Source organism: Mauremys mutica, chromosome 2 (assembly GCF_020497125.1).
Source record: "Mauremys mutica isolate MM-2020 ecotype Southern chromosome 2, ASM2049712v1, whole genome shotgun sequence".
Classification (NCBI taxonomy): Eukaryota; Metazoa; Chordata; order Testudines; family Geoemydidae; genus Mauremys; species Mauremys mutica.
Window position 1 is genome coordinate 81,599,691 of NC_059073.1, and position 117,131 is coordinate 81,716,821.

Sequence of the window (117,131 nt, forward strand, 5' to 3'; positions counted from 1 at the left end):
TGAAACAAACTCTCTCCCCCTCCTCTCTCTCCAGCTCTGCTCCCCTTCAGCAGGTGCAGAAGGTACTCAATACAGCAGAACTGATGCAGGTGAACTATACGGATGGGGAAGGAAAGTCCATGCAGAGGATCTACTTCTGAGGGACTCCCTCGTCTGCTAGTGCTGAGAGAGGTTTGTCAATGGGACCGGGGGTGGGAGTGGGGACACAGGACCAGGGCTATATGGATAAAGCCCTGTGTGGAGGAACCCCCGTCCCAATCCCCTTCATGTAGGAGGAGATGCAGGAGCTACTTGCAGCTCTGATATTTAAAAAAAAATAGTGTGGTGAATGTAAAATGGGATTATGTGTTAATGTGATGCTTTGAGGAGGTTACGTTTCTGGAATCACTGACTGTATCAGAGTGTGAATGGCATGACCTGAAAAACCCTTACCCAATGTACTGAGCATAAAAGCAGAGCTGTGCAGTTACAGCTGTGCTGCTTGCTGACTGATGTTGGATATAATCAAATGAAACCCTGAGAACAAGACATTCAAGCACTAAATCAGTTGTTTTACTTTTGTTTCTGATCACAAACACCTCTTGCACTTCCTGATTTGATACCCCTGGCCACTTGGCTGTAGGTAGGTACACACACATGATAAAACACAAGTATGCTCGCATTTTATCATCTTGTGCTTACTACAATCTCTAGCTAGTGTTAAATATGTGGGCCTGATCTTCTATTACCGTACACCATGCATAGTCATTTACACAAGTACTGTTTGATTTGGTAGTGTTTTAAATTACACCCACTTTGCACTGGTATAAAAAACTACACATGGTGCAGCATAATAGGGACCCTGTGACAGGATGGACTTGACCCTGCCCCAGAAAAGGACAGTGGAAAGGGTCTTCCAAGCTGTCTAGAGAGGCAGCTTGGGATACAACCAATCAGGGCCAAGCACGTTCATATAACGAGAGCTGCAGGGCCAACATGAGTTCAGTTTGCTGGCAGGGACCAGGCTAGTAAGAGGTGCTCTTGGCTAGCTGCTGGGGCTAAAAGGGCTGGACAGATCAGTTGCTGGCAGAGAATGGGGGAGCCCAAGAATAGCACCTGCTTTGCTGCTGGGACTCAACTAAGGGGGAGTGAGGAAGGAGCTTCTGGCTGGCTGCTGGGACTCAGCTAAGATGGGCTACAGGGAAGTGGCCCAGGGAAATGTAGAGCAGCAGTTAGTAAAGAGATGCAGCACAAAGCTGTTATACTTAAAGGGTCCCTGGGCTGGGACCTGGAGCAGTGGGTGGGACTGGGTCCCATTCCCCCAACACCAGCCACTGGAGGAAGTGACTATGTCCTAAGGAAGGAAATTAGAACTGTGGCACTTCAGGGAAGGGGGCTGACTCAGCAAGGAGCTGTGGTCAGCGAATTGAGTCCAAGAGGGGTGGCTCAGCAGGAAGGCTGGGGTCACTGAGGACTCAAGTAGAGGCAAGGAGTCCCCAGGAAAGAAGCCCTCGGGGCGCTGCTCAATTCCAGAGTAGGAGGAACCTTGCAACCTAGCTGGAGCAAGCGAGGGTACCGCAATGGGGCCTGTAGGACTGTTTTAGAAGACTGAGCCCAGGGAGCGCTGCAGAACATTGGAGACTCTGTGGACTGTGTACCCAGGAAGGGATTTTTTTGTGCCTGCAGGTTTTTTTCTGCTCATGGTGCCCCTTGTGCTTGTCAGGTGAGTCTTTGTTGACTCAGCCCTCCAGCTGATTCGCACATTCACCTGAAAAGCACAAGGGGCACCATGAGCAGAAAAAAAAACCTGCAGGCACACACACACTCGATCAGGGGGTGCTTGCGAGAGGTGGGTGCCACCCCTTTACAGACTCAAAATCTCCAAGCAAAAGAAAAGGCGGTCCAAAGTGGTGGTGGTAGGGCTCTATCCATGCTTCTGTACCTTCCCAAATGCCTCTTCAGCTCTCAGTAGCTCTCCAATAGTCAGAAAGATTTCCCAAAACACTGTAATCAGCCTGGAACATGCTGGCAATCACATAATTAATCTTGAAGCTTATTATAGTTTTGATAACAAATACATGTATTTCCTGTGTGCATGTCATTTTAACATGCTTTTAAAACCATACAATTTCATATTTTAAAAGCTCTCCTATAGAACATAACCGTGCAAATTCTATATATAATGCACTCAAGGGCCAAAAGCCACTAGAAAGTACTCTTGGTGCTTTGATCCATCCCCACCCACCCCTTTTTTGAAGTCTCAGTTTATACAGACACGCATATTAATCCCCTTCCAAAAATAATCTTGTGCAGAATAACACTGCAGTGACCTGGTGCTTAGTGTTACCTTAAGGCTTTTTCTGTAGTTTCCAATGGTTCTTTCGCAAGGTGGGAACAGTTTGAATTTCTCAGTAGCTCAGTGGTCTGAATTCACCAGTTTTACCATTTTTTTTCATCTTCATTGTGATCCCACCATGGGCCAAACTTCAGTGAACTCAGCAACTTGAAGAGGTGCTTGCTGGTGTCCATGTTTTGCAGTAATTCTAGTTCTGCTAATGTATCTAGAGTTATTTTATAACATGCATCCGACGAAGTGGGTATTCACCCACGAAAGCTCATGCTCCAATACGTCTGTTAGTCTATAAGGTGCCACAGGACTCTTAGCTGCTTTTACAGATCCAGACTAACACGGCTACCCCTCTGATACTTTATAACAATAATATTGCCCAATAGTCAGCAGCAGAATAAAGTTTAGATTGCAAATCACAAAGTACTGCATGTCAACTGTATAGGAGTAAACGATACTAAAGTCCTATTCTCTGACAGTAGCAGTCACCACCTAACACATGCATAATTTTGTTTCCAATTTTTTCTTCATTCCAATTACTTAAAAGCCTCTGCTGCAATGGAAGGTGTAGTTTCTGCTGCTGTTTGTTTCTTACGCTCATTTATAAGACACAGCAAACCAGATGCATTATATAAATGTTTCCATCATTAACAACTCTGACAGTTTCTAAACAGTGTCTAAAAGGATGATCAGGTAAGGGGAAATTGTTGAGTTCAAATATAACTTAGTGACTTGCCACATGGTTCAAAATCTTTCCACCCCTCCACTCCAAAAACCCAATCAGACAAGTAGCAGTAATCTGACTCCCAGTGCACTCCGGGCTGTGCTCCTGGCTCTTAGAGCTCTGTCTTCACTGCACACCATCCAGGGAAGGAATGAGTGATAGACCAGCAGCAAGAAGCTGGGGGTAAGTGTCTTGCTCTTACTAGGGAGCTAAGCCTGAGTTTGTTTAGTGGACTTGAGATGTTTAGAAATTGCAAAGGTAGCCCAGGCAGACATGGGTGGTGTGGGGAGGGGGTTTGTTCCTGATCTTTTGTAATCAGATGTATTTATTAGAGAGTATTCTGACTGTATTTTTCCTGCCACTTTTAGAGCAACGAAGGAAGCCTGAAGAGGGGCAAAGTGGGGAAAATATAGATCTCCTCCCGAGCCAATGCACTCAGCATCTCCCAGCCCGACCCCAAACCCAAGCGAGCACTCACCCAAGCGCTTCCCTGCTTTCCAGCTTGGCTCGGCAAGGGCTGGCTGGCCAGCGCGACTTGAAAGAAATTAGCAGGCGCCGGCACAAGCCGTTCAGAGCAACAAACCCCGCTTTGTTCTGGGGCCGGGCTGGGCCCCGTCCAGCCTGCGGGTGCGAGTTGCAGCCAGAGGCCAATCGGCCGCCCCCCACGGAGCGCGCAGGGGGCAGAGCGGGGGCTGCAGCGCCGAGAGGGTTAAATTTCTCGGCGCGCCTGTTGCCGGTGTGAAGCCAAGGCAGCTGGGGTGGAGGGGGGCGCTGCAAGTGGGAGCGCCTCGTCTGCACCTCCCCAGTGCCCTGCACCCAGGAGCCCGGCTCCCCGCAGCCCCGCCGCCTCCCCGCTCCCCGAGCAGCAACCCGCGAGCGGCGCCTTTCGCGCCGCCCCCGACCATCCCCGCCGGCCCGGCCGGGGCTGCTGGACTGGGGTCCCCGCTCGCTTGTGAGTTGCGCTCACCGCCCCGCGGGCAGCCGGGGCTGGGTCCAGAGCAAGGCAGGGCCGGGGAGGGATACTTGGTGCATGCGCTTGGCCAGGAAAGTTGGTGGTGGCAGCGGGGTGAAGCCGCCCCGGTCTCTGGGTTAGCCCGTCGCTGTCCGGGAGAGGGGGGGTGGCGGCGGGGGGAGGGGTGTTTTGTCCGTGTGCAGAACGTGAAACAGGAACCCCCCGGGGCTGCAGAAGTGGTCACGGAAAGGTCAGAGGCGATGCACTGTCTTGCACCCGTTTGGACAGGGTCCAAAAAATACCTTCCTCTGGAAAGTGCTGCAAGCCAGGGCCGCCCAGAGGGGGGAGCAAGTGGGGCGATTTGCCCCTGGCCCCGCAGGGGCCCCCACGAGAATACAGTATTCTATAGTGGTGCAACTTTTTGTATGGAAGGGGGCCCCGAAATTGCTTTGCCCCAGGCCCCCTGAATCCTCTGGGCAGCCCTGCTGCAAGCTGCCTCTTAAATACACCGGTCGGTGTTTTAGGGTCCGGGGCTTGTTGCAGAAAGTCACTGCCTCAGTGGCTGCCTTTCAGATTTTGCTTCTGAAGAACCCTAAGAGAGGGATATAGTATTTTTAAGCAAGAGTGAGCTGTGTTCCTTAAAAATCCCCCTCTGCTGTTTTAGGACCTGAGTTCTAATCATCCACATTTTCCACAGCATTTAGTTTAACAGGTGACGTGAAAACAGGGTGGAGATGTTGCCCATGAAATACAGTATTTATTATTTACTCTCTTCTGCGTGTACAGATAAGGCTTCTGCTTGTCTGCTCTCTGCACTCTTAACCTGGACAATTGTCACTTGGGAGCCTGAGTCAGGTGCTGGGGAACTGTATTGCTGCAAGTACTATGGTGGGAATGGGCCAGCAGGGGGTGGGCTAGCTCCAGGGCAGCACTATCCATTTTTCCTCTCCTCCAGAAGGGAAATGGCTAGAGGAGGGGGTTTCATTCACTCTCCCAGGGCTTCTTAAGCCAGGGAGCTGCAACCACCCCCCTTTTCTTTATGTTCTTACGCTGTTTTTCGCTTGTAATATGAGGTCACTGTGAGGGCTGCCAATTTGCTAATCACACAAAAGGGAATGCCCCTGCCCTGTGCCTTCTCTGAGGCCCTGCCCATGCCCCGCCCCTTCTCTTAGGCCCCGCCCCCATTTTGCTCCATCCCCCCCCTGTCTCAGTCACTCACTCTTCCCCACCCTCACTCACTTTCACTGGGCTGGGACAGGGGTTGGGGTGCAGGAGGGAGTGTGGGCTCTGGGCTGGAGGTGCAGGCTCTGGGGTGGGGCCAGGGATGAGGGGTTTGGGGTACAGCAGAGGGCTCTGGGCTGGGGCAGAGGGTTGGGGTGTGGGGGGGATGAGGGCTTCAGCTGGGGGTGGGGCTGGGGATGAGGGGTTTAGGGTGCAGGAGGGGACTCTGGGCTGGGCCAAGGGATTGGAGTTGGGGTGCAGGGGGGGTGAGGACTCTGGTTGGGGGTGGGACTGGGATGAGGGGTTTGGGGTGCATGAGGAGGCTATGGGCTGGGGCAGGGGGATGTGGTGTGGGAGAGGATGCCGGTTCCCGACTTATCGCAGCTCCAAGGAAGCGGCTGCCAGGTCCCTGCAGCCTATAGGTGCAGTGCCTCTGCAGACACCCCTCCCCCCCAGCTCCCATTGGTCACTCTTCCCGGCCAATGGGAGCTGTGGAGCCGGTACTTCGGGCAGGGGCAGCGTGTGGCACCTCCCTGACCACCCCAGCACCTAGGGGGCACAGGGACCTGGCAGCTGCTTCTGGGAGCAGTGCAGAGCCAGGGTAGGTAGGGAGTCTGTCTTAGACCCGGGCCCTGCTGCACTGCGACCAGACTTTTAACAGCCCGGTCGGTGGTGCTGACTGGAGCCACCAAGGCCCTTTTTGACCAGGCATTCTGGTCGAAAACCAAATGCCTGGCAACCCTAGTTACTGTCTAGAAAAGATTGAGAAGCGCTGCACTGGATGTTTCCATCGAACCAGGCCATAGGTTTGGTTTGGCTTATAAATTATGGGTTATTTTCCCCTGAAGAACTACAATACACATGTGTTCCTTGCAAAATTGGGTTGAATTACATTTTGAAACCAAAACAAAATTGGTGAGAAAAGCCTAGGACAGCATGCGCTTGCACTGCTACAGCAGCTGACTGTCTCACACGTTGTATGCAGGGTAGTTGTAGATGTGTCCGTCCCAGGATATTAGAAAGACAATGTAGGTGACGTAATATCTTTTATTGGACCAACTTCTGTGGAGAGAGAGACAAGCTTTCAAGCCATCCAGAGTTCTCCTTAGACATCCAATGTCTGTCTGAGCTGCTGTGCCACAGCAGGTCTCAGGGTGCTCCAGCTTTCTATAGAGATGACTGTTAAAATATTTGTGAGATTCACAAAATATTGAAACAAGTGACACATGGAGTATTGTTTGTAATAATCCTGCGTTTGCTTTGTTTGCTCTGCTCACTTCTAATCACTGACATAATTTTTGTAAGAAAAGGATGAATTTTTTAAATTTAAGTGAACTTTCTTAGTGCCATCTTTATTAGTAGTATTGCTTATAGTAATGCGTAGAGACCGTAATTCAGGTTGGGACCCTATTTCACGAGGTAGGTATATAGTAAGGCCTGGTCTACACTAAAGAGGGGGGGTCGATGTAAGATACGCAACTTCAGCTATGGGAATACCTTATCTTATTTCGACTTACCTCCCGTTCTCATGGCGCGGGATCGACGGCCGCGGCTGCCCCGTCAACTCCACTACCGGCGCTCACTCTGGTGGAGTTCCAGAGTCAACGGGCGCGCATTCGGGGATCGATGTATCACGTCTAGCTGAGACACAATATATCAATCCCCGATAAATTGATTGCTACCCGCCGATCCGGCGGGTAGTCTGGATGTACCCTAAGAGACAGTCCATGCCCCAAAGAGCTAACACTCTAAATAGACCAGGCAGACAAAGGACATGAGAGAAAACTGAGGCATGAAAGTGTGAAATGACTTGCCCATGGTCATACAGCAGATCAGTGGCAGAGTGAGAAATAGAACTGATGTCTCTTGACTTCCAGTCCACTGCACTACCCTCTAGGCCAGGGGTCGGCAACCTTTCAGAAGTGGTATGCCGAGTCTTCATTTATTCACTCTAATTTAAGGTTTCGCGTGCCAGTAATACATTTTAACGTTTTTAGAAGGTCTCTTTCTATAAGTCTATGATATATAACAAAATTATTGTTGTATGCAAAGTAAATAAAGCTTTTAAAATTTTTAAGAAGCTTCATTTAAAATTAAATTAAAATGCAGAGCCCCCCGGACTGGTAGCCAAGATCTGGGCAGTGTGAGTGCCACGAAAATCAGCTCACGTGCCGCCTTTGGCACCCGTGCCATAGGTTGCCTACCCCTGCTCTAGGCCATAATGCCAATCTTTTTAGTGATCACAGTTCACGTAGTGATCATAGCTACACTGGCACATCCATGCCCATAGGATGTTAAAGGAGAGATGTGTGTGATGGCCGTCATGCTGGCTGAGACACCCAGGTCCTCCAGAGCAAAAAGCATGAGCAGCTCCAGCATAAGTAAAGAGTTACAGCTCTGTAACTAAGGGTTGTAACAACTCATATCCTCTGTGGATCAGCACAGAGGGGAACCAGTAACACACTCATTAGCGGGTTACATGTGCATAAACAAAGCAAACACTTAAGATAATACTTGTAAAAATATAGATGAAACAATACAGGGCTACTTTGTTTTTCCATGAAGCTTAACAGGCTGGAAATTCACCTTCTCTTGATAAACAGAGCCTGACTATTCATTTGTGTAATGCCTTAATATAATACTTGGCTCTTAAATAGCACTTTACACTTTCAAGACCTTAAATAAACATTAACTGAAAAATCCATAAACACACTTACCCTGATTGCCAGTTTACAACCTGCCCTTTGTAAGGAGCAACCTGTTGTTGCACTGACCCTGGAGCAGCCTAGGAGAGACTGTGGCTTGGTCTACACTACAGACTTAGGTCGAGGTAAGACAACTTACCTCCATCTGAGTATATCAGTGCCTACACTACAGCCTTGCTCCAGCCGATGTAAGTGCCCTACTACACCGACATAATAACTCCACCTCCATGAGAGGCAGAGGGCTTATGTCCGTGCAGTTAGGGTGACACAGTGTCTGTGCTGTGTAGAGACTGCATTACTTTCATGGGCTGTTGGCTGTCGTTCTTGTCAATTTCACAGCTCCTGACTGGAGCCCTGAAATTGACAAGAAGGGTGGGTAGGTAACCTCCTGTGAACCTTGTGCCCAGCTCACAGCTGGGGCTGTCTCTCCAGGGTAGGGGGAGGGCTCCAGCTGTAAGCCCAGCTACTGCCCAGGCTCTCAGATACCGCTCCCCACGGAGCTAACCGCTGGAGCCTGGGCTCCTGGCTCCCCATTCGTCACTAGGAGCCCAGCTGCCACCTGGTGAGCAGGAGCACCATCAACAGTGTGGACGTGGAAAACCACAGTAATTACTGTGGTGGCTGTAAGTTGACCTAACATAGGTGGACTTAATTTTGTAGTGCAGACATGTCCCGTGACTCTCCAAATTAGTCTCCCTTCCAGTCTCTCCGCTGCCCCTGAGAGGGAGTAAACTGCATCAGGTTGAGTCCTAGATTTATAGATTTCAAGGCCAGAAGGGACCAGTGTGATTATCTAATCTGTCTTCTGATATAACATAGGCCATAGAACTTCCCCAAAAGAATTCCTAGAGCTGATCTTTTAGAAAAACATCTAATCTTGATTTTAAAATTGTTAGTGATGAAGAATCCACCACGACGTTTGGTAAATTGTTCCACTGGCTAATTACTCTCACAGTTAAAAATGTGTTCCTTATTTCCAATCTTAATTTATCTAGTTTCAATTTCCAGCTGTTGGATAGTGTTATATCTTAGTCTGCTAGAATGAAGAGCCCCTAATTAAATATTTGTTCCCTATGTAGACACTTATAGATTGTAATCGAGTCACCCAACTCTTCTCGTTGTTAAGCTAGATAGATCAAACTCTTTGAGTCTGTCACTGTAAGGCGTGTTCTCTCCTCAGTCTCGTGGCTTGCCTCTGAACTCGCTCCAATTTATCAACATTCTTCTTGAATTGTGGACACCAGAAGTTACTCCTGAGGGAATTCTGTGGCAAAAATATTAAAATTCTGCACACAATATTTTAAAATTCTGCAAATTTTATTTGTCAATAAATAAGTGTGGAGGCTCCAGCATGGCAGTGGGGAGCACAGGCCACCGACTACACAGCGGTAGGAAATGACCCTGCACCTCCCCTCACCCAGACATGGACTCGGCGGTAAAGTTACACCTGACCCTGACATAGTGCTAGGACCAGAACTGTCCCAGAAACACCCCAGAGGCCTGCCCCTCCGTGCCAAGCACACTAGATGTAGGCAGGCAGGCTCAGCCCAGGAGGATCCAAGTATGGCGGGGCTTAGTGTAGAGAGATCCAGGTGTGGGGCTATAGGGTTCTGTGTGGGGCAGTCGGGGTGCAGGTGGCTTGGTGGGGGGTCTGGGTGCAAGAGGGATCTGAATGAACAGGGGCTCCTTGGGGGGTGGTTTCTGGATGCAGATAAAATGGGTCTGTGCTGGGGTGTCCAGGTGAGGGTGTTTGGGGCTCAGCCGGGGGGGTATGGGTGTGGAGTGCTCAGCGGGGGGGTCCAGTTGCTGGCTTGGTGGGGTGCAGGTCCAGGTGCTGGCTTGGTGGGGTTCAGTGGGGTGGGAGTCTGGGTGCGGGGGGCTAGTCAGGGTGGTCCAAATGCAGGGATGGGGGTTCGAATACAGGGGTTGATCTGGGTGCAGGAGTGGGGTCCAGATGCAGGGAGGGGGGGCTTTGTGGGGGGGGTCTGGGAGCAGGAGGCTCTGGATGCAGAGAGTGAGGCTTGTTGGGGTGTGGGTTTGGGTTCAAGGAAGTCAGTGGGGGTGGTTCTGGGTGCAGGGCATGAGGCTTGGCAGGGCAATATGGGCATGAGGTGGGTCTGGATGCACGGGGGTTGGGCAAATGGGGGAGTAGCTCACCGTACAGTGACCCCTGTCCCCCACAGCTGAGGGGTGATGGGAGCAAGAAGCAGGAGTGCAGGGCTTCCTGCAGCTAGGGAGGTTTCTGGAAGTGGGTCTGACCCAGCCCTGCTTCTTCTTGCAGAGGAAGAGGAAGTCCCATCCTCTGCCAGCCAGGACTAGTATCTGAGCCTGGCACAGGGTAGGAGCCACTGGCCAGGACCTCCCTAGCCCACCCCCCCTCCCTAAAGATTACCACTCTGCTGGCTGTTCTGGGCCCCCAAAACAATGCATCTGCGCTGCAGGGGAATGGCACATGACCAGTCTTGTAGCTTTCCTTTGCTTCCCTGTCAGAAAGTCATTTTTCTGTGGGGAAGCAAAGAAATCTGTGAGGGACATGAACTCTGCACATGTGCAGTGGCACAGATTTCCCCTAGGAGTAAAAAGTGGACACAGTATTCCTGCTGCAGTGCCAAATATAGAGGTAAAATAACCTCTCTACTCCTACTCAGGATTCCCTTGTTTATGCATCCAAGGGTTACATTAGGCCTTTTGGCCATAGCATCACACTGGAAGCTCATCTTCATCTGATTATCCACTACGACCACAAAATCCTTTTCAGAGTCCCTACTTCCCAGGATAAAGACCCCTATCTTGTAAGTATGGCCTACTGTCTTTGTTCCTAGATGACATTTAGTCATATTAAAATGCATACTGTTTGCTTGAGTCCAGTTTACCAAATGACCTGTCCTCTTCATTATTTACCATGCCCCCAATTTTTGTGTCATCTGCAAACCTGACACATCATATGCCCTCTGATGTGCTACTGTAGCTATGCCAACAGGTACATTTGCCAAGGCTTTGCCCCTTTCTGCCAACTTGTGCAGGAGTGGGGGAAATGAAGTGCCTGCTGCCCCTGCATGCTGGAGGCAATAGTACAACACACTGGTGCAAGGGAATAAGGAGGCACTTCAGGCCCTCTTACATTCCACCAGCACACAGGACAGGCCCCAGTGCCCTCTGTCCGACAGGAACGTATTTTTATTCTAATTTTACAGAGGAGGAAAATTAAACACAGAGTGGTTGTGACATTGCACAATGACTCGAGAGTAAATCCAAGGTGAAGACTAGGAGTTCCTGTCTCCATGCACAATGCACCAGACTGTTGCCAGGGAGGTAGTATTTGGTTGGATCTGTGTTAGAGGTAGGCCAGTGGTAGAAGGTGGGTTTAAGTGACAATCTGGTTTAGGGTTCAAATTCAGTGTCAATTTCATAAGCTGTTTTTGTGAACATTTGGCCATTTTGAATGATAGAAATGTTGCAAGATTAGCTGTTGTTGCATGATTTCCACAGTCTTAGTGTGACTAGGTGTATTGCGCCTTTGCAGCTCTCTGACGGGGAGCCCCGCGGTCCTACTATACCCCAACCCAAGAAATAGCGAGCTGAGAGGAGAACAGCAACGAATATGGATCCTCCAAGCTTGCCTAAAGAGGAGTCTTTAGAACAGCTGTTTTGGAAACCACAGGCACCAGGTCCTCCAAGGGCTAGAGGGGTCTGCAACAGCCAGTCAGGCCCTGGTGGCCCAGATAAAAGGAACTGCAAGGGCCTTAGCTCTTCAGTTCCTGGCTGGGAGCAGAGGGGAAAGGAAGGGTGCTCCTCTCTGACCACAGGAGCTTGTGGGATAGCCAAAGATTGTTTTCTGGCAGTATTTTGCAACGCTGGGTTTGCGAGGAGAGATAGTACCTAAGAACCTTAACCCTGGGATAAGGATGAAGTTAAAAGGCCTGGTGGGAAGAGGCAGCAACTGATTGACTCAAGCAGTGTGTGGCTGCCCTGTGTAGGGTCCCTGACCTGGGTTGGAGCCCAGAGTAGCGTGCAGGCCTGCATTCCCCCACAGGTAACATGGCATAAACCCCAAGAAGGGGACAGAGTTTGTTTGGGAGCCTGAACAAGTGGCTGAACTTAAAGGACCCAGAGCCACTGCTGAAGACCCTAGTGAGGGCCAAGAGATTATTTATTGGACTCTTTAATACCCTGGGAGGGGTTCACTCAGACTTTGTGACTTGGACAGAGGGCCAGCCACTGAACACCCACCAAAGTCAGTCTGCAGGAAGCACCTGAGAGAAGGACTGCAGTACTGCATCCAGCCCCAGGAAGGTGCTCAAGAGGTGAATTCTTCACACCGTGGTTGAAATCTTGTGAAAACAATCTCATCTGGGTCTAAAAAAGAAAAATTTTGTCCCATTCTTGTTTGGGCCCTGACTGAAACCAAAACTATAGGTGCTGGTTCACGTCTGTGTATCCAGCATTTTAAAGGGGTTTAAGGTTCCAGTTTTGCTTCATCTCTTCATCTGCTTAATCTTCATTGCTTCCGTGGGTAATTGTCCCAGGGAAATGCAGCAGTAAATAGTTAAAGGGAAGCAGCAGGTGGCTGCTACTTATAAGGTCCCTGGGTTGGGACTTGGAGTATTAGGCATGCCTAGGTCCATCATCCCCCCCCCCCCCCCACACACACACACACTGGCCACAGGCGGAGTGGCCAATTCCCTGAAGAAGGGGAGATTAAACTAGCCCAGGGAAGGGGCTGAAGATCTAGGAAGAGGGGCCGCATTTGAGGGACTTCTGTTACAACACAACCTGAAGGGAACTGAACTGTACAGAGTGATTCAGCTGGGACAATAGGTGAACAATCTCCAAGGAGGAAGCCCTAGGGGCACTGCTCCATACCAGAACAAGGACAATTTAAGACTGAGCCCAGGGAGGGCTGCAGGAACAGACCCACTGTAGGTACTTGATAGGCCCTGTTGGACTTGTATCCAGAAGGGATCTGTTTGTTGTTTCACAACAACAGAGGGCTGTCACTGAAATCTACGAAGAAGTTTAACTGCCAGCAGGGGTCACCACAAGCAGAGCAACGCAGAGGGAATGCAGGTATAGACACACATTCAGTCAGTACAGGTGCTCATGTGAAGTGAGTGGGCCCTGCCACACCTCCCCTGAGAGCATCAAAACTGCACTGCTGAGAAATTCATGGTCATGTGTGCCTCTAGCGCTTATGAAGATACATAATGCATTCTTTCAAGTGTAAGTGTTGTTAGGTATATACTATGGCTCAAATTACCTTAGGTAACCAGTTATCAAATTCCTCCATCCTTCCACTTGAAATTCTGCTCTGAGTTGTAGCAGTTCAACATTTTTATTTTCCTTTGTTTAAATAAAGAAAAAGAAAATCTTGTTTGCATTCCTTGGAAACTCATAAAATGCTCCCTTTTTGGTTTATTCTCAGTTTATTAATACTAACAATAACTCTTGTTCAGTAACCCACTTTCATAGGTCTTTGGGCAGGTAACAAAAATGTAACTCATCATGAAGGCAGTGTAGCCTAGTAAATATCAGTGCTGGTGCACAGTTGAACCCAATGTGGTACTTTCTCCCCCCAACCCACAGCTCTCCAAACTACTTATACAATAAATATCACTACATCTCGCTCCTCATCCTACAAACAGAGCCCAAAAGAAATTGAATGTTTGATTCAGGGGACAAAATTTAGGATTTCTTGTATTCTCCTGACTGACTTAATTTTACCCAATGTCCATCCTGAAGAAATTGTCCTCTGTGCCCAGTGTTGCCGCCATCCCCAGAAGGTCAGCCAGATAATAATGCTATGCAGCAAAATCTAAGGCTGACTTGGTGACTTCTGATGCAGATTTGTTTTCTTTTTCAGTAAGTGTGGACGTCTGTGTAAGTGTGAGACCATCATGGTGGCATTTAAAGGCGTCTGGACTCAGCCTTTCTGGAAAGCTGTTTCAGCAGAATTTTTGGCCATGCTAATTTTTGTCCTCCTCAGCCTTGGCTCTACAATCAACTGGGGTGGATCTGAAAAGCCTCTGCCTGTAGACATGGTCCTTATCGCTCTCTGCTTTGGACTGAGCATTGCAACCATGGTGCAGTGCTTTGGACACATCAGTGGTGGCCATATTAACCCTGCTGTGACTGTTGCTATGGTCTGCACTAGGAAGATCAGCCTTGCCAAGTCTGTCTTCTATATTGTTGCCCAGTGCCTGGGTGCCATAGTAGGGGCAGGAATTCTCTACCTTGTCACACCCCCAAGTTTGGTGGGAGGCTTGGGAGTTACTATGGTAACAACTTTTGCTCCTACTCTTAAAGTAGAATAACTTTTTAGTGTCAGGTTTAAACCCAGAAAGTAGAAGTGATGGTTTAAGTGCATTGCTGGTTTATTTACAACTCCTGTATGTGGCTTAGATCTCTCATTAGGATGGGTTTATGCTGAGCAATTCTTTTACAGAAGATTTCTCTTCTAGAATTCCCCCAAATCTGGTAACAGCAGGTAATGTTAATCTATGTTCACAGTTTAAATATACATGCATGAAATACAATCTCAAGAAGAATTCTGAAATTAATTCTATGCCATTATGATGGTGATTGAAAAAACATCAATTTAAAATGACACACTTCTGAAATAGATTGTGCCTTAGATTTCCACTTTGTTCTAAACTAATAAGGAATGCCATCAGTTAGCCCTGTTGCAGGACTTATTAAAAATGCACTTGAGCCACACGCTGCTTAATTTTTAATTGAAATTTCAATTAATTAAGTCAGGGCTAATTAATGAATTTATAATTGAATAGTAAATTACAGTGCTCCCAAGAAAAAAAGTTGTGCAAGTTTAAGTGCAGCATTTGCAAATTCGATATGTAATAAATGCAGTCTAGCTTTGAAGTTCTACATTAAAATACAGTAAGAACTTTCTTGGTCAGTCCATCAGTAATTTTCCATGGCTGTCAAAAAAAAGGGTAGAAAATGAATCCATACCTTTCCAAAGTACAGTGTCGTTTCATCACTCTGCATGACTAAACATTTTAAATCACAAAACAATTAATATTTGTAGTAGCTTTTTGAACTGCAAACTCACCTTTGCTTCATCTTCGGGGGTTGTTTCTTTTTCCAGGTACATGGAGATCTTTCCGCTGGCCATGGACTCCTGGTGGAGTTGATAATTACATTCCAGCTGGTTTTTACTATTTTTGCCAGCTGTGATTCAAAACGAAGCGATGTCACTGGTTCAGTGGCTTTAGCAATTGGATTTTCTGTTGCAATTGGACATTTATTTGCTGTAAGTTAATGACTTCTGTTTAAATAATAGAGCCCTTCTTCCACTGTCCCTAGTCCAGAACTAGGTGGGAGCTCCAGGAGCCTTTAGAGTTGTAATTCTTTAGTAGCCTGTTGGGGATCCATTGCAAAGCCCATTGAAGTCAATGGGAGGCCTTCTATTGATAGGGCATTGGATCAGGCCTTTATCTGTCTATATATATGTTAATTTTGTTAATTCTGTCACTTCACTAGAAGGGTGACCTGGAGAATGATAATATAGTCTGATACTACAAAAGTGGGCAGGAATACAAAATCAGAAATGGCTCAAAGTGGTTTGGGTGACAATACAGTAACTCCTCACTTTATGTTGTAGTTATGTTCCTGAAAAATGCGACTTTAAGCGAAACAATGTTAAGCGAATCCAATTTCCCCATAATAATTAATGTAAATGAGGGGGTTAGGTTCCAGGGAAATTTTTTTCACCAGACAAAAGACTATATCTCACACACACACACACACACACACGCACACACACACACACACACTATACGTTTTAAACAAACAATTTAGTACTGGTACACAGTGATGATGACTGTGAAGCTTGGTTGAGGTGGAGGAGTCAGAGGGTTGGATATTTCCCTTACTGCTAAATGATGAAATAGCAATTGGCTGAGCCCTCAAGGGTTAATTCTCTCACTCTACAAGGCAGCAGGAATGGAGGGAGATATGCGCATTTCCCCTTTAAGTGCACTGCCTTGTTAATTAGATCAGCTTGCTGAGACCGCAGCTGCTGCAAGCTCCCACCGTCCTGAGCCCTGGTGTGGCCCCCCTGTTCTATGGAAGATGGGGCGTGCAGGAGCAGGGAGGAGGGGGACACCCTGACAGCTCCCCCTCTTACTTCCCTCTCCCCCACACAGCAAGCAGGAGTCTCAGGGAGCAGTGCTCATGGCAGTGGGGAGAGGGACAGCTGCAATTGCTAGCCTGCTGGGCAGCTGCAGCACAGGGAACTTAGGGGAGCGGGAGCTGATGGGGGAGCTGCCCGTCCACCCTGGTTACAAGCCCCCACCAGCTAGCTGCAATGGGCTGCTCTTCCTGCAAGCAGTAGACAAAGCAGGCGGCTGCCAAACAACGTTAGAAGGGAGCATGTTCCCTAATTGATCAGCAATGTAACAATGAAACAACGTTAACTGGGACGACTTTAAGTGAGGAGTTACTGTACTGCATTACAGCAAATGACGATAGTAAATGTTTGAATAATGTTCTAATAATAGCAATAGTTAACGTTTTATTTTTACTGTAGATCAACTACACTGGTGCCAGTATGAACCCTGCTCGATCATTTGGACCTGCTGTTATCATGGGGAAATGGGAAAACCACTGGGTAACTGCTTTTATGCTTCGTTTACAATAGCAATAACCAGCTACCAAATTATATTTTTTTCTTCATTTGCTCTTCTTATTCTTCATAATGTTCCATAAAGACAATCACTGAGAGAGATGGCCACTGACCTGCCACAAACTTTACCATATTTATCTATTCTTTGCCTAAAGTACAAGTCCTAAAGTTGTACTCGGTCTGTCCTGTGTGGGTTGAATTGTAATTGCCTATTGTGTATTTGGAGGTTGGGTTTTTGAGGAGGCTGCAAGCATGGAGAGAGAATCAGGACATGTTAAAAACAAAAAAACTCAATGTGATCAAAAGAATTGTTATTGGAAAGAAAGATACTTTGAACTTGACTGCAAACCCCTCAGTCAAGCTGGTGAGTAGTTACTCAGGTAATCCACTGGCTTCACATTTTCTAAATGCTTCTAAAAAAAGCAGGCCAGATATACAACATGAGAACTTCTCCATTTTGATCTGGCATCAGTGGGCATACATGAGTAACTGCTCACCAATGTGAGATAATGGGATCAGTATCTGGCCTTGTAAGAGTAAGACCACAGCTAAAATCATAGATATTACCTGCTTTGATGAGAAAGCATCAGCCCAACTAAGAGTACGTGTGTAGGAAGCTTTTTTGATTAATAGATTTTGCAGTGCTGACAATGCAATAGTTTATTAAAGCATTCTGGATAAAATAATTATTAAAAACAAATTCACGAGTGTTAGGAGAGAGGGGTAATGTCTTACTTTCCCCTAATTAAAGCCATGACAGGCATTTTTAGAGACACTTCTAATATTATTTTTAAGAAGGCCACATACTCTCGTGTTTATCTATATTTCCTCATTTGAAACAATGGGCCCATGTTATTGCCCCTGCAGTTCATAGCAAAACTTTCATTGCCTTCAACTGGAGTAGGATCAGGCCCATAGGCTCTGATCCTGCAAACACTTACACCATGCATAACTTTTCCCCCATTTGTCAATGTACTGAAGTGGATTTACTCTTACCACCAAAAGGTTTATTCAACTTTTAAAACAACTGTAATTATTCACAAGATTAATTAATTATCTAAAGCCGTCTAATACACAACCAAAACTGTAAATATGTGTATAGTATTTATTGTAGCAACAGCCCAGGGGAAGCAGAACTGCTGTCCTAGCTGCTTGAAAAATCTCTTCTGCTCCTGAAATAAGAGACAGTCACCTGCCCTTAGCAAAGGCAGGTGGGACCTGTAACAGTACATGGCTAACTAGTATTGCAGGACTATTGGGAATTATGTTGAAGCAAATTGGCACACCACAGATTTGTGTGCAAATAGGATAATTAGAAGTCTAACTGCCTCTTCTGGGTGAACAGAAATCAGGTATGCAGAGCTGTCTGCAATTTCAGAGACCAGGTTTGGATTCTTTTGAAAATGTGGTCCTAAAAATAGAAGTAGAAATATGTGTTTATGTACTTTGATTTGTTTTCTGCATTTATACACAAAAAAAATGAGGTGTTAATCTCCCTGTACTTCAGATTTCCCTTCTACAAAACTGAGATGATAGCACTTACCCATCTCATAAGCGTGTTGTGAGGACAAATTCATCAGCGTTTATAAAATGTTCAGATTCTCCAGCGTTAAAGGCCACAGGAGTACCTAGACAGACACAGCCTCATTGCTCAGATCATGTACACCTCTGAGCAAGAGAGGTCAGTTAAGCTCTCTACTCAAGGGGCTTTGTGGACAGTCATCCATTTAAAGTCTTCACTAAATTGCTTTTCTCTGAAACATTTTTCCTTTCATCATGTACCCTTGTGGGGTTTCTTCCCTCTCTTGTAGGTCTATTGGGTGGGACCAATAATAGGAGCAGTCCTTGCAGGTGCCCTTTATGAGTATGTATATTGCCCAGATACTGAATTCAAGCGACATTTTAAAGATGTCTTCGGTAAGGCTACCCATCAGTCTAAAGGGAAGTACATGGAGGTGGATGATAGCAGGAGCCAAATAGAGACTGACGACTTGATCCTGAAGCCTGGCACGGTTCATGTGATTGACATTGAGAGTGAAGATAAGAAGGGGAGTGATCCAACCAATGAGGTGCTCTCTTCTGTATGACTAGCAAGGAGCACTGAAAGCAGAGAACGGCCTACTAGAATGTCCACAGATATCCTTCCACCTATTAAAGAGACAGATCTACTGTAAACCAGACACCTGCAATATCTGAAAATATATGGAGATGACAGCAGCTATGTAGTTGCTTCACCAAGCTATACACCTGCTCAGTTTGATTAGAACTTTACTATATTTAAGAGTCCCCATAGATTCTTCCAAATTCAGAAATATCCTTTTTTGGGAGAGAGCATCCCCAAAGTCAATTTGAAAGAGCTGATAGTATTCCCATTTTAATAAGGCCATCAAAAGCAAGATGGAAATAGAGATGTTTAACATTCAGATTGACAGTTAAGACTTATCTGCAAATGCCTATAGCATGCAGACGTATTTATCAGATTATTCTTCTGACACTTAATTGGCTGTTGTCAACCCTGATTAGAATGTCTTATCCATTAAGTGTTCTTTGCAAGGTTCAGTGACAATAATGCCAAAGTACAGCATGTAACAGAGTCATCCAAATTTAAGGTAGCATTTTTTGTTCTTATATATCCTGACATTATTTCTTTACAAATTCTGAAAAAAACTGTATTTTCATAGGCAAAAATTGGTTCCTGTCAGTCATCCTACCAATTTTCATCCATTACATATCCATGTTCTGGTGTAAAAAATACTGCCTTCCTCCCATTCCCCACAACTAAAAATATTGAAGCCAAAGGCTCTGATCTACTCCAATAATGCTGTAAAACCTTTGAATGTATTGTATGCAGGTTAGCATAGTTGTCCATCTGGTGAAACGTTGTCTTGAGGTTCAGCTATTGACCATTTAGTATTAGCTGACTATAGGTCAAGCAGGGAACCTGAAGGCCCACATGTTACTCAGTAACTCAAGCAAAAGGAAATAAATGTTCAGGTATCAGAAGAAAGGGAGGCGTTATCTGTTTTCAGTGCACTTATTCAAACAAATATCACCATGCTAATTTATATAACTAAACATTTAAATTACTCACCCACTTTGCTGACAATTTTATTTTTATTTATTAGCAAAATAAAGGTGGATTTTTATTTTTTTTTAACTACATTGAAGCACTGACTCGAAAATATTTGTAATAACAGGTTGTATTGATATGATTGCTTTTGGTTTTGACTTTTTTTGCAAACTGGTCTCTAGTTAGTTGAACAGCGTCAATGATTGTGGCACTGTTCATATAATCTTATTCTTTCATTTCTGTGGCAAAGTTTTCTCTGTTAAGTAAATCTGACAGTAAGAAATGCAAGCATGTGATGCTTTTTAGAGAAACAGGGAAAGGGATGCCCCAATGATATTACATGCAAAAGTGCTTAAGTGACCAATCCTTCCTTTATAGAAGTGTTTCAACAGAGGTAGCTAACCCAACATAAAACCTTTATAGAATCTTTTTAACAAGCTCATGGCTTTGTTCCTAACTAGCTGCATTGGATTTTTTGTTGTTGTTTTTTAGGGTTTTTTTTGTGATTTTGGCAATATGCTATTACAGTGCTTGTTGGAACACCATTTTCTGTTACCCTAGTTGTATAGGTTATATCTAAAACTTGAAATCTGTTCATGATTATTTAACTACAGTAAAAAAAAAAGGTTGTGGATTGTATGTAATAGACTTCTCTGTCCTTTGATTTACAATATGTGCAAGTGTGTAACTCATTAAAATGAGTAAGAGGGGTATATGTATGTATATATAGTAATGGGATAATAGACCACTGCTAAGTTCAAATCTGTGCATCATTGCATAAGGGCATCTCTATCACCAATTTATTTCAACCAGTAGTCCAGGCATTATCATGCTATATTCGTATTCCTGATCTTGTCCTCTCTTTGATAGCTTCTGTCTCTGTAGGAAAGGGGGGTATTTTTCATGAATTGTATATATCTGATACAAGTGCCGCATCAAAAGTCAAGAATTCAAACAAAAGAACATGCAAGACAATTTCAAATTGCATTGATGAATGTTGCCATGTGCTAAGGATGAAATCCAGAGGTATATAAAATCATGAGTGATGTTGAGAAAGTGGATAAGGAAAAGTTATTTACTTATTCCCATAATACAAGAACTAGGGGTCACCAATGAAATTAATAGGCAGCAGGTTTAAAACAAATAAAAGGAAGTTCTTCTTCATGCAGCGCACAGTCAACTTGTGGAACTCCTTACCTGAGGAGGTTGTGAAGGCTAGGACTATAACAATGTTTAAAAGGGGACTGGATAAATTCATGGTGGCTAAGTCCATAAATGGCTATTAGCCAGGATGGGTAAGAATGGTGTCCCTAGCCTCTGTTCGTCAGAGGATGGAGATGGATGGCAGGAGAGAGATCACTTGATTGTTGCCTGTTAGGTTCACTCCCTCTGGGGCACCTGGCATTGGCCACTGTCGGTAGACAGATACTGGGCTAGATGGACCTTTGGTCTGACCCGGTACGGTCTTTCTTATGTTCTTATCTCTGTGCAGAGAACAGTGCAAGGTCGCTACATATGCTTACCAGAGAGATTTTGCTAAACATTTAATAAATGCATGATTTCAACAGGCTAACTAAAAGGGACAAGTTGTACAACATTCATGGACTGTTAGATAGACTTTGTTTCTTGCATTTCAATATTTTAAGAAGCACAGTATACAGTGACTCATCACTTGTGAAGTTTGTACAGCCTCATGTTCTTTAGATACAAGGCTCTGGTTTTTGCACTCATGGCTCGTCTAGACAAAAGCCAGATACTGTGGCTGAGATGAGCATGAAACCAGCCAAGTCAATACAGAGACCTTTTTTCCCCCTTGTAACACTCTTTGTTAATGAAGCGTGGCAAACACTCAGACCCAGTCCCAGGAGAGCGCCTCACACAAGGAAAGAAACAATGATAAGATACAGAATGTTCAACAACGAAGGGAAAAAAGGAGGCAGCCAAAACAAATAGGACAAACTGATGTAGAATATTGCCCCCAGCTCTCTATAGACTTAGGAATGAAGAGTCAGAAAGTGAGATACAGTGGCTCTGCTCCTATTCCATTTGAATTAGAGTCATTAAGAAGTTTGCCATTGACTGCAATGGAAACAGGATCAAGGCCTAAAGTATGTTTTCATTGAGTCCTTTCTTAGGGCTTTCTCCTGTTTTCTGACCTATGATGCACTTCTAGGGATAGCTCAGTGGTTTGAGCAGTGGTCTGCTAAACCCAGGGTTGTGAGTTCAATCCTGGAGGGGACCATTTAGGGATTGGAGGCAAAAATCTGTCTGGGGATTGGTCCTGCTTTGAGCAGGGGGTAGACTAGATGATCTCCTAAGATTCCCTTCTAACCCTGAGATTCTATGATCTGTTTTGCAAAATCAGAGGTCAAGAGAGAGCCATCAGGTATGCTGTTTCATTTTGCAAGTAGATGCATTGGATTTGAGTTTTATGACCCAACCCTAAAATAAACTCCAGCCGTACTCCTCTTTATCATCTGTTCTTCAGCACCATAAGGAGAGATCACCATTTATCCAAGCCACAGTTTGATCTCTCTAAGAAATTGATTTAGCCTGATGTATTGATTTTTATGTTGCTTCTAAGTTGTTTTATAGTGGTATCATTAACATACAATATTTGGGTTAAACAATATAGACTTACACAATCTTTTTAACTGTTTGTATGTGTGATTGCCTTAATTTTTAAAATATATTTATTTGTATTTTAGTATTCTTTCATGTTCACTTATGCTATACATTTTTTCAGCTATAAGTTTGTTGCAGCTGGTAATGTAACCAATGACCTATTAAGTGATATGTGGAAAGTTTAAAGCTTAAAATTTATTTTGTTTATTATGGCAGACGGTCACTGCAATAAATACACCAGGTGTGTCATTATAATCCCAGAAACTAGAGATGGAGAAGACTTCTTGTATCTGCTCTGTCAATATAGGATTGTTTCTTACAGTAGATGCACATCATGGCTACTGTGTTCAAAATATTTATTTTTAATTACTGTAAACCATAGGAAAAAGATGAACATTGAAGGTGGGGTGAACTTAAACAAATACTTTGTTTGCAAATACCTTAAGTAATCTATCACCCAAATGATTACTGATCTCAGCAAAAATGTGATTCCTGAAGCTTCTGATATATTGTAATTCTTACCCCATTGAAGTACTAGAAGCTGTATCATTGACTACGATGGGAATAGGAGTAGGCCAAAAATCTCATATCACATGCTGTGCTTATATCTAGTATATGTGTTAGTACACAAACTTTCTGCAATATATTTTGTTTCTAGTTATCAGTACTCTGCTACAGCAGTTAGTTAAAAATATCCCTTAAAATAATCTTACCTATTTCTATCTTTTAAATGTTTGGTTACAAAGATGTAACATTTGTGCTTTGCAATGTTTAGTCTGCAACTTATGAAAATGTATGCCAGATATTCTACACTCGACAATGTTGACTATATAAGAGAAATTACAATCTGGATATTTTATTCTTAGATCAGAGATGCAAACTAGTTATCAAATTTATATAACTCACCATCAAGGTGTGCGCATCTGAGTTGTGCAAGGACTCATTAAATAAACAGGCATGAAAATATACATTCAAGTATTTATTATTCTATTGTATGAACCAAGTCATAATTGTATAAGTTACTGTAATTCAGGATAAATTGTGTAAAACAAATTGAATACAGGGATGTTTCCACAAAGTTATGTATTATTGAAACATTAGTCACCACAATATCAAAGCTAATGTAATAGTATTTTAAACTTCCAACATGTAACATTTGGAATAATCTACTTAAATATATGCTATAAAATAAATAGGTGCTTGTCTGGTGCATTTCCCTTGCATTGCTGTATCTCATAGTGTTGAGCTATTGTAAATAAACTATTGTCTGTTTAAAAAAATATATATTTGGTCACTGGAAAATATTTTAAAACTATAGCTAAAATACATTATACAAACAAACCGCAGGTGTCTGAGACCTTCAAATGAACAAATTTATGCTGTAAAGAATGAATGACTGTGTGAGAGAGAGCATCTCCCATCAGTGAACAGATGGATGTGTTTCTGGAAAGATTTCACAAATTTACTGACACAAGCTAAACAAATTTAGGCAAGGGGTTAAATTGGTTTAAGTGCATTGACATCAGGAGTTTGCACCCATTTAGGTAAATCAATTTAAAATTAAGTTAGAGTAGTTCCACTTTTCTTGTAGAGCCAAGGGGTAACATTTTTCAAATTTTTATTTGTCAAAAGTGACATAGGCTCTTAAGTGCCTAAGTCGTATTGTCTGTCTTTCCCTGAGCGCTAAGTGCCAGACAGGCCAGAAAATGAGAATTTGGCTCATAAGTCACATGTGCACTTTTGAGAATTTTACTCAAGACTTTGGAAAATGATTGGTAAACTTGCTGAGGAGCTAACAGAAAGGCCAGCAAATGTGGAAAGTGTGTCAGATCAATGGCAACTGTATCCTCATCAATGGTAATTCACGGAGTCTACTGATAAAAATTACCTCATTTCCTCAAAATCAAAATACTCCTCAAATCAACTTCCTCATAATCAAACTTTCTTTTGGACTCTTATCAAGAGTAGATTGTAGAGTGTTTCATGTATTTTAACCCCTCTTAACTTTTATCAGTCTGATATGACTATCTTGGTTATTAATGCTTTTTCTTTCTTTCTTTCTTTTCTTTTTAGTCCTTTACCAATTAGAAAAACAACTGATACAAGTACAAAGACTGTAAAAATAACCTCACTTAAAATCACAAGATACTCTTCAATGGAGCAACAAATCTTGTGTTAATCTCTAACCTTGTCATTTATGAGAGAAAAAAAGAGGCACCTTCTATGGGGCTCACTATTCCACTCATAGCAAACATGGTTCATAACCTGTATCCTATAAGTACATATGGTAGCTGCCTGTCAAACTTTTCATCTCCAATTCTCTTTTGGCTAGGAATGCTCAAAAAAGCTATGCAATTCGTCTTCTTTTTCAGAAGATTATATCGGTATAAAGTATAATAGGCTTGTGTGGGTGAATGTACAACTGGACATAGCTGCAGGACTTAATCTTTCCCATGCTTCCACCATCATAAAAGGAAATGGTATAGTAGTGCAGTATCTTAAGGTGCTAGAACCTTGACATGTTCCTCTCTGTGTTGCTGAAGTCCATTATTTCCTGTGAAGAGTCATGTAGACTTTTTTTCATTTGAGCCATTTAAAGGCAACGTGGTGGTTTACTGTGTTTTAGAACCTGAGGTTCTAGCACTGTAAAGTACTGTACTGCTCTCCCAATATTAGGCAACCGGGGACTGTTCCCTTTTACATCATGATTAAGTCCAGGTATTCTGTATGCTATGTTGTGTCAATTGATTATTTGCTTTGTAACAGCATCTCATTAGTTAATGTCCGGTCAGGCTGACTCAGCAGTCATTTGGTTCTTTGTTTGTTTCTTTTTTTTTCAAAAATGCCTGAGCCTTTGTAATTCTGATGATGAGTCTGTTCTATTCAGGTTCTCATACCACTCCCATCTCCATGGTGTCTGTGAGCCTAGCTACTTGACAGGGATCTCTTTAGATTGACATGCTGCCATGTTATTTATTCTGTGCAAATAAATTCTAACTGAATGGGCTCACCAATTATCAGGGGCCAAATTCTTCAACTTCACTGGATCTATGTTGATTTAAACCAGCTGAAGATCTGGCCCTGGTGTTTTTAGAATGTGGATAGAATCAGCAATGGCCCAGAGGTCCAATAATACATTTTGAAAAGGCTAATGTGTTTCTGTGGCAACTTCCAGGGCTCTGATTTGACAATGAAAAATTGAGGAGAAATCCAGTATAGCAGTATGCTGTCCCTGTGCCTTCTGAGCATATACCCAGGAATATATAGTAAGATAAAGACTAACGTGTAATGATTAAACATGACAGAGTAAGGAGAAAATGAACTGCAAAGACCAGGCAGATGTACAGAGATGTTTGGCTGTGCTGTTGTTTGCCCACTGGTGTTGCTCCAGAGAAACAGCTGCACAGCATCTTCTCAGAGCTGACTCAGACCAGCTGCGCTGGGTAGGTTGCACACAATCAAACACAAATGTTTCAAATGCAGTTACTTCCCTCCCCCCTTCCCACAGCTGTCCAGAGCAGTTCAAGTCTACAGTGGGGAGGACATACTGTGTTAGGCTACAATGCAGAAGCTGCTCTGGCCTCGAGAGTAAAATGTGAGTATAATGCTGTGTGTCCTGCAACCTTTTATCTTTGAAAAAGCCTGGAAAATAAAACATAGGCAGTCTTAATATAGAAGGTCAGAGAGTCCCTCTGGATGTGTTTGCCATCCAGGTCACTCCTAGAGTGATTCTTGAAAATTTATTTCATAGATTAATTACACTGAGTGTAAATAACTTCTATCTAGTTTCATTTAATACCACTTTCCTTTAGCCTAGGATACAAATTTATAGCATCTAAGGTTTTCAATATAACACCTATTGCTATTTTGTCTGAGTGCTGGAGAAAAGGCCAGAGCAAAATCTTTTTCTTTCTCCAGCCAGAGGAGCATGGTTTTGTGTATATGTAGGATTTTTTTCCTTCTTACATATCTATTGTCCTTTCTGTACATCACAACTTTATTTTATATACCATCTTTCCAACATGCTGCATCCTGAAATGCTTTTCAGACTTCAACAGCACAATTAGTTTACAGTTTACCACAGTGATGTCTCTTATTCTCCTTATTCACCCAGGAATATGGATTGAAGATGCTTGAACTTTTTTTTTTAATGATTAATATCCTCATGTTGCAATATCTGTTTACATCCTTTGCTATATGTTCTCCATTTCTACATCTTTCCTCCACAGAGAGAAGTTCTTTCTATGCAGTTCAAGCAGAGCTTGGCATTTAACAATGAAGTTGCAAATGTCTGAGTTTCTGATAGAAACTTTTGAACTTTGATTTTGCTGATAATTTTCCATATTAATAATCAAGACACCATGAACTTCACTACCAGCTGGACTGAAATTCTGCCTTTAAGTTCTGGGATTCTGTGACTTTGATGTAGCAGACTGGAAATTATGTGGAAGCATAATTTAAATTAAAATCCCCTCCATTTTTAATGTAAACACGAAAGCAGAAATAATACAAGCCCTGCATTGTTATGTACTAAAATCGATTTAGTGTATGTTGTCCCCGACACATAACTGCATCATAGACGGAGTCAGGTAGAGGCAAACTGGAGGTTTTAGCAGGGGTGAGGGCATAGCTGGGACTTTTGACATCTGAGAGAGCATGGGAGACATTTGAGATAAGCACAGTCATTTTGTATCCTTAGATGTTTGTTCTAAAATGAACATCAAATAAATAGCTAACAATGGGAAACTCTGGTCTTTAGGTTTCATCCCATTGAAAAGAATAGGGCAGTTCACACCTCCCTAAGTTATTGTTTCAGGCTCTCTGCAGATGAATGAAAATAACACTGCATTTGTTAACCTGGAAAATGTGAACCAAACGTAAATTTCACATGAGGGCTCAATGAAAGCCTAGATTCCAGAGTCAATTTTGTAGCAAGGGGTGGATTCCATGACCTATTTCTCAGCCATAGAAATGCAGAATTCTTCGGGCACTAATAATAATTGGTTTGTATTTATGTAGTATTGATTGTGTAGTTGAGCTGAATTCATAAAGTTGTTGATCTGCCAGACCCCAGAAAGGACCAGGACATGTTGTACGATAGGGATGGGCAAACTACAGCCCGGGGACTGCATCTGGTCCTTCGGACATCTTAATCCAGCCCTCAAGCTCCTGCTGGGGACCAGGGTCCAGGGCTTTCCCCACTCCAGCCTGGGAGCGGGGTCAGGGGCTTGCCCCACTCTGTGCATGCTGCGGCTCCGCACGGCTCCTGGAAGCAGCAGCATGTTCCCCCTCTGGCTCCTACACATAGGGGCAGCGCCTGCAGACGGGACAGCACACGGAGCTGCCTGGCCATGCCTCCATGTAGGCGCTGGAGAGGGGACATGCCCTGCTTCCGGGAGCTGCTTGAGGTAAGCGCCACTCAGAGCCTGCACCTCTGACCCCCTTCCATGTCCCAACCCCTTGCCCCAGCCCTGATCCCCCCCCTCCCACCCTCCAAAATTCCTCAGTGCCAGTCCAGAGCACCCTTCTGCACCCCTCATCCCCAGCCCAGAGCCTCTTCCCACACCCTGAACGCCTAATTTCTGGCCCCACCCCAGAGCCTGCACCCCCCAACCAGAGCCCTCACTTCCATACTCCAACCCCCAATTTTGTGAGCATTCATGGCCTGCCATACAATTTCCATACCCAGATGTGGCTTTCACGTCAAAAAGTTTGCCAACCCCAGTTGTACGAGGATCTTAATAAAGTAGGGACTTCTAGATAGAAGGTTGCTCTCTGCTAAGTACTTGAAGTCTGATGTCTTTCTGCTCATGATCTCTTAACACATACTGTTCATCAAAGAATCTGAAAGCACCTTGAAAACACTGCATCCCACAGCTCTGTTGTGAAGTAGCTAAGTGCTATGTTGTTTTACAGATGGCTAAACATGAGGTACAAGGGAGGTTGTGATCTGTCGATGTGTCCCAATAAGTTAGTAACAGACCTTGAATGGAAATAAAACCTAGGGATAACTCTTGCTCAGAGCTACAATAAATCAGCCAAAAAGGGATTGCTTTTACTCCTAAATTTCCCTGGTAGTGTCACCACCCCCCGCCCCCTTTCCCCCCCCCCCCCCCGTAAAAATACAATGCAAATAACAATGAGAACATTGCTAATCTCCATTTTTATAACACAACCAGAATTATTCAGAATGTATCAAGTGTTGGTGATACACATGGTGAGGGTGAGTGCCTAGCAGAAGTGTATGTGCCAGGCCCCACAGCCTTTAAAGCAGGTATTTTTCCTCAACTAACTCATCAGTGAACTGGAAAGCAAAGTCATCTTGAAAACCTTATTCAAGAGTGTCATGATTATTGTGGAACCGCACTCCACTTGGCGGCAGCAGCGGGAAGGGCTACCCTAATTGTTCAGGCGATGGGCCTCTCCATCCACCCAGAGCCCTGGTTGGTTACAGAACTGGCGGGAAATCCCACCCCTACTGTCTGCTGCCAGTTCTTCCATTGGAGGGTGGGGACGCCACTGGAGAAAAGATTTCATGGGCTGCTGTGGAGGGTCTATCATGCTTCAGGCCCGTAGTGTGAGCTCGGAGCTGGGAGACGGGCCTAGGGAGCAGCTAGATGCTTGACTTCTATGAGCTTGCATTACAGTCAAGATTCAGTCACCATCAAAAGGAACAGAGGTGACCTGATTGGTGAGTGTGGGACAACTGTGGAGGGGCAGTTTGAACTGTGTGCTTATTGATAGCATTTGAGTTACCTTTGTAGTACTGGCTCCATTAGACCAGTAAGGCCAGACCCAGCTATTCAAAACTAATGAGTTAGGCTCCCCCAAAATCATACAATTGGCTTTAAGATCATGAGATTTAATAAATAAATGTTGGCTTCTTTTTATTTACCTTCTGGATTGTGAACCTGTGTGCAGTTGAGTCATAGTTTTACAATTTCCTCTGCAATCATGAAGGCTGAAAACTTATTTTTTAATAATAAATAAAAGGTGGGATTCTCACGTATATATGTGACCCCCATATCTGGGGTTTGGGACATACACCTTCTGTTGTGAGACTGGTGATAAAATCACAAGTGTTGGCAATACTGTCTTGTTTGCACTACCTCTCCCTTTCAGTGACACTGAAGTTCTGCGATAAAGGTGCTGGACTAAAGAGGTGTGCATTGGAACAATTCCTGGGCAAAATGTTGTCACCCCAAAGGCTGTAGGAGTGTTCTTCACCCCAAGGCAAGGGGTGGGAGTTTGGTAAAACCTACCAGAGAGGGAGCCCTCACCATAATTACAGTTGGTCAAAACTTCCTTCCAGGTTGCCATATACAAGATTTTTGCCCCCTGCTAAGTATGGTAGAGTAGTTGGGAGAAACCTATAGATACCAAATGTCTCTCTTTACAGATTTCTTGCATAGACCCTGTCTGGCCTCGAAGTTGACTCTTTTGAGAGTCCAAACAACTGGAGTAACAGTATTAGAGTTGCTATATATTGTAGTGTTGCTTGTTCACCAAACTCAGTGTTCCATCAAAATATTTTCCGTGTCATCTACAAAGCTTTTGTCAAAACACAGTTGCAAGTGTAGCCTGGTGGGGAAGGTGTTTGTGCTGTTAATTAGCAAGTCTAAGTTGAAGATGAGCTCATGGTCTCAGGGGAAGATGATATTTGTTCTAATCTCTTTGGGGAATGAGCTATCATCTCTGCAAAATGTCACCTGATTTATGATGGCCATTCGTATCAATACGCTGTAACAGAGTTTTAATTTTCTACTGCAAGGAAAATTCACTACTGTCCAGAAAAAATATATTAAAAGTACAAGTCTGAAATGCACTAGCATCCTAATTAATAGTATTAAGGTTGGCCAATTTAACTGTGCTCAGTAAAGAAGCTAAGCCCTTTGGGATGTACTTTTAAATCTAGAGCAGTGTGTCTGGTGCCAGAAATGTGCAAGCACTTAACACATTTGGTCTTGAAAACTGGGAACATGAGCATTCAGATGTGTTCTTAGGAACCTACAGAGTTGTCAATGGGCACATTTTTCTGATCGGCACGAACACTTGTGGTAAATATGCACCCAAGTCCAAATACATTGTGTGCACTTATGCATGGACTTCTGATTAGTTTTTAATGTTTTCCCTTTATGTACACTATTGTGGAGAGCACTTCTGCCCAAGCTAGGATAACAATTAAGAGCCAGCATATCATACTGTATAATGGCAGCTGAAACTAAGCCCGGTTGCATAGTGGATACAGCACTAGGACTCCAGAGACGTGGGTTCTATTTCCAGCAGTGCCACTGACCTGCTAGGTGACTTTGGGCAAGTCACTTTACTGCCCCGTGCCTCAGTTTCCTCATCTGTAAAGTGGGAACAATGATAATCACCTCCTTTGTAAAGCACTTTGAGCTCTAATGATGAAAAGCGCGATAGAAGAGCTAGCTATTATTAGTGATATTGTAATTATTAAGTAAGCTGGAGCCTGATAAGAAACAACCATCCATGTCTGTCTTTGATAATCTGTAACCCAAACTACATGTACTTAATGCATGGACTCTCTTTACAAATCAATCCTGCCAGCTCTCTGATCAGAGATGGGCAAGAAAAATGAACTCCCCTGGATTTGCCAATGCCTTTGTGGTTGTGTGACACCTGGAACTCATTGCAGCATTACTGATGTGGTCACACTGATGTAGGGAGAAAGATTAATACCTCCCAGCTCTAGGATGCCTCAGAATATGCAACTCAAAATTGCCTTTGCTTGCTGCCATGCTGCATTATAAACTCAACAGGCCAAATTCTGCTCTGGTTTATTACCTGTGCAGTTCCACACCATTGACAGACTAGGAGAAGGTGTTAATATGCTTTTTCCTCAGTAGCTCTCAAAGAGCTTCACAATCTTTTTAACGTATTTATCCTCACCACACCCTTGTGCGGTAGGGAAGTGTTGTTATCTCCATTTTTCCAGATGGGACTTGCCCAAGGTCACAGAGGAAGGCTGTGGCAGAGCAGGGAATTGACTCCAGGTGTCCTAAACTCTAAGCTAGTGCCCTAACTATTGGCCTATCCTTCCACTCATAAGTAGATGATCATATCCACTTTGGTGCATAAAGTCACCTCTAGTGCTCTTTTAGCATTACCGTTTGCTGGCTCTTTCCTTCCAATTGATTAACTGTATTTTTCAGATTGTTTTTCCAATTTGAATCTCACTATGAAAATTACAATTTTAAAATGCTGGGGTGGGGGCAATTTGAAACTCCACAAACATAACATAAGGCACCAAGCCTAATCCTGACCAGCATTACCTCCTCCTTTGTCCTGCCTCCATTCAGCATCGGGGCAGGAATCCTAGTCAATGCTCTATGTGCTAGGGAGGTCCAGCTGTCCTGCCAGCTCATGCACCATTCCCGCAAGGAGCACAATTTGCTATCTAAGGCCTGGTCTACACTGGGGGGCGGGGGTCGAACTAAGGTACGCAAGTTCAGCTACGCGAATAGCATAGCTGAACTCGAACTACCTTAGTTCGAACTACTCACCTGTCCAGACGCCACGGGATCGAAGTCTGCGGCTTCCCCGTCGACTCCGCCACCGCCGTTCGTGGTGGTGGAGTTCCGGAGTCGACGGGAGCGCGTTCGGAGTTCGATATATCGCGTCTAGATGAGATGCGATATATCGAACTCCGAGAAGTCGAATGCTACCCGCCGACCAGGGCGGGTAGTATAGACGTAGCCTAAGTACTGTGGCATGCCCCCAACTGATTGATCCAGGTGCTGGTTAGAGTTGCCTGCTGCATTTCACTGAACATGTCACAAACCTTTCTGGCATCCTGACCTAGCCAACGGCATCCTAAAAGCAAAGGGCATGCCAGGCAGTTTTTCGGCTCACCTACTTGCTGCTGGTGAGAGACTATCAGTCGTATCCTGCTATCGTTCCTGACTAGAATACATCAAACCTAGGAAATCCCAACATCCCTGAGTCATTAAAACTATAGGCAAAAATATTAACTTTTCTTCAATAGAGCTGCCAGCTTTGAAACTTTCACTTTGTAGCAACCAAAGAGGTCTGAACTGGTGAGATGAGAGAGGGGAAGAAACAAGCAGAAGCAAAGAGATGGCCAAGAAGCAGGAGGAAAAAATCAGTGCAACCATAAGGTAAAAACAACAAGCATTTGTCAAGCTTCATCAGAGCCTCCTGCACTTGCTTCATTACATGCACATTGTACAATCTCGGATAGGAAGAACTCGGCACTTGTCATTAGTGAGAGAGCTTTTCTCGCTCTGTTTTAAGTGACAGCCACATTGTGCCACCTTATGGTAACACCAGTTTCTTTTAGCTTCATACAGTGGGGAGGCAATCTTTTTTTATCTTTCATTATTTTGAAAGTGATTTGAAAAGAGAAGAATTGTTAAATATGATATACTAAGACAGAGATTCCAACTTCTTTTCTAAGGTGCCAAGAAACTGTGGCATGGCTATAAATCTCCCATGTTTCACATGCACTGAAAGAGTTGAAGAAATTTTAAAATATAGGTTAAATGTTGTCATACTTGATCTATACTGCTGACTTGTCTGGCACTCACACCTAAACAGCCTTGTTTGTTTGTCTATATATAAAAATAGGTATATCTCCATATATTTATCTCATAGAGCTGGAAGGGACCCTGAAAGGCCATTGAGTCCAGTCCTCCTGCCTTCACTAGCAGGATGAAGTACTGATTTTTGCCCCAGATCCCTAAGTGGCCCCCTGAAGGATTGAACTCACAACCCTGGGTTTAGCAGGCCAATGCTCAAACCACTGAGCTATCCCTCCCCATTTTTTTTTATATATATATATATAGAGAGAGAGAGAGAGAGAAAATAAAAAATCATCTTTTAACAACTGCATCAAGTAAATTGCATGTACCTGGATTCAGTGCTTTATGTCCCGAATCCTTTACAGAATACATCCCTTCCTTATTCTCTTGTAGCAGTACAGTATTTAGAGTAATGGAGTCAGTCAAATATTATAGTTAGGGACTTCTTATGTATATTTAAAGATGACTCTTTCAATAGAAAATACCCTTCCAGTGAAATCCATATGACTTGTTTTAGCTGAGACAAGGTGGATGAGGTAATATCTTTTACTGGACCAATTTCTGATGGTGACAAAGACAAGCTTACACACCCTCCCATAGCACTTCTTCCCACAAGCCCTCTTCACCTATTGTCTCATTTCATCTCCTTCCCTTTTACTTTTTTCTTCTTTATTTCCCTGTTTACAACAAGTTTTTTACATCTGACTTGACACATTATTTTTGCTCTCATTGGCTATTTCAACCCTTTGCACTCTATGGGACATCCTCCTTCATTAAATTGGACACTTCTGTCCCCAATATTCCACTATGCCAGACATTTTACCTGCCAGCAGGAAATTTGATGTCCTCTGTGTACTCCAGATTTACAGTTCTAGAGTCGGGCAGAACTTGTAAAGGTGAAGAACTTTATTTGTCATAAACTACAGCTAAGATGACAACGCGGTGATCAGCAGTTCACATACCCTTCCTCCCCTTTATACCTGTTACTATCATCATAAAACCTATTACTAAATGATGGCAAGATTGTCTTGATAGTAAATGCTGCATACTCCAAGTATAGATTGTTCCCAGAATGACCTGTCATACTAAGGTAATGGTGCCCAGAAGCCATGTGCACACACCCTGGTATTTCTTACTGGAATTCATTTATGTACATACTTACATCTGGCACACAGCCTTCAAAATTCATTCCACTGGGCCTGCTCACCTGTGTCATCTGACTGAAAAAGCAAACAAAACAGGCTAATGATATTTTTTTTCAGTTGATATGGCAGCATCAGCAATGGCGCAGGGCTTTGATCTTTGTTTTCCAGTCTAAGTCAAATCTGTCCGTAATCCCAATGATGTAAAAAGCATTCCGTTCCCGTACCTCTGGTTAGTAATGTAAAGACAGATTATCTTCACTAGAGAAAGGCAAACTAGTTTGGATAAAATAAGAACCACATTTTAACTGAGACTAGGCTTTAAGTGAGATTTGTAAAGATCTCTGATAAGATTAATTAAAAGGATTTTAGTTGTCTTTGCACTTCTTGATTTTGGTTGGCAGTGGAGGTACCAAAAGACCTGAGACAGGCAATGGGCACGTTGCAACTGAGTCAAGTTCTGCCACCCTTATTGCAGTACTTTACACCACAAGCTGTCCCAGAATCCAAGTAAGGGGTGTCTCAATGGGAGTCAGGGTATCAGACTGTGGCCCTCACTAAGCTTACACCAAAGGTCACATGCTACGTCATTTAGTTCAACTTGTTTGTTTATTTCTCTTATGCCTTGTATTTGTGTATCAAAAGGTCATACTGTTAAAAATTAAACAACTCCCCCAGCTCTGATTAATATACCGTAAATAGCTCAACGAGCTTTAGATCATGCTTTTAACGTGTAGTCCATAGTCGGGGGCAGTGTGGTGGCACGCTGTCGTAGAGGGAATTGGGGATGAACAGGGAGTGCCTCTAAGAGAGGTCTGTAAGGAAATCTGACCTGAAATGTGGCAGCTGAGCATGCTGTCTCCTGTACCATAGGATAGCTGTTCCTGCTGCTTGTGGAACGCAGCTCTTCATTCACAATGTCTGATCCTTCTCCTGTTTACTTCAAAGGGAATAGGATTGGGCTAATATGGTAGTGACCATGAGTAATGAGGTGAACAACGTTTGTGTCAGAGCCAGGAAATTTGCCACATCACTTTTCTCCATTTTCCTCCCTTTAACTATCTGTACTCTGACTATAAATATTCAATAACTTCCCAGTCGAAGAATGAATTTGCCCCTCCTCCCTCTTCAATTTTTTGGTTTTGCTCACCGTTAGCATCATTTGCTAAATATATTAAATGCTGTTTACGTGGGTCATTAGCTTCAAGACCTTCATGTTTCTTTCACCAAACCCCCCTCTAAGACTTTCACAAATGATAATTTCTGATCAGTCCTTTTATGAACAAAGGAGTTAGATTAATACATACCCATGTCTTAAACACACAAACCCTCACTCAAATCAGTGCCAGTAACTGCCTATATAGATCTAAGGCTTTTTTTTTTTCCTTTTTAAAGTGAGAAAATACTCTAATCTCAGCAACTATGCATAGGATCTGTAGTGATATTGGTTAATGCTCTCACAAATAATACTTAGGAGAGTTGCATTATATTTTACAGAATATATATGTGCAGGTCATATATGTGCAGACTATATCCAGAAATGACATAGCCTTAGGCAAAGCAAATAAACAGTAGATATATTAACTAATGAAATAATGTCAGTCAAATATTATTTGATCAAAGAGGAAATAAATCAGCTCCTTAAATGACCCTCTTAATGAAAACTACACAGCATGCTAACCATCTACCTGATCTCGCTCTCCAGTGGGGATAGAAGTTGTGTGACTGAGCTCTACCAGAATATGAATGCAAGTCTAAACATAATGCAACACACACATTCTAAATCCACTATTGAGGAACACTTGAGCAATGTCAGAGCCGCACTGTGCTAGGTGGTTTAATACAGTAGAAGAGAGCCCTTGCTCTGAAGAGCATACAGTCTAAACAGACAAGATGACAAAGGGTAGGAGACAGGTATAATACATATAAGCAGAAGATTGGGAACTGGGGGACACAGAGGGAAAGTTATTTTCCTAAGGTCACAGAGGAAGTTTGTATCTGAAGCAGTCTAGATCAGTGGTTCTCAAAGCTGGTCCGCCGCTTGTTCAGGGAAAGCCCCTGTTTGTTTGCCTGCCACGTCCACAGGTTTGGCCGATCACGGCTCCCCCTGGCTGCAGTTCACCACTCCAGGCCAATGGGAGTGGCGGGAAGCAGCATGGGCTGAGGGTTGTGCTGATCACCACTTCCCGCAGCTCCCATTGGCCTGGAGCGGTGAACCGCAGCAAGTGGGAGCCACGATTGCCCGAACTGCGGATGTGACAGGTAAACAAACCGGCCCAGGGGCTTTTCCTGAACAAGCGGCAGACCAGCTTTGAGAACCACTGATCTAGATCATTTGAGTCTCAATTCAGTGCCTTAACTACAAGCCCATACTAAGCTAAATAACGAAAAGTTGTCAAGAAAATAAACTACACACCACACGAGTGAGAACTTTAACAAACAAATATAAATATAAAGCCAACCGGCTAACACAGCATTAAACAGAAGTGATTGCTATTACGGTGCAACATATTTGTGTGACCTCCTTTAGTTAGCCAAATTAATGTTTGGTTTGTTTTTCTTCTGTGCGCTAAGGTCCACAGATCTGTTACAGTGGGTCCTTCAGCCAGCCCCGCTTGCCTCTTGAGGGCAGAGCCGGGCCTGTCAGACACTGGCAGCAGAGGAATGCCTCATGCCTTGGCAGTCCCTCCTGAAGGCTCCTCCAGTTTTATCCGCCTCCCCAGCAGCCTGGGGCTCAGCCAGACCTCCCAGCTGCAAAGGTTTTTTTGAAAAACTTCCAAATGTTTGCTTCAAGCTTCTGAGTAATAATCCAGATCAGTAAAGTGACTGTCTAATTGTCAGCCATATCACGGGGCGGATTGTCTCTCCAAGAGACTGCCCCCTTAATGCCTCTTCCCCTTCTGAGTAGTTTTTAGCAGCAGCTGGGGCCCCTGAAGGCTTCCCTTTTTGCCAGAGGTAAAAAGGAAAGACCTGTGTCTCCTGCTCCAGCCCTTCACAGAGCGACTCACTGAGGCTAGCTAGTTTCAGGGATGAGTGGCTGCCCCTCCCCCATCTCCATGAGGGGCGCAGTGCTGGAAGATGGAAAATCGTGCCTGAGTACCTAGAGAACACACCAGCAGCCAGACTCCTAACTGCAGAGCTCAGTTGCCTTCTCCCCTCGGGTGGTGGTGGTGGGGGCATTGGATTCAACACAGACAGTGCCAATGCCAAAGGGTGAAGTAAGAGGCCTTGGCTCTAATGCATAACAGAGACAGCACTCCTGGGAGGCGGGAGTGCATGAGGAGCCTTTAGCGCACAGAGACTATGGAATTCAAGGACTGAGCTTTTCCTGCCCTCCACTTTACATAGTACAAGTTTCACTTACACCGCCCTGCAAATCAGAAAGCCACCTAGAAAATAAGGGCCAGATTTCCTTGCATGTTGCAGATGCTTTGCCTTGCTCTAGCAATGCAAAGCAGCTGTAAACCCAAGTTAACTGGCTTGTTCTCTCTGGCTGCTTTGCCCTGCTTTGGAGTACTGGTAAATCTGCCTTTAAAAGTTTAAAATTTAAAAAATTACTTACAGTTGATATTACATATGTTCAAATCATTCGAAATATTGCACAAAGCATTCCTTTTGGGTTTCTTGTTTAGCATTAGTGCAGAAAATGTTTGTTTCATTGTGTTTTTAATTTTTAAAAACTTAAGGAAATTCTCAGGCAAAATGGTACATTAAAATGGAGTTTACAGTAAGGGTATGTCTCAGTAACTTAAGGGAAAAATCATTACAGGGATGTAATTATCCCCAAACCAAGCATTATGAACTCAGAAATTCAGAGTTAAGGTTGCACTTAAAATATGGTAAGGTAAGAAATGCACAGATAAGTGACCCAACCAACCTTAATTTTGTCCTGATTCCACCCCCAGGTAGTCCTCACAACTGACAGAGAAGAGCTCTGTGAGAACTCAAAAGCTTGCCTCTCTCACTAACAGAAGATGGTCCAATAAAAGATATTACCTCACTCACCTTGTCTTTTTAATATCCAGGGATCAACACAGCTACAACAATATTACTTGCAACATTCATTCCCAAAGCAAACTCCATTTTTTGTCACAAATTCAAGAAATATCTTCCTTCCTGCTATCAAGCCTCAGTCCAATTCTTAGGAGCACTGACAACTTAATTGGCAGAGAAGTCCGATGTCTCTTGTCATGAGATCTGTCAAGTGGCCACCTGCCCATCAGTTCACCAAATTCTATAAATTGGTCATCCAGTTCCCATCCAATGCCATTTTTGGCAGAAGTCTTCTCTAGGCTTTTGTGCCCTAGTAAGGGGAAGATGAAATGTGTATAATTTACCTCATTTTTGGATGTCCATAGTTTAAAATATGATCCTGCTTCCCACCCTGCAGGCACTGTGCTGTGAAAAGCCTGCTGTAATGGCTCTGTGTACATCAGCATGATGAAGAATAGGTTAACATATGTGAAAATGTCTTTTCTTCGAGTAATGAAGTCCATAGATCTGGCCTACCCTGGGATCATCTGGAGTCAGAAAGAGATGGTAACTGACATCCAAAAATTCAGGTTCATTTCATCTGCTCAGCAGTAGGATAAACTATTGTCCTTTTCAAAGCATAGTTAGCAAAATCACTAACTTGGGGGAAAAAAGGATAGAATTATCCAGGCTGTGGTATTTGTCACAGCTGGAGGGAGTGGTGCATTCTCTTGCTGCCAGTGACTGACAAGCCTGGTTATGTCCCCGGGCTGAAGCACCTATTATAATAGGTCTTATTACTCAAAGGCAGGAAACTTTCATGCAAGCGTGGATACATTTTCCTAGGTAGGTTTTGGAAGTATCAATTTAAGAAGTATCTGCTGGCAACCAGAAGTCTAATATATGGTGTAATTTCTTCTCTGATGTTCTCTGTAACCCCATCAGTTGCACATCTAATTCTAGCACAGGGGTTGGCAACCTTTCAGAAGTGGTGTGCCGAGTCTTCATTTATTCACTCTGATTTAAGGTTTTGCGTGCCAGTAATACATTTTAACGTTTTTAGAAGTCTCTTTCTAGGAGTCATTCATATATTCATGTACACACACACACACTCACTCTAAACTATTGCTGTATGTAAAGCAATAGTTTTTTAATTATTAATTTTTAATTGTTATTTAAAAATAAGGTTTTTAAAATGTTTAAGAAGCTTCATTTAAAATTAAATTAAAATCCAGAGCCCCCTGGACTAGCGGCCGGGACCCGGGCAGTGTGAGTGCTACTGAAAATCAGCTTGCGTGCCGCCTTTGCCATGCATGCCATAGGTTGCCTTCCCCTGTTCTGGCATTTCACAAGTGTGGTTACCATAATACTGCAAAGCAGTTTAACTCAATTTGTTCAGTAGCTTAGACGAAGGAGAAAGCTGAGACTTTGTTTTTAGACACTTGAAGATGATGCATTACAGATCTTGAATGTCAATATATCTATAGAGTGACTAGGTGGTTCTTAATGAATGTAGAAGAGGATGTCAGTCACAGTGCAGTCCTCCTGCACAGAAAGCCATTTCTCTTCTGTCCATTCTAAAATATAAACTGTGCTCTTTGATTACCACTGAGCATCCACTAATACAGCTGAATAGAAGGTGTCTACTATACTGTGCTGATGAATGTACCAGGTTCACCTTCCTAACAAAAAGTTCTTCCAGGCAGACACCACATCTTCCTATGCTTTTGTACAACACTTAACACGGTGAGGCTCTGAGCCAGATTAGGACCTTTGGGTACTACCCTAATATAAATATTGATTGATTTTCAGTCACGAGTTAATGGAAAATGACCACACAGCAGGTAAGGTGGCAATCTAGCATCAAGAAAATTGAAATGTTCCTCCCACCCTTGCCAAAACAAAAAACCTGTTACAGTTTAGTGACCAGCTTCCCGTCCCTTGTTTTCGATCACAAAATAAATACATGCCCTTGGGGGAGGGTCTTTCCTTCTGGATATCTATTTATAACTTGACTGAAAAATCTGTGTATGGTTCTGGAGTAGTGGTAAGGAAAAATGGACAAGCTGATTTGGAGGTTTGAAGGGAACTCCTTCACCCATACGTGTCCAGAATGGGGAAGATGGAAAGTCATTCCTCTCAGCTCCTGCCATTCAGAATTATTGTCTGTGGCATCTTTTTTCTTTCTCACAAGGGAAAAAGACCACCAGGAAACATGTTTTAAAATCATCTGTGGCGCACAGAAGGAGAAGAGAGAGAAAGTTGCTCGTATGTTTCAGCATGCCTCGTTAAAAACATCTCTAGGTGCTACAAAGTGTATGTTATCAATATGCATATGTGATGTCTCTGAGGCAGAGTTGCCTTTGAGGTATATTTTCAGCAGGACAACATTTTCCCAAGTGAGGCAAGGAACAACAGTGAATCATGTGTGGGAGGGAAAACCCTTCAGGCTATGTACAGTATTTATTCCCTTTTGTGTTTTTGCTTTTTTCCCCTCTCTTATTAATGGCTTTTGCAATTACTAGTAACACTGCATTGCTAGCTGGCAGAAAATGGTGGCTCGCTTGCAAACAGATTGTTTAAGGAGCGAGGTTGTATGTACAGGGAAATGAAATGGTTGCTGACAGCAACAGAATAAGAAAGTTTCCCTGGATCCTCAGCCCCATAAGTGAGTGTCAGTCTAGATGCTATTTGGGGAATGGAATTTTGCTTCCAGGTAGACAAGGGTTCCATGTTACATTACTCAATGTTCTAGAAATAGACCTGCAGATTTTGATATATAAAGGATGAGGTTTTAAGAACACACATTCTGTACATCATATTTTTAAAATTCCAACTGAAGATAGCAGCAGGAGAGCCAGAGAAGTTGATCTCCATGTAATCTTAGGAAAGAATAGCTCCCTGCTCAACTTAAAACTGACCAATGCTTTGATTTTACCTCTTGCCTTTTTAAAGATGAGTTCCACTCTGAAAAATGCTACAAAGCAGAAAGATGCAACAAAGAGAGTCATCATGACCTATCATGAAAAGTTGTTTGAGTTCCTAGCATGGCTGAGTGATATGACTGGCAATAGGAATAGTATTTCCCCTAAGTACTGACCAATAATTGGGAACTGATGTGACCCGTGTCATGTATTTAGTAGACAGCAGGTTGCTCAGGGTTGAGCAATAAATTGTAGCTGAGCGAGAGAGTTGTGCTAAAAGGATCATTACATCCCAGCAGAGTCATCCTTCCTCCAGAACTCTATCTGGAAGTGATACCCATAGCAGTCCCAAACAGTATGACAGCAAACTATTCAAGTAATGGGACAGAAATAAGGGAGAAGACATCTCAGACAACCAGCTGAATGGGCTTGGCATGCCATGTTGATGGGGTATTGTTATTCTTTATGATGATTTGTAATATGGTAGCATCTAAGGACACCAGCTGAGAATAGAACCTCACGGTGTAGTAAAGTAAGGGACAACTTCTGCCCTGAAGACCTTACATTCTGATAGCCAAGACAGGGAAACAGTTGAGGAAGAAAGGATAAAACTTTCAAACTGGGCAAGCACTGTGATGAGTTGCAAACATCGTGTTAGTTTCATGGGGTTTTTTGCTGGTTTGTTTCAAGCTGTGTGGTTTTTCCTTTTTTATACTTTGTTGTTTGAGGGGATTAGCTAAACAGAAAGCAAAAGTTGGGTAGAGGGACACTGAAGTGAGTGGAGAAAGAGTAATAGGAGAAAAGAATACAGGGCAGAAGGAGGGTAGAATGGAGGGCAGGCAAAGTGAGATCCAAGTAAAAAGATTGTACTGGAGATGACAGGAGGGAGTTGGAGAGAATAGGCATTTAGCAGAGGGGAAAGAACATCCAGAGATTGGTAAAAAGCTGCTGGGGACTGATGACCTCACAGGGTACATAGGTGCTTCTGTGACTGACTGTTTCTGCTGCTGAGGGTTGAGTTTCTGGGTAAACCCCTGCAGTGATTACTTTCCCTAAGCCCACATGGCTGAGGGCAAGGGTTGGGCTGTATGGGCCTTGGTGCCCCTGGAATGGGGGCTCTCCCCTGCACAGTTCTATGTCTGAAGGTACTGGAGGGAAGGGTTCCATTTTGTCTGAGACTCAGTTCCAAGTCTCGCTTCGTCGTGAGATTCTTGGGAACTACTGTGCAAGGAGAGACTGACAAGAAGTTGAAAACCATGACTTGGAGTTGCAGACCATTACTGAGCACTGAGGCTGATGAGTATGGTAGAAGGAAGTCTTTCAAGAGTACAGTAGAGCCTCAGAGTTACGAACATCTTGGGAATGGAGGTTGGTTGTAACTCTGAAATGTTCATAAGGCTGAACAAAATATTATGGTGGTTCTTTCAAAAGTTTACAACTGAACATTGGCTTAATACAGCTCTGAAACTTTACTATGCAGAAGAAAAATGCTGCTTTTAACCATCTTAATTTAAATGAAACAAGCACAGAAACAGTTTCCTGACCTTGTCAAATCTTTTTTAACTTTCCCTATATTTCTTTAGTGGTTTACGTTTAACACACTACTGTACTGTATTTGTGTAATCCACACACCTCCAGGGTGTAGGGTTCTGTCCCATCAGGTGGCACTGAGACTAATTAGAGAGAGATTAATGAGTCTGCTCTACAGCCTTAGCCAACAGCCACATGGCTTTTAGCTCATGCAGTAGAGGCTCATGCATTTAGCTTCAGAGGTCCCAGGTTTGATCTTGCCTGCCGACGACTGGGGTCTGTTGGTCTTACGTTAGCACTTTTTTTTTTCTTTTTTGTCACTGCTGCTGCCTGATTGCGCAGTTCCGGTTCCAAATGAGGAGTGTGGTTGAATGGTCAGTTTGTAACTCTGAGGTTCTACTGTATTAGCCTGGTCCAGGTGAATTTCATTAACTGCATAAGATATTTTGGAGATTTTAGGGAAATACTCATGGAGTAAGTTAAGGTTTTATGCACATATGTTTGTGTTTTGTATAGAGGAGGTTCCTTGGGCTGTGATTAATATGTCTGTTTTGAGCTATTGGCCTTCCCTATGCTAGATGTCCCTGTATTAAATAAATGGGGAAAGTGCTCTAGTATTGCAGACACCCTGAAGATTGACTAATAAGTAAAGCACTTCTTCTTTTGTTAATAGCTTGTGTGCTTGATTAGTAAGTCTCATTTCTGAGCAGCCAAAGGGAGTGTTGGGGGCATTCCCACTGCTGTAAACAACCACCAAGCAACTTGAAATGTGCTATTTCTACTCTTGTAAGACAAAACCAAACTGAAATACAGTCTACTGCTATCCTGGTGGCTAGTGTGTGTACACACACTCTCTCTCCTTCTCCTTCGGAAGACCGTCACAAAGTTTTAAACTGTTTTAAATGCAAACCATCCAACATGAGATTGCTCACTTGTTTTTTTGCTGACTGGATTAGCAGTTGTCTGACAAACTCTTTAGGTAAAACAAAGTAAGATGAATACTAACAGTTGCAGCTGCGGCTGATTGTTCCTCCGGGATTGTATCTTGTTCTGTCTTTTAGATTTGTTTTCAAAATCACTTATCCAAGACTTCAGCTGCCTGTACAAAATTAGAATACAGCACCAAAGATACATACCCACAGTACCAGATTCACTTGCCCTCTCCAAAACCAAACCTGTCTCTCAAAATTTAAAGTACCAATTTATTCAGCCCTCACTGGCAGAAAAGGGGTTAAAAGCAGCCCTAAGGAGGCTGTGCTGGAGGCAGCCAATTAGAAAGGGGATGAGAGGAGTAGCCAATCATTGCCCGGCAGGCTCATATAAAAAAGGCTGCAGGGCAGAGCATGGTTCAGTAACTAACTGGAACTTGAGGGGAGAAGACCAGACTCTTAGCAGGAGGAAGGAGCCCAGCACGTGGGACAATTCAATGCTACAAGCAGGGACTGGGCAAGCTAAAGAGAGCTCCTGGCGGGCTGCTATGGCCTGCAAGCTGAGGCCCTGAGGTAAGGGCAGAAAAGGGTGCTGGAGCCACATGGGAAGTGGCCCCGGGACAAAGAACTGTAATTGCTGCTGAGGTAGTGGCTGGATAGAGATTGCAAGTCTCCCGGAAGGGGAGAACACAGACCGTGGCACAGTCCGAAGGCAGTGTCACTGAAATGGATGCTGCAGTCTTGAGTGGCGGGGGTCCTGGAATGAAAGTGACATGGTGAGGCATCGCCAGAGGAGGGTGCCCTGGTGAGCAGAGCTAATTCCTATGACAACCAGCAGGAGGTGCCAGAGTGGATAGTCCCACCCCATCACAAATCCTCTCAAAAATAATAACCCCTCTCATAAGATCATCCCATAGCCTTCAATCTAACCCATCATGAAAAGCCCAAGAAACTGTGTGAGCCTTGAGGTGTGTCCCAGATTTCAACAAAATCGATTTGTTGGATTTAAGGGTGAACATAAAACCTCTAGCTGATGACCGCTCATAAAATGCCCTTCTCCCTTGTTCAGCTCTATTGAGCTATTAACTCAAGCACAGTTGCAAATTTCAATTGCATGGTATCACCCAGAGGGTGAAAGGCAGTCTCCCAAACTATACCTTCAGCTTCATCTATAAACTAAGTGGAGCCAGTGTCGACAATGTAGCTCCATTATAATGTGCTCCTTTTGCAAAGAAACTACAGGAAGATGACTGGGGTTTTTTCATCTAATCTGGAACAAATAGGGGTATATGTTACTTTTAATATAGCTAATTTTCTTAGCAGTCAGTTATTGCTAAGGTGACCAGATAGTAACTGTGAAAAAACAGGACGGGGGTGTGGGGTAATAGGAGCCTATATAGGAAAAAGTCTCCAAAAACGGGTCTGTCCCTTTAAAAATGGGACATCTGGTCACCCTAGTTATTGCTAGGATGACCAGATGCCCTGATTTTATAGGGATAGTCCCGATATTTGGAGCTTTTTCCTATATAGGCTACTATTACCCCCCACCACACACACACCTGCTATCTGGTCACCCTAGTTATTGCCAGATATTTGCAGATGTTCTGAAACTGTCCTATCAAGCTTTAAGTTCCACCTCCAGATTTTGTTGTGCTTGTGCCATTTAGAACTAGAGAAAGCTGATTGGCTAGTGCTGCATCAAAGGCAAAACTGCCCCTAAATAGTAAATTTTTTTCCATTGGTTTATATAAAATGCAAAGAACCCATATTTAAATATTTATTTTCAAAACTTGCATCCAAAATATTACTTTAAAAAAAGTCTGATAAATTATACTGAATCTGGCTTGGCTTTTCAGTTCAATAAATCTGAATGGTTCACAAGTTGCAACCCTTATCAGATTAAAAGGTACCTGTAGCTATATTCAGTAATGTATTTAAGAAGACACAAAGGAATACATCAGTGCCATGTGTTATATTTCTGTAAAGTATGAGCAATGGCTATTCAGCATTTATGAAACCTAACACCCATATTAACTGAGAGGAACAGTCCTTAATTTTAATCGGCAAGTCAAAAGTGGCTGCAATTAGGTAAAACCTTCTTTACCATCAGCCTGTTCAACACAGCTGGCCATAGACCATTTGTCTATCTGGGGACACTGATTGTCCAAAGCCACATTCTGTTTATCCATCTGGGTTCCTCTGTCTCAGCTCCCAATGGTGCATGGCTGGAACCTCATCACTGAAAAACACACACCCACAATGGCCATAGGCAGCCCCCAGCAGCAACCCCAACCACCAGCCACTTCCTCCAAAAGCATTCATCAGACACCTAACCTGCAGCTGTGGTCTTAGCACCTATTCCGCCCCCAATATCAGCCACTCCTGTAAGAGTATATTTCACACAGTAAGAGAGAACTGTGAGGAGACAACTCTCCAGAGCAGCCACATAGGAGACCAGTAAGCAAAGTCTGCAAAAGGGCTCCGCCTGAAAGCTACCGGTAGGGTGCTCTGCTTTCTCCAATGTTGACATCACTCAGCTGCGTGCGTGTGTTCCCTCTGTGTGCTGTCCCAGCTCTGCGCAGATAGCTGACACAGCAGACCCGACGAGAACCCCTCAATAACCACAGAGTCTCGTAAGATGCAAAGTCACGTCGACTAGGTTTATTGTCGAAGAAAAGCACAGTCTCCAGCTCCCTGGCAAACGTAGTCCAAGGTGCTGCTAAGATACAGCTAGCCAGTACATATGTACTCCTTGACAATGGACTCAGCTCAGTCAGTGGCGGGACTTTCCACTGCCCCCTCGGCTGGACAAAGACACCGCCCCAGGGATGCATTCTTATACATAGGTACAAACAAATTACACATCACACCTGACGTATTGAGGTGCAACCCCTCTACGCAGCAAGGTACAACCCCTTTACGTAGTAAGGTGCCGCCTCTCACCTTGTACATGTTGGTTCGATCAAAACAACTCTATCCATCATATTACCCTTTTGCCCCTGCCATTAGGATGGGCCAGCCTGTTCCTTGTTATCTGTGTGGAATGTGCAAGTATGTGAATGTTCTGATATTTAGTGTTCAGTACCTTTTAGGTACATATCTCCTTGCAGCATTAGCCCATTCCTTGCCAGCTTCTGTGAGCAGGGCCTGCCTCTGGCTCACAGCTTAACTTTGCTTTATGTTAGCAAAGTCTTGACCATTACTTTAGTTTAGACCTCAGGCCTCATACCAGGCCTCTGATACCAAGGTTTATATCTTAGGGCAGGCCTGCACAACATGCGGCCCGCGGATCCTCACTGTGCGGCCCGCGGGGGGATTCTAAATCCCCCGCATACGGCGCTCTGCAGGCAGCCCAGAACCCTTTGAATCCCAGCCACGGCCAGGAATCAGAGGGCTCTGGGCTGCCCGCAGAGATTCCCAGCCACGGCTGGGATTTAAAGGGCTGAGGGCTCCCTGCGGCTGCCGGCAGCCCAGAGCCCTTTGAATCCCAGCCCGTGGCCGCCGATTGCCCCCTCCCCGAACCCCTGCCCCAACTGCCCCCCAGAACCCCCATCCCCTCTCTAAGCACCGCTGGTCCTTGTCCCCTGATACCACTCTCCCAGGACCCCTGCCCCTTGGGACCCCAGCCCCTATCTAAGCCTCCCTTCTCCTTGTCCCCAACTGCCCCCTCCTGAGACCCCCCCAACTTCCCCCCAGGACCCCACCCCCTACCTGTCCCCTGATAAACCTCTGGGACTCCCATGCCTATCCAATTGCTGCCTGTCACCTGACTGCCCCTCTGAACCTCTGCCCCATCCAACCCCCCCTGCTCCCTGTCCCTTGACTCCCCCCCAGAACCCCCTACCCCTTCTCCAACCCCCAGCCCACTTACCGTGCCACTCAGACCAGCATGTCTGGCTCCGTGCAGCTCCAGACAGTTGCTGCCATGCTCCTCCGTGGAGCCCACAGCCCCCTCCCCTCCAGCACCTGCCTTCCAGATTTGAACACCTCAAAATTCAGGAGTGCTCAAGCTCAATTTGGGCAGCTTTTACTTCATTTCTCCCAAATCAAATATACTGATCCACTGTAACTTGCTGTAGAAAAAGTAGGATAAAATTGAGCAAGAAATGCTTATTAGGCCTGGAATGGCTATTTTCAACAGCCATTGCCTTTTTGTTTGTTTGAAAGGAAGACCGTGATATTGCATTGGCAAATTCCCCATAGAAAGAAAGAGTGGAACAAAAAAATAATAAAGGCACCTCAACTTTTCCTCATTTATGGAGGACAGTCTTATAATATGCATCCAGATATCCTTCAATCACACAAGCTGAAAATTGTTCCACTTTACTGCAGCTCTGTAACCATATGGGAACCAATCCTGTCTGTGTTTTGTGCACATCCAAAATTCCTGCTGAATAACCCGCCCTGGGAGCGAGTTACCAGTGACCCAGGGCTGGGGCGGCAGGAGGTGGGGGGGGGGTGCACTGGTGGGGGGGAGCCCAGGGCTGGGGCAGCAGCAGGGTGGAGGGAGGGCACTGGTTGGGTGGAAAGGGGGAGAGCCCAGGACTGGCGCAGCAGGAGGGTACAGGGGGGAGCCCAGGGCTGGGAAGGGGGGCAGCCAATTTTTTTTTTTTTGCTTGGGGCAGCAAAAAACCTAGAGCTGGCCCTGCCGGGTTCCCCCAGCCACCGGAGCCCCGGGCCCTTTAACTTGACCCTGAGGGCTCCCAGCCACCTCTTTAGCTGGGAGCCCCTGGTTGATTTAAAATAAAGTATCACCTCCCCACCCCCAACCTTCCTTTTTGGCCCAGGGCTGGGTGGCTCTGGGGCGGGGTGTTTCCGCGGGGCTGGGAGGTTTCGGCCCTCAGCTGTTTACTTTGGAGGAATGTGGCCCTCACCGCTTTATGAGTTGTGCGGGCCTGTCTTAGGGCCTCCTCTTACTACACTCCAGAAGCATTCATCAGACACCTAACCTGCAGCTGTGGTCTTAGCACCTATTCCGCCCCCAATATCAGCCACTCCTGTAAGAGTATATTTCACACAGTAAGAGAGAACTGTGAGGAGACAACTCTCCAGAGCAGCCACATAGGAGACCAGTAAGCAAAGTCTGCAAAAGGGCTCAGCCTGAAAGCAGACAAAGGCTTATGGAGATGAGGAGGGTTCCCATACGCCTGTGGCTGTGCCTTCCATAAATGACAAGCAGACAACCTTGCCCAGGAGAGAAGGACTGCCCACAGAGCCCCAGTATGGTGGGACTATGAGGACTATGCCCAGAGGACTATATATTTGGGATACCCTACTGACCAGGAAAGGAATGCCTTGCACCTTGGGAAGACCAAATAAACTGTTTGCTGTTTTTAAGTAAGCAAAGCCCCTGAAATGGGAACCTTAGTTGAAGCACCAAGACATATGCAAGTACTTTGGAGGGCCAGAAGAGGGCATGGTGTATCAGATACCTGGGTGTGGTAAGCCCTCTCTGAATGACCTCATTGCCTAGTAGCAAGAGGATAAACTCCCTAACGTAAGCAAATGTTGTTTCTTGGATAATTTGAAATACATTAAGTAAAACAATGTAAGTGAGGTATATTCAGTACTTCTTGGGCAAGTCTGTGAAATGGATACTGTTGGGTTTGTATTTCGTAGCAGTTTCTATTAACCACGTCTCTCCGATGTGAATTATGACCTTTAAAAATACACTGGGTCTTATTAGTGTTTATATGAAAACCACCATCTCTGAGAAAGGAGGTGTGTGATTTTTGAACTAATAACCTTTTGAAAACAGTGTGGAATTAAAGAAAATGTTGAACTGCTAAATGTAGTTTTGTGTGTAAATCTATAAATTTGGGCCATTTAAAATATAGATATAGATAGAATAACTTACTAACAGCTCTAGAGTCCACCATTAAGGAAAGAATCAAAAGCCACAAAAGGAAAAAATCAGTATTTTGTGCTTAGTCCATACGCCAGCAATGACCAGAATATGCCCATCCCCTAGCACAAAAAAATCCAGGACCAAACAAAAATCACTTCTTTGGTTCTTGCTTTTTTTTGTTATCTGAATGTTGCATTAATATGTTGATTTGTGTCTCAGATATGCAAAGAAATTCTTCAATTCTTTTATCTACAATTGCAGAAATAACAAAGACTTTATAGGTACTAGTGCTGTAGAATTGTGGAGGAAAAAAGCTTCTTGTTTGGTTGTGTGCTTACAAAGTTACAGGCAGGCGTCTACAGAGGTATGCAGCTTTCACCCCTGAATTCCAAAGTTTGAAGATGCAAACAGTTTAATACCTCTTTTAAATTATGGCAGTGCTAGCTTTTAAAGGAGAAACTTAAATGTCAGACCTCTTGCATCAAGTGGCCTTTTCTTGTTCAGAAAATTCCTTTGGGATCTTAATAATTCCAAGCAAATTAATCATGTGTGTGCTCCCTGATTGTTAAAATTATTTTATTTTATTGCCTTGGGATGAAATCCTGCTCTTCTTGCTGTTGACTTCAGTGGGGCCAGGATTTCACTCACTGACTCTAACCCTTGAGGAAAAGACCTTCCTGGCAGCAACTGCTATTTCTGATGAGTAATTTGGCCAGTTTATGGCAGTTTTACAGGGCATACTTTGTAATTTTGTAGGACAGCAGAGCAATTAATTTTTAAATTGATGGAGCTAAAATATGTGGTTTTGTTGGTGGTATACTACACTGTACTTTCAGATATACACTTTTAAGACTTTTCTATGTCAGGATTTAGAAGTTTAGGGTAACATAGTACATGGAATTCACTCTGACTGAGAAGTCTGCTTAATGGATGCTGTCCCCCAATGAAGCAAAAAGGTTTCCTTTGTGCTTAAAGGGATGCTTCTTTCCTCCCCAAGTTTCTGAAACTTTGTAGGAGTTCAATCACATGTTCCCTGCTAAAGAGCTTTCTCATACCCCCCACCCAACTTGATCAAAATCCTTAAATTATCTGTTTATGCTACCTATAGGCCCCTGATAATTAATAGAATAGGGAGAGTAATTTTGCTGCAGGGACATAGGTTTTCATTTTGTGTCATTTACAGGTGTAGTCATTCTCAACACTTGTTCTTTTCATAAGAAGTAATGCACCATCAAAGGGCATGAACCAGTGCCATTTCTGGCAGTACTCATTAATACATGTTCAAAAGGTACAAGAGTTGCTAGGAGAAGACTGTGACCCAAGGACCCCTTAGTGCGAACTGAGCAGGGGATTCTGTTATGTATATTCTGTTTCACCAAAGAATGTCTTGTGAGGTCTTAAATAAAAGTCAGGGTCTCACTGGTTTTGATATTGCTGTGAAATGTATGTACGGATACTATGTAAGGAGTTAGGTATGTGTGCAGCAGAGGTGGAGAAACAGGTTTCCTGTCAGACAGAAGATATTTATTCACCTGTTTCTCTGACAGCATTTAAATTAGGCATTGCAGACTAATACAATGGTTGCACATATGAAGTCAACAGAGGTGCAAAGTCCACAAGGAAGAGCATGCAATAATTAACAAGTATAGAAACCCAGGGGGAGGGGAAAAGAACCTTATCTTGAGATACGCTTCCAAGGCTTGCTGGACTATATTTGGGCAACAAAGAAGACATCTTGTCATGCTGCACGCAGGACGTAAACAGGCAGTGCAGTTACATTCATGACAATGGGTTCTCAACTGAGTTTGGATGAAACGCTGCAGAGAACTTTGAAGGATAAAATAAACTTCTTTAGATGGGAAGTTAGCTTGTTAAGTTAAATGTAGTCTTTAGAAAGCATGTTATAATGTTGTTTTATATGTAACCTGATATTTGTATTGCCCTTACTCATTGTCTCTTGAATCTTTGATAATTGTTGTTTTCACTATATGTATATTTCAATGTTGTATTAAGCCAGGTGCTGATCCTGAGTTGAATCATACAAACTGGTGTGTACAATGTACCCTTGGGGACAGCAGACCTGGTATTTGTGAGAGTGTTCAATGGATAAGGGGCTGGACACTACAGGAGAATGCTTTGAAGGGGGTCGGGGACTGGAGTGCAGCTACTGTTAACCTGCAAGGCAGGGTAAGGTCTGGCAGAGTCCAGAGCACTTCAGTGTCTAGTTGGCTGGTGGCGTTGGGAAGCTGAGACCCAGTTAAGCACAAGTAAGTCTTCCTCAAGCTGGAGGCAAGAGGGGTAACAAGGTGACTCATAGTCCTTGGTACCCTGAGAACTGTCACAAAGACAAGTCACATGAAGTTCCATCTAAATAATTTCTTATGTTTCTGGTCCCAAATTAAAAGACAAATAAATGTTAATTGGATATCAGTTTAGCAGTTTCTCATGAAGCTAAGATCTATATTCCAAGTCATTACAGGGATCTTTATAAGCATTAGTTACGGATTTCAGCATAAAACTCATTGTAATCTACACTAATAAGAAATCTTGGAATTTGTGGTCTCCCACGTGGCCTCAAAACAATACCCAGGAATGGATGGCACGTGTTACTCATGTCAAAGGGACCACTATAGAGATAAAAAGGCAAACACAAGATAGTAATAAAAAAAGGGGGAGTGGGAAGGGGGAGGCCGGTGACAGTATCAAGGGGAGGAATAGATTGCATATGCCTGTATAAGAAAATGATCCAGAACTTGGACTTAATTAGCAGTCACATAATTCAAAATGGGCCTGTAACTTCATCAAAGAACTTTAGAAATATGACATTTGCTCTTATAAATTATGTTTGTGATTACTGGAACTGTACACATTTTACAAGATAATGGTTAGAAAGTTGTGCAGCCTGGATTAGGAGAAAAAGTACAAACAGCAGCAGCAAACATGAGGGGGAATGTATTTGAGAATATTCATAACGTTATCTGATGATAACCTGTCATTATAATATTGTCATCTTTTGTTAAGGCTTTGATTATTTTTTTCAGACCCTCCCTTGGAAACAAATGAGAGAGTCTGAATAGCAAAGAGTTTAAAACATCTGCCCTTTTCTTAATCTAAAACAAAGAACAATTCTTCACAAATCAGATCCCTCAAATTAATATCAACAAATGTGTACTAATTAACAAATTAACATCAATAGTTTGGGCACTGTGAAAGATTCAAGCATCAAAAATATTCACTAAAAAAAACCCCATTAATAAAATGCTTTGATTCCTAGGAAATAAAAGTATTTTTATTGTAATTAAGATGATCATTCTTTTATGTACGCTCTATCCCATCCCAAAAATGGCCATCAAAAATAGAACTTCTCTATTCTCCTTGTATTCACAATACAGTTACAGTTCTTTGGCCAGAACGTAACTCAGGATCAGGTCACTCCCATCCCTAGAGGGTGAAAGGAGTATCTACATTATGCTGTAGATGTGAAAAAGATCTCTCCAAACCAGTTTATGGTTTGGGATTTCATAGCCTTACTCCAAAGGCAAAGCAGAAACCAGAGGTTAAATAGAGATTCCATTGAAGTTAATGAAAAAATTCCCATTGACTTCAATGGGTTCAGGATTTTTTCCCAGGAGATCAGAAGAGACTAATAAATGGTTTATGCAGAGCCTGCTAATTAAGACCTAGCAACAACAACTATGAACAAAATGAACTCTGCTTGTTAAGTTTCATTCTCCCAGAACCTCCACAAAGTGATGCATATAATATTAAAAGCATCAATGAAGGCATTCCAGTTTGTCCATGGAAAGGCTGTTTATTAGTTTCTAATAGACAAAATAGCAGATACTATCTTTCAAACTCCAGCATTTTGAAGATGAACACTTTTATAACAAGAATTTTCAATACATGTCAATTCTGAATGTGCTGAAGGCAAGAAAGGTGCAGCAACTGTGAGTGTCACAGGTTGTGGTACAAGGCAGTAAATATACAGCAGACCTTGACCACTATACGTATGATCCATGTCCGAGGTGCCCTCCACAGAATGATCTGTAGAATTACTAGAATAACCAGGAGAAGGACAAAGAACCAGAGGGGACACAGAAGAAGTCCACTTCAGAACTTAGAGCAGTGATGGCCCTGAAGTGCCAGGTCCTCAGTAATGGGTGAAAATGTCCAGGCAAAGGATCAGAAAATGGAGATAATAAGGAAGTCCCAGACAACCAATCTAGTGGTAGAGGAGCAGGAGCATAGCAGATTGTGGGTGTAAAAGAGGACTCAGGGTGTTGGAAAGGAGGAATGGGATGGAATTGGGATAAGGTGGTATCTGGGGAGGACCTGGGCATGGAAGGGGACAAGGCTGAGGTCAACAGGAGAGAGGGGACTGGTCAGGAAACTGTAATAGGGAGGTTAGAGTTCAGGGACAAGATATCTCTGGCACTTGCTCTAAAATTGCCTGACAACAGGAGCCCTTGCAAAAACTCCTGCAGCAGAAAGCAAAATCAAGTGATTCACAATTAATTATTGAGAGTTGGCAACACTAAGGGGAGGAGAAAGATGCCCCAGCTCCCACTCTATCTTTCTAACTTCTCTTATGCAGTGTTCTCGTGTACTTACATATTTAAGTATTTGAAGTACTCTACATACTTGTAAATAAATTCTTTAAATATTCTGTACTTGGAACTTGTATTTAAGTACACTTTTTAAAGGTACTTGAAGCATAAGTAACTTTTAAAATCTGCAAGTATTTTTTCAAAATAGTTTGTTTGAACAATCACACATCCCTCCCAACTGTCTGGGATTCTGGTGGGCCCCCAGAACTCACTATCCCATCTTGGGAGCTTCAGGCTTTGAGTTCTGGCTGCTAGGGCTTTTTTCTATTGTCCTTGCCAAGGAGGGTGGCAGTCCCACTTGCTTCCCTTCTGGTTGGTCACTACAACTGGCAGTGGGGAAACTCTTCCACTATGTGTTTGTTTGACATTTTCTTGCCAGACAATTGCAGGGAATATGGGAGCTGAAAGTACTTGCACTTGTTCTTCATGCTTTTACATATAAATACGTAAGTTCTATTTCCACAGAATACTTGTACGTATAAGTACTTCTGTAATGGAGTACTTGGCACTTATACTAGAGTCCTTTGTATCTGTACTTACAGCAACACTGCCCTTGGGGGACACTGGAGACTTGTAGCTTCAGCTGCTCCCTCAATACAAACCAGACTCCTGGGTGTGTGACTTGGAGGAATGCACATTCAGCTCCTTTAAAGTCTCTTTGGTCCTTTTCTTCCTTCCCCTGTGGCTCTCACCTAGACAGTGTTAGAGAGAAGTAGCTGCAATATTTTACTGATGGCCAGGCCTGTTTCAGGATAAACTTCATTATGAACAGGAATTATGTACAGAATGATGTAACAGAACTTCCTACTACTCAAGGGTAGCTGCAGCCTGCAACTACTCTCCTTCTTTGTCTCTGCCTACAGCGGGAAGTGTATCCTGGGAAACCACAGACTGCTTCCGGAGTTTGTGGCATCTCTACACCTCCTGGAAGACTTAATCTGTAAAAGCAGCAGCAAAGAGTCCTGTGGCACCTTATAGACTAACAAATGTATTGGAGCATGAGCTTTCGTGGGTGAATACCCACTTCGTCAAACCACCGCACTGCGGTGAGTCGACTGCTGCCGCTCCCCCATCAACTCTGCCTGCGCCTATTGTGGCCATGGAGTACAGGACTCAGCAGGAGAGCGCTCAGAGGTCGATTTATCGCTGCGCTCCGATCCGGCGGGTAGTGTAGACATACTCCCAGGCTGAGAGAAGTCTGGGACATTGGAAGCCTGACTAGAGACTGGAGTGCTCTTCTCAGTAGTTGCTGATGTTCAGTGGCAGTGCCATGTCATCAATGTACCTCACGTGCCTGCCAGACACTCTGGCATCTGGCTTATTGTACAGTGAAATATTTCTGGAGCCATTCGTATTCCAAAAGGCAGTTTTGGGAGTCAATATCTGCCAAATGGTGAGTTGAAAGTGTAGATATCAGAGCACTGTGTCCAAGATGATCTACCAAAATCCACCAGTGCATCTAATTTGCTGAAGAATTTGGTTCTTGCCATATCAGACAACAGTTCACTTCTTGTGGGTATGTGGAACTATTCTGTTTTTATGCTTTTGTTCAGTTCTTATGGTTCATCCACAGCTGTCGTCCCCCTCCTCTTTTCTCTACAATTACTAACGAGTGAATTCAATCTGCTGGCTGTTCTATTCTCCAAATGATAGCATTTGCTGTCATGTTTTGCAGGTCCACAATCCTTAAGACAGAGGCTAGAAGAGGAACACTTTATGTAGCATGTGCCACTGGTTCTGCATCATCTCAGAACTGTATCTTGAATGTTACTGGGAGGCACCCGTTTCCTGTGAATACATCTGCATATGACATTAACACTTTTTCATATCTGGTTCTAGGTTGTCTTTCTGTCTCTGTCATACATTCTGTTAGACACAAAGCAGCTCACACATAAATAGGCCTAAGATCAGTTGCTTGCCTCTGTGTAGCACCACAAACTCTCTTGATTTATCACTTTTCCTCTGCATGCTGATTCTTCCAACTCTGGAATTTTTCCTCCATTATAGTCTTTAACAGATACTTTTGACTCTTTCACTGGACATTTATGTCCAGTGTTTCTTCCCACTTTGTGGTGTTTAGATGTTGCTTGTGATTATTAGAACTGGGAGCACTGGCTGTTGGGAGTCTGAAAGGACAGGAAACAGGAAGGAGGGGGGAGGAGTTGAGGAGACAGAGTGAGAGTTACAGAGGGTGCAGCAGCAGCTTGGTAAAGAGGTTTCCACTTTAAAAATCAAGTCCTGTTGAAGTTTGTTAGTACCTTGCCTGGTTGATACAATACACTTGTTCAAGACTAAGGACTTTAAGCTCTTGGAAGTGTGCCCTACCCTCATTCCAAATTAGTGTCTGAAGGGAGCTCAAGGGAGAAGTAGGGTTGAAGGAAACTCTGTTCCAAATGCTGTTTCTGGAATGGCTGTAGTCCTGTGACTGAAAGTTCTGCTGATAAATGTTATGTTATGCAGCATTGGCCTGCTAAACCCAGTGTTGAGTTCAATCCTTGAGGGGGCCATTTAGGGATCTGGGCAAAAATCTGTTTGGGATTGGTCCTGCTTTGAGCAGGGGGTTGGACTAGATGACCTCCTGAGGTCCCTTCCAAACCTGATAGTCTATGAATCTATATTCTATGATTCTATGCTTAGAATTTCCTAGTAAAAATGGCCACCTTCTCCCATTATTTCCAAAGGGCCGATTGTCAGGCTGCCCTCAGCTAAAATAGATCTGATTGATGTTGTAAAGACATTCTTATGTTAGAAAATCTGCACATCTCACATAAATCTTTATTGAAAAATAATTGGAAACCTTGAGATGGAGAGAAAGTGCTTTGTGTTTCCTGGGTATTCATTTTCCAGATCCATTTTATAGCCCTTGTACAGGAGGGGAATATTGGTGTGGGGGGAGAAAGTGGGAAACTAAGAGGGGAGAGAGTAAGGCAGTAATAGGGGAGATGCCATCCATTTCCTCCATCTGAGAGTCTCCATCTGAGCCACCAGAGAGAGGCACACATTTCTGTGTGCATTGAGGGTCAACTGAACTGTGTGTAACCTGAAATTCTCTTGCACACATTGGCAGAGGAGAAAAATACTTCAAATCAAGCTTTAGTCTCTTTTTAAAAATATCATGATTTTGGCCACCCCTAATAATTTTGGGGCTGACCCCTGGTTGGTTGGATTTTTTTTTAAAAGCTTGAGGCTAGTAATACTGTGTTATTCTCATAGGAGAGCAGCTGAAACATTTGCCCTCTTCATGGGGGGAGAGGAGCAGCAAAGACTGTCAGCTGGTGAGGAGGGTCTGTGAGGAATGTGGGGGGTGTCATATCACTGGGAGGCAGGGAGTTGTGTCGGGGATCTGCATCAGTTGTCAGGAATCTGCCACACACAGCTGATGCAATCTACATTGTGTGAGAACTTCCATCATATTGTGTGGAGATTTGGGAACAGGGGAAAGTGTCTATATTTGTGTGTATGGAGGTTCTGTTTCGGTGGTGGGTGGCACATTGGAAAGTACTGTGACTTATCTGATCCTGTCTGATGCTAGTGCTCTCCCTCATTTAACTTTAGTAATTGCAGTCTTTATATTGTAGAAGTGATATTACCTTGTCTGGTGAGTAAAGAAAATAGCCCTTATGTTAAGTCTGTTCCAGGAAGCTATTCTTCCTTATTGTATCTGGCGTAGGGATATTGTCTATCCAATCAAGTTTTGGAGCAGGGGACTTGGACCAAGAACTCCTATACATAAATTCGCTCTTGCTGCTCCTCAGGACACATCAACCAGCCTAGATATGCTCCACTAGTGGAAGCAGAACATGAGTGGGTCCTTCACATTATCTTGATTAAAAGAGTTGATGCCTACTATGTCCAAGAGTTAATGCCTGCCATGTGATTAGGATGAATGAATGTTTATCTTCCAGTTCTTTTTTGCCAGCTATTTATCTATACATGTTCCACACTCCTAGAGTTCCTAAGGCAACATCCATAGAATTTTTTCAGTTTTTTAGCTGAGGTTTTCCATAACCTACAATAGAAACTATATGTATGACTGGTAAAAGAATACTAATTTTCAGAATGAATTGGGTGGCTTAATATAAGTAGAAAAACACTCCATATAGAACAACTTGGATATAGTTCTGCAGAAAATCCTGACCCGATAGGTTTGTGCATTTAAACAAACATGCCTGGTGTTTCTGAGAAGTTTCTCTGAGGAGCTAGAACGTGCATATGACTCCACTGTTCTACAAATTGAAGCTACATGTTTAACTATTGCTTCAAGGCTTACGTAGAAAAGTGTGTGATGAAGGAGCTGAAGAGAATGTTTGGTGACAGTGAAATTATGAAAAAAGATTCTTTGACTGCCAGCTGACAGAATTTGTTGTCAACTTAGTGTTTAGGGGCTTCCTACTTTCAGTACTAAAACTATGTTCAATTGGACTTGGATGCTGGTCAATAAGTGCATGTGTGTATAATATTTTATTTGTAAACTGAAAAGTCCTTTGTTTAAACACAATGGCAAATGTGTTAATTTAATATCCAGATTTTTAATTTATTTCTTATTTGTAAAATCTGTAGGCATTCAGAATAAACTGCCTTTAGTCTAGAACAATGGATGAAAGCCTATAAAAGATGTCTACTATCTCTGACTTATAAAATAGTTTATTAAATACATTCAAACATTATGGATAAAATGTTGGTCAAGTTTAAATCAATGGCAAAACTACTGATTTCAATGGGCAAGGATTTCACCCTAATCTTTATATAATAAAATTACAATTTAACTATAGATTCTGCTACGATAAATTTATAAACTGCTAATCTAAACCCCTAAGAATGAAAAGATGCCTAGAAGGTGGAATACATGTTGCAGGACAGGATTAGAATTCAAAATGACCTTGACAAATTGGAGAACTGGTCAGAATTCAATAAAGATACGTGCAAAGTACTTCACTTAGGAAGGAAAAATAAAATGCACAAATACAAAATGGGGAATAACTGGCTAGATGGTAGTGTAGTGCTGAAGAGGATCTGGAGTTATAGTAGATCACAAATTGAATGAGTCAACAATGTGATACAGTTGTGAAAAAGGCTAATATCGTTCTGATGTGTACACAGGAGTGTCATTTGTAAGACACAGAAGGTAATTGTCCCACTCCTACTCAGCACTGGTGCAGCCTCAGTTGGAGTACTGTGTCCAGTTTTGGGTGCCACATTAAGAAATTTTGGACAAATTGGAGGGAGTCCAGAGAAAAGTAACAAAAATAATAAAAGGTTTAGAAAACCTGGTCTCTGAGGTAAAATTAAAAAGGGGCATGTTTACTCTTGAGAAAAGAAGACTGAAGTGGGACCAGATAAATCTTCAAATATGTTAACGGCTGTTATAAAGAGGATGGTGATCGATTGTTTTCCATGTCCATGGAAGGTACAACAGGAAGTAAAGGGTTTAATCTACAGCAAGGGAGAATTAGGTTAGATAGTTTTTCCTTATAGCTAGTTAATATAAGGATAGCTAAGCATTGGAATAGGCTTCAAAGGGAGATTGTCGTAGTAGGTTTTAAAGAACAGGCTTGACAAACACCTGTCAGGGATGGTCTAGGTTTACTTGGTCTTGCCTCAGCGCAGGGGAGCTGGACTTAATGACTTCTTGAGGTCCCTTCCAGCCTGACATTTCTATGAAGCTAGGTTCCTAGACTATTGGACGTGTCCTTGTCAAACAAATGTGACTCTCAAAAAGCCTTTTTTCCATAATCCCTCTCAGATAAAGCATATCTGCATGCTCTTGGGAGAGGGATCTATTCACCTATAGCTTTGGGGATTGTTTGAAGATTTGACAATTGTTTGACATATTTCTTCTTGACTAGTTCAGTCTGTCTTCCTTTAAAAGATATGAGCACAGATGGACTCTGGCTATATGGCCATCTTGATGTGACCATTTCCTTTGAGACGACTGGTGTAATGGTATGAGGCTGTTTGACAGCATATTACCTTTGCAGTTGAAGGAAAAGGGTGTTTCTTACATCTGTTGACTACATAATTAGCCTGACTACATAAAATACTTGCATTAACTTTAGTAAATATCTGCACCTCTGCATGTGCTCTAAGTGCCCATGTAATACCACTGAATGCCTTCTCACAAATTAGCAGTAGTTATACAGAAGGGTTAATTGCAGCCCTATTACAATATGCACTGACTTGCAATCTCTTCCTGTACTTTTCTAGAGATTGCTGCTGTTATAGGTAAACAATGATGAAAGCAAAGCTGAAGAGACAGCAGGCAGGTGAGGGCACCAAGAGACAGGGAAGAGAAGTAGAGGGGTGAGTCTCTGTGTTTGCGATGGTTTCTCGTGGACCCACTAAAAAAGTCACTTATACTGCAGGGGAGGTGCAAAACCCTTATGCAAAACTGAAATAGATGGGGGTGAGAGGAGAGATAACATTCACACATGGGTATTTTAGCCAAGAACAGTATTGAAGTGGGTGATGGGAATAATGCAGTGGCACAGGAGTGTCAATGGTGGTATTGGGTGGTTGAGGTGTATGGACTGATATTGGATGCTGTGGGGAGTGAGAAATATTTCTGTATTTATAGCTTTTAAAACATGGTGTAGAAGGGTGCATCTCCCATTGACTTATCAAGGACTGCCTTTGACTTTGACCAAGTATTTTAAAGGATTTTTCAAAGTCGTTTTAGAAATGCCCCACCCCTGTTTAGGTGTGTGGGCTCAATAAGGACATGCCTACAGTTTTAACTCAGCGAGGGTTTTGTGTATCTTCATTAAGTAGTAATCTAAGATCAAGCTAATTTTACCATGTATCTTTGGGGACACAGCACCGCAGTTTTGAAATGAATGCTCAGCATTGTGGTTAGACATCCGTGGTGCATTGCTCAGCCACTGCTGTGTATGATTCTGGAATTTTTTTACACACCACGTGCTGGGATTTCTACCCAGAAGGCAATGGAACTCTGGGGTTTAGGGTCAAACAGAATAATTCTTGTTTCATTCCCTCCTCCTCCTCTCTGCGATTCTACACCATTTTCAAAGTGCTGTCAGCCAGCATGGGGGAAATGATTGCTGCACTCCTCAAGGTCATGGCTCTAAACAGACAGCTGGTATACTATCTAAAGTAATGCAGTGCCTTTAAAATCAGGGTGATGAGGGCACACGGGGAGGCTGAAAACCATCAGACACTTCTACATCTTTTCCTGGAGCAGATTCACTCGGTGGAGTGCCACTTTGGGGGCTCTACCAACTAGTACTGGGACAGGATAGTGCTGCAGACCTGAGATGACCAGCAATGGCAGCACAGCTCCAGGATGTCAAAAGCCACTTTCCTGGAACTCAGTGCAGTGCTCACCCCAGAACTACGGTGGTGGACCAGCTATAGGAACACTCCTCTGAGTGCGGCAAAGGACATGACCATCCCTTTCTGGAAGCTCAACAACCCAGATTGCTACCAGTCAGTTACTAACCAGATTGGTGTTGGTGGATCAACCATCAGGGCTGTTGTAATGGAGGTTGCTATTAAGGCTGCTATTTATTAAGAAGGCACTGTCCCACTGGGACATATGGCTAGTCAATGTGCAGGTGATTTAAGGGCTTTGCATGGTTTGTCCCCTAATTGTATACAAGTCATTGCTTGGACCCTTATGCCCATTCTTTGCCCCCAACATCACGTCTTGGAGTACATCATCAGAAAAGGAACCGGAGTACTTGTGGCACCTTAAAGACTAACAAATTTATTTTAGCATGAGCTTTCGTGAGCTGCAGCTCACTTCTTCGGATGCATAGAATGGAAAACACAGACAGGAGATATTTATACATACAGAGAACATGAAAAGGTGGAAGTATGCATACCAACAGGAAGAGTCTAATCAATTGAGATGAGCTATCATCAGCAGGAGGAAAAAGAACTTTTTGAAGTGATAATTAAGATGTCCCATAGAATTCGAGTTCAGCAGTTTGAAGTTTGAACACTTCAACCTCTCTAACCACTCAGTGACAGACTTGAAGGTGGCAATTTTGCAACAAAAAAACTTCAAAAACAGACTCCAAAGAGAAACTGCTGAACTCGAATGAATATGCAAACTAGATACAATTAACTGTGGCCTAAACAGAGACTGGGAATGGTTGGGTCATTACACTAATTGAATCTATTTCCCTATGTTAAGTTCTCCTCACACCTTCTATGGGCCATCTTAATTATCACTTCAAAAAGTTCTTTTTCCTCCTGCTGCTGATAGCTCATCTCAATTGATTAGACTCTTCCTGTTGGTATGCATACTTCCACCTTTTCATGTTCTCTGTATGTGTAAATATCTCCGGTCTGTGTGTTCCATTCTATGCATCCGAAGAAGTGAGCTGCAGCTCACGAAAGCTCATGCTAAAATAAATTTGTTAGTCTTTAAGGTGCCACAAGTACTCCTGTTCTTTTTGCAGATACAGACTAACACGGCTGCTACTCTGAAACCATCAGAAAAGGGTATTTCTCTCTGGTGATGCAAAACCTGGCTGATCATGGATGGTTTATCAATATTTATGTGGTGCGGTCCACAAAGGTCCATGATGCCAGTATCTTTAGAAGCTCTGGATTTCTTAATGGAGCAACAAATAGAACTTTGTCACTCATAGTCTATATGGATGTTTAATGGGATTGCTATTCCTCCAGTCATTCTGGGAGATCCAGCTTATCCTCTCCGCCCCTGGCTTGCAGAGCCTTTTGCTGGCCAATGAGATAGGGAAAAGGAACATTTCAGTTCTACCCTGAGTAGTTGTAGAATGGATTATGGCATGCTCATTTGGAAGACTGATAAGTAGTTGGAGGATCCTGATGTCGAGGCTAGATGCTGAGGAGGAATATTTTTTCCGTGATGATAGCAGCTTGCTGTGTTTTGCATAATCTTGGAGAACAAAGGATAGAGACTTTCACATATATGGGAGCAGGAGGTGGGCACATTGGTGAACATTGTGAACAGCCGGAGAGGAGGCCTTTATGGACTGATGTAACCACTTAGGAGCACATAGGGAGAGTGGCATTGTGCTCCTACTTCAAGCCTAGGACCACTTGTGACAAATGTATATATTTTGTGCAAGGGTTAGTGATTATTGTAAGTTTAAAGAATTTTTAAAAGTAGAGCTTTCTAGTTTCCAGACCTTTTCAAAAATGAAGCTGTTGGGTCTCTTTTTTGCACCATCAAACTGTCAGATATCTGCATTGTTAATTTCCTTTATAGTTAAGATATTAAAACACTTATGTGAATTAGTCTTCATAATTAGATATAGTGTCTAGAATATATTACACATTACTTTAGTGTTTTCCTTTAATACTCCTTTTTATGATCTTTTTCCACTTTTGTGGCAGCACATCTTTATTTTAATTTTTTTTTAAATGAAATTGGATTTACGTGCAGATTTTGAGTTAACTGAAATCTCTTCCTCCCCGGCCATCTGTCATGCATCCTGGAGTGGCTGACGACCGTGAGTGCCTACCTCCGGGCAGACTGTCAAAAAGAAGGCAGACACCCCAACCTGGTGGCATGTTTTATAATTAGATTTCACCAAGCCAGAAACAAACATGAACTACTGGATCACTATAACAGTCTCACCACAGAGTCACTGACAGTCCCCTTAGACTCTCCAGTCTATCTTGACACCCAGACAAACTGGACTTAGTGATAAATGGTCACTTACACCAAAAATCACACTATATTCAGGTTGCTCCGAGTACCAAGAGACCAGTCACTTGCAGGGGCGGCTCTACAAATTCGGCCGCCCCAAGCAGTCATGCCGGGGAGGCGCCCCCGAGCCGCGGGAGCAGCGGACCTCCCGCGGGCATGAGTGCGGAGGGTCCACTGGTCGCGCGGCTCGGCTGGACCTCCCGCAGCTGCGGGCGGTTCGCTGGTCCGGCGGCTCCGGTTGAGCCGCCGCAGTCATGCCTGCGGGAGGTCCAGCCGAGCCGCGGGACCAGCGTCCCCTCCGCAGTCATGCCTGCGGCAGGTCCGCTGCTCCCGGGGCTCCGGTGGACCTCCCGCAGGCATGACTGCGGCAGGTCCGCCGGCCCAGCCTGCCGCCCCCCTGGCAAAGGGCCGCCCCAGGCGGGTGCTTGCCCCGCTGGGCTCTGGAGCCGGCCCTGGTCACTTGCCCCAGATCAATTGGTACCTTAGATTTTAAACCAAAGGCAACACCTGTAGCCAATCCTATAATAAAATATCTAAAGGTTTATTAACTGGGGGGGAAAAAAGAAATAAAAGCTGGTTACAGCTTAAAGCAAGCAAACATATGCACAAATGAGTTGCAGTCTAAATCCCAAGAGTGACAGAGTTGTAGTGATCTGTCAACTCAAAGTGTCTTTCAGGGCAGACCCAGAAGCCAGCCCTTGGGGATCTCTGGCTTCAGTTTGGTGGCTCTGGTTCTGTGAGCATTCAAACTGCAAAGAGATGGGAAAATTTTCCATCTGTCTTTGTTTTATTTCCTTCATTAAGCCTCCAAGTCCCCAGGGCAAGTTTCCTTGCACGTAGCATTTCCAAGGTGCAGTAGGGCTAGTAATCATAGAATATCAGGGTTGGAAGGGACCTCAGGAGGTCATCTAGTCCAAGTCCCTGCTCAAAGCAGGACCAACACCAACTAAATCATCCCAGCCTGGGCTTCGTCAAGCCTGACCTTAAAAACCTCCAAGGAAGGAGATTCCATCACCTCCCTAGGTAACCCATTCCAGTACTTCACCGTCCTCCTAGTGAAAGTTTTTCCTAATATCCAACTTAAACCTCCCCCACTGCAACTTGAGACCATTACTCCTTGTTCTGTCATCAGGTACCACTGAGAAAAGTCTAGATCCATCCTCTTTGGAACCCCCTTTCAGGTAGTTGAAAGCAGCCATCAAATACCCCCTCATTCTTCTCTTCTGCAGACTAAACAATCCCAGTTCCCTCAGCCTCTCCTCATAAGTCATGTGCTCCAGCCCCCTAATCATTTTTGTTGTCCTCCGCTGGATTCTTTCCAATTTTCCACATCCTTCTTGTAGTGTGGGGCCCAAAACTGGACATAGTACTCCAGATGAGGCCTCACCAATGCATTGTATTCGGCATTGTAGTCAATGCAATCCATTGTATTATGATGTTCCTTGATGGCCCATCTGATTTTGATAGTAGTTCTAGATGGGGGAGGGGAAAGCACTCTTCCGATATGGGGTCATAACTTTGACAATGTTTTCTCTAAACTTATCAAGAAAAATGTACATGTTTCCTAATAGCATGGAAAACAGAAATTACAAATACGATTAGTGCATTCATCACCTTACAAACATCCTATAGTGTCTAAACACTAAATACATTCTTATAAGATGAATACCTATTTTGAGCAACACTAACACAAGTGAACTGGTCTGGTCTCAAGCTGAGTCTGTCAGTTCTTAGCTAATGCCTGCAGCCTTGTCAAGAGCTGGCTTCTGTCCTGCCGGTGTCACACCATCCTATAATTTAGTTGGTTTGAAACCCACCAAGTGAACCCTTCCAGCTTTCACACAGGAAGACAGCACACCATCTGCCTAAGCCAAGATGCTATCATCCACGCTGTCACCTAATCACAGACGGTATCCCAATGTTCTGTAAATCCTAGAATCATAGCATCGTAGAATCGTAGGATTGGATGGGACCTTGAGAGGTCATCTAGTTCCCCCTGCACTCATGGCCGGACTAAGTATTATCTAGACCATCCCTGACAGGTGTTTGTCTAAGCTGCTCTTAAAAATCTCCAATGATGCATTTCCACAACCTCCCTAAGCAATTTATAACCACTCTGACAGCAGGAAGTTTTTCAACCTAAACCGCCCTTGCTGAAATTTAAGCCCATTGCTTCTTGTCCTATCCTCAGAGGCTAAGGAGAATAATTTTTCTCCCTCCTTTAACACTCTCTCTTTTGTACTTTAAAACTGTTATCAAGTCCCCTCTGTCTTGTCTTTTCCAGACTAAACAAACCCAATTTTTTTCAATCTTCCCTCACAGGTCATGTTTTCTAGACCTTCTGGACTTTCTCCAAATTGTCCACATTGTTCCAGACGTGTGGCACCCAGAACTGGACATAATACTCCAGTTGAGGCCTAATCAGAATTAGGAAGAATCACTTTTCATGTCTTGCTTACATCACTCCTGCTAATACATCCCAGAATGATGGTTTGTTTTTTTGTTTGTTTTTCTGACACTATGACCCCCAGATCTCTTTCCTCAGTACTCCTTCCTAGGCAGTCATTTCTCATTTTGTATGTATGCAACTGATTGTTCCTTCCTAGGTGGAATATTCTGCATTTGTCCTTCTTGAATTTCATCAGATTTTCTTCAGACCATTTCTTCAGTTTGTCCAGATCATTTTGAATTTTAATCCTATCCTTCAAAGTGCTTGCAACCTCTCCCAGCTTGGTGGTATTTGCAGACTTTGTAAGTGTACTCTCTATGCCATTATCTAAATCACTGATGAAGATATTGAATGGAACTTGACTCAGAACTGATCCCCGTGGGACTCCACTCGATATGCCCTTCAAGCTTGACTACTTGGCTTCATATCAAACAGTGGATATGTGTGGGACCTGCAAGACTCCACAATTAAACCTTCATAGGCATTTTTAGTAGGCTTTTCTGAAACTATATTAACAGTCACCCTCATTCTGGATGTTTCTAGGCCACTGTCCTGCCCTCTGTACGTCTGCAGAGACACCAAGGGGCAGGTCTACAGGTCTACCAGGGCTCAATCCACCTAAGTTACACAACTCCAGCTACATACCTTAGATTGACCCTTTGTGGTGTCTACACCACGCTGGGTTGACAGGAGAATCTCTCCTGTCCACTTACCGTATGCTTCTCATTCCGGTGGAGTACTGGAGTCGACAGGAGAGAGAGCGGCAGTCGATTTAAGACCCACTAAATTGACCCCTGGTGGATTGATCACGGTGCATCAATTCCTTGGTAACTGGAGACAAGCCCCAAGTATTCAAACTAAAAGCTCTCTCTCCCTTCCTTTTTGACTAAAAAAATAAGTCAAATACTGCAGTATAAAGCAGGGTTACAGAAACATGGGACTTTGTTAGGTACCTGAACTCCACATGGGATATATATGACTTCTGTTTCCTGAAAACTGTAGCAGGAAACCAGAGAGGAAGAGGGCTGGGTATTAGGTCTAGGCAGAAGCTCTAAAATGGAAACGTTAGCTTTAGGGGTAATGCTGTTTTCCTTATTCTGACAGTGTTCTTTGATCAGTGTTAGAAGAAAGAAACTCTTTGTGATTCTTTAATATTGTCTTCTCCCTTTGCTGCTGTACTTACGTAAAATATCATCTAAGCAGTGAAGAGAGAGAGAGAGATTTGAAATTACCAGCAGCCACCATAATATGACTTCTCAAGTTTGCTTTGCTTCAGTCACTACTGAGGGGCTCTGAGGTGGGGTATTACTATCTGGTGGCATTAGTTAATTGTGAAGCGTTCTGAGAGAGTACCCAAAGATAGTCTTAATGCCTTGAGTAGTTTTATTCTGTGACAAGAGACACAGCAACATTCAGGGATTATGCACACTACAGATTTGACTTTTTTTCCCATGAGCAATTAAACATCTAATTTCTAATGTTTCCATCTTTCATGTCATCTGTTTGCTTCCAAACATTTGTGCAAAACTTTCCCCATTCCCACCCTACATGGGCTGAAACAAGACAGGGCTAAAGATCCTAATATCAATTCAAAAACGTGTGACCTTTTAAGATACTCCTGAGAATTTGGATGTGGAATAGGGATCTAGCAGGCTAACCATGCTGGAACTGGACTATCGGTATTTCAAACCATGAAATCAGTATTCCAAAATCTTGAGTCGGACCCCGTCTCAACTTTTCTGTGTGTGAGCTTTTTCAGGAAATTCAATCAGAAACATACAAAAATATGCATACAGGTTGCACCTTCCTTTTCTTTGACTGATGAGAAGGTTGCTTTCCCATCACCTCTTGCTGTGCCCCAGCAACCTCTCCTGAACACTGGCACTGCCCAACTCCCTCTCCCACTCCACCATCTTGACACCAATAGTGGAGGAGGGGGAAGAGTAAATTTGGACATGAAGATTTGGGCAGCAGCAGAGGGTTGGATACATGGTCCCTTCTTCCTTCCTCACCCCCAGGCTCACCTTTGCTCCTCCCCACCATAGCATCATATGGGCATTCAAGGGAAATGGGTAGGAGGTATCACTGCTAACCCCCTATTCTGCACAGCGAACAGGCAGTAGGGAAGCCAACTAAACTGGTAGGCATCAAGAGCTGCAGCTGTCTCCAGAACGAACTGCAACCCTGTGCCTGTAGTCAGCCCAGGTTACCAACTGTAGCTTCTAGAGGCTGAAGTGATGTCTAATGGATTTCAGCCTGAAATCCCAGCCACCAAGAATTGCTTGCAGATTGTAATAAGCAAGTAATATTTCTCCAAAATCATGAGCCAGGAAGGTAAAATGGGAACAACTGCAAAAATGTGCATGTATTAGTTGTGCTTGCACAACCATGTTTATATACAGTCTTTTTTGCATCTGCATTGTCTTCAGTGCATCTGTTGTACCCGCATTAGAAAACATTCCCCCTTCCTTGGACCCAGAAAACTTAATTCAGTGTGCAAACCTGGCAGTTGTGTATACAAATTAGATATTTGCCTTTGAAGAATAAATTACACACAAATGATGATTTGCGCATGCAATTACCTGTTTGTGCAAATAGAGGTTTGCACTTGCAAAGCTGATTAAATAAATCTTCAAAATTTGCAAGTTTAAGAGGCTCACTGAAAATTTGACCCTAAATATTTTAAACTTATGAGGACATCCCATTGCTATGATGTGAGTCACCAGATGGCACTGTTACACATAGTCTTGCAAGTTCTTTTCTTAGCAGGCAAACGGTGTACAATCTGATGAAATGCAGTGTTAGTTTTGTAATGAACTTTATTTTTCAAGGAGCTGTTGCAAACAGCAAATCCCTCTCTAGCCATCTCATTTCCATTCCTACCCTATTAACCCCACACATCTTTACAGTTTAAAGATGGCACAGCACATCTGATGCCATTTTTCCTTACACTTATATACGCGAACAGCTGGCTTGCTTGTTTTCTCTACCTTTTCCCCCAAATAAACTATATGGAGAAAATGCTACAATATTAGCTATTAGGAATAGCTATTGCTTTGTTGCCTTACACAAGCATGTGTTTTAGACTGTAAGGATTTTACATTGTATTCATCACCTAGCACTCAGATTCAATAGCTCAGAGTATTTTTCGTTAGTATTCGGAACAAACAAAAAGGCAGGAGGCTTTCATGACCGGGATTAAAACACAAGCTAACCTGCTTTAAGAAAGACGCTTTTAAAATGAACTTCCCTATCTTCTTGTGTCTGTATGTGGAACCCATCACAATAGTATCTAAGTGGTTCAGGACATTATAAATTACAGAAAAGCAAGCAAGAAAGGGATTCTTTTTGTAATGATAAACAACAGTTCTCTGCTCTGTCCAGCAGGAGGAGAGAGAGCTCATTTAATGGAGTGTTTTTGCAGCACCTCTCAGCAGAAAGTTGAATACCTTTTTTGAGTCCCTGGTCATCCTCAGCTACTAGTGATTTAATTAAAGAAATCCGGTGTCAGAAACAGTGTAAAGAGATTTAGTGTTCTTTTTAAAATGCACTGTGTTTCCCTGTGCACAGTCTGAGTCATGAATACAAAGTGGGGGGATTCCCTTGTGAATGGTGGTTAAATTTTGTACTACCTCAGTTAAGATGTTAAAGCAGACATTGCCACTAGCATAATGGTAGCTGCATTTCCAGGCTGTTCCCTAATGAACAGTGGTGCAGCTTCTCTGATGTTGATCTGCTCTTTTTTCTCTCTCTCTTTTCCCCCTCCTCCCCGCAGCTTTGAGGATTCCAGGCCACCCATACTGTCTGCTAGTTTCTAAAAAGTGGAGCTTCTTTCAAGCACTTCCCCAAATGGGGTGGCTTGAAACTACTAGAAATGATGTACATGGAAGGTTAGACCAATTTAGACAAATTCTGCAGCTTAGACATGGTCACATGAAAGCTAGAGTTTGAACTGGTCACAGGAAATTGACTACATGTGCAGGGAATAGTCTATAGCCTTTGCAAATTTTGCTAGTAGCAGTATAAAGAGGAAATAAAGGTTATTGCTAGAGCATGCAAGGCAAGATTTTACAGAGGACTTTCCTTCCACTAAGTGCTGCAGAGTTGTAGAGGCTGAATTAGCAAATATAAACTATTAGAATGTTGAGTATCAGATTGGGACTCAGGGCTCTGCTCTCAGCTGTTGGTACAGCCTCTGCAATTTGCCCTGGAACATTTGAACCCAACAGCTTTATCCATCGCATCTGTAGCAATAGCAGGGCTGCAAGTACTGTTTGTTGAAGTCTGTTTATTATTATTTTAGGGCCTAATCCAAAACCAACTGAAATTAATGGGCATCAGGTTCAGTGCACGTTAGTTCAAGCACTTACACTGCTATAGTTGGGATGCTGTAATAAAGGCTGACGGCTTGTCTACACTGTGTGGCCATGTGCACTAGGGGGATGCACTTTCTAAAGCACGTTAAATGGTCCAGGTAGGCCCTGCTGGCACTAGGGAATCTTGAGTGTACACCAGCAGAGTCTACATGGACCGTTTAATGTCAACACTTTAGTGCACTTTGAAAAGCTCTTGGAAACCTCACTAAATTAAAGCTCACTAGGGAAGCTTTAGTGCACACCAGCAGGGTCTCAGAGGACCAATTAATGTGCAATATGTTGGCATGCTTTAGAAATCAACCTTCTTTCCCCTTAGTGCACATTACCCCACAGTGTAGATAAGCCCTTAGAATGAAATGGCCATATGAGGCTCATCTTCTTCTAGCCACTTAAAACATTATTTAAAAGGCGCAGTTTGGACTGAAAAATCTTCAAACTTCAGCCTCAAAGGGAACTTCTAAAGGTTTGTTTGAATGCTATTCTGAATTACCTGTCTGTCTGAGGTACTTATGTGGCACCCCATTACCATAGTATCTCAGTGCCTGACAATCCTTTTACTGCATGTGTCCTCACAAAACCCCTGTGAGGTAGGGAAGTGGTGGTGGTGGTCCCATTTTAGATGGCAAACTCAGACACAGCGAAACTAAATGACTTGCTCAAGCTCACTGAGGAAATTTGTGTCAGTACCAGGTCTCCAAAGTCCCGGGCTAGCACCAGGCCCATCCTTAACTGGGAACAAGAGATGTTTGAATGCTATAAGATAATCACTGTTTCCTTTTAGTCACCATTTTGTTCTACAACCTACATAGAAATAAAATAGCACAAAAAGTAACTGTGACAGGGTCAGGCCAGATGGCTACAGGAGAGTGCTCATGTTGGGTTCCGGGAAGTTCCACTGCTAAAGGACCCTCCCTCAGCTTTTGGTAGGGGGTACAGGGTTGGGGGAAAGCAGAATCAACGTTTTGCCCCTGGGAAAAAGGAGGCTGGGCATTCACCTCCCCATTCCCCTGTTACTCATCCCAAATTTCCTGTACAGGCAGAGGAGCCCAAGAGGTGCTATCACTGTATGTCCACTGAGCACCTGAGGAATAAGTGTCCCTTGCTGAGTGGAAGCAGGCAACAAGTAACACAGGAAGCTGCTGTTTCTCAGAGTCTGGCTGCTGCCTCTTTCCGCACAGGATTTGTAAAGCTTGCTTCCACACAACCAAGCAGTGAGCATATGCATGCTGTTAAATTGAATGGGAAAGTGCTTCTTGGACTAATCGATATGGGGGCTGAAATTTCTGTGGTCAGGAGGGACCTAATCCAGGAGAAGGAATTGTTGCTAGGTAAAATGGCAGAATTAGAACTGGTGGGCAGTTACAAAGTCCTTGCACCTTTTAGCTAAAGTACACATGCAAACTAATCATTTGCAGGCTGAACTGACTGTTGCTACAGTGGCACACAATTTTGCATCGTTTCTACTGAGGAATGATTTCTTTAATGTGACAGAATCTGTCCCATGGTTGGTTAACAGTGAGAAGGAATCTTGTGCTAAAAGCCCTGGGGGTGGGGGTGAAGTCACTTGGACTGCTGGGAGAATAGGAGAGTGTCTCTTAGATTCCTCTGTAGCAGTAAAAAATGCAGCTTTGGGGGCAGGGATGGTTGTAGCCAGTTCCTATAGCCCCCGGGCTCAAGGACAAAGCTCAAGAGGGAGGGGCTGGACAAAGCCAGCTCCTGTCCCATAATCATCTCCCTGGGGGAGGAGAATGTACCACCTTGTAGCAAGAGGGCCACCCCTGCTGCTGACTGAGTGACCAGGGAGACTGAAGTGTTCTCCAACTGGTTTTTGAATGTTATAATTCTTGATGTCTGATTTGTGTCCATTTATTCTTTTGCGTAGAGACTGGCTGGAGGCAACAGATTGGAATATCAGCAATCCTGAGGTGTCGTGGCTGAAACTATGCACGTGAGGTAAGTTAGCATAGGGCATACCTGGGCTTTTAGCACCAGTTCTGGCTAGTGTTGTCAGCGCTGAGGGCTTGATTCAAAGCCCACTGAAGTCGATAGGAATCTTTTGCTTGACTTCAATGGATTTAGGATATAATCCAAAGTTTTGGTTTTTTTAATTTACTTTTAAAAGCTTCCTAAACCAAGTTGCTTATTCCTGAAATCAGATTTTTTTTTTAAAAAAAAGTTGGAATTTGAAAGCTCTTAAATAACATTTTTATATCCGTACACCTTACAGCCCTTTATAAAGGTGGATAAGTTTTATTATCCCCATGTTGTTACTCATGTGATGTGGAGAAAGTGGATAAGGAAAAGTTATTTACTTATTCCCATAATACAAGAAATAGGGGTCACCAAATGAAATTAATAGGCGGCAGGTTTAAAACAAATAAAAGGAAGTTCTTCTTCACACAGCGCACAGTCAACTTGTGGAACTCCTTACCTGAGGAGGTTGTGAAGGCTTGGACTATAACAGCGTTTAAAAAAGAACTGGATAAATTCATGGTGGTGAAGTCCATAAATGGCTATTAGCCAGGATGGGTAAGGAATGGTGTCCCTAGCCTCTGTTTGTCAGAGGATGGAGATGGACGGCAGGAGAGAGATCACTTGATCATTGCCTGTTAGGTGCCCCAGAGGGAGTGAACCTGGCATTGGCCACTGTCGGTAGACAGGATACTGGGCTAGATGGACCTTTGGTCTGACCTGGTATGGCCGTTCTTATGGTGAAAATGGAAGTTCAGAATGTTTAACTGACTTGCCCAAGGTGTCTCAGTGAGTCAGTGGCAGAACTCATGATGAAATTCAGATGTCTTTCCTCTCCTAGATCTTACCCACTGGACCATGCTGACTTTTTAGATGAAAAGAACAAAAATATTGACATTTATTCATGGGGGGAAAAAAACAGACATCTCTCAGGATGACAATAACTTATAGAAGACTATACTATATGATTTGCAACGTACAACAAAATGCAACAGTTATAGCATTAAATAACAGCAAAGAGAGAGAGAAATATATTTTCTGATGAGATTTGAAAAGAAGTGGAGAGTCAGTGAGGCAGAGAGCTACAGCGAAGGCTATTATAAGGGGCTGGAGAAGATTCTTGCACCAGGATGGCCAATTTGTAACAGTTCCAACTCACAAAACTCACATACTTTAAAAATAAATCCATTAGTAAAGCATGTTAGAAAATTGTTTAAGCCCTGGTCCACACACAGCCCCTAATTCGAACTAGGGTACGCGAATTCAGCTACGTGAATAACGTAGCTGAATTCGAACTACCCTAGTTCGAAAACTTACCCGTCCAGACGGCGGGGAAGCGAACTCCGCGGCTCCAGGGTCGACTCCGGCAACTCCTCCTGCCGCGGTGGAGTACCGGAGTTCGAACTAGCGCTTCCGGAGTTCGAACTATCGCGTCTAGATCAGACGCGATAGTTCGAACTCTGAGCAGTCGAACTCACCGCGTCGACCGTCCCGGTAAGTGTAAACGTGGCCTAAGACACAGACAGCCTCCTTTCCTCAGTCATGCAAATAGTTCCAGTGCAGTCAGTGACACTGCTTGGGTGACTAAAACGAACAGGTTGTGGCTCAAGGCCAGCTTTTATTTCTCCAGTTGTTTAGTAGTTGGAATATATTTTAAATACATTATTTTCTGATTCCTAGTTCTAAACAAATTCTTAACCAAACTCTATTTCGTTTTCCAATTAAAAATACTAACCTAAACCAAACAACAATCCCCATGACAGCCCACCACCACTAACGAAAAGAATAGCTGCTGAAAAGGAAACCTGTAGTGGTTGGTTCACATACTGGGGGCCTGATTCTCCATTGCCCTGCACCTCGTTTACTCCAGTGCAAAGTGGGTGTAAAACGCAACCAAATCAGAGTGGTAGCATTCTACTGCCACTTTGCCCTTGTGTAATTGACTACACGCGGTGCAGGACAGAGGAGAATTAGGCCCATGACCTCTCTTCTATGTGATCACATTGTTTTCACCAATGGAGTGCAGTATAATTGCAGATGTTTGTAGGTTAGTAACTCCACAGCCTCTGGTAATAAAAGTATTATACATAGCAACACCGCTTTAAAAAAAAAAAAAAAAAGGCCTGTAGAAACATCTTACCCATTTCATGAAACACACACTTCATAACTAGAAAGCTATATGGAACAAAATAGTAAGTTGAGGCCAAATCTGAAGAATCATAGGGAGTGCTTGCTAAAATAATGAAGGATGGTCTAGTGGACAGGGCTGGCTCAAGAAACCTGGTTTTAATTACCATCTTAGCCACACACTTCCTGTGGACAAGTGCCTCAATTCCCCATGTCTAAAATGAAGAAAACACTGAGAGGTTGTGAGGATGAATGTATTAATATTTGTGGTGCTTGGATACTGTGTTGATGATGGCCATATTAGTACCCCTCTAACTAGTTAGATACTTCTGCCCAGAAAAGCACCAAGAGGACTGAAGTTCTACAGTAGACCAGAAGTGGCTGTGGAGCTCAAGCAAACTAGCTCCTTTCCTCCTCTGCTGGAAATTTGATCTCAACCAGTCTCTCTCAAGAACCAGTAGCCCTTGAAGGTGCCTATGCAGAGAGAGAGAAAGAGGGACTCAGTGTGAATCCCCTTCCAAGATCAGGTGTTTGTGGGTAGTGAGATTATGAAGTTTGTTTGAGAAGTTCAGGATATGACCCCCAAAGGCAAATATTTCTTTATTGCTAATAATGATTAATATTTTATTCACCTCCAGTGTCAGGACCTATTCAAAGACCTGATCCATGGTCATTGAAGTCAACTGAGAGGTTCCCATTGATTTTAGTGGGTGCTGGATCGGGATCCCTAAATAAATAACCACTGTACATTTTTAGTTACTTAGTATATTGTTTATACTCTACAGTTTATATTGTTTTTACAAGAAAACTCAGCAATTGGTATGTATAATATGATTTAGGCATATGTCTCTAGAGGAATATGGGAAAAATCACTAATGGGCTCATTTCCTGGCATCACTGACTGCTTTCCACCTTAAAAAAAATAAACTAATAGAGTTTTCGGTACATTTCCAGCCACTTGTGACCTCTCTGATCCCAGAGGGGAAAAAAAACTATGGAAAATAATGCCATGGGGCGGAAAGGATGTTTCTTTGCTTTACCAGTGCAACTGGGGGAAAGTTTAGTGTGATGGAATAAGCAGTTTCATTGCATCTAGAAGGCAGATTTCCTTGCTAGGTAATATGGGAAATTATAGTTAATTGAAACGAGTGGGGAGACCATCCCATTCTAAAATCATTATTGGGCATTTCCTTGCATTTAAATGGGAGTGTGTTTCAGGTGTTTACTTTCCCTAGCCTTCTCTGTAGGACCTGATCCAAAATATTTCACGTTAGAATAGTTCAACCACATGAAGATGTTTTAGCTATAAAAAGAGTTGGCAGTTTAAAAGGTCAAGTTAAACAAAATACAACCACTGCTTCTCCTCAAGTCAGAGCTCCATGTTTGGGTTTATGTGCCTGAGAAGGAGGGACAAGTTATCCCAAATTGTCTCTTGTTAAATTTGAACATAGATATTTTTATACATCTTTCCATGGATGAAGAGTTTGGGTTTTTTTAATTTTGTAGGGGTTTTTAATGTGAAATATTTTGGATCTGAAACTTTGCTTTAGAAAAAGGAAAATAATTAATCTATCAGTGGTCCCGAACGTGGTGCCCGTGGGCGCCGTGGCGCCCGCGGGGGCATTTATGTGCACCTGCCTAGTGCCCAGCAGGGGGGAGAAGCCGTGGCCCGGCATCTGACTGGGACAGAGAACTCAGGCTGGGAGCACGGTGTTCTCTGTTCCCAGCAGGCGCGGGGCCCGCCTAGTGCCCAGCAGGGGGGAGAAGCCGTGGCCCGGCACCTGACTGGGACAGAACTCAGGCTGGGAGCACGGTGTTCTCTGTTCCCAGCAGGCGCGGGGCCCGCCTAGTGCCCAGCAGGGGAGACAAGTTGCAGCCCCGCGCCGGCTGGGGACAGAGAACTCCGGGGCTGCAGGCTACAGGCGCCGGTGTTCTCTGTCCTCGCAGCTTCTCTCCGGCTTCGCTCTTCTCTCTGGATTCATATGTTATATTAAATATGATGTTGTTCGGATTTTTTTAATGTACAAATACAAAATAAGCCTTGAAAAATTGTTGGCGCCCGCCACACTCTTCTGAAAACATGAATGTGCTACTGGCCACAAAAAGGTTGGGGACCACTGATCTATATGGTCACTTTACTCGGGGAAATGTTAGTAAGCATGTAAGTAAAAGTATAATCCTAGCAGGATTTGAACTTGCTACCTTTGAAACGTGAAGCAGACTTGCACAGAGAAGCTCAAATTCAGAGGTGAGTTTAAGAAAGTGTAGAAAGAGTCTCAGATGGTGACTTACACTTCCAGACACCCCAGTGTGTTATGTCAATTTAGACGCTCGCTCGACTCCATTAGCCTCCCAGATGCTGAGTAACTTAGATCCCCTTATACTGACTTAGTCCCCATTACAACTATTTACCCCCACTCTAACGAAATCTAAGGCTATGTCTACACTACAGCCTATGTCAGCAAAACTTATGTTGCTTGGAGTGTGTGAATAAACCACCCTGCTGAGTGCCATAAGTGACACCGACATAAGCGCTTGTGTGCACAGCACTATGTCAGCGGGAGGACTTCTCCTGCCAACATAGCTTCTGCCGCTCACAGAGGTGTTCTTTTCATGTCGATGGGGGTGGGCTCTCGCCTGTCAGCATAGAGCATCTTCACCAGATGCACTACATTGGTGCAGCTGTATCAGTACAGGTGCAGCGTTGTATGTGTAGACATGGCCTAAGTGAAAGTTGATGTAATTTACACACCAAGGAATGGGAAGAAGGTGCATGTTCCAGAAGCCCCCATGCTACTTTAACTTAAACCTTCCTACCCCACCCTCCATCTTCCTGAAGTGCAAATTTCTCCAACGTGGATTTCCTTAGATATTGGGGGTGGGGGGTGGGGTCTAAGAAGCTCTACAGGAGTCAGATTGAGCATAAAGGAGTCTAAATAAAGCTAAGAAAGCCTGTTTAGCAGAAAGGTTACTCACTTAGACAGGGCCTCTGAGTGATCGTTTTAATACTGACTTCAATGGTGGCAGCACCAGACTCTGAGATGCCAGGATAGACCATCTTTACTTAGAACTTTACTTAAAACCTAATCACGGTTTGATAGAAGTCACAGGCAAAACTCCCAGGAAGTCAACTGGGACCATGATTAGGCCATTACCCTTCATGGGGAATGTGGAGCTATTTTTGGTTACTAAGGCAGCATGTACACTACCCATCACTTTTGATGGCCTTTAGTGTACTGGGTCCCCACTGCAGTGTGTTGTACGTGTGTCATTGAAAGGCTCTGGCCAGGGGAGGGGAGGCAGGGGCCATGGCTCCAGCTGTTCCCCACTGCCAGAGCCTTTCCCTGTGGGGAGAAAGAGCTCTGGTGGGAACGGGGGGAGCCAGTGAGCCTTTTTCCCACTGCTTCCTGCTGCCAGAGTCTTTCCAGGCAGCGGAGAAGATGCAGGGAGTTGATAGCCTTTCCCTGCTGCCCCTCTGCCCAAGCCTTTCCCTGTGGAGGAGAAGGGCTCCAGCAGCAGAGAGCTATTTCAGCCATACCCCCACTACCAGAGTCTTTTCCTGTGGAGGTAGCGTGCCACTACCCAGCTTGGGCCAGTAGAGAATGTGTGGGGTATGTACCCATACCCTTCAGGCATGTCTTCACGGCTTGATCCAGGCCTCACTGTCTCCACTGCTATTTATACCCATGCTAGGGGAGCTATACGTTTATGTACACTACACGCTGCTGAAAGAGTTCTGCAGTTTAGACACCCCCTATATTTCCATTAAAATATTTGAATGCAAGGGTGTAGTGAGGCGGCCTGGCTCCCGGCCGCACCTGAGAGGGCCGAGCCAGAACAGCCGCCGCTGCAGTGGGCGGAGCCACTGCCGCCTGTCCCCGCCCCCCAGAAGTCAAGGGGCGGGACAGGAAGTATAAAGGCCCGGCCCCAGCGCTCAGTTGCTGCCCGGCGGCCGGAGAGGACAGACACTACTGACCGAGCTCCTGCTGGACCGAGCCTTCCCCGAGCCCGGTACCCTGAGGTGGACTGGCCGAGCCTTCCCCGAGCCCGGTACTCTGAGGACGGGCCGAGCCTTCCCCGAGCCCGGTACCCCGAGGAGCTGCCCGAGTGTCCCCCTTACCCGAGTCCTGAGGAGCAGCCCGACCTAGCCAGCCCTCAACACGCCGAGGAGCCCATGGTGTGGGACCCCGCTGCGGACCCCAGAGATGAGCAGGTACCCATGGAGGGGGAGATGGGAAGTAGCCCGGGGGTAGCTGACCCCAGTCTGGCTACCGCAGATTTCGAGCCGATGTCGGTGTGTTGCGGTCAGGACCCCACCGACACAGCAGCAGACTAACTGCCACTGTTAGGGCCCCGGGCTGGGACACAGTGGAGTGGGTGGGCCTGTGTCCCCCCTGCCACCCCACTCACGGGTGGCAGTCTCCCCCCTCACACCAGCACTCAGGCGTAGAAGTCTGGACTAACCTGTTGTTGTTGCTCAGCTCCTGCCTAAGGACCTGAGCCCTGGACTACTGTTTGGGTTGCTCATCCCTGCCTGAGGGCCTGAGCCCAGAACTGCTGTCTGTTGCCCCGCCCTGACTAAGGGCTTGGGCTTAAATTACTGTTTGTTTTGCTCAGCCCCTGCCTGAGGGTCTGAGCCCTTAGACTATTGTTCGCTGCCCCGCCCTGACCTAGGGCTTGGACCTTTGGAGACTGAACTGCTGGTTTAAGCCATGTTGTGAGGCGGCCTGGCTCCCAGCCGCACCTGAGAGGGCCGAGCCCCAACACCAGACGTCTACAAAGGGAAACAAGTAAAAGTTGACATTAAAAATTTCATGCAAAAGGCCTGGACAGTGTGGTGTCTAGTTCCTTGCCAAATATCCAAATAGTTAGAGAAAATCAAACTTAATGTCCTGTTTTTATTGTTTCTTCAACAAAAATGTGAGCATACGCTGCTTTTTACAGTACTGCTGTGTATCGTATTTCTCCATAGACTGTATGGTGTATGTAGGGGTGTAAAGGTGCGTCTATTTTCTTTGTACTGTAAAGCACCCTGAAAGGTAAACTGGGCACTCTTTCCTGTCCAGAAGGGCACTCCCTGTGATCTAATTCAAGATGCCTGGCTACACACACAGTTGTATCAGTTGAATGACTGAATGGTAAGCTGGTGCAACTTCACTGCATAAACAAACCCAGACTGAGCCCTGGTCTACACTGGGGGCGGGTTGACCTAAAATATGTTGACTTCGTGTAGCTATTCATGTAGATGAAGTTGGCATATCTTAGGTCGACTTACCTGGCCGTGAGGATGGCGGTGAGTCGACCGCTGCCGCTCCCCCGTTGACTCTGCTTCCACCTCTTACAAGCTAGAGTTCCGGAGTCGATGGGGAGTGCCTTCGGGGATCAATTTATCCGCCTCTAGATCCCCGATAGATCGATCCCTACCCGCCGATCCGGTGAGTAGCGAAGACCTGCCCTCAACACACTGTTTTGTGTCCTGAAGACTTTATTTTTGTTTTTTGTTGTGTCCTTTAATCTAAAATAAGTCATCCACACTGAAATATATATTCTCTTAAGAAAAACGTAACAGGTGAGAAACTTACAAAAATATTTTTGTAAATTTTCTTAGGATTCATTCTGGGCAAAACCACACTGTTGTATTATTAGGGCAATACAGACTCCAGCAAGTTTGCTTCTGTGCAGATAATAATGACATGACAGCACTCTTTTCCTACCAGCTCAAATCATTCTTGACTCTCAATTAGCCTATCCAGACAGGGGGGAGACTTTCTTGCTACACTCTGCAGTATGAGTTTATTTAAGAGGGAAATCTCCTGGCAGGATCATGTGGTATTAGTACATTTTGGTGGTGTGTTTTTTCCAGAGGAGACAAGCTTGATTTATTTCTGCAACATAGCTACTGTACTACTTATCTCTTTCTCCCCACCGAAACTGCATTCTTAAAGGTGGACATTTAAGATTTTATAGTATCGTAGAGGGAGAGAATGTATATTTAATGGCAAGATGTATTCTCCTGATGCCAACATAATTTTCATATGATAAACTAAATCGGTTAGTATATTTAACTGTTATTTCTGGGAAAGAATTTGCTTCAGTCGTATAATGTCTTTCCTTTTTTCTCTCTTATAATAACATCTTAGAAAGCAGGAAGAGTGTATTACACTAAAACAGCCTTAGAGTGAAGTTCTGCTCTGAAGATATATTACAGCAATATTCCAGGAAAGTGAGCTGCCAATAACCAAGGAGGAGGACTTGCTGATAGGCTGTATTACTCAAAGCGTGACACAAGTGAAGAAAGGGGCAGCTTCAGTATAGTTCTAAGATGAAGCTCAGCAAATGAACAGAGGAGTGGAAAGCTGCTTTGATTTGCCCTCTGCCAGGTACCAGGAGGAAAAGCTGGTGCTAATGTCAAATCTGTTTGTATTTTTTTTTTGTTTGTTTGTTTGTTTTTTGTCTAGACAAAATATTTGCCACAAATGGTCAGATTTGCATCTGTCATAATACAAGCTCTGAAAACTTGAATGATTAAAATGAATTCCATTGTGTTCACTAATGTGGAGATACACAATGCTATAGAAAAACCTTCCTTCAAACAAAACCACAATTGCATTGCCTGTCAAGTCTGGTAATCCTGTATACAGCCAGACCTGAAGAAGAGCTCTGTGTAAACTCGATAGCTTGTCTCTCTACTAACAGAAGACGGCCCAATAAAGATATTACTTTACCTATCTTGTCTCTCTAATATCCCAGGACCAACATGGCTGCAACAACCCTGGCTATAACAAGATGTGTACAGGGGGTCCCCGGTATACATCAGGGTTGTGTTTTTGAAAAGGGCAATGGATACTGAAATGACGGATACTGGGGAATGTTTCCGCATAAGAAATAATGATCCACCCACCTTTTCCCGCCCAGTTCCACCCCCTCCTCCAAGCATGCCCCATCCCAGCTGTTCAGTGGCATGCAGGAGGTGCTGGGAGGGAAGAGAAGGAGTTGATCGGCAACCCACGTGGCTGCTGGCAGACAGGAGATGCTGAGGCGGGGCACTGCCAATGGTTGCTAAGACACAAAAGGTGAAGCAAGTAAGTTGTAAATGAGGAATATGTGGATTGGGACTGATGTGAATTGGAACACATTCCACTATTGATAAGCAATGGATATACAAAACGATGGATAAGGGGGAGACGTATACGGGGGATCCCGTTATATATTCCAACACATCAGATTTAATTGTTACAATGCAATTCTTTTTAATGTCTTCAGGTATTTCAAAATTTTATAATGTTAATGTTTGTGTTAGAGGAACAGGACAAAGGACTGGATGCCTTGGTATAAATCACCATAACCCCGTTGAATCCTTTGTAACTATTCTGATTTACCCCAGACAAAGATCTGGTTCAAAGGTTGCTTGATTAAATGTGCACATCAGTTATAAACAATGAGGTGAAAGATATTGTCTCTGACTTTTTTAAAGCATATAGGAAAATGGAATATTTCTCCCTAGGCACAATCCAGGATTAAGCTCTGGACAGATAAATACATAGATCGGGATTTCATTGTTTTTGATGCATTTAAATTTGATGATTAACAAAATTTTAATGTGACCGTGTACAAAACCTTGCACCAACATTGTGTGTGTGTATACGAGGAAAGAGAGGGGGCGAGAGAGAATATGAACTACTTGTAGAAGTAAATGGCTTTTGTTCTGAATTGGTTGGTCCAATTGCATCTGGCCAGAAAGAAGGAAAAGTGAAAGCTGATTCAATAGTAGAAGCTTTGTTTGGTTGACATGATTCTTGGTACTGTAGTTGACCTCATTGTAGGTTGTCACTATGATACATCATTCCTGTCTAAAAATCTGGTGGTATGGTTTGGGTACCTTAAGTTTGGAGGCAAGTGCTGTATGCTGAAGCCTGTAGTGGATCCCCTTAACTCTTACAACTTTTGTGGAAGTAATGGAGAATTTTCAGAAGAGTAGGAGCTAACAAATTACTTCTGGTATAGGTTACCCTCCATTTATCTACACTAGCAATAAATACACCCTGCACACCTATGAGCAAAGACAGAGTAGTAGGCACTGAATTGTGAATCGGGTTGTCTTTGAGTCACAGTGTCTGCTGAGGCTATTCATGTTGTGATGCAATTCACATACCACCCTCTGCTCAGGGTTGTGCCTAAAGCTCTTTGGGCTTGTCTACATGGCGCAGCAAAGCACATTAGAGGGGTATAAGCTGAAGAGCACTGTAACATGTTGCACTCCAACTGTCCTGTGTAGACCCTGCTGGTGCTCTTGGTACCTGTTAGAGCGTGCCAACAGGGTCTACAGGGAGCAGTTTGAGCACAACATGTTAGAGTGCTCTATGAATCACGCCCCTCTAATGCGCTTTGCCATGCCAAGTAGACAAAGCCCTTAGTCACTACCTTCTCTTCTGTTTAGAATAACAATAGAGTTTTGCTAGCTGCTTGACTAAGAAGGGGAAAAAATGCTGGTTTTTTTTTCCTAGTATGGAAAATACAGGATTCCAGATTTAGCTAGGGCTTTGCCACAGAGGCACCAGAGATTTCTCATTCTGAAGGGAGAATATTTGTATCTGAGTATGTGATCCTTAACCCAGCTAAAGCATGAGCAATGCTGATGGGTGTCAAACACTGACGTGCATTTCTGATTTTGCTGAGGCTGAACACTTTGTGTTGGCTGGGCTTGTTGAAGCTGTGACTATTTCTATGTGACTGTGTGTTCTGAGAAATGGAGTCTTGGGACAGATATTGGTCCATTGCTGAAGCACTGCAAAGGGACCTTAAAGCTGCCCTAAACGGGCAGCAGCGGATTCCTCCAGAGTATCCTGGGGTCCTTGACTTCAGGGACGGGAGAGGTTGTTTCACGGTGATGGGAGGGTGGGGTACTCCTCAGCTGATCTAAGGTACACTTGTTCAACCCCCAGCCAGCCCCAGGCCTGGGACTCCACCACCACCTCTGCTGCACCAAGCTCTGACCTGACAAAGGTGAGGATTTAGCTTTTTGTATGTATTAAATAGAGAGAGGTCTGAATCAAAACACTTGAACTTTTAGGGAGTTTGGAATCCAAATGTACATCTGAATCCAAATTCCTATGGCCATCTCTAAAATAGGCTGAAACAAAACATGATCTAAACAACCCCAAATGCTGTGGGATCAAAATCCAGACTCTGCAGCTTGGTCCCATCTCTAGTTGTGTTATTGGTTTAAATCCTGTTGTTTTTATGCAGCCAATGGGAGTTTAGCCTGCTTGAGATTTGAGTAAGACTTTCAGGATTTGGCCTTTTGCCCTCTTGCTTTGTCTTGTGGCGACTCTTTTTCCCCTCTTGTTCAGCTCTGTAACATGTTTAGTAAATTTTAAACCTTGTAAATAACAAGTAAAAAAGAAAATTCCTCATCTGACAGTCTCATTGTATCTGTCATCTCCTGTTATACTCTGTGACATGACAGAACCCAACGTGAATATGATGATACATTATGACATGACACATGACACCAGTTACCCAACATTGTACCTCATTAAAAGGAACTGTAAAGGCATAAGCCAGCAGTGACCCCTTTTCATTAATCTCTTGTTCCTTTCACTGCTGTCATTAGGAGTTCCGTTTTTTTATTCTTGGCCAGTTTCCCAATTGTTTGATCTTGAGTGTTACAGAGAAACACAGAAGAAAACTATCTGAAAGCCTGAGGACCACCATACCTCCTCTCTGCAATCATACAAAGCTGATCTTTTGAGATAGGCCTATCTAGTACTAATAAGGATTCCCTGCCTAATGCCCCAGAGGAAAGCAAAAAAATTGAATATTCCTGGGATAATTTCTTCCTGACCACAAATTTGGTGATCAGAATGAACCTTGTCCACATAAGCAAGAATCATAATGGAAGATCATCAGAATCTAATCACAGTTTTTACTCCAAAATACAGTTGAATTCCAAAGCAACTAACAATTGTTTTCTCGAATCACAGTAAAGCAGTTTCTACCAGAACCTGCAAAGGCAGAAAATTCCGACCACCTGCTTAGTAAAAAGCTCAAACATGGATTAAGGTTAACTGTGAAGCAAAACTGCTTAGATTGTAATCTCTTTAGATGAGGGACTGTCTTCAATGTTTCTACAGCGCCTGGCACAATGGGATCCTGCTCCGTGACTAGGCTTTCTAAGTGGTATGGTAATACATATAAATAATGATAAATCAACAACAATATTGTTTTTACTCTCCGCTGCTCCTTTATGATGTGTAAAACCACACTGAGACTTTTTTCTGCCAATTTTTTATATAGAGAATACCAGGTCATAATGTGGTGCAGCAGACACACTATTACACTATCATGCAAAATTGTATATCAGGGGTAGGCAACCTATTGCATGCGTGCCGAAGGCTGCACGCGAGCTGATTTTCAGTGGCACTCACACTGCCCAGGTCCTGGCCACCGGTCCAGGGGGGCTCTGCATTTTAATTTAAATTTAAATGAAGCTTCTTAAACATTTTAAAAACCTTATTTGCTTTACATACAATAGTTTCGTTATATATTATAAACTTATAGAAAGAGACCTTCTAAAAATGCTAAAATGTATGACTGGCACGCAAAACCTTAAATTAGAGTGAATAAATGAAGACTCGGCACACCACTTCTGAAAGGTTGCCGACCCCTGTTGTATATGATGAAGAAATTAAGGCTTTTTTCATGTCTGCAGAAAAATGTATTAAGTTCCAAGAGTGGGAAGAAGCTGAGTTATACTTGATAGCTCAAATGTTTAGGAAATGCATATTAAGAATGGAAAAACATAAATCTGATTTTCAATTACCCTGGCTGGTAATGCTCCATTGTATACAATGCAGGCATCCTCTGGATTGATCTAACATCTTAGAACTGGATAACAAACTTCTGAGCAGTATATGTAGTGAGTAGAGCTCACAAACTACTAAGGGTGTCTTCCTAATTTGTATAACATTTTAATAGCAGGAAGGGTGACTGAGACATGGATATGTATATAACTCTGGTAAGGCAGATCAATCACTACCAAACAGTGGGGTGGACATCTGGAGATAAGTTGCCAGCTCCTGCAGCTACATTAAAATCAGGTAATACAGCTGCAACCTGTTATGACTGGTATTTCCCCCCAGATAAAAGAGCATATGTATATAATTCAGGTGATGGAAGATGTTTCAAGTGGTATCACTTGGCTGCTTTATCCATGTTTGGCGGAATCGAAGGGTTTTGCAAATGAACAAGGGTAAAACTTTCCTCTCTAGCTTACTGATTCTAATCGGAGTTGGCTGAGTATTGTTACCACCTCAAGATGGTTCATCTGCAGTTGTGAGTTGAACTGGTGGCCTCATTCCAGTTCTTAGTGGACAGATGTTTGCATCACAAAAACACCATTACAGGCACCTTGACTGCTCTGGTGAGGCTGACAATAAAGAATTGAACAGGTATGGAGATAGAAGGCCATCTCTAATGGTCAGTCTGCTGCTGAAAAGGCCACATATTGGCCAACCAGCAACAGGAAACTTGTGCTGTTGCGGATACTGTGCTGCTGTGTGGATAAATGCCCTCACCTTCTTGCATTGTCATTCTCTAGCGGTTCATAAACATTACATGCAGTTTAACAAAAGGGAGACTATCACAGGCTTGGATTTGCAATTGGACACCAAGGTCCTGTTATTGAGTTTGCTATTCATGGAAAAATGTCATCTAAAAGTCAGAAACCCAATTTTCTATTTGTTAGTAGATGCCAGATGTTATATTGCAGCTCCGTGGAAGAAATCTGAGTCACTCACCTTGACTAATTGGTACAACCGGCTAAGGGATGTACTAATGTGGAAAAGATTAGTGATACGAAGAATCCCGAATCAAAAAAAAAAATTCTGAACACTTGTCTGCAACTGTGGCTTCATGTTCTGACTGCTGCTGGGGGGAAAAAAAGACACACTTGCCAATCCACCAAACATTTTTGTCTTTGCTAAGCTCATATTATATTTCTCTTTATAATTTACAGTCCCTGTACAAAACCATACCAGCTCTGACTGTTTTGGGAATGAACGCTTTAGCTATGGGTTTGTTTGATCTTTAAATGCTCAAAATAAAAAGTTATTTTTAAATACAGTATGAACCCCTTGAGCTCTTTCACTGCAGAACGTACATTTTCTGTCGGTAACAGTATTCTTTTGACATTGCAGGTGCTAAGAGCTGTCTAACGTAAGTGGCAACTCTACAGTGAAGTGCAAATATTGCTAATACATTCTAGATATTGATATAAGGCCCAATTCTGCCAAGAGCTCTGTATGTGAATGTGTGTGGAACCCCATTGACTTCAAATGGTCCACCTGTTTGGACCATTTGTTCAGAAAAGGGCAACAAAAATGATTAGGGGTATAGAACGGTTTCCATATGAGGAGAGATTAATAAGACTGGGACTTTTCAGCTTGGAAAAGAGGCTTCTAACGGGGGATATGATGGAGGTCTATATAATCATGAGTGGTATAGAGAAAGTAAATAAGGAAGTGTTATTTACTACTCCTCATAATACAAGAACAAGGGGCCACCAAATGAAATTAATAGGTAACAGGTTTAAAACAAACACAAAGTATTTTTCACGCAACACACTGTCAACATCTGGAACTCTTTGCCAGAGGGTGTTGTGAAGGCCAATACTACAACAGGGTTCAAAAGGGAGCTAGATTGATTCATGGAAGATAGGTCCATCAATGGCTATTAGCCAGGATGGGCAGGAATGGTGTCCCTAGCCTCTGTTTGGGATTGGGTGACAGGGCATGGATCACTTGATGATAACCTGTCTGTTCATTCCCTTTGGGGAACCTGCCATTGGCCACTGTCAGAGGACAGGATACAGGGCTTGATGGACCATTGGTCTGACCCAGTATGGCCGTTCTTATGGGGTTCTCAGCACAGGCCTACCTGAGCACAGAAGCTGCATTTTGCTGAAAGTAATGATCCTGGATACACACAGCATGCAATATAGCAGGACTCCACTACAGCGAGACAGAATGGCAGTGAGAATGACTGGCTAGAGCATTAGATGGGAACTCTGGAGACCTGGGTTCTATTTCTGGTTTGGCCATTGGCCTGATGGATGACATTGGGCAAGTCATTGAATCTTCCTGTCACAGTTTCCCCATCTGTAAAATGGGAATAATGATACCGACTGCCTTTGTGAAGCACTTTGAGATCTGCTGATGTGAAGCACTATCTATAAGAGCTAGGTATTATTATTTATTAATATACTGTTGGACATGAGGCCAAGGGATGCGTGTCTTCAGCCAGCCAAGAAGTATACAGGAGCCTAATTCATAGCCTATTGAAGTCAATGGAGACGCCTCACTAACATCACTGGGTTGGATTTTGGCCCTGGTAATACCAATCCACACCCTGTAGTCACTTGAAGTATGGCTGCTGCTTTTGAAATGTCATCTTAAAAAAGACTTAAAAAAAAATTTGAAGTCCCAGGTTTTGTATGATTTATACACTACAAGTTCCCACTGTGAATAGTATGTATAAAAATAACAGGAAGTAGTAGGGATAAGGTTATAAATGTTTTTTCTCTTCTGTTTGGAGTTTGTCATTAATTTAGTTTTTCTACATTTTTTTTTCTGAGGCTTTCCGGATTATTTTGTCCTCCTTCCTCCTCTGATTTCTCATGAGACCTGGTGCCCTTTCAGTTGCAGTCTGTGGGCAAAATGCCACCTTTGACTCATTCCTGTCATAAAACCCTAGTGCCAGATTCAGCCCATGCTACACTACGGGGTTGCATACCTTAGGTCGACTTATTGCGGCATCTACACTGCACTGGGTTGATGGGAGAAACTCTCCTGTCAACTTACCTTATGCTTCTTGTTCCAGTGGAGTACCAGATTTGACAGGAGAGCAATCAGCAGTCGATTTAGCGGGTCTTCACTAGACCCACTAAATCAATCCACCGGTAACTGGAGACAAGCCCAAAAAGAGTAATTCCGTGCTCTGCAAGATGTCCCATTGGAATCACTTCTCCCCCAGCAAGGTACTACTCCCTACAGTGAGAGTGAGGGCAGCTGAATCTCACCTGAAATGGGGAACATTAAATAGGTCCCAAATTTAGAGCAAGATTCTTTTTGATGCCCTTAGGCTGAATACTGCCTTAGTACAGGATTAGTTTCATTGACTTCACTGGGACGCCTCGAGGAGTAAGATACTACCCAGCATGAGTAAGAGCAGCACAAGGTAGCCATTCGTTTTGTATTAAAATTGTCCAGAATGCCTAAAACCCAGTTGCATTTCTGTACAAGATGCAATTAAAACTTGCTGCTTTCCTACACCCCAGCCTTTCCTTCTGCCCTACTTACCACTGAATTCCCACCCCCTGCAGCTGCCTCTTTGCCTTACAACATCCCATCTTTCTCCATGACTTTCATGCCAGCTTGTAGGCTTTATCTCCCTTGTCATCCCAAACCTGTACTTTTATTTAAAAGCATTATTGAAGGATAGGTGATCTTTTTACCTTTCTCCTCAATAACTCCCCCTCAGCTAATAAACAGGGGAATCAGTAGGATTTACAACTACTGAATTCCTCTGAACATCAGGCCACTTAGTTGCCTAAATATGAAACCAGGACCAGATCCTCGAAGATGGTGCCTAACACCCTTTGAGGATCTGGGCCTAGATGCCTAACTTTTAGGCATCTAATTTTGAAAATTTTGGTTCTTAGTGTGTCTAACCATATTCTTCACAGGCAAGAAAGTAATGTAACACTGCCATGTTTCTTTAATGATGAAATTTACCCCTGTGCAGAAGAGCAGCTCAAGATCTTATGGACCACATAAGCCCTTACCCCAGGGTTTATATGGTGTACAAGACCATGTATGGGTTCTCCGTACTGGAGTGAATTTCACTGTAACTAACTTCCAAAAGAAATTCAGTGTGAGAGAAAATATTAATGTTTAATGAGGGGGAATGCCCCTCTCTATCAATATTGTCTGTCTCCAAGTCTCTAAAAGGATCTAGCAAATAACAAAGTTTAAAAAGGAATTAAATTCTATTTTTCAAAGTAACATGATAGTGTTTCTTTAAACCTAACAGATATTGGATTACCTACTATTTCTATCTATTATTAGGATACTTACTAGCCTATGAATTCCTGTACATTACCAGAATCCACATTTTGGGTATAGACACATACTTCTTAAAGGTACCCGAGTGTACTTAGAATTATGCCAAGACACTGCAGGCTGTTTCTAGAGCACTGACAACAACATTGATAGAAAACAGTTTGTGAGCTGGAATAGCATTTATGAATTGTCATGCAATTGATCCAGCTTTTCCTCAGGATTTTAACTTCCAATTAACTCCCAACAGTCTCTGTGTGGACAGAAATATAAAAGTCTGGGATTATCCTAGAAATATCACACCTCTCAGTACACACACAGACATTTTCATATACCAGTGTTGACTTCAGGTGGTAGTTAATGACTTGACAGATGGAAACCCCAAAATAAGTGTTATCTGTCTGAAATGGACTCTGATACCTGCATCAGATTGAAAATGTTTTGCCTAATATTGTTTCAGTTGCTACCTAAAATAACCATATGTGAAAAAGATAATTTGCTTTGTACAACTCTTTTGGTCTATAGTCAGTTTAACTGCTTCCTCAATATAGCTTGGGCAATGAAAATCAATCAGCTTGGCTTCACGTCTGTTTATAGTCATGGTCTTGTTCTTACTGCTCCAATATTTGGGGTTCAAACACTGCAGAAGGATGTTTATTGATATAAAGGCAACTTTTTTCACTGGAATTTGAAGAATAGTGCAGGAACATTTCTATTGGTGGTAGATTTAGAAAAAAAAATCTTGCTTATACATCATTTAAAATTTGGACCAAACAGATTGCCGATATGCCTTTAGTACCAGCTCAGAGGCATTTTGAAGGGAACAAAAATGAAACAGAGGTAGGGTCTGATCCCTTGGGCTCCACAGTACCTTCCATTACTGCTGAATGCAGTGGGAATTGAGCACACAGCCCATCACAGAATCAAGCCTTTATAGAATACAGTAATACATTTCCAGGCCTGCTTCCACTAAAATGAATGGCCAACACACACCCCCATTGCTTATAATGGGGGTAGGATTGGGCCCTAAGAAAGAGGAGAACATTAGCAGCATTTTAAAGCTGGCGTTATGAACAGCAGCTAGACTAGTTCTAGTACTTGGGAAAGTTTCTAATAAGAACTATGAATGGGAGCATTTGAATTAGAGGCTAAATAAAAGGACCAAAAGATTTCACAACACTACCCTCCCCATAATGGCACAATCCATCAGTTGAGGAAAGGAGGGCAGACGTGGTCAAGGCATTGTGCTTAAAGGATATCCACCAGATACAGCTATACAGTAACAGAGAGTGACATTCTTCATGTTATATCAGTTTAAAAATCCAGATAGCTCGAGATATTGATGTCAGCTACTAGGACCACCGGGCTTCATTGCCCATGGACATCAGCACAGCCAGCACCTGTCTGTTCAGCAGGTTGTGCGCCTCGCAGTGAAGGAATAAACATGATCAGCTCCCCCTCCCCCTGCTCTTCCTAGGCAGCAGCACCAGCAGCACATAAGGAGAGGTGTGCCTCCCACCAGTCTGTGTCAACACACGGAGTTCAGTCAGGTGAGGCAACCCATAATTACTTGATTTAGATTGCAGATGATCACTTCAGTAGCGTATACGCAGAGCCACCAGTTACAAGGGGTGGAATTGCCTTTTTAATTTCCTTTCATCCATTTTAAAAGCAGAACCGCTCTTCCTGCATTTATTTAATGCCCCATGTAGGGCCTGATTCAGTAATGTCCTGAGCAGGAAGGATCTTACAAGGCTGTGCCTTAAAATAAATAAAGGACAACAAAGTCAGCACAGAAAAGAAGCCCTGTAAGGAAAAGTAGAGAATAGGATTTGTGCATTGTCAAATATTAGGGCCAAAATCTATTCAATTGGGCCTAAATGGTGACAAAGATTATCTTTTTCACTGTCTGTTTTGCTAATTATTTTAACTAGAGGATATGTCTTTCTTGTGGGGAACTGACTATTAATTTCAAAAGCACAAACATGTTTAATGCCTTAGAATTAGGATACTACATTATTTATTTTTTTTAAAAGTTTATCTATATATTGTTTCCAAAATGTATTTACTTGTTAATACCAAACCTTTTATTGAGTGCAGTTTCATGCATTCTTTCACCAGTCAAGTCAACATTACTGTCTTTTTAAAACAGCTGTAAATCTCTTTGATTGGGACTTGAGGCTGGAATCATTCGTGTTGTGTTAAACTAAACTGTCTTATCTCCTTGAGTGCCATGAAGCCCCTAGCATGTCCAGAGCTGCATCTGTACATCGCCTAGGGATGCCAATACTTGAAGGCTATTAATAAAGACATTTGGGGAGGAAATAGAGAGAGATTTTAACCCCCAATGAAATGCATTTGAAGAGATGACTGAGTAAGAAAATACTACTTTTTTTTCCCTTTTGGATTAAAAAGAATAGGGATTATTCCTTTTAAATAGGAACAATCAACCACCCTGGAATGGAGCCATTATTTTCAAAAGCATGGTGCCTGCTGAGCATTTGCAGTACAAGCTTTTATCTTAAACAAAATCTTCCATAATCCATGAAAACCTTTAGAATTATACATAGAAAGGAGAGGGAAAGGTGGTCCTTTCCTTTCCTTTCTGCCTCTCCTGATCCAGGGCTGGCACAAGTTAAAGCTACCATTGGGCTGCTTTAATTTACACAAGCTAGAACTGCCCTTACTGGCCAGGAATTGCAGAAATTCCAGCTGCAGCAATGCTCCTCTCTGCCCTCAAATGGACATAACACACCTTCTACAGGGCGTGGGGGTCTGGAGGGGCTGGCATAAAGCCAGCTCTGTCATCTTTACATCAGTGCAGGATCTCTCTAGCAGAGACGAATCCAAGGATGTCCCTTTAAGGCAGATTTCAGGTCACTTTGTGCTCTGTTGGTGTTACAGTGACCAAAGTGGGCCCCAGGATTTGTCCCATAATCTTTAAATACTTGCAAGATCCTAGTGTACCAAGGATCATATAAGCTCCTAGATAGAGAGGTTAGATTAGAAGAGAAAAGTCAAAGAAATGGCTTGTTTTTCAAGCGTCTACAAGTGCTGGTATGGTTTAGGGTTGTGTCTCTCTGCCGTAACATTTTCAATGGGTGTGTGAAAGGCATAGCCTCTGCTCCACACAACACACACACACTCCTTGTGCAAGATTAAACCATTCGAGGCAGGCAGTAGAACAAACCCAAAAAAGTGACCAGGCACAAATAGACATTATATTATTAATAGTAGTAATATTTAGTAGTGTTACTGTAGCACCAAGGAGCCCTAGTCATGGACCAGGTCACCACTGTGCTAGATGTGGTACAGACACACAACAACTCTCTGCCCCAAGGAGTTTACAGTCTAAGTAAAAGACGAGAGACAACGCTTGAATACAGACCGGAGTACAAGGAAACAATGAGACAGGATTGGTCCGCTTTCTCCACAGATGCTCTCAGCTTATTTGAGGGCTCAAGCCGGGTCACTGATGTTCCTCAGGGATGTTTCCAAACTAGACACTTGTAAGGTTGCTACTTGGTCCTTTGCGATTGTTGTTCAAGCAGCCTCCGATCGCACCTTTGAACTGCACTGCTTGGGAGTCACCTGAGTGGAATACACGTCTGCAACCACTGGAAGAAAAAACGGGTACTTATTTGTTTTGTAACTGTTGTTCTTCAAGATGAAGGTGCAGACGTGTATTCTGCGACCCACCTTCCATCCCCTCTCCCTCAGAATCTTCAGCCAGCTTCTCTGGTGTGAAGGAGCTACGGGGAGGTGGGGGCGGCACTGCCCTTTTATAGCTTCGGGAGGGGCCACAAGGAGGCATCGGGCACAGGCACCACTCTGAGGGGTACTGCTAAGGGAAAAATCTCCCATGTTGGCCCATTTGGCGTGAACTCACCTGAGTGGAATACATGTCTGCACCCACATCTTGAAGAACAAGAGTTACAGAACAGGTAGGTAACTCTTTTTATTTTCTTTCTTATTGTGAGCGGTCTGTCTGTCAGCCCCTTCAGTAAAAAGTGTTCTAGTGTACTAGTGTTCTAGTAAAATATATATTTATTTATTTTTAGATGGATGAAATTCTGTGCTGCATTTCTAAGAGGGGCAGCACAGAACTCACAGCCCAGGTGGAGGAAGGGGCTAAGGTAGCTGTGAGAGGGAACCCCTCTCTTCCAATCCTCTTTGCTTTTCACAGACCACTCAGGGACCTTGTCTTCTGGAGATACCACTGTGCAATTTATTTATGGTATTTCAGTCCACCACCTTCTACATACTAGTGCAGTCACAGTATTTACAACTTTCTCCTGTTACACTACCCTTCTCCAGAGGCAGAAGGAGAAAAGGTATCTCCTCCCAGAGAACTCCCTTTTATCAGGCCCTAATAGCCTGCCCCTCTCTTCTACTTCTCCCTCTTTGCACTTCCTTCCTGTGATCTTTTATCCAGTCTCCTTGTTAATGGGCTAATTAGCTACCCAACCCCAATCTGAGCTGGTAATCAGGAATACCTCTCCTTCATTACTCTCTCCCCAGGGCCCTAATTGGTTAAACAGTGACCGGAGTGCTGGTTCAGTTGCCGATTCCCAGCACTCTGTCACAGTGGCTTTAAGCCACCCTTGTGCCCTCCTGGTCCTAGGCTGCTCCAGAGGTTGGAGAGGCCCACAGCATAAGTTAGAGAGACTTGGGGACCTGTCTAAGTTATGGCAGCCATCTAGAGATAGCCAGTGTCTTCTCCCCTGACATATTCCTCCTACCATCCTGCCCCACCCCAACCTACACCGCGGCTTGCAAAATTGTCCTCAGTAAACAGCTTATAGACTAGTTCCTGCTCTGGGAGAATCCTCCTCTGACCTAATCCGTGGTTTTTATAGCCCAGTTATGCCACTCCAGCCTTTTTTATCTGGCATATAGGGCTTGGAATGGGGGCGAGGATCTCACCCAATGTGTGTTAAATAATTTTGACATTAAAAGAGAAGGCTGCCCCCTACTATCAGAATGCTCCTTTTGTAGCAATACTTCAGCAATCTCAACATAAAGACAACACTTTCTTCAAGGAAGAAAATCCAAGATAATGGTGTTTTTTTTCCTTTTTACCAACTTATATCTTAAAAGTTCAAACTTGTATCATGAGCCAACTCACAGCCAAGTCTTATAGTTCTTACCCAGATAAAACACCAGCACAAGCAGAGAAATTGGTGTCCTTTTAAACAGGGAAATTCTTAAGTTCAGTGGTTTCTTGAGTGCTTTATAAACCCAGATAAGAATAGAACAGGCAGAAGTATTCTAAATGACAGAAAAGACACAATGCCTACTTCAGTTCAAGCTGTTTAAAGACTACAGGGCCCGATACTTCACTGTTTATCCCGTTTTATGCCAGGGTAATTCCACTGAAACCAGTGGAAACCCACCAATGTAAAATTGGACTGACCAAGTGGACAATGAGACCCTTTACATACTCTGAAATCTCAAGAAAAGGTTGTAGTAGTGATTGACTTTATCTCTGTTCAAAATGTGCCTTGAGTTTTTCTCCTTGCAATCTCTCTTATTCACCCCGATATCTGCTGGGAGATCAGGGTGGTTAAACACTGGAATAAATTGCCTAGAGAGGTTGTGGAATCTCCATCTCTGGAGATATTTAAGAGTAGGTTAGATAAATGTCTATCAGGGATGGTCTATGTTGTGTATTTGGTTGTCATGGTTTTTGTTACCATGGCAACTGAGTTAGATTATTATGGGTTAGCTCAGCCAGCTTCAGCCGGCTGAGTGAGCTCTTGGTCTCTGTAAATAAAATGGTGGTTTTGTTAGCTGTCAGCTCTCTGGCCTCAACTGATTTCTTCCTAAACCGGCTCCCCCCACCAAGGATATAACAAGTGGCAACGAGGGTGAGATTCCGGTGCTGCTCCAGTAACAGAAGGAAGTAGAAGTCAAGGTAAAGAACAAACAAACAAAAAAGCTGCTTGTTTGCACTGACTGTGAAAGTGAAACTAAAATCATGGCTACTCTGACCAGGCCACTGGAACCTTTTGATGAGAATATGGAGCAGTGGCATGTGTATACTGAGCGTTGTGAGCTTTTTTTTATTGCAAATGACATTACAGAAGCGAAGAAGGTGCCAATATTCTTAAGTGTTGTAGGGGCTAAAACCTACTCCCTGCTACGCAGCTTACTACATCCTGTTAAGCCAGCAACTAAATCTTACAGTGACATTGTGGAAATCCTGGGGTCCCATTTTTCCCCAAAACCACTGGTAATTGCTGAAAGATATAGGTTCCACAAAAGAGACCAAAAGGAAGATGAAACAGTTGTACAATTTGTAGCCATTTAAAAAAAGCTAGCAGAACACTGTGAATTTAAAGAGATTGTAAATGATGCCCTGCGTGACAGGTTAGTGTGTGGCCTGTACAGTGAAGCTATATGGAAGCGCCTACTGATAGAGGCTCAGCTTACCTTACAGAAGGCTGTTGATATTGCTGTCTCCATGGAACTGGCTACAAGGGAGGCGCAATATATCGGTGCATCCCCTAGGGTGCAAAAAGTGTCACAAGAACCGACCCACAAAACTGTGCAGAGTCAAGAATGTTACCGCTGTGGTAAGCCGGGTCACCAGGCATCGGAATGCTGGTGCAAGGACCTGGTGTGTCGACACTGTGGCAAAAAGGGACACATTGAGTGTGCCTGTAAACAAAAGAAAAAGAGGCCTGTGGTCTGGCCGACAAAAAAAGGAACCCTGCATACCCTAGAGCAGACCCAGGATGATCAAGGTGACACCTCATCGCAAGAGGAAGTGCTACTGCATGTTTTGCCTTTGGCAATGGGCTCACATGAATACTGGGTAACCCCGTTATTGGATGGCAAACCTATACGCATGGAACTGGACACCGGTGCAGCCGTCTCGCTGGTCTCAGAGACTGTGTATAAAGAAAAGCTACAGCATCTTCCGCTTAAGGCAACAAAAACTGTTCTGAAGACGTATACGGGAGAAGCTGTGCCCATGTTGGGCACTATTGATGTTAAGGTGGAGTCAATGGACCGGCTGCTAAATTGCCACTGTTTGTGGTGAGAGGTAACTACCCAGCCCTAATGGGTAGGTCTTGGCTTGGGAAGATTCAACTGAACTGGGCAGAAGTGCACCGGATGACTAAAGAAGAAACCAGTCTAACCCCTATACTAAGGAAACATGCTGCTGTTTTTGGAGATGATTTGGGAAGTATGAAGGGAATCACTGTGACATTGAACATTAAACCTGACAGTCCACCAAAATATCTGAAAGCCCGAACTGTGCCATATGCCATCAGGCCAAAAGTTGAAGCAGACCTGGAGCGCCTGGTCACCAATGGAGTCCTAATACCAGTTACCCATAGCTCATGGGCCACTCCTATCGTTCCAATAGTGAAGAAAGATGGCTCTCTCCAGATTTGCGGTGATTTTAAAGTCACTGTCAACCCAGTGTTGTGTGCAGAGCAATACCCGCTTCCCCGCATCGATGACCTCTTCGCAGGCCTGGCTGGGGGACAAAAGTTCAGTAAGATTGATCTGAGTCAAGCATATTTACAGATGCACGTCGATGAAAAGTCCCAAGAGCTGTTGACTATTGCGACTCATAAGGGGCTTTATCGATACTGTTGCCTACCCTTCGGAATAACATCTGCTCCCGCCCTGTTCCAGAGGGCTATGGACCAGATCTTGTGTGGCTTGTCAGGAGTTCAGTGCTATCTGGATGATATCCTGGTCACTGGAAGAAATGAAGAGGATCACTTAAAGAATTTAGAGGCTACCCTACAAAGACTGGAAGAGTATGGCCTACGAGTTCGCAAAGACAAGTGTGAATTCTTCAAGCCCTCTGTTGAATATTTGGGACACATCATTGATTCTGCAGGTCTTCATAAGGCCCCTGCAAAAGTTAAAGCTATTGTGGAGGCTCCCCCACCTCGAAATGTAAGCCAGCTGCGCTCGTTTCTAGGACTCCTGAACTATTATGGAAAGTTCATCTCACAGTTAGCCACACTGCTAAAACCACTTCATGAGCTCCTTGGGCAGAAAAAGGCCTGGAAGTGGACTGAAGCCTGTGATGTTGCATTTAACAAAGCTAAGGATGCATTGCTAAATTCTGAAGTTCTAACGCACTTTGATCCATCCTTACCACTGCAATTGGCCTGCGACGCCTCCCCTTATGGAGTGGGAGCAGTCGTGTCACATATTATGCCTTCAGGAGAAGAGAGACCTATTGCTTTTGCTTCACGCACTCTAAGCAAAGCAGAAACTAACTACGCCCAAATCGAACGTGAGGCATTAGGAATTGTTTTTGGAATTCGGAAGTTTCATCAGTACTTGTTTGGGCGAAAGTTTACTCTTCTCACAGACCATCGACCTCTGACATCAATTTTTGGACCCTACACAGGCATTCCCCCATTAGCTGCTAGTCGTATGCAACGTTGGGCATTGTTACTTTCAGCACACACATATGAAATCAAATATCGGAAATCCACTCTGCACGGCAATGCAGACGGCCTCTCAAGGTTGCCTTTGCCGGTCAAACACCAAGATAGTGCCCAAAAGGAAATCTTCTACTTTGAACAGGTAGAGAATACACCCATCACTGCTACTCAGATAAAGAAGGCAACTCGCGTTGACCCAGTATTGTCCCAAGTTATGGACCTGGTGATGCATGGAAAATCTCGACAAACCTCTCCGGTCTCATCCGACCTTGTTCCCTACATGTCCAAGCGGACGGAGTTATCGGTCCAATCTGGTTGTTTGTTGTGGGGGAGACGTGTCATTATTCCACCACCACTGAGATCACAGATATTAGAACAGCTACATTCCGGTCACTGTGGAATAGTGCGCATGAAGGAAATCGCACAAAGCTATTTTTGGTGGCCTGGATTGGACAGCGCTATTGAAGAGAAGGCAAAAGCTTGTATGTCATGTCAGGGTGTGAGGAATGCACCCCAGTGGGCACCCCTACACCCATGGGACTGGCCTGAAAACCCATGGCAACGTATTCATGTTGACTTTGCTGGCCCCCTTGAAGGAAGCATGTTCTTGGTGGCAATAGATGCCCATTCTAAATGGCCAGAAGTCTCTATAATGCAGTCCACTTCTGCAGAGAGTACTATCCAAAAACTACGAGGACTCTTTAGTCGTTTTGGTCTGCCAGAACAACTTGTGAGCGACAACAGACCGCAGTTCGTTTCTCAGGAGTTTCAAAATTTTATGAAGGCAAATGGGATACACCACATCACGTCAGCACCATATCATCCGTCCGCCAACGGATTAGCTGAAAGATTTGTGCAGACAATGAAAAACGCTTTGAAATCAGCAAGGGGACAACACTCCATTCAAAAGCGTCTGGATACCTTTTTACTTTCCTACAGAAACACACCTCATGCTACGACCCACGCATCTCCGGCCTTTCTAATGATGGGACGACAGCTGCGCACTTGCTTTGATCTGCTGAAACCTTCTGAACCCCGACAAATTGTGCAACATCAGCAGCAATATCAAGTCATCAGATGGGCACCCAGAGCAAAAGACCGAACCTTTAGCCCGGGACAGCCAGTTTTGGCTCGGAATTATACTTCCAGAGCTAAATGGGTCCCGGCCACAGTCATCACTCAAACAGGACCTGTTTCCTACACAGTCCGGACTGCAGAGAATCTTACCTGGCGGCGACATGTAGATCAGCTGTTGCCAGGTCATGCCAGTCCTCAGAACCCATCTGCAGTTGAGGGGTCTGACTTCACCACTTCTGGTGAGGCACCAAATCACGAGTCACCTGTTCCTGACTGTTCTCCTCCATTACTGCCGGCGGCTGAGATACCCCTTTGCCCAGCACGAGCTGATACCACCTCCTCACCCGTTCGTGCTGCGGACCCTGAGCCCCTAGTGCTTTCGGGTGCAATAACACCAGAAGTTCACCGTAATCCGGCTAGAGACAGAAGGCCTCCTCATCGGCTGGATCTTTAGCTAGGGCGAACCCACGGTTATGGGGCAAAATAATCCCCAGGGTTTAGCCGGGAATGGAGGCAGTCTACCCTCCTTCTCTAGTATAGTGTGTGTTTTATTTAGGGGATGTTCTTATTAGGGGGGGAGGAATATGTTGTGTATTTGGTTGTCATGGTTTTTGTTGCCATGGCAACTGAGTTAGATTATTATGGGTTAGCTCAGCCAGCTTCAGCCGGCTGAGTGAGCTCTCTGTCTCTGTAAATAAAATGGTGGTTTTGTTAGCTGTCAGCTCTCTGGCCTCAACTGATTTCTTCCTAAACCGGCTCCCCCCACAAGGATATAACAGTCTAGACAGTATTTGGTCCTGCCATGAGGGGAGGGGACTGGACTCGATGACCTCTCGAGGTCCCTTCCAGTCCTAGAGTCTATGAATCTATGAATCAATACAGCGATGCACAGACAATCCAGGAAGTTTTTGGAAAGTGTAGGGAACAATTTCCTGGTGCAAGTGGTGAAGGAACCAAGTAGGGGCAGAGCTCTTCTTGACCTGCTGCTCACAAACAGGGAAGAATTAGTAGGGGAAGCAAAAGTGGATGGGAACCTGGGAGGCAGTGACCATGAGATGGTTAAGTTCAAGATCCTGACAAAAGGAAGAAAGGAGAGCAGCAGAATATGGACCCTGGGCTTCAGAAAAGCAGACTGACTCCCTCAGGGATCCTGAGGGCAGGATCCTCTGGGAGAATAACATGAAGTGGAAAGGAGCCCAGGAGAGCATTTTATTTTAAAGAATCCTTATTCAAATTGCAGGAACAAACCATCCCATTGTTTAGAAAGAATAGTAAATATGGCAGGCGACCAGCTTGGCTTAACAGTGAAATCCTTGCTGCTCTTAAACACAAAAAAGAAGCATACAAGAAGTGGAAGATTGGACAAATGACCACAGAGAAGTATAAAAATATTGCTCAGGCATGCAGGAGCAAAATCAGGAAGGCCAAATCACACTTGGAGTTGCAGCTAGCAATGGATGTTAAGAGTAACAAGAAGGGTTTCTACAGGTATGTTAGCAACAAGGAGACGGTCAAGGAAAGTGTGGGCCCCTTAATGAATGAGGGAGGCAACCTAGTGACAGAGGATGTGGAAAAAGCTAATGTACTCAATGCTTTCTTTTGCCTCTGTCTTCACGAACAAGGTCAGCACCCAGACTACTGCACTGGGTGGCAGCACAGTATGGGGAGGAGGTGACCAGACCAGCCCTCTGTGGAGAAAGAAGTGGTTCAGGGCTATTTAGAAAAGCTGGACCAGCACAAGTCCATGGGGCCGGATGCACTGCATCCAAGCGCGCTAAAGGAGTTGGCTGATGTGATTGCAGAGCCATTAGTCATTATCTTTAAAAACTCATGGCGATTGGGGGAGGTCCTGGATGACTGGAAAAAGGCTAATGTAGTGCTCATCTTTAAAAAAGGGAAGAAGGAGGATCCAGGGAACTACAAGCCAGTCAGCCTCACCTCAGTCCCTGGAAAAATCATGGAGCAGGTCCTCAAGGAATCAATTCTGAAGCACTTCAAGAAGAGGAAAGTGATCAAGAACAGTCAGCATGGATTCACCAAGGGAAAGTCATGCCTGACTAACGTAATTGTCTTCTATGATGAGATAACTGGCTCTGTGGATGAGGGGAAAACAGTGGACGTGTTATTCCTTGACTTTAGCAAAGCTTTTGATATGGTCTCCCACAGTATTCTTGCCAGCAAGTTAAAGAAGTATGGGCTGGATAAATGGACTATAAGGTGGATAGAAAGCTGGCTAGATCATCGGGCCAATGGGTAGTGATCAATGGCTCCGTGTCTAGTTGGCAGCTGGTATCAAGCGGAGTGCCCCAATGGTTGGTACTGGGGCCAGTTTTGTTCAATATCTTCATTAATGATCTGGAAGATGGTGTGGATTGCACCCTCAGCAAGTTTGCAGATGACACTAAACTGGGAGGAGTGGTAGATATGCTGGAGGGTAGGGATAGGATACAGAGGGACCTAGACAAATTAGAGGATTGGGCCAAAAGAAATCTGATGTGGTTCAACAAGGAAAAGTGCAGAGTCCTGTACTTAGGACGGAAGAATCCCATGCACTGCTACAGACTAGGGACCGAGTGGCTAGGCAACAGTTCTGCAGAAAAGGACCTAGGGGTTACAGTGGACGAGAAGCTGGATATGAGCCAACAGTGTGCCCTTGTTGCCAAGAAAGTTAACGGCATTTTGGGTTGTATGAATAGGAGCTTTGCCAGCAGATCGAGGGATATGATCATTCCCCTCTATTCGGCATTGATGAGGCCTCATCCGGAGTACTGTGTCCAGTTTTGGGCCCCACACTGCAAGAAGGATGTGGAAAATTGGAAAGAGTCCAGCGGAGGACAACAAAAATGATTAGGGGGCTGGAGCACATGATTTATGAGGAGAGGCTGAGAGTGAACTGGGATTCTTTAGTCTGCAGAAGAGAAGAATGAGGGGGGATTTGATAGCTGCTTTCAACTACCTGAAAGGGGGTTCCAAAGAGGATGAATCTAGACTCTTCTCAGTGGTACCACATGACAGAACAAGGAGCAATGGTCTCAAGTTGCAGTGGGGGAGGTTTAGGTTGGATATTAGGAAAATCTTTTTCACTAGGAGGGTGGTGAAGCACTGGAATGGGTTACCTAGGGAGGTGGTGGAATCTCCTTCCTTGGAGGTTTTTAAGGTCAGGCTTGACAAAGCCCTGGCTCGGATCATTTAGTTCGGAATTCATCCTGCTTTGAGCAGGGGGTGGGACTAGATGACCTCCTGAGGTCCCTTCCAACCCTGATATTCTATGGCCTTGTCTACACTACAAGACTATTTCGAATCAACTTAGTTCGAATTTGTGGATTCGACCTTATGAAGTCGAATTTGTGTATCCATACTAAATACACTAATTCGAATTTCTGAGTCCACATTCACGGGGCCAGCGTCGACTTTGGAAGCGGTGCACTGTGGGAAGCTATCCCACAGTTCCCGCAGTCCCCGCTGCCCATTGGATTGCTGGGTAGAGCCCCCAATGCCTGCTGGGGGAAAAAATGTGTCGAGGGTGGTTTTGGGTAACTGTCATTATTGAACCGTCACTCCCGCCCTCTCTCCTTGAAAGCGCCGGCGGGAAATCTGTTTGCGCCCTTCTCTGGTCGGTTACAGCTCGGACGCCACAGCACTGCGAGCATGGAGCCCGCTGCGATCATCGCTGCACTTATGGCTGTTGTCAACTCCTCGCACCTTATCGTCCACCTCTTCCACAGTCAGCTGCTGAGAAATCGGGCGAGGAGGCTCCGGCAGCGCGGTGAGGAGAGTGGCGCAGACCTCTCACAAAGCAGGGTACGCCGCGCAGTGGAGATCATGGTGGCAATGGGTCAAGTTCATGGTGTGGAACGGCGATTCTGGGCCCGGGAAACAAGCATGGACTGGTGGGACCGCATAGTGCTGCAGGTCTGGGATGAATCACAGTGGCTGCGAAACTTCAGGATGCGTAAGGACACTTTCCTTGAACTCTGTGACTTGCTGGCCCCTGCCCTGAAGCGCCAGGACACCCGGATGCGAGCAGCCCTGACTGTGCAGAAGCGAGTGGCCATAGCCCTCTGGAAACTTGCAACGCCAGACAGCTACCGGTCAGTAGCGAACCACTTTGGCGTGGGCAAATCTACCGTGGGGGTTGCTGTGATTCAAGTAGCCCACGCAATCATTGAGCAACTGTTCTCAAAGGTAGTGACCCTGGGAAACGTCCAGGTCGTCATAGATGGCTTCGCCGCGATGGGATTCCCAAACTGCGGTGGGGCTATAGATGGGACTCACATCCCTATCCTGGCACCAGCCCACCAGGCCAGCGAGTACATTAACTGAAAGGGCTACTTTTCAATGGTGCTGCAAGCACTGGTGGACCATAGGGGACGTTTTACCAACATCTTCGTCGGGTGGGCGGGCAAGGTTCATGACGCGCGTGTGTTCAGGAACTCTGGTCTGTTTAGACGCCTCCAGGCAGGAACTTTCTTCCTGGACCACAAAATAACGGTTGGGGATGTGCAGATGCCTACAGTGATCCTCGGGGACCCAGCCTACCCGCTAATGCCCTGGCTCATGAAGCCCTATACAGGCGCCTTGGACAGTGAGAAGGAACTCTTCAACTACCGGCTGAGCAAGTGCAGAATGGTGGTGGAGTGTGCTTTCGGACGTCTTAAGGGGAGGTGGCGGAGCTTACTGACTCGCTCGGACATCAGCGAAAAGAATATCCCCGTAGTTATTGCTGCTTGCTGTGTGCTCCACAATGTCTGTGAGAGCAAGGGCGAGACCTTTTTGGCCGGATGGGAGGTTGAGGCAAATCACCTGGCTGCTGTTTACGCTCAGCCAGACACCCGTGCCGAAAGAATATCCCAGCGGGAAGCGCTGTGTATCCGGGAGGCTTTGAAAGCAAGTTTCCTCGGAGTGCAGGGTAACCTATGACTCTCCACTTGATTTTAAGAGAAGCTGATCCTGGACCTGTGTCTCTATGTGTTGAGTGAGATCTGCGGTTACATACCCCGTTCTCCAAGTTTCCCCCACTTCCAAAACACGTTTTAAAACAAATTAAACGGAACAGTTATTGTTAATAAATCTTTCTTTTACTTTGCATTTCTGTTCAGGGTTTGAAACATGGACGCATACTGTGCTGGGTACGGTGTGCACTGATGTACAGACCGCTTGTACAATACAGGACGGACAGCCTCCTGCTCCTACATAGGTCTCTGGGGTGGGGGACGGTTTCAAGTGGTTGTGCATGTAGGGGTGGGTTTGCAGGAAGTGGCGAGTGGTGCCGTCTTTGGATAGGGATTTGGATGCAGGCTCTGGGCTGTGGGTTTGGGCGTAGGAAGGGGTGAGGGGCGTGGGGGAAGGGTGAGTATCTGTCCGTGGATGAGGGCTCTTGTTGGGGCTCAGGGCAGCGGAGAGGATCGCGCCTACGGTGGAAGTGCATGGTAAGGGCAGCATGCCTTAACATTAGGGGGTGGCAGGCGCTAGGACCGTGGACAAGCGTACACATCACAGAATGACCCGGGGCAGCATACACCACACAGAGTGACCCTGGTGACTACTGACTGCAGTCTGTGTGTGCCCTGCAGTTGATCCTGCCCCCGATAGTCTGTACCCTGCTAATGTAGGCTATCCCGTGCAATTATAAATCCCCTGCCCCCCCCCTACATACACAGTCTTCTGACACGAAAGACGTGATGGAAAGAGTGAACAACAGCAAACAGCTTTTATTAATCTACTACATAGTGGGGTGATGAAACTTGGATTTGGGACTGGGTGATCCTGTAAGGGAAGCGCTTCTACACAGTTATAGCGTCAGAGGTGTGTGGTACATTAGCGCTCAGCTGTGGTGCAGTGACAGTTCTCACGGCCCCTACCGCCCCTCCGTCTTGTAATTTTCGGTTACAGGACTTCTTGGCGTTGGAGGGTGGTTGCAGATACAGTGCAGGGGGGCTCTTTCCTCCTGCCTGTGGTCCTGCAGAACATCAACAAGGCGCCGGAGCGTGTCCGTTTGCTCCCTCATTAGCCCAAGCAGCGTTTGAGTCGCCTGCTGGTCTTCCTGCCGCCACCTGTCCTCCCGTTCGCTGTGTGAGCGCTGCTGCTGAGAGAGGGTCTCCCTCCACTGGCTCTGCTGGGCCGCCTCGGCTCTGGAGCAGGCCATCAGTTCCGCGAACATCTCGTCCCGAGTCTTTTTCTTTCGCCGCCTAATCTGAGCCAGCCTCTGCGAGGGGGATGCCGGGGCAGTCCGGGAAAGAGCAGAAGCTGTGTGATGGGAAACAGTAAGTGATTTCCTTGAACAGATACATGTTTGCGAACAGTGAACACAGTCTAGTCAGTTTCTCTGAACAAGACCATACAGGGCACCAAGTTCCACGAGATCTCAGGACAAGTTCGAGATTTCGGAATACGCTCTCATTGGCGGCGCCATTGCACAGGAGAGCGGACAAGCGGGGAGAGACAGCTGAATCCGTCTTGCAGACAGTCCTGGTAAGCCTTAAAGTAGATCATGCTTATCAGTTAGTGGATAGCTGTGCTCTCCTGCTAAAGGCAATCTGGAAAGCAGAAAGGCTGAGCCTTTTCCAGCCCCTCCCGCCAGTGCACGGGAAAGATCAATGTATGCTTGTTCTCTGTGGCCTCCAGCACGTGGCTGTTAAGCGCGGGTCGTTGTTATGCAACCTAATTTTAAACCATTAACAATAGTAACAATACACTAATTGCCCTACTTAGATGCAGCCTGTCCAGAACGACATCACCCTGAGGCGGGTCACTCGGAGTCAGAGAGAGCGGATGCTAATGGAAACCCTGCACAGACCAGGACCATATGCAGCAATGCTGGTGGAGGCGATGATTCCTCTCTACATTAGGATGTCCTGGCGCGGAAGAGTGTGCTTCCATGGAGCACCGAATAAGGCACCTCTCCCCAGGAACCTCCTGCGGAGGCTTTTCGAGCAGCTCTCTGAGAGCTTTGTTGAACTGTCCCAAGAGGATTATTGTTCAATCCCTATATGTGTGGACCTACTATTTATATAGTTTGACATTTAAAATTTTGTATATAGTATTTCTATTTTTTCTATACCTGTTTTTTAAAAAATAAAAGTTTCCATGTTTATAGCACTTACCGCCTGATCCTTCCCCTGATTCTGAGTCCGGGTTAACGGGCGGGGACGGTTGGTAGGGGATCTCTGTGAGGGTGATGAAGAGATCCTGGCTGTCAGGGCAAGCGGTATTGTGTTCGCTGTCACCTGCGCCGTCCTCCACAAACCCTTCCTCATCTTCCCCATCGGCGAACATTGCCGAGGAACTGTCCAGGTACACTATGCCATCCTCAGAGTCCACGGTCACTGGTGGGGCAGTGGTGGCAGACCCACCGAGAATGGCATGCAGTGCCTCGTAGAAGCGGCATGTCTGGGGCTGTGCTCCGGAGCGTCCGTTTGCCGCTCTGACTTTTTGGTAACCTTGTCTCAGGTCCTTGACTTTCACGCGGCACTGCATCGCATCCCGGCTGTATCCTTTGTCTATCATGGCTTTGGAGACCTTCTCGAAGGTCTTTGCATTCCGCTTGTTGGAGCGCAGCTCTGAGAGCACAGACTCCTCGCCCCACACAGCGATCAGATCCATGACTTCCCGGTCAGTCCATGCTGGGGACCTCTTTCTATTCTTGGATTGCCCGGACTCCTCTGCTGGAGAGCTCTGCATCGTTGCAGGTGCTGCGGAGCTCGCCCCGATGTCCAACCAGGACGTCAGATTCAAAGTGCCCAGACAGGAAAAGGAATTCAAATTTTCCCGGGTCGTTTCCTGTGTGGCTGGTCAGAGCATCCAAGCTCGGACTGCTGTCCAGAGCGTCAACAGAGTGGTGCAGTGTGGGATAGCTCCCGGAGCTACTAAGTTCGATTAGCATCCACACCTAGCCTAATTCGACATAGCCATGTCGAATTTAGCGCTACTCCACCTGTCGGGGTGGAGTACCAAATTTGAACTAAAGAGCCCTCTAGTTCGAATTAAATGGCTTCCTGGTGTGGACGGTTGAGCGGTTAGTTCGAATTAACGCTGCTAAATTCGACTTAAAGTCCTAGTGTAGACCAGGCCTATGATTCTAAGCTCAGTTTAAATTCTTTGCATCTTATTAACCAAAAGCTGCATGAAACAGTGTTGCACTTAGAATTGGTTAACATTTTTTAGTCAAAATTCTTTGATGAAAGAGATCGTTTTAAGTAAAAAATTACTTCTTTAAGCGTTCCATTTTTTACTAACCCTCTCCCGCCCCCCCCCACCCCCCTGCAAAAAAATTAGCTTTTGAAAATGAAAAAATGTCCAAGGGAAAAAAAGTAACATTGTTTTTCTGATTTTTTTTTTTTTGCAGAAAATACTTACGAATTTCCAACTGGTTCTAGTTACAGTGCATATCTTTCCCTTATTTCTAGAGTGCCCATCACCACAGTATCTGAGCAGAAATAAGCTGAGAAGCCTGAAGTCCAGTACACATTTAGTTCCATCTAAAAAGTGCTAAAGAGATTTAACAGCTTGAGAATTGGATGATATTAGTTACATATGCCTCAGAAAGAAACAGGAGCTCAGCTTCCCATTAATTGTGCATTAATTTATTTTAAATACGCAGTGGAGACTCAGATGTATTAATATTTTATTGTACTTGTTAATTTGTTTTAATTAATTTAGTTTTCCTCATAAGATTTATTAATGTATTGGACAGAACTTCACCTGTAGTTTCACGTTATACATGGCTAAGAAGAAATGAAAATGTTAAAAACCACAAAGAAATAGTGCAGCTCTTTATTCTGGTTGTACTGTTGTGTAATGTATTGTTTTTTGTTGTCTTATGCTGCACAAGTAAATTAACCAATGAGTGCCTGAGGACATAGAGCACTTGTTCATGGTTTGTGGCATAGGAGTGGATAAAAACAAGGATGGTAATATCTCCTAATAGAACATCACATCCCAGAAGGGTGGTTCATTTCTTTTGTTTACACTACTCAAATAAGCAATGCAAGCCCTTTAAATGATTAGAAGCTTTTGTCCTTGCGAGGTTTAGGGTATCAGGCCACCGTCTGTCAGTTTGAAACTATTTCCTTCCCAGTTAGGTTTCAGTTGGGTACAGAATCATGCTATTTTGTAGTTCCTCTACCTTCATTTGACCTTCAAGATCAGCTGCAATGCAATCAGGTTAGCACCAAAGTCAGAACAGACTCAAGCAAACCTTGTTTGCACAAGAATCTTGTGCTTGAAACTTTGGCAGCAAAAAAGCATTTTGGGAAAGCGGTGAAGCAGTGGAAGTTTACAGTTTTCCCTAAGTGGGACCCTTTCCAACCTTTCTAGCAGAACTGAGGAGAAATCAGCACACACTTTAAGTTTTAGCAGCATTGCCTTTATTTTAAGGCCGCGACAGACGTGGTAGAACACCTAGATCTGCATAGGTAAAAGAACCTCAGGACCTTTCTTGTGTATTCAGGGCCTGCTCTTCTTTTACCCCTGAAACCAATATTATTTAACTCTGCCTCTCTTTCCCATGCCAAAATACAGATGCATGTACTGTATTTTGATTTAGTTGGGTTTGGTCCTGCTTTGAGCAGGGGGTTGGACTAGATGACCTCCTGAGGTCCCTTCCAACCCTGAGATTCTATGATTCTATGATTCTATACCTATATGTGTATCCACACAGCTGCAGAGCAAGGCAAGCAGGCATAAAAAGAAGCAGTTTAATTCCGGTGGGGGGTGGAATCATGCACCACTGCTGCTCACAGCTTGTAATGTGACCCGTCAGCTAGCAATCCAGAATTTCATAGTTGAAGTCTATGGGAAAACCTGAGCAAAAAGGAGTGTCTCGCAGCTTCTCCTTAACTGTAACTACGTTCATATTTAAGCATACTTCTGTAGGGAGTGAAGAGGGTTGGGGCTGTTACCAGGAGCCCGGATTCCAGCTTCCTCACGCTTCGCCCTGGTGCAGTGATTACCAGCATTCCAGAGAAATGGAGTTAAGAAATAGTGATGCATCCTTAAAGTACCCTGGAGACAGTACAATTTAGGCCTTCATATATTGCAGGAGTAGTCAACCTATGGCTGATTTTCAGTGGCACTCACACTGCCCAGGTCCTGGCCACCACTCTGGGGGGCTCTGCATTTTAATTTAATTTTAAATGAAGCTTCTTTAACATTTTTAAAACCTAATTTACTTTACATACAACAATAGTTTAGTTATATATAATAGACTTATAGAAAGAGACCGTCTAAAAACATTAAAATGTATTACCGGCACACGAAACCTTAAATCAGAGTGAATAAATGAAGACTCGGCACACCACTTCTGAAAGGTTGCTGATCCCTGATATATAGTAACCACTATCTTCAACTTCTCCCAAGAGCCAACATGCAGCCAATGACAGGAGTGGCGCAAAACTGGTATTCTCTCTTGTCAGCTCATCCCAGAAGGTGGGCAAGTTGCAATTACATAGAACCTGTTATATTAGTCCAGTTGAGATGTTACAGAGATGTAGATTGTTCCCTTTCCTGTCAGATATGGCTGTTGCATCAATCTCTTCACTACTAGCCATAGATGAAAGGCTGTTGTTCTGATGACTGACAGAAGCTGAGTCTCCCAGAGATGTGGTGCATTGTAAAAAAAATAAATTTAAAAAAAAAAAGGGGAAAAAAGTCAGGGTTGAGAAGTGAGCATTCCCCAATAAAAAATTTGGAAATTTGATTGGGTTCAAAAGTACATATTTACAGCTAGATTCTGAACTGTTAAATTGATCAGCAGAAAAAGAACAATGAGTCAGACAGCCAGGCAGCACGGGGGGGCAAGCCACCATATAGTTAGTTGGTGCAAAAGAGTTAAGCTGGGCAGCAGCTGAATCACGTATCCTCATGCATATTACCAGATGGACAGAAGGTTAATGGTCTTACCAACACTGCAAGGTCAAAAACAATTATCAGAAGATGGACCACAAATTATGAACTTGGCTTAACAATCCTGAGATCTCTTAAAATCCCATTTCCTTTCGATCAGCTTTCTGAATGTGGAGCTTTCATGGGTATTGCCCTTTTTGTGTGCAAGCAGTTCAGGAAACTCAACCAGATATGTACCAAAAACATGCATGTGCATTGGAGGGTTGGCTCCCCTTTTATTTTTGGCAGCTGGGAAGAGCATTCCCAGCACCTTCCTGGGCCCAGCAGCTCTTTCCATCCTGCACCCCAGTGACTGGCTGCAGCTCCCTACTCAACACCCCAGACACTTGACTGCTGCTTGACCCTCTGCCTGCTGCTTCTCCCTTCAGGATACTATCCTCGGCCCCGTCCCCTATACTGTTCCTGCCTCTTCTCCTGCCCCCATATAGGATCCCAGAAGCAGTGGAGGCCAGGGAAGGTGCAATTGAGCTGGAGGGAGGATGCACATGGTCCCTCCTTTCTGCCCCACCCCCTTGTGCCCCTTTGCTCCTCCCCAGTGTAGCACTCTATGGCAATTAAATGAGAGTGGCTAGCTGCTGTCCCAAGGTCTGCTGCTTACTAGCCCTGCAGCAGGGAAACCTACTAGCTCTACAGCACCCTCTGATGGTGGCAGCCTCCACTTCAGCCCGACTCCAGGCGCTCAGGCGACCAATGGCATCTAGTGGCAGAAAGAAGAACTGCAGCATCAGTGACAGCTCAGCCTGAAATTCTGAGCCATCAGGAGCTTCTTCTGGAGGAGGCAAGTAAATCTCCTCCAAATCGCAGGGTGTATGAGTATGTGTGTGTATGTTATGGAGATTGGTAACACTGGGTTAGTGAAGGCAACGTCAAGCGGTGAATGGCAGGAAGTGCTACTGCTGCTTCTGGAGATGCCTGTTCAGCATTGCATTCAATTTAAAGTTCACATTTATAAAATATCCATCTTGCTTGGTGGAAAAACTAGAATGGAAAGGCAAACCAAGCAGAACTATGCCCCCAGGTGCTGGCCTCTTGATCTAATCTAAAGTAATATTAAAACTGACCTGCTGTTTGTAATTACTTACTGAGCATAGTCCCTTTAAGGCCATGCCCCAAAGGCCTGGCAGTCTAAATCAAAAACAGACAATAAATGCACAGGTGGGAGATCCAGGCTGGAAGCGAGGCAGATATCTCTGAGGGATCATCACTGCCAGGCTTTCTGGGAGAAATATGTTCGAAGATAGAGACCTAAGTGACGAGCAGGAGGGTTTTTTGGTGCACAAGGGAAAGAAGGTAGTTTCAAAAGTGGAAGGGATGCAGAAACTGGGACTAGAAATGTATACAAAGGAGAAAGGAGTAAGGAGGCTAAACTTGGGAAGAGTTCAGGAAGGAATTAAAGCAGAGATGTAGGTGAGGTTACAAGTGGGCAGCAAGAAATTTGAGCTCTGTGGAAAGTGAAAGCAAGCCCCATTTGTACTTCTTCTGAGTGACCATCCTTAGCAGGCAAGGCACCATAGGCTAGATTTTCAAAAGAGCTCCAGTCCAGTGTAGGCATCTGTATGAAGTGGCCGGAACTCAGCATCCAGCACTTCCCATTGAGAACACTAAGACTAATGGGAGGTGCTGAGCTCTTTTGTAAATCTGGTCATATAATTTTGATCAGCAGCTAGTTGGCTGGATAAGCAATTCTGCATGCCTTTTTTTTTTTTTAACTGAAAAGAAAAAAAAAGTGTTAATATTTGGATGGCATTTACTTTACCTCAGCCAAATTCCGGCATACATTTATACTTATAAAGAATAGAGTTAGGAACCTTGTTTGTTTTTTGTTTTGATTGCAGAAACTCCAGGAGGCGAAGGTGGCCTGGACTGAATCCCTATTGTATTCCTAAATACTGTTGCACAATAATGTTCCTCCTGTTAATTGATAACTCTATGCAGTCTTTTGAACGATGGTGAGGTTTTGATGTAGCGTTATAATTTTCCTATTGAATAATACCCCCCATGTTGGAGAGGCTCAGGGCTGGGGCAGAGGGTTGAGGTGTGGGGGGGATGAGGGCTCTGGCTGGGACTGGGGATAAGGTGTTTGGGGTGCTGGAGGGGCTCAGGGTCAGGCAGAAGGTTGAGGGTGCAGGGGGGTGAAAGCTCTGGCTGAGGGTGTGGGCTCTGGAGTGGGGCAGGGCTGGGGATGAGTTTGGGGTGCAGGCAGGCTACTCCGGGACAGGGGCCAGAGAGGAGGACTCCCCCCAGCCCTTTCCCTGCCGGCAGCAGCAAGCTCTGGGGGAGGAGCCCCCCCCCAGCAGCACACTCACCCCCACCACTGTCATTGCATGTGCTCCTAGGGCCTCTCTCAGGTCCAGAAATCTCCCTCACCTCCCCTGTGGTGGGTCCAGGGGGTGCTGCTTGCACCTCCTCCCCTGAAGTTGCCCCTGACTGTAGCCTCACTGGGGGTGAGGGATGAGGCTGCCTCCTTGCCCAGCATGGGGCAGGAGCAGTGACTGCGGGCGGGGGGCCACCTGTGCTGGTGGAGGGTCCCGCTGGAAAAGGGAAGGGTCTGAGGTGGAAGGGCAGGCTCAGAGTCAGTCTGCCCTGGCATTCAAGTTGGGGGGCACTAGGACCCTGCGGCAGCAGTTGCTGCAGGGAAGCAGCATGGAGCTGCGCGGAAGAGGCAGAGATGCTCTCCTCCAAGGGCCGTGGAGGCAGCAAGAGGTGGCCGGGGGACACTCGGGGAAGGCCAGGGGGCGGTAGGTGGGGCCGGGGGGGACACCTGGCCCCAAATATTGGTGGAGCTGGGCTCCTGGGCTCTGAATATTGCTGGTGCCCGGGCACCACGTGGGAATATAACTCGCCGCCTATGACTCAGAGCTGACTGTCAAAAGCAAGGCAGATACCCCAAATTGGTGGTATGTTGTATAATTAGATCTCACCAAACTGGTACCAAATGTGTACTCCCAAAGTACTACAGGAGTCTTATAATGGAGTCACAGACAGCCGCCTTAGACACTCCAGTCAATCTTGCCACCCAGGCAAACTGGACTATGTGATAAATGGTCACTTACACCCAACAATCACAGATATTCTAGGTTACTCCCAGTCCCAAGAGACCAGTCAGTCACCCAGCTCAAGTTGCATCCTTGATTTCAGACTAAAGACAATGCTGGCAGTCAAATCTATAGTTAACTAATTAAAGGTTTATTAGCTAATAAAAGAAATGAGAGTTATGAAGTGGTTAAAGCAGGTACAGCTGAGTCTCAGTCTATAATTCCAAATGGTAGCAGAGATGTAGTAATCTGCCAGTTTCCCAAAAGTCTCTCAGGGCTACTCAGAATAACTCTGGGAATCTCAAAAACAGTGAGTCCTTGTGGCACCTTAGAGACTAACAAATGTATTTGGGCATAAGCTTTTGTGGGCTAAAATCCACTTCATCAGATGCATGGAGTAGAAAATACAGAGGCAAGTATAAATACACAGCACATGAAAAGATGAGAGTTGCCTTACCAAGTGGGGGGGGGGGTCAGTGCTAATGAGCCAATTCAGTTAAGGTGGAAGTGGACTATTCTCAACAGTTGACAAGAAGGTGTGAGTATCAGCAGGGGGGAATTAGTTTTTGTAGTGACCCATCCACTCCCAGTCTTTATTCAGGCCTAATCTGATGGTGTCCAGTTTGCAAATTAATTCCAGTTCTGCAGTTTCTCGTTGGAGTCTGGTTTTGAAGTTTTTTTGTTGAAGAATTGCCACTTTTAAGTCTGTTATTGTGTGTCCAGGGAGACTGAAGTGTTCTCCTACTGGTTTTTGCATGTTATAATTCTTGATGTCTGATTTGTGTCCATTTATTCTTTTGCATAGAGACTGTCCAGTTTGGCCAATGTACATGGCAGAGGGGCACTGCTGTTCAGTCGTCTTGTTCAGTTAGTCTTCCCTTTCAGAATCCAAAACAGTCCAGAGATGAAGAATTTTTTCTTGTGTCCATACTTACAGCTTCTTCTCACAGAAAACAAGCTGACAGGCTCACTACCCATGTGGGCGCTATCTTTCACAGGGTGAGGAATGTATTTAGAGTCTTTGGTTGCTGATCATCACACACAATGACCACTTGCTTTGAAACTGGCACTTTGCTGTTAAAGTTCTTAATTTGCATTACACAAGACTTCTTTCTCATTGGATGGGTTATTTAGTTATGGGCTGTATATAATGTATATGTTTGCTATTACATTATAATGGGATACAGATGAGTGAAAACAATGCCTGTAACATCCCGTTAGTTTTCATGAAGGGTAAACACCAAATTCTTACACATTTAACAATCACTTTGTTCTATACTAATACACAAGTGAAGTGGCCTGGCTTCCAGCTGTGAGTTTGCCAGTTCTCAGCTGATTTCTAGGCTTTGGCCAGAGCTGGCATTTGTCTCACCAGCCTCACATACACTACACGTCTTAGAGAAATCTGGCATGACTGGCTATGCTGGGCCTTATGTCATTAGCCCTTTAACTGTCAAGAAGAAAGACACTGGTATATGTGCTGCTACTGCCATCCCTGAGATTAGTGCTGAGCCCGGCTAGCTAAAGAGAAGCAGGAAACCAATGCTGGAAATACTCAGTTATGCCACAAATTTAGCTCGCAAAAGCAACATCGTCGTTGGAGTCATTGTCTGCTGAGAAAATGTCCCTAGGAGTCTCCTTAATAGTGACCAATGCAGTGGAACCCCTGTATTTCTCTCCTTTGGAAGGATTCTGATTTTAAAAGGGATGTGTGTGTATATATGGATTCATTTTCTCTCTTCTTTTCAAGTTCATAAGTCTCAGGTTTCCTAGAGGTAGGGGATCAGCTCAGGATGGAGCTAAGAGCTGAGAGCCAGGAAGCTCAGCAGCAGCTCTTACTAGTGCATCTACCACAATGATTTGCAAATGCAGAGCAACAATAATTTTTTTTAATGTAAGGGCTTCCTGAAGCCCTTAATACACTGTATACCATAGTAACCTTTGGCATGGAGGGCAGAACACTGTATAACAGCAAACGAAAAAGAAGTGATAGCCTAAGATGTTCAGGCAACCCTCCACTTCTGGAAAAGGGCCGTGATCTCTCTTTTTAAGGTCTGATCTGCAAGTAAACTACACAGTAAACTACATGTCCCTCAATGCATCTACCCTGAAAGGATAGATGGCTGAGTCAACCCTGTTGTGATTTGAGCTATATCCCTGTGTACCCTGTAAATTGTTAGTCCGCATCCATCTTTTTAAAAAGCATACTAGTAGTCTGGTGTTGGCCGTGTAATAAGCGTCCATAGTGCATTGCTATTGCTCGTGTCTTATTAAAGGTTACAGTAGCTTGTGGTTGACTCAGAATAGACACCGCCCACAGACCAGATTAACTAACTGAATAAACAGATAAAGGGAAGAGAAAGGAGGCAAGCTTTTGTTCCTTTCAGTTTGCATTTCTGCATTCCAGCTGCCAGGGCTTGGGGCCAGCACTTTCTTTTACAGACAGCCAAAAGTGCAGGCTCTGTGTTGTTCTTTGATTCTGAAAATATTCAGTTCTGCTACCGGATATAGCACGTTCACACCTCGTGTGGGGAGGGAGCACCTTAAGGCTCTTTCACGTAACCCCTTCCTGCTCTCTCAGGAGCAGTAGGATCCCAACGTGCAGCCTTTGGGGAAGGTTAGAAGGCAGAATGATGTCATGATTAGAGTAGGGACATGGGAAGCAGGAGCTCTGGATTCATGCATTAGTCATGGTACTGTAGGTTATAAAGGCCAAAATTATTATCATCATGTTATTTCACAGAGCAGTGGAAGGGCACAAGAATGGAAGTTAGGCCAAGTCCCCAATTTTTGGCCTTCTCATGCCACCAAGGGGTACAGTATCTTCCCTCTCCCACAGATCTTACAGCTAGAGATGGGCCTGAACAGCAAAGTTCAGATTTGCATTTGTCAGCATTGATTATGTCCAGAGGTTGGATTTGAACCTGGATCTGGATTAAACTTTCCCTAATCTACCATCTGTGTTTCTAATGCATCAGTTAGATGATGTTCCTAAATTCAAAATTCTTTGCCTCTGTAGTTCTGATTCAGGCCCATCTCTAGTTTCAATAGTGGTGAAAAGGACCTAGAATACAGCAACATTAATTTAATTGTAAATGTGCATAGTTTTAGCTGAGGGGAAAAGGGAGGTCAAACATTAAGAGTGGATCATTATAGAACCCAAACAATAATTTTTCCCTTCAATCCTATCGCTTTAAGACATTGTCCTATCAGATCTCACAACTAGGAAAAGTCAGGCCTGATCATTAATTGGTTGGAAGTCCCCAAGGAAACACAGTTAGTGCACCCAGTGCAACAGAAGAGACCTCCAGTACAGCACTCTGCTATTCAATCTATACTGAGAAGTAAGGAGATCCCTCCAGTTGATTGTGTGAGTTAGGGGCTAGCTTTTGAAATCCAAGCTCCCTTTCTACACCTGCAAATTGTGGCCACATTATCAACAGCTTCAGTTTCACACCTGCAATTGTGTTTGGGTACAAACTGATGTCATTCATATGTTTAACTGCCTGGTGTCTGGGCACGATCTGGATACCTCAATGCCAGCCACCACATCTACACGTAAGTGACCCTACGAACTTGTGGGCACAATAAGGGAAGTTAGGTTGTGGGCCCATTCCAAATCAAAACTTCACCACTGAAGTGCATGTGCCTCTAGGGTGGAAGGCATTTTCTAGTATTATCACACAGGAATACTGCACAAGACTGCTGGAGACAAATTGAAGAATACATTATCTACCTGAAAGTGCCAGGGGTCTTGCAAGCAGATAATAGTTTTATTTTTAGCTTGTTTTCTGAGCCTGATTGAGTTTTCAACAAGATTATCAAGCAGAGGTTCTCTCCTCTGTTGCAATGTGTGTTTTTTAAACAAAAGTTTTGCCATGGTATTAATAAGTGAGTGACTGTTTGTGTAAATTAGGAGAAGCAAAAGTTGGCATACCTAGAGTTAACTTGAATATTTACGTACAGACTTTTCTAAGGTGTTCATCACTTTTGTATCTGAGCACCTCCAATAATGAATTTAGCTCCACAACACCCTGGTGAGATAAGAAATTATTACCCTCTTTTACAAATGGGGAATTGAGGCACAGAGAGATTTAAAATACTTGCCTGGGATCACAAAGTAAGTTTGTACTACCCACCTCAAGATATCTTGGGTCTACTTTTCAGTTATACTGGTATAAATTCCACTTTAAGTCCCTGTTGTGGCATC

At 44.2% G+C, this 117,131-nt stretch overlaps 1 protein-coding gene and 1 long non-coding RNA gene across 2 annotated transcripts; both read left to right on the top strand.

Moving 5' to 3' along the window:
• The first annotated feature begins 3,211 nt into the window (after nucleotides 1-3,211).
• Nucleotides 3,212-20,768, top strand: AQP4 (aquaporin 4). The gene is made up of 5 exons (XM_045005773.1): nucleotides 3,212-3,233; nucleotides 13,789-14,203; nucleotides 15,034-15,198; nucleotides 16,477-16,557; nucleotides 18,384-20,768. The coding sequence occupies exons 2-5, from the start codon at nucleotides 13,823-13,825 to the stop codon at nucleotides 18,657-18,659; spliced, it is 903 nt and encodes a 300-aa protein (XP_044861708.1). The 5' UTR covers nucleotides 3,212-3,233; nucleotides 13,789-13,822; the 3' UTR covers nucleotides 18,660-20,768.
• Nucleotides 20,769-25,770: 5,002 nt separating this feature from the next.
• LOC123364993 lies at nucleotides 25,771-81,092 on the top strand. Its single transcript, XR_006577391.1, has 3 exons — nucleotides 25,771-25,862; nucleotides 72,153-72,223; nucleotides 80,509-81,092. It is a non-coding gene; the product is annotated as an uncharacterized LOC123364993 (long non-coding RNA).
• The last annotated feature ends 36,039 nt before the right edge of the window (nucleotides 81,093-117,131 follow it).

Excerpts from the sequence above, each read along its gene's own strand:
- AQP4 (XM_045005773.1), top strand. The coding sequence starts at position 13,823 with ATGGTGGCATTTAAAGGCGTCTGGACTCAGCCTTTCTGGAAAGCTGTT. Across the intron at positions 14,204-15,033 it reads GAGGCTTGGGAGTTACTATG|GTACATGGAGATCTTTCCGC; the intron begins GTAACAACTTTT and ends TTCTTTTTCCAG. Across the intron at positions 15,199-16,476 it reads CAATTGGACATTTATTTGCT|ATCAACTACACTGGTGCCAG; the intron begins GTAAGTTAATGA and ends TTTTTACTGTAG.